This window comes from Embiotoca jacksoni, unplaced genomic scaffold (assembly GCF_022577435.1).
Source record: "Embiotoca jacksoni isolate LCO1_2020_lvr unplaced genomic scaffold, fEmbJac1.0.p SCAF_5, whole genome shotgun sequence".
In the NCBI taxonomy this organism is placed as follows: Eukaryota; Metazoa; Chordata; class Actinopteri; family Embiotocidae; genus Embiotoca; species Embiotoca jacksoni.
This window is the reverse complement of record NW_027185403.1, coordinates 486,910-612,500: the sequence shown is the minus strand read 5'-3', so window position 1 is coordinate 612,500 and position 125,591 is coordinate 486,910. Positions and strand designations below refer to the sequence as shown.

At 41.4% G+C, this 125,591-nt stretch overlaps 2 protein-coding genes across 5 annotated transcripts; both read left to right on the top strand.

Moving 5' to 3' along the window:
• The first annotated feature begins 3,968 nt into the window (after positions 1–3,968).
• ldb2a (LIM domain binding 2a) lies at positions 3,969–99,572 on the top strand. Of its 4 annotated transcripts, none has more exons than XM_069171145.1 (10): positions 3,969–4,039; positions 5,461–5,766; positions 31,110–31,212; positions 66,256–66,428; positions 76,258–76,380; positions 81,750–81,833; positions 87,061–87,184; positions 89,190–89,243; positions 90,095–90,231; positions 97,290–99,572. In XM_069171145.1, exons 2-10 carry the CDS (start codon positions 5,572–5,574, stop codon positions 97,518–97,520), a joined length of 1,224 nt encoding a protein of 407 aa, XP_069027246.1. In that variant the 5' UTR covers positions 3,969–4,039; positions 5,461–5,571; the 3' UTR covers positions 97,521–99,572. The 4 variants fall into 4 exon arrangements, with proteins under 4 accessions (XP_069027246.1, XP_069027247.1, XP_069027245.1 ...); XM_069171146.1 differs by having other exon boundaries at positions 3,970–4,039; positions 90,095–90,225; XM_069171144.1 differs by having other exon boundaries at positions 3,970–4,039; positions 89,190–89,245; positions 90,085–90,225.
• Positions 99,573–101,941: 2,369 nt separating this feature from the next.
• Positions 101,942–125,151, top strand: tapt1a (transmembrane anterior posterior transformation 1a). Its single transcript, XM_069170937.1, is given in 17 exon segments — positions 101,942–102,145; positions 104,512–104,525; positions 104,527–104,643; positions 106,123–106,241; positions 107,076–107,108; positions 110,157–110,319; positions 111,268–111,403; positions 111,739–111,836; positions 112,174–112,243; positions 112,717–112,797; positions 114,287–114,330; positions 114,332–114,397; positions 114,518–114,577; positions 114,669–114,737; positions 114,973–115,049; positions 116,209–116,408; positions 122,274–125,151. Coding segments are annotated over 17 exon segments (1,890 nt in total). The 5' UTR covers positions 101,942–101,952; the 3' UTR covers positions 122,624–125,151.
• Positions 125,152–125,591: the final 440 nt, after the last annotated feature.

Genomic DNA, 125,591 nt, shown 5'->3' with positions numbered 1-125,591 from the left:
TGACCTAAACCTTCAGCAGGAAAGAGTAAAGCACAAATGTGTCAATTAACGTCGGAACAGAATAAACTCTTCCCTCCGAATAACAACAACCAGTTCAGTCAGTTCATTAAAAGATCATCAGTGATTCCACGTGGGAAAGCATTACGAAAAATCCTTAACGTAATGAAGTGTCGCATATGCAAAGCGTGAAATAGACACGCCCATCCCGCTGCAACAAAACGTGAGATAGCCACGCTCGGCAGGCGTCTAGGCGTGACAGTTACACGTTTTCCCGTCGTGCATGCTGTCAATCATGTGATTTACAGGAAAATGAAATTATTGGCATGAACACATGGTTGAGGTCAGAGGGGGAATAAAAACATGGTTTGGGTTAGGGAACAAAAAAACAACTCGAGAACAACATCGTCACCTCCTGGATCCGAACCTCGTCTTCCCGCACGGCAGTCGGTGATTGCCTTCCAATAATACAGAAAAGCGTGCTTCGTACATGGTCTCAAAAACTCCATTGTCACCTGACTTATACGTGTTTGTGTGTGTGTCAGTTTCACGCTTACAAAACGTGTAACTTTCACGCCAAGACAGCCCTTAAGCGTGGCTCTCACATTTTGCTATAGTAGACGGGCGTGTCTATTTCACGCTTTTGCCGTGCTACTAGGACATTAAGTCACAGAAACACTCACAGAAATACTGTTTCACACGGAGTCTGAAGCATTATTGGTTTGTAACCGATTCAACAATATAATACGTTATCTGGATAACGATATCCAAACCAACGCGTCCTTTTTATTTACACCTGGGATTAAAATGCACCGTCGTTATCTTTGATTGTGTTTGAGTTAGCAGGAAAAGCCGGAGTCAGGTGACCTTTCAGCTTGTAGGACTGTTGTATTTATTCTGAATGTGGTCTCACCGTACTGATTTATCAAGCCCGGTCCAATTCCAAATGTGGCCGATCCAATCACGTTCACACGCTCGTACGTAGACACAGATCGCATGTTAATACCAGGTGTAAATGAGGTATGAAACTGTAGTAAGTCTTTGTAAAGGAAGGACTGCTTCATGTAGACTATCCTAAGACAATACAAGGATAGGGTTGCCATTATATAACATCTTTTTCTCATTAAAAAATAAAACTACATGTCAGCTTGTCTCTTTCCAGTTTCCCTCCCGTGTCTGTGGCTCATTCGCTCTCAGACATACAGAGTAGCATCATTCATCAAAAAGACTCAGCAATTTCCAAAAACAGCTGGACACTAGTTTTTAGCAAACATTATTCAAATAGGAGAGACTGAAGCCTCGATTTGGGGGCGACCATTTTTAGCTGCGTATGAATACACACATCGAGATTTAAAGCAGTAAGACAGTGTATGTGAGACTGATGCTAAATAAACGATAGCGACTATTTTCATCTTAATAAAGGGACTAGAGATTATGTTTAATTTGCAACAGTAAAGAGACACAATATCATCTGAAATACATTTTTAGGAGGAAATGCTGCCAGTAAACGTCATCCCGCAGCCCCGGTAGTGTTTTTATATGAACGTAATTTGTAGGAGACAGGTTGTCTTTGTGATCTGGACGACTTAATTGTTGGTTCTGGGGTTTAAATGGGATTTGAAGAGAAGGAAGAAGAACATGAATAACACCAGACTTATCAATTAATGAATATTTTAACTCGTGCGTTGCGTGACGAGAACTCCACCTCAGAGCTTCCCGGGGAATCCGGTGATTTTTTTTTTTTTTTTTAATTCATGTCGTTTTGAATCAAAGTTTTGAATCCAGTTTGTTTTTGTGGCTTTTCACAAACATCTGGAAGGGGAAAAAAAAAAAAATCAAAGTGGGTCTGTTTTCATTCTGCTGTACACCACAGCGTCAGCGGCCCTCACCTCACACGCAAGGTTGTGTTTACGATCATCTGTACAACACAACGGAGTTCATGCTGAAATCTGTTAAATGAGCTGTTCACTTCAATGTACTGTATCGCAGCCACACTCGAGTAGTAAGCGCTTTAGGCGAGCAACCAAATCCTGTTAGAAATGTCAATTGAAAAGGTCTTGAGATATTAAAAATGTAGTTTTTAATTAAAGGTTTATTAATAGATTTTTCAAACTTTTTTTTTTAATTACCCGACTGGATGCCTGAGGCATTTGGATTACAACTTTTATCTCACTCGATTCAGACTGCCTCTCCCCATTCAGCCATTTTGGATTAAAAGTCAGACTTCATAAATGCTGTTCATTAATTCCCAGTGTGGGCAGTTAATGTGAGATTTGGTTGCAACGTTACAGCTGGTCTGAGTGTCTGTTTATTTTTAGATTCTTGTGGCTACTTTGCAGCCCCGGCCTAATCTGTCACGGAGGAGAACATGGAGGAAATCTTAATCAGTGTGCCAAAAAAAAAAGGAAGATTTTCGATGCACTCATGGTGTGTCTGCTTCGGAGATTCAACATGTTAGTAACACATACTGTCACAGTAAATTATATTATTGACATGTGTTGCATGGAGCACGCTGTGAAAAATTTTGAAATAAATTCGAACCCATCTGTGCTTCGCTGTTTGCACTCAGTGTTGTTACCATGTAATGGTGCAAGTCTGTGTGGCACGTTTTTCGAACCAGTTCTGATGTGAATAATAAACGACTAGTCTGCAAATTAAACCCACAGGTGTCCAGAAATACATATTTTCTGATTTTAGATGAATGAATGCCTTAGAAACATATATTAATGTTCATTCATTAGGTATTAGATACAACTCAAATAATCACTTAAAACGAAATCATAGGCAGTCTGATGATTAAAAATCTGGATTAAGAAGTCCAACCCAAGCAGCAGCCTACCGTGATGTCATGTTGTTAGTTTGTGAACCAACCGCCGTTTTGAAGCCTCGAGTTTGGCATCTTGTCTTTTTTAAACCAGAAGTGACCATATTTGGACCAGCTGCGAAAGAGCGAGGGGTGGATCTGACTGGGAACCCGCCCACTTATACTAACAACCTGACTGCACCCCAGACCTGTCAATCAAACCAGAAACACCCCCCCCCCAAACATAGCTCGAGTTTGAAACCTTTGAGACCTAATATCTAATCGATTATGAAATTATTTTCAGAAAGACTAGCAAAATATTGATCTGAAGAAGTGAATTTAGCGAATGAAACAATAATGACTTGTCGAAAAGAATTACCAACTTTGTATTTTATGAGAGAAATTGAATGTGAGTCTATGGAGCCTAAGGTTTTTGGCGCCAGCTCCTAGTGGCCCGCAGTGGTATTACACTTTAAGGCACTTCCGCATTGGCTTCACGTTTCAAACATAGAGTTCGGGCACGGTGTTTGAGGGTTGTCCCGACTTAGTCTGGGATATTTAATAAGCCACTAACTGAAGCAGAAGTAGAGGTAGATATGGTTTTTATATTAAAAAAAATAACATAATAACCAAGAATTTCCTGGTTTGTCTGGTAGCAATGGTTGATTATTTTAGTTTAGTTTTTTTGTGTGGTGATATGTATCAATTTGCATGATCTGCCATAGTAATAAACTGCTTTACTGGTGGGTCAATAAGATGTGCGCTTGTGTATTGTGCAAAACGTGCTTTAAAAAAAAGTAAAACGGGTTCAACAATATCAGCTAATGTTGTGGTTCTGTGTGAAAGTCTAGACCTTAAGACTATTGTTATGATCGTGGTCGAGTAGATGATATTAATTAAAGCACAGGACCACAAACTGACAGAAATTAGGTGTTATTTTAGCACAAGAGCCACTGGTTATAATGGATTTAAATCGGAGGTGACAGGTTACATGAGGCGCACAAGGCGGGTAAACGGAGGACCTAATCGTAATGTTTTGCCCCGGGTTTTCTTAACATGTTAATCCAGCCACGGCCCCTGTGAAAGATTGGGAATCCTTCAGCCACAAGAAGAACCAGAAGTCCTGCAGCAGATGGTTTGACCCCCCCCCCACAGGATCCCAACATCATGGAGCCGGTCTGTGGTTAACACGAAGAGACAGAAGACTCTAAGACGGACTACATCCACAGAAGAACTGTGGTAAGTTCTGTAAACTGTTTATATTTACCTTTTTGTATTGGTGCTGTTGTAAAGGTAATGTTTGGTCACATCAAATATTGATTTAGATTTAGATTTTTGTATACATATACTGCACTGTATATGAAGTTAATTGATAAATAAAAAAAAACACACTGCATTATTTTTTTAAAAACATCCCTTTACTTTTAGTGCCTGAAACATTTGGACAGTACTAGATGCTCAAATCTGTGGTTTATTGCTAGTTTTCTTAATGTTGGTGTGCATCGATGTCTTTCATTGCACTGCCACTGGAGGGCGTTAAAGTCTGAAATTTCAGTCATCAAAAAATCCATAAAGATTCAGAATGACAGTGTGAATGACAGTGCCCCCCCCCCCCCCCCCCCCCACCACCACCAGCACCACCACCACCACCACCACCACACACACACAAACCCTCCCTTTAATCACGAATTACGCCACTTGGTGCAACACCAGCCAGGAACTACAATTAGTAGCATTGACTGGAGGCAACAATCAATACGATATTATGAAATCATGCTACAGCATAAAACTGACTGCGTGCGGCGTCATGAGCTGTGCTGTTCAGCATCTTTTGTGTTTTTTTTTTTTTAAGGCTTCACACCTTTAATTCTTGAGAGTTTAGGCAGAGTAGGATGACCAGATATTTATTCAGATGCAGCCGAGGTCAGCCTGAAGTATAATCTTCATTAAAAATCGAAATAATGTCCCCTCTTGACTTTTTAAAGGCATATTTCCTATTTCCTCTCTTTAAGTTATTGGAATGTTTTCAGTGCAAAGGTTAGCTACAGGTCCGAGAGTATTAAAATCCTCATTATACTATTAAACATGCAGATATTTGACCTGTTTTTCAGTCAAAAGATGACCAAAAGCTATATTTGCAATCAATATTTCACCTCATTTTCTTCCATAACAAGTAGTGCAGATATATCACATACTGCTTTGTTATTCCAGTTGCATGGATCCAGATCAGGCAACTGATTTCTGTATATTGTTTCGCGCATCTGAAGAATATCGGCGTGCGTCATTAAAATCTGACATGCAGAAAATATTTTGTGGGATTAAAATGTCTCTGTTTTTCTCCACACACGGCACTTAACATGCAGGTAAACCCAGTTTCTTCATGATAACAGTATCAATGCGTGAAAACAATGCATTACTTTAGACAGGAAAACACACAAAGAAACACACACACACACACACACACACACATGCACGCAGAGATCTTACTTGAACTTTGCAAGAGTGCAACACTGAGTCTAGGTCTTGAGGGAACAGGAAACGACTTCCCTCCCTCCCCCCTTTCAATTCTGCCCCCCCATCTCTCCTCCTCCTCCCTCCCTCCCTCCCTCCCTCTCCCCTCCCCTCCATCTCCCCCCCCTCCTTTTCCTCCCTCCCTCCAGCACCACCACGCTATAGCAGCGAACTAGGCAGGCCAACTTGCAGAGTGCAGCTCAGCCTCGACAGCGGCTGCTTCTAACTGGGGGGTTTCTTTCGGAGAGCATCGCACTCCCATGTGCGCTGCCGTTGCCCCGCTGGATGTTGAGATCGCGCCGCGCGCCTCGCCAGGAGACACCATGTCCAACCCGACCCACGACCCGTTCTACTCCTCTCCGTTCGGACCCTTCTACCGGAGACACTCGCCCTACATGGTCCAGCCCGAGTATCGGATCTACGAGATGAACAAGCGGCTGCAGGCGCGCACAGAGGTGAGCCGTACAACAACCGCCGCACACGGTCCCGTTTAAGATGTAGAGCTGCCGGCAGGAGGAGAGAGGGAGGGAAAGCGGGCTCGGCGAGGTCCGGTCCGGGTCCGGTCCGGTCCGGCGCGGGGTGGGGAAGGAAGGGAAAGGGATTCGGGGGCTGGAGAGGAAAGAGGAGCGCTATTACGAAGGTCCGTCAATCAGGAGATATGGATGTGATGCCCCAAAAGTGCCAAACATTCCTGAGGTGAAAGTAAACAGGGCTCAACGGTGTGTAGTCTGTTTATACGCTGCAAGAAATATCATCCTCTGAAGTCATGTGTTGTCGCGAGGAACCTCAACAATTTACATTTGAAGTTGGAAAATGCTGATTTGTGGCGGAGATGCGTTCACGTGGCCAATTAACCTGTTCAAAAATTCATGGATTAAGTGTCAGCCACCTGGAGTAAGAATACCTACTTATAATAATAGTCAAAAATCATGCAGCACATGTGTGAAATCATCAGTTCAAAGCTTTTAAATCCAGATTAAACGCCACACTGTTTTATAATTATGATTTTAAAACGTGACGTGTTTATAAGAGAAAGTTGCATGTATTCAGAACAAAGTGTGGGATTTAAAAAAAAAAAAAAAAAGTCTGAAAGAAGTGTGAAAGACTATTCAAGTAGGCTGTACAGACTGGGGCAAAGTAGCTTTTCACTGCATTTAATTAATTTGCATACATTTACATATTGCCTGGTTGTTGTTTTTTTTTTTGGTTTTTGTTTTTTTGTTTTAATATTTGCATATTGTGTTTGGTCCATGAAAAAAAAATCTGCAGAGAGCTCAAACCAAACAAGACTGCAGAGTTTGTCCCCTGAGGTGAAGAGTTTTAAAGCAAAAAATAAGGAACATCAGATGTGGAGGACATTTTCTCAATGAAAAGTGGCTGCAAATTTCGTGATTGCATTCATTTCGTGTCAATCTGCTGATGCTTCCACTCATTGGGCGCAAAGCGTGCGTGTGTGGCGTTCAGTGTCACTCAGACTGAACCTGTGTTGATCCCACTGCGAGTTGCATGGCGAGCATCTGCCTACAGCATCTGTTCCATCATCCCAAATGTGTAAATCTGCAGATAAAAAGTTCATCCAGCGTGTCAAGTTCTCTTCCACGAAGCATCTTTAGGGGACCAAAATAAGCAAAATGCAATAAAAAGCAGATTTTGGCAGCTTAGCTGTTCACTTTTGGGGCTACAAATCGTGTTGCAACTACGGATTATTTGCATTACTGATTAATTTTCCAATATTTCTCAGTTGGCTGATTAATTTCTGTGTTTGTAGAATGTAGTAAACAGCAAAATGACCCTTCAGAAGTTCCCAGAATGCACTGCAACCTATAAATATGTCTTGCTTTATCTGACCAACGGTCCAAAACCCAAAGTTTATTATCACAGAAAAGTGAGAAAACCAGAAAATATCCACGTTTGAGAGGCAGGAACATGCGAATTTGACAATATTTACATTAAAATTAATTGTGTTCTGCCTTAATAATTCTCTATCAACTGACTAATTGATTAATCGTTTCAGCTTTAAACATTCTCTATTTGAAATACATTGACCTATTGTCGGTTTGAAGCTTGTCGGTTATAGGATTTGACTCCAGTGAGACGTTCAGGTGCTCTTGGGGAACACATCCGTTTAACATGATTTCGTGTGAGTGTTCCTGCAGTTATTTCGTAGATATTTTTTTGGGGGGGGGTTTGAAAAAGCCAGACTCCAGCTGAGCGACTGCAGCAGGCTCGCAGAATGATGCTGCTGACTTTTCCTAAAGAGGAACTTGCAACTTTAAGCAGACCAAAGGCAATGTTGCTGAGATGCAACGGCCCAGTCTCATGCATTATTCATACGCAGTGGTCCAAGCCCCAGTGGACCTCTACTCCTGTACCACACACACACACACCGAGACAACCAAGTGCAATCACCACGCACACATGCACACACATATAAGTCAATGCGAGACGTGTGCACAACCAAGACAAACATGCTATTGATAACATGCATGATATGAACAGACACATTATGTAGACACAGCAATTTAATCCATTACCTCCATCTCCTCAGACGAAATTATATAATTGCATAATAATATAATTTTTTTTTTGTTTTTTTTGTTCCCATTGCTGTTCGTAAGCATCTTCATCTTCTTTTTTCTTTCCTTTTCTTTTCTTTTTATTTATATATTTTGCAGCAGTATGTCGTCTCTTTAGCTCTGTGGTTTATTGTTTGATTAAAATGCAGGTGGTTGAACATAATGAGGACGAAGTAGTGTCTTATAGCAGGGAAATAAATGCCTCGAGTTTTGTTTTTTGCAATTTGTTTGCGTCCAGATGTGCCATATACAGCTCAGTTCTGGCTTTCAACAAAATTATATAGCAATTATCTTCATGAATGCAGAAAACTGGAGCCCTCTGTATTTTTTTTTTTTTTTTTTTTTTTTTTTTTTACAAACACCTATCGTGTGTGGTTAAAAAAAAGAAAGAAAAGGTTGTTAAAGGGAATGTTCCTGCACAGAGCTGCATGCATACATACGGCGTAATGTCATTGTCTCCTAACTAAGACAGAGAAGGGGAAACTGTGCAAAAATGATTCTACATTCCCCGTGAAGCAGTGTGACCGAAGCTGTTTACTTTCGTGCAAACGGGTCACGCTGCTGCTTCTTTTTTTTTTTTTATCACTGAGCTGCTGCTGCTGCTGCTGCTGCTGCTGGTGGTGGTGGTGGTGGTGGTGGTGCTGGTGCTCAGTCCATCTCCACCCAAGACAAACTTTAAAAGTCAGTGCACATTTAGAAGAGAAGACCGTGTCCGTATCAGCGCCGGGGTCAGGCTGATGTTATTACAAAACAGGAAGTTTGGGGATGTTTCTCCCTCTCTTTCTCAAAAAAAAGAAAGAAAAAAAAAAAAAGAAATCTGGATTCTATTAGATGAAAACAGCTGAATTGTCCTGCTGGATATTTTCTGTGAATGCTTTATCAAGGTTTTGCTGCCAGCAGCTGTTGCAGATCTATATCCTTCTGAGTTTAATAGCTTAACTGTTGCTAGTGTACTGATGTTTTCATGGAAGTCTCTTTTTTTTTTTTTTCAGCTTTGAAAATACATTACATTGTTAACCCCTGTATTTTCTGTATTTCCTCATTGTTTGGGATCCTCCTATCTGTAAAATAGCAAAACATAGCTACAAAATGTGTTTACTTTCTTACTGTAAATATATCATGTCTCTTAATCTGACCTTATTAAAATTCAGTAAAGAAAAGTAGTGAAGTGGAAACCCTTCCCATCGCCACAGATTCAATATAATGAGCACAACGCCGTCTTATTGCACCAATTAAATAAATATTTCGTATTCATATGTTATATGAGCCACGCATGAGCAAATATATAATTATCTTGTTTACTAAAAAGTCATCACAGACAAATAAAATGTCCCATACATGATCACGTATTTGACGTTGCTCGTTTGAGCTCAGTTTTAAACCTCTAATAAACAAACAGTCATAAAACGTCAATAACAGAAACTTAAAAAGAATTATTTGGGGCTCAAAACTGTCACCGATGTCACTGAATCTCTTGTATTTAACCAGCTTGGATCTCAAACAGATGAAATCTATCAGTTTATGAAATCGTGTTTGAGAGAAATTTTCAGAAAATTTGTCAAATTGATGAAGTATATAAACATGAAGTGTCTGTGTCTGACACGTCTTCATAAGCAAGGTCTTCTATTGTTGTTGTATTTTCAAAACATCTGCTTCAAGCTACTGTCCATCGCGTCAGCCCGAACAACACGTGATGGTGGGAGCTCGTGCTGGATTCTTCGTGTGATTACTGGACATGTCGCCATATTTTTGTTGATCCAGTCAAAATGATTTCAAGCACCGCAGAGCAGCCGTTCTCGTCAGACTGATCGCCCAAGTAGAGGTTGCTTAATGTCGTGAAAAGGACCGCCATTGTTAAGAATAAGAATAGCTGCGAGCGTATACTTAACATTACGCTCGCTCTGCGGGATGACTCACTGTAGTTTGCATTCATTTTTTTAATTTACTTATTTATTTTAAACAGGAGGACTAACTCAGCCTCAGTGTGACACCACCTCGTAGAGAAAAGTGTTGAAGGAGTCCACTGAAGTTAGTCCTCTGCTAGAAAATTCCTTCCATTTGTCTTATTCATGAGTGCACTTTTTGAATTTGCTTGGCTGGGGGTGCGACTGCTGCTCACGCTGGCAGGCGCAGGACTCAAGGACTTCACACTTAGAGGAGACTTACTTACCTCGAGAGGAGTCTAGAAGGAGCGCGAGTGGCTCCGGTAGCGGGGGAAAAAAAGCAGATTGTTGTAATTACACACAGAGATGCTATTCTCTTTTTATTCTTTTGATTTACCGTCTTTAGTTGTCGTATTGTTGGACGGACTGGAACTTTTAAGTGGACTGTTTGTTTGTTGGCATCTTCTATCACCTGAAGTGGTTTAAAAGTGCACAGACGAGAACTTTACCGGGAAAAATTCACCTTCTGACGCCTCTGTGACACGATGGCCAGTTAAAGAGTCGATTGTGGAAGTTTTCTACGCCATGCAGCGTTCATTATTAGTTTTATTAATGTGTTATTTAGTTTACTTTTTGGGTGTAAACGTTGCCAAATCTTTGGGTTTATTTCCTGCAACCCTCAGAATGACTAAATCTTGGTGTACATGCAGGTAGAGGGAGTTGAAGTGTAATACAGGGCTGCAGCAAATCAATATTTTGATGTTTTTCTTCATAATCCAAAAAAACCTGGTTGGAAAATTGTTAGAAATCGCCCATCTCTGTTTCTTTGTGTTGAAATTTTCACTTTTACAATCATATAAAAACAAAGGTGCAAAAAGAACAATTTAAAAGCAGTTTTTGCTTTTTTTTTTTTAAAAAAATGAATAATTGATCATCAAAGTAGTTGCTGAGTCATTTTCTGAAGGCTGACTCATCAAATAATCAACTAATCCTTTCAGCTTCACTGTAGTGAGATGATGATGATGGTGGTGCGGCTGCAGTTAATGATTATCTTAATTAAGGATTAATGTGAAGACCAATTTCTCCAATAAATGACGGATCGTACTGAAAGTTTCTCACGACTTTAAATCACTTGTTTGGTTCAAACGAGACGAGCGGCAGGTCTTCCCTCAGAATGTTCTTCGTTTTGCTTGACAAGTCCCAAACGAGCCATCGATTATCAAAATGACTGTTGAATCCCTCTCTGATGATCACGGATTAATAGACTGATCCTTTCAGCTTCATGATGATATCGGGGCTGCAACTAACAATTATTTTCATCACCGATTCATCCGCAGACCCTTTTCTTGATTAACAAGTGATGTTTTTGGTTGAAAAAAAAAATGACAAAAAAATACAGAAAAGGTTTAATTTGTTTTCCACAAAAACAAGTTCCGAGAGCTCAAAGTGACGTGTTGAAACCTCAGTTTTATGAAGTTTACGATTATATAAAGTGATTTTTTTTTTCTGATGTCAAAAATGCCCCCCTTTATAAGTGAATTATGATATTAAACACTGACTTTGATGATGTCACTATATTTTATTGGACATTTTCTTCAACAAACATGCATACATCTATGTACAGCAACAATCAAAACATACGCTGAGGCACAAACAAGGACTCATCCCTCCTCTTCATGATGTTAATACTGTGACATGCCTTCACGCTGTCAGCATTCGGGCTCGTTAAAATAATGCTTTTATTTCTTGGTGAGACTCCTCCTTTAAAATCCAGACAGTTTTTTTGTTGTTGTTGTTTTTTTTCTTCAACCCCTTCACCTGCTTTGCACTCATGGAAATAAGGAGGAATAAAAAAAATTGTGCTAACGACGCTACTGCGGTGCTGCGTGTGTTTTTGTCTGGGATCATCCGCTCACCTTTGAACCGATAACTGTGCCGCAGCTAAAACAGTCCTGCTCCTGTGATGACTCGGGGTCCTGTTTCCATCCCAACCTTATTACCCGCTCCATTCATACTTATTACCTGCCCGGCTGTGTTTCTGCGCCGGGGCTGACTGCTATCCCATTACCTTCATTTTACACAACGTGAACCTGCTGTGACCCGGCAATCTAAACAGGCTTTGATGTGGATTTGATGCCACGCATACGGTGCGACCACATTGTTTCTGTGCTGTCGCTCGGGAGGGGGCGGGGATAGAGGAGGGGTGGACGAGGAGGGGGGGCGGGGGGGGCGGGGGGGGGGGGGGCAAGCTGCAATGATTTGTGGGGGAATTTGACAGTTAAGCGTATGCAAATGAGGCAGGCAGATTAACATTCAGAGGAGGAGCTTGGGCGACCTCAGCTGGTGTACGGCCATTAGCATAGAGGACATTAATATTCAGCGGCTCAGAGCGGGGGGGACACAGAATAACACTGTAAGTAAAACTACCAACACAGAGGGTGAAACAGGAGGAAAACAAAAGCATTTTTAATGGAGGCGCCGTAATAATACCCACAGGGCCGCACGGAGAGACCTCTCCGCCGCCGCCGCTGACAGTGCGGTCTAATGGTCGCACTCCTCTTCAGCAGATAGACACGCAATCAGCAGCAGTGATTGGCAGGCCATTCATTGGATTCTTGTGTCTGTTGCACATAGTTAGTCTTCATTCTCATTATTCAAAAACCGGCACCGCAGACCTGACTCATTGGCTCCACCGTGGAACTGCGGGAAGTGGAGTGTTCATTATGGTCCAAATCCCTTGTTCCTGTCAGGAGCAAAGTGGATCTGTTCCCATCAGCGCGACGGATGTCAGATTGACATGAATAGGCTTATGATGTAGAGGTCAAGTTGGCACCGAGCTGCGAAGGTTCACAGGGAGGGATTAAAAGATGAGCCACCAAGACCTCGAGAACGCACCGGGAGGTTTTTATGTTCGTGGAAAAAAAAAAAAAAAAAAAAAAAAATGTCTACCTTCATGTGAAGTTCTCACTTCACAAAACTCACAAACTGCAATTAGTCATTATTTCCATTTCGCTCTGAGGCTTATTTCCTCGTATGGTCTGTAAAATGTTAGAAAATAGTGAAGAGGTGAGATCTTCAAACTTGGTCCACAAGATGTTTGATTTAGTAAAGACGAGAAGCAGGAACCAGAAAGTTTTCGTTAGTTTTGCACACAAAAGAAAATTCACTCTTTGCTAAAATTGATGAGTTTTCTGTTGATCGACCAATAAATGCTTCAGTCAGAAGTTTCAACTCTTCGAGTCGTTCGTCTTCGAAAAGTATTTTCATGCCACATTCAACGTTAAAAACAACAGAAATGAAGAGAATCTCAGCTTAAAATAGAAACCAGTGAGTAACTGATCACTTCCATGCTAATGCTGTAGTTTTCTTTTGGAGTGATATCGAAACTACAGCTGAAAACATGAATCCATGATTGACAGAAAAATAATTGTGAACTGTTTTGATCATCAGTTAATTGTCCAAGTTATGTTCAAACATAAATGTCCCACTCTACGTCTTGCCATTTATGAGAATTTGCTGTTTCTTTTCGTTTTCTTGGATTTATGTGCGTGTGTGTTTGGATTTTACAGTATTGGTTGGACAAAAAAAAAAAAAAAAGCCTTTAGAAAATTGTTATCAGTATTTTTCACTATTTTCCCACCTTGCATAAACCAAACGAGTAATTGATTGATTAAGAAAATAGTTGGCAGTTCTATTTTTCAAATGAAAATAATTTTTACTTGCAGCCCTAATCTGAAGTTTGATCTAAACGAGCACGTGCAGATATTTTTTTCATTAACTGTAACACACCATTGGTATGAAAATATAATTTCACACACAGTAACGTCAACGCGTCACAGACTTTCTGCCAGTTTATGCCCAAACTTCTGCAAAACATCTCAGCTTCTTTTGGGAGGAGTACAGTTTCCCAACATGTACACATAGTTACTAACGCATACATTATTTTTGCAGTGAATGTGTGTGAAATTGGCTGAGTAATTACCAGAAAGGTGTTGAACATCATGTTGCCCTTATCTGAACCATTGCTGCTGGATTTATCTACCATCAGGGAAAACAAACCAGCGTAGGTTTCACTGAAAGCCTTCAAAATGTGTCACAACAGACATTTTCATCACTTTTTAAAATTAAGTTAAAGTGAACGATTAAAATGGGCTTTAAAATTAGTTCTTAGGAATATGTTCAGTGGACATTATCTCTTCTTATACTGCAGATGTTTGTTCTTTTTTGCAGTTACAAACAGCCCTCAGTGATGCTGGAAATCTTAAGATGTAAGTATTGATTGGACAGTGTTGATTTTTTAAATCTTTCCATTATTAAATACTTTGCGAATTAGAGAACATTTTTACTTAGATTAACGCTGATGACAATACTCTGCAATTCAGGCTCCCTCCCACAGATAAAACAACAAAACAATGTAGAAAAAAAAAAGCTCAAAATAAGTTTACAGCATTTGTTATTTACTCGGCTTGACTGGATAAACAGCATTATTATTTATTTCTGTATCAACCGAATCTCTAATATGTGTTGTTATTATGATTCACAGCCTTATTGACAAAGAACAGACATCTGCTTTTGTGGACCTGTAAAACGTTGCTCGGAGCTCTTGCATTAAAAAAAAAAAAAAACATTTTATATTTTCATAATGCTGCCGGTGACTGAAAGGGCTGAATCGCATTAGCTTCTGCTTGCCTTAGTTAACTCCCTGCCAACATCCCCCCCCCTCCCCCTCGCTAAATTAAAGAGTGGTGCTGCTAAAAGGTGAGCGGATGGGCTGATAGTTTTGAAGGGAAACCGTAACCTTATCCTCAGAAAACTGGAGGTCAGAGCGCTGAATGCCTTTTGACTGTTTATCATTTTTAGTCCTTAGAAAGCCACTCTTTGGTGGGAAAACAGTGAACAGAGACAGAAAGATGTTAAAATTCACTGCTCGGTCTTATTCTAAAATATGGGAGAGCGTGATTCATGTCTGTTCATAACGTGACAATAAAAGAGATGCAAGTCATTCAGGTCAGAGGACACAACATATGTGAGGGAGAAAAAAAACCCAACACAACTGCAGTATACAGAACCTAATATATCCCATGAAGACATTAGTGCTGCTAATGAACCTGTCTAGCCATTAAATTATAGCTTTACAGCAGCTATAATCAACATTTCTAGACTAACAATGTATCCCTTGACAATCTGATGAACCTACAGAGAATTATCAACTGAATCTGCTGCTCCGCTCAGCTGTACGGAGCTTTATAGGGAATTTCAGCTCATTGTCTAGTTATCTGGACTGCCGCTGTACTATTTTTGTCAGTACAGTATCACAGCAAAGTGTGTAATACACCCGTTTACCACAGGATACCGTGTCAGTGTCACGTTTTGGCTCGCCTTGGCGTGAGAAGTGAGCTGCACTACCGGTTCAGCCACCACAAATCTCGTGTTTAGGGTTCGGGGGGAAAAAAAGAGTCTAGTTTGGGTTAAAATAAGTCATTTTCGACAAGTCATACTACATGCATCATGTAAGTTAAATACATTACATTACATAAGTAACTTGCTTATATTACTTTTTAAAAAAAAAAAGCAATAATCTGCTGACTTCGGCTTTCTCCCAAACAGCCGTTGTCTAAATCCCGTGTTTGTTCCTTCCAACCACCAGCATACCTCCTCCCTATGTGGACTTTCTCACTCTTTGTACTTTGTCACATGACCTCCTTCTTCGACCCCTTGTCGTACATGCGTCCTTTTTTTTCCACGCTGAGGCGAGGCAAAACGTCCCCGTTTCCCTCAGAAGTTGGTGGTGACCAAAAACAGAGCAAAAAGAGAGCTAATATTTGGCTTCCCATTCATTAGGTGGCCAGAAGTACCTCTCTAACTAAATAGTAATGTCAGTCCAAACCTGCTGGATATGAACTAGGTTCACCATAAGAACCTAAAATGTTATGACGTGTCCGTGTGTTCACAGCTTGTTTCTGCTGCTACCAAGTAGCCAAAAACAACAACAACAACAAAAGTTACTTCTGGTTTAATAATATCAATATTGAAGATTTAAAACACCGTACGTTAAATACCTGAAGACAGGCCCGGGGAAACAAGCAAAAAGATGTGAAATCAAATCTCATATGCAAATGAACTGCTGTAAAAACAATAGAAATGAAACAAATGATGTCAGAAACACAACTCGTACGTCCTCAACCGAGCTGGACACTCAGCAAACTTTTTTTTACTCTTCTGAAAACACCGAGCCGAAGCTGACCTTCAGACTGAGCTGTGGTCGAAGTCTCCCTCCGGTTCTTTCCTTGAAAAACCTCCAGTGAATCGAGTTCGAACTATTTTAGAACAAGCCTCGGGAAATGAAATATTTATTTCAAATCTGACAATCATCTTTGTTATAAGCTCTGTTTTTCCCATCAGTGTCGACGCAATAGGATTAAATTTGTAGGATATCATTTCAGAAGTGGCATAAACTGGTGCAACTTCAGGATCCTGACATTATATATATATATATATATATATATATATATATATATATATATATATATATATATATATATATATATATATATATATATATATATATATATATATATATATATACCATTGACTTAATTATAGTATTTTATCCTGCTGCTTGTTGTGGTTTTTCATAAATTCATAATTTCCAATTAAAATGTCCACGAGGCATAATTTTACTGTGATAACTAATAGTTCTTATGATGCCTTTAAATGTACACATATAATTATATAAAGGCAGATGTTAAAACTATTCGTTTATACCGGACAGACATTAAAAAGATACAAAGGTTTTGATGTAATCTCTCCCAGTATTTGATATCACCGATGCACACAATAGTCTCCGGTCGTGTCAAACTGTACGTGGGATGTTCCCACAAAAGTCATACGAAGAGAAGAAAAGACCTCCTGGTCAAATCGCGAGCAGCAGTCACGTCCAGCAGGATGCTCGGACAATAGACCCACCTTTTTCCTGGCCCTTTCCCATGGTTCCTTCCAGGCTGCACTGTCGCTCAGATAACAGAGAGGACAGACGGGCCTGCGGTCAGTCCATGTCCTGTTGTTCTCTCCATGTCCGACGTGGTTCGGGAGTCCGTCCCGAAAACCGAAAGTTCACAGGTTGAAATCTCGCGTCGGAGCAGCTTTTTGTGTCCTGTTGGACGGGTCTTTGAATGACAACGCTGACACCGTCCCTGGAGGTTGTTTTTCGCTTTTATAAAACATAGTTTTGCATCCTGAGATATGAAAGCTATGAAAGCTGAGCTATTTGAGAGCATTTTTTTTTTATTATTCAGTTTTGAATTGCAAGACCATTTCAAAGACCAGTTTAAAAATGATGATAAAATCCATTCAGCTAATGTCCGTCTCATTTTCTAATGCATGTTGTCAGTTGTGGGTTCGATTATAAATGCGTGCGATGCTGGCGACTTTGTGAGGCCGCACAGGTCTGCTGTGGGCTAAACGTTAAGATTAGCTCGCTGCGCTAACATCCTGGCGTTCACATGTGCGTAGGGTGTCAAGCATGCTATCTACTGACCAAATAAGCTCATGGAAATGTCCTTCAGATTGCTGGAACTTGGACATAAACCGACGTAAAAGTGGACAAATTAAGCCTTACAGAAAAAAAACCCCCACTGGATTCCCCCCCCCCCCCCCCCCGCATGTTTTCCACACATCGCATTGCATGAAAACATGTTTAACACATGTTGCAGCACATGATAACGCTGGGAAAATACGTGGAAACGTTTTCATATGGGAATCGGCACGAGCGTCTCACATTACACCATGAACATGTACCAGTAAAACATGTTCCCCAATGGGAAAAAAAAAAAAAGACATGTTTGACATGTGCACAGTCACGAGTTTTAGCACATGTGGTATTCGTGTGGTTATTTTGTAAGGGTACAACTTTGACCAAAGGGAAATTTCAGACTCACCAGGGGAAGTATGAATAAAGATTTCATAGACAGAATTTCATGACAATTCAGGCAATCGTAGCAAAAATAACCAAAAGTGGAGGACCAACTCTTCTACTCTTAAAAACTTCTAGTCGAGTCTAAAAACGGACTGAAAACTTAACTTAAACTTAAAAGTAGTGATAAACCGTTGAGGTAAGGAACCAAAAGATAATCCCACTTTGAGTTGAATTTCCACCTGTTTCATGTTCACTCTCTTCTGTCTGAACCCGTGGTCGTCTTTGCAGCCTTCATCGACCTAACAGGACGGCGGTCTTCATTTCCATGCAGCCTTTCAATTAGCCGGTCAAAGCAGATTTACTTTAGTCCTTTAATACTGCTGTACTGAAAAATATTCAACCTTTGAATATTTCATTGCTGAGAATAAAAAATAAAATAAAAAAAAAGTTCCACGGTACACACAGGGAGGCACACACTGTACTCGGGGGATAGGGAGGGGGGGGGGGGTCGCTACACCAGCAGCCTCGGATCCGCTCTCCGCTGCTTTCTGCGCGTTTCGTCATTTTGCTGATTAGCTGTTTGACTCTAATGCAGTTTTTTTTTTTTTTTTTTTTTCCCTGAGATGAACTTGAATGAATTATTCTGCATAAGTAGGCGATGGACCACAGACTGTTTTCATTTACTTATTTTTTTTATGCATATTTAGTCGGAGAACACTTGCTGAGCGTGCAGGCTTCTCTTCAGTATCTTCCGGGCATGAATATGAAGCGAACATCCTTCAGTCGCCCACAAACTCTGCGCTCAAACATTGCGCATGTATAGCCCTGCGTGTGTCCTGCTGCAGTGCCGCCGAGCAAGACGCACACCTCTTAAGTCTATTGATCGTGACCTCTGGGGGATTTAACTTTCAGGAAATTCATCATTACCTTTATGCCGGCACCCAGAAAATGTTGGTTCTCGAGTGACTGTTACAGATTATACTCTCAGCCGAAGAACATCAGGCTCATTTCTAATTCGACGGAGTCACATTCACTGTCGTTCTTGCTTGAAGGATGACATGAGCTCAGCCTGAAACAGGCTTTAACACAATAAAGAACAGTAATTGGTATTTATAGGTGCACTGCACAGCCAGTCAGACGCATCAAAATTCAAACGTGTGTGGTCGAGTTTAAGTTACACATTGATCACGTATGTATATTGTTAACACAGACATTGATATGATTTTTATGTGCTGTATGATTTTTTTTTTTGGTCCACAAATGTTAAGCTGTCTTTAACAATTTGATATACTGGGGACTATAAAACCTTCAAAAGACTGTAAAAGTTTCACAAATTAGTCCAAAATCTAAATAATACAGATGGGTAAGAAGTAAACAATTTAATTTAAAAGGAAATATAACACTTTACACTTTCCTTTACCTCTAATTTACTGATGAAGTAAATCAAAACTGAATTGATTTATCATCTCCTATTTATCTTTTATTGGCTCATTTCAGATGAAAGCATCTACAAAATTTAAAATCTATTTTAAAAAATGTATAAAGCTGAAATTTCCCACAAAACATGTTGTTGTTGTTTTGTTTTGTTTTTTTAAATGTGAAGCCCAAAAAAACACCTTGTGTTTCTGAGTATTCAGTGTCTCAGCAGGTGGTCTAACCCCTGGTTGTGTTCTTTAAGGCTCTCTTTTCAGTCGATGAGGTCTCTTTCATCAGTTTAACAAGCAACAGGTGAGGGTGCATTCAAAGAAACCACAGCAACACTTACAACAGAGCGCATTTACAAACTAAACAATATCAGTGGGTTTTGATGAAATCCGGTATTGATCAAGCTTGTTGCCCCGGCAATCGGAGGAAGTGTGCCGTGTTGATTGTTTATTGGTCTAATTAGCAGCAGCAGAGGGAAATACAAGCTTCACGGGTAAAATAGTTAGACGGAATCCGCATCCTCACTTTCCTTTTTGATTTTAATTTCTCCAGGGTCCGGTAAATAATTTTATTTCCCCGCTTTGTCATTCATGCATCTTGTTGTTGCTTTGAAGCGTTTTCATCCGTATTGATGTTTGCTGTGACTTTAGATGGTGCCTCATTCTTCTGTCTGTGCTGGTGATATTGACGTATTTTTCTTTGTCTCCGCTGAGGTGAAACACTTTTAAAGCTGTTTGAGTTTTCAGTGAACTTGTACACATTTCAGTTTTTCTTGTTTTAGTTGCATTTATGTGTAGACCTGCAACTAATAATTGTACGTTTTATGAGTAACCATCAGTGGTCTCGGAGTGATATTTTCAATCCGACTAATAGTCCAAACCAAAGAAATTCAGTTTATAATTATAGAAAATGGGAAATCAGTTAATCCAGTGGTTTCCAAGCCGTGGCTTGCAACCCTCAAAGAGGTCACAAGGTAAATCCGATAGGCCGTCAGACAATTAGGAAAGAATCCGAAATATCTTCCTCGATCATAGAACTGTTTTTATTGTTATTTTTATTTTCTTGTAATATACCGGATGTTTTTTTTTTTTTAACTCTCCTGGCCTCCAGAATTTATCAAATTTGCTGAAAAGGTAAATGAGATGGAAACCACTTCTATCATCTCTGAAACCTGAATGTTTGTTAAACTAGTTGATCGCCTGATTTTAATGTCAGCTCTGATTTCTGCGCTGCTTTGTACTGAAGTCCCTGTTTAAGAATTTAGCTTCATGGCGTTAATAAGTCAGTGTAAGTTTTAACCGAGGGCGCTTCAGCATAAGAGAGCCATAATATTGCACCTGTGTGAATGCGATCCCCGCAGCCCTCCGAGTGAAAGCCCGGCAGCGTCCGACGCGCTCTGCTGTCGTCGTCGTCGTCGTCCACGCTGCTCTTCGTTCACGTTTCCGGCTGGAAAACGGCAAACAAACAAACTCCCGGCCTGAAATCCTCCTCACACTGAAACCCAATCAGCGGTATCTGAACCAGCTCTCTGACCGCTGCTTGTCATGTTTGACACTAAAAAGACCGATAGAGAGAGAATGGGGAAGGATTCCTAAGTAAATTGGCAGACATGCAATTAAACAGGGAACTTCTTCACGGACTTCATTTACAGGAAACAAGTTCATTCCTGGGGAATATGCAGCGGCTGTTCAAGGGCAATGACTTTTTCTCCCACTGCATTCATTTCTCTTCATTTGCATAATGCTTGGCTGTTGGCTGCGCGGCGGCCAAATGCAGCAACATGTTAAGTCTGCATTATATAAAGACACTTAAGAACCCGAGAGGATAAAAAAAAAAACCTGCATTGATATCAAACATTAGTGTGCACTGGATCTTGACATGATTAAAGTGCTGTTGTTTATGCAGTCTAAAGGAGAGTTTCCTCCACTTTGTCATTCTAAGGACCTTTAATAGATACAGTGGCTGTGCGCTAAAGTGTTTTTTTTTTCTCGGGGACCCCCATGAGTTTAGATTTATTTTAACACCAAATTTCTACTGCAGTAATGACAAAAGCATAAAATTAACCATCCAAGTCAGCCTTTATATGCTGTTGTTTCATTGCAACAGCATCAAGTGCAGAGTCGTTCCAATTTCTTTTAATTATTTTATGCCTAAGAATGATATCGTTCTTGATAGATAGATAGATAGATAGATAGATAGATAGATAGATAGATAGATAGATAGATAGATAGATAGATAGATAGATAGATAGATAGATAGATAGATAGATAGAAACTTTATTTTTCCCAATGGGAAAGTAAATAAAAAATGTTGAAATATAAAAACAAGAAATAGGAAGTGTGTGAAAAACAATGTATAGTGCAGGATAAAGGAGTACAATGCTAGACATAATATTCAATTAAATTTATATAGCGCCAGTTTACAATGCAGGTTATTTCATGTCACGTAACACACAGCAGAACTTTACAACATTATACAGGGGAACCCAACAATTCAATAATTGTCCAAAAGAGGGAAGGAAAAACTCCCTTTTAACAGGAAGAAACCTCCAACAGAACCAGACTCGGAGGTGGGCGGCTATCTGCCTCGACCGGTTGGGGTGAGCAGAGAGAGAAAAGGACAGCATAGAGATCCAAGACAGTATTTTTGGTAGAATAAAATCCAATAAATAAGACTATTAAAAGTGCCATGTGTGCATTGTCAGTCTTGCGCTCGCGGCCTCCTTGTAAAAAAAAAAAAAAAAGGCTCCTACTTTTTTAAGTGACTGACTTATTTGTTTGATCTGCAAATAGACAAAAGTATCAAAATGTCCTGGAGCCTTAAAATGGCTTCAAAGTGATTTAAAACAGCAGTTAGTCCAGCGAAAATGTATGTGGTTTTTTTTGCTTGTTAAACAACTTGTTAAACAACAATTATCAAACTTGTTCAATAAAGTATCTGCCGGTTGACTAATTGATATAATTCTATTGGCAGTATTATGGATATTTCATGCAGAAACTGGAATTTATGTGGGAGATCGCGTCCTCTGTACAAGGTGCTACCACAAAACGCACCTGAATCGTGACTTCCTGTTAAAAACGAGTTTGCAATTCAACTTCCATTTAAAAATGCTTTATTTGTCAAAGGGCCTTCATCATCCAGTGAAAAACAAACGCCAACTTTCTGAAGATTATCTCCAGACATCAACAGAGTCGCTTTTGTTAAGTCGCCGTGCTCCTTGGTATAACCTGGAGCTGTTTGAATCTTTGACAACAGGGAAAAACTTTTTTTTTCAGCCCACCAGTCAGCTGCTCTGCATGCTATTCAGGAGCTCAATGGGGTTTCAGACATTGGTAATTCTCCAAGGTCAGGCCCCAGACACGCCTACACTCTTGGAGGCTTTTCTGCCACAAGAGGCTGGAAACAACAAACGAAGAGATGCAGACCAACAAAAGCTTTGCTTGGGAAAATGGCTCATGTTAAAAACATCGAGACATTAGCGGTCGATGGACTCCTACAAAGAGAGGGAGAGAAAACTAGACTTCTCTTACATGGCTGCATTTTGTGTAAATATATCAATATTTTACTACACAAGTCAATAAATATCGAGGTGTTGTACATGTACATATGAGTAGTGTGTACATGCAGTATTCTCGGGGGGGGGGGGGGGGGGGAGGGGTATTGTTGAGTGTTTTCATAGACAGTAAAACTTGCATGGACATTTCTTTACGCGAGGGGTTTAACCCTCAGCTCTGTTGCTATTTACTGAGGATCCTCTGGATTTTCCAAGCAAATCTCCCCGAGGGCCCCCCGGCCACCGCTGGTGATTTGTGGTTGGCTAGTGGGCAATTGACACATTGATAAATCCCCCTCAGATTGGGTGCGATCCGTTTGAATCAATAGAGGCCTTATCGCGCTGACGGCCGTCACGGCCGCGACCGTGCCGGTTCACCTCGGTACCCCTCGGAGTCAGCCTGATTTGTAAGCGTTTGACAACAAACATCGTCACGCCACGTGGTTCGTCAGAGAGTCCGCGGGCGTAAATGAAGGCAGGACATTGTCTGTCAAGCGCGCAGCGGCAGAGAGGATGGAAGACACGCAGCGAGAGGGAGGTGGATATGAAGAGAGACGGGCTGAGATAAAACACAAAAAAGGCTAATGGGATATTGCAAAAAAAAAAAAAAAGAAAGAAGAACAGTGGAGGCTTCTTTTTCCCTGTAAATATGCGGCATTTAATTTTTTTTTACCCTACCAGTAAGAATAAAAGTAAAGCTTCTAACGCTTCCTGCTGTACAAGACTGTGAGCCTCCTCAGTGGGGGTGGGGGGGGGGGGGTTCAGCTTCAGCCAGAGGATTCATATGGCTCGTGTCCACTGGCCAGGCTTTCGCTTTTTCTCCGGCCTGCTTTGGCTCCGATCCAGCTTCCCCTCTGTCTTTAGATCCGGGCCAAACCTGGCCGGTCCACGGCTCGGCCAGCCGCGTTTCACAAAATTTGGCGAGACTCTGGCCAAAAAGCTGCTTGAAAAGCTCAAATTTGGAGGATTAATGATCACCAATTCTAAAAAAAAAAAAAAAAAAAAAAAACTTTTCATGGATATAATGGAAAAGTTTGGGAGCAACATTTAGCTTTATTAGCTCACAGTGCTAAGTACTTATTTAATTTACAAAATACCTTGTTTGGAGTAGAGCGATTAAACTACCGAGTCCCATTTTGTGTTATTGTTGAGAAACGCTGAAGCTAAATGCTGTTCATGCACATGGTAATGCGCTTGTTATTTTGTTTTAGATTCCTCTGTTGTCTGGGTGGGAGACTTTTCAACAAAGACACAAACTAAACCATATCACTTATGGTCGAACCCCGCTGGGCCGAGCAGAGCTAATGGAGACACGACAAAAGACACGCCGCTGTCAACTCTGCTCTTTGTGAAATAAATGCTCTTTTTATATATATATATATATATATATATATATATATATATATTTTTTTTTTTTTTTTTTTTTTTTAAGGTGGTTGTAGACCTGAGCCAAATATCGGTCGACTGACAAAATTAAGTATATTGAGTTAGAGCAGAAAACCTTATTTTGTAAAAAGGTTGGGTTTCAGGAAAATCTTTAAAAAAAAACGTGGGTAGGAAGGGCACAGAGACAAATAATTTTAAAATCATAGAAACAGCAAGTGCGTCGCAGTGGGGAGCCGAAGTGAAGTCAGTGTGAGTGAAACACTGTGAGGAAGGTTAACTAACCCTCTACTGCAAAACTGAACAAGGGGGATTTAAAGAAAGACGGTATATTCTGTAAAACAGGGGGAGCTTATGTGAAACACTTTTCATTAAAACAGTACGAGGAAGCTTAATGAACACCGGAGTCTGTAAAATAGAGTGATGGGGGGGGCCCTCAGGATGACAGCACTTGAAATTTTTTTTATCTCCAACCCTAAATCCAGGCAGTTTATGTCAAAACGGGGGATCGTGCTTTTTTATGAAATCCTATTTTGGCAGCAGTTCAAAGGTCAACAGAGTCACCGAGGTGAAATACGGTTTATTGTCTGGCACCAGAAAACATTAATGTGCAGAAAATGTAAGGATGACGCTAATGATTTGTGTTTTCTCATCATAGAAACCAAAACCAGCGATAGGTTTGTGCTTTGAAATAGTTTTATCTTCTGCGATGGAAAAGAGGACTATAAAATACTCCCATTACCAGTTCAAAAGTAAAAGTATTAGCAACATAATGTATTAAAATTACTCCTGTCTGACTGATGCAATGCCTTGTAAGGAGGATTTTACTTTGATGCTGGTGCTTCTTTAGTCGATCTGAAAAAGATTTTTACCTACTTTTACACTGTTAAACTGTCACCAATGCCTCTATGTGGGACAAAGTGCGTGTACTTTCATCTGCCAAATGATTGCAGCTGTCAGGTAAATATGATGAAGTAAAAGGTGTAAGTAAACAAACTCAACTGATTAAAGGCTTTTTAATGAATCACCCTCTTGAGCGCCTCAGATTTCTTCCCGTTTTCAACCGTCCTACAAGTGTTTTACAATATGAGCGTTGTAAAGAAGAAATGTAGGGTTTCTGTCTAGAGTTTCAGCCGTCGTTGTGTTTACTGCTATATTTGTTCAAACAAAAGGTGAGAATACGCTGCTTCTTTATGGTCTCATGTTGGCCACGGTGACTCACTGTCGCTTGTTGAGGTGTGGGGTGGTGTGGCGAGATCGGACCAACGGGGCCGGCTGCTCAGCACGCTGTGCGACACAATACAAAGACGTCTTTGACATCTCAAAACTCTTATTTCTTTACATTCTGTGGATAATTTTTTTCTTAATTTTTGAAGATTTTAAACAAAAACTATGGGCTACATATTGCACCTTTTTAAAATAAGTGGATTAAAGCGGCATTTCATATATGATTTTACTGATTGCAGATACCTTTTATTTTCTAATTACCTGTGCTTTCCTGTAGAACTTTATTAGAGGTTTAATTAAAGAAAATTAATTGCCAGCTATTATGATTGACTCATCACTTCTGATTCTAGCTTCTAAAATGCAAGGCTTTCCTGATTGATACCGGATCTTGGTAACCGTGCGCGAGTATTATGGTTGGTGTGCTCATTGAACTACAAATCCGTCTTGTTTTAATTCTATTCAACTCAACTTTATTTATAAAGCGCCAAATCACAACATAGGTTATTTCATGGCACTTAACACATTAAAGTCCTTACAGCAAGACTTTACAATATTATACAGAGGAACCCAACAATTTAACAATTCCCACATAAGCTAGGAGGGAAAAAAAAAAACCTCCTCTTTAAGGGAGAAAAACCTCCAACAGAGGGAAGGAAAAACTCTCTCTTAACAGGAAGAAACCTCCGACAGAACCAGGCTCAGAGGTGGGCGGCCATCTGCCTCCACCGGTTGGGTGAGAGGAGAGCAGAGAGAGAAAAGGACAGCATAGAGATAGAAGAGAAGAACTGTTGGTGGAGACGACAAGCGCAGGGCAGAGACATGTAGCTCCACGGCGGGACATCTGCAAAAGAAAGACGAGAAACTACGCGAGGGAGGGAACTGAATGGAGACAACAGACAATAAGGAAAAAGCTATGGGAGAGAAAAGGATGGTGAGGTGTGAGTCAGTTAAAGAGTAGGAGGAAAGAAAAGAAGCTCGGCGTGTAACGAGGTCCCCCAGCAGCCTCGGCCTATAACAGCATAACTAAGGGTAGGTTCAGGTCTACCTGAGCCAGCCCTAACTATAGGCTTTATCAAAAAGGAACGTTTTGAGTCTAATCTTAAAGCTAGAGAGGATTTCTGCCCCTCGAACACAAACTGGGAGCTGGTTCCACAGGGGAGGAGCCTGAAAACTGAAGCTCCGCCTCCCATTCTACTTCTGTAAACTCTAGGAACCACAAGTAGACCAGCGTACTGAGAGCGAAGTGCTCTGCTAGGATTATATGGTTCTATAAGATCTCTAAGATATGATGGAGCCTGGTCATGTAGGGCTTTGTAAGTCATCAAGAGAATTTTAAATTCTATTCTTGATTTCACAGGAAGCCAGTGAAGAGAAGCTAAAACTAGAGAAATATGATCTCTCTTGCTAAATCCTGTCAGTACTCTTGCTGCAGCATTTTGGATCAGCTGCAGGTTTTTAATGAGTAATTTGGACATCCTAACAGCAAGGAATTACAATAATCTAGCCTAGAAGTAACAAACGCATGAATGAGTTTTTCTGTGTCACGCTGAGGAAGGATTTTCCTGATTTTATTAATATTACGTAGATGAAAGAAAGCAGTTCTGGAGATTTGCATTATATGGTGACTAAAGGACAAGTCCTCATCAAATATGACTCCAAGGTTCCTCACAGTTTTGCTGGAGGCCAAGACAACGTCATCTAGAGTAACTAAGTGATTACAGAAAGAGTTTCTGAGGTGTTTAGGACCAAGTACAAGAACTTCCGTTTTGTCTGAATTTAGAAGCAGGAAGTTTTTGGTCATCCAGGCCTTTATGTCTTTTAGACAGGCTTCAAGTTTTACTAACTGATTAGTTTCATCTGGTTTTATAGAAAGATATAGCTGAGTGTCATCTGCATAACAATGGAAGTTGATGCAGTGCTTCCTGATGACATCTCCTAATGGAAGCATGTACAAAGTAAAAAGTATCGGGCCTAACACTGAGCCTTGTGGAACTCCATAACTAACTCTTGTTTGTCTGGAAGATTCATTGTTGACATGAACAAACTGGAATCTATCTGATAAGTAGGATTTGAACCAATCTAATGCAGTTCCTTTAATCCTCGTAACGTCTTCTAATCTCTGTAATAAGATCGTATGATCAATTGTATCAAAAGCAGCGCTGAGGTACAGAAGAACAAGTACAGAGACGAGTCCATTATCTGAGGCTAATAAAAGGTCGTTAGTAACTTTCACCAGGGCTGTTTCTGTGCTATGATGAACTCTAAAGCCTGACTGAAAATCTTCAAACAGATCATCCCTTTGTAAATGATCACAAAGTTGATTTGCAACAACTATATTCATCACGAAAGATTTTGTTAACCATCAGTTAAAACAGTAGGACCATTATTCAGCCAGGGATGCTGCACTATAAATGAGCTACGCCACTGCAGTGGATGACATTTCCTTAATTATTATGAACACAAGGCCACTGTAGTTTATTTTGAGTCACTGCTGCATACGCTGTCCTGCTGCATGCTTTACATTACATACTTACCAGAGCACTAAACGGATATTAATCCATGGCTTGAAATCCTAAACAAACCCATTGTTTATCTCAGTTAAAGTGAGGCTGGCTTTAAACTACAATGGCTCAGTTGTTTAAGGAAAATACCCCTTAAAAGATGACCCCAAATATTAGTGACCTTCTTGTAAATATTTTGTCTCTGCGTCACTCAGCTTGGAGCCTCATGAACAGACAGAGTAGATCAGTTTGAAAGGATTGAAAGGACAAAGACAGTCGTTGATTTGCCTTTACATTTATTGATAATACATTCAGAAAGATAAACAATAAAGGCAGCCTTATGACACATCCATATCATATAGGAGTTTGAAAATAAACACAAAATTAGATGGATAATGCACAACTGTCAGTGCGTACTATTTTAACCCCTTACAAAACCAGCTTTATGAAATCATACAGCTACTGCAGTGGAGTCTGATTTCTCAATTATGTCATAAAATGAGAGATTAGTTCCAGTGTAGAAATTGACGGTGTAGCACAGGATCATTGAGAGCTGCCATGTGAGAGTAGAGAGCGAGAGTCTTGTTCACCCTTTTACTTGACTGTCAATCCCAGGAGTGCCCGCCCCCCCTCCTGGTACTGGATTATGGGTTGAACTCAATCTGAATGCTGAGTAGCACCAAAGTCAGTGTCCTTCCTCTCTTTGCTTGTTTTGTCCTGGTGTGTCACTCTTCTCTGTCACTCTGTCTGATTTAGATGTATTGACACGCCACCACACACACACACACGCGCTTGACTGTTCGCACCTGCAGGATGACAGTGAAACACAAACACACACACACACACACATGCATACATACATACACAACACCACATATCACAGATGTGCACGCACAGAAAATCCTGGCACAAAAACCGTATATTGCTGTTTTGGTGCTGAAGAATACATCTTTGAGCCATAAATTGCTCCGCCACTGCCTCAGCTTTTTTTTTACGAAACTCAAGTTAAAGCGTTCTTTCTCTGTTTTATGGAATCAACATTTTTGGTAATTAATTCATGAAGCAAAAAAAAAAGATTAAACACTGGCTGCCTCCAGCTTTTCAAAAGTGACGATTTGCTGTTTAAGTCACTGTTAATTTACAGTAATACATTTGGGTCTTGGACTGCTGGGCAGACAAAACAAGCAATTTGAAGATGTCATCTTCGTGATTGTCTTTTTTTTCACTATTTTATGAACCACATTATTGAATGATTAATCAAAAAGACAGTCAAAAGATTAATTATGGAAAGAAGTACACTGTATAGGCTATCTTATCACAGCTGTCAGCGTTATCTGTTGGAGATGTTGTCATTTGAGCAGAATGAATGCACCCAAAACCTATTGAATTATTATATTCATGTACACATAAATTTGCCGAGATGGCATTTTGTTGCGTAAAATCGGATTCCTACGGTTAGAAGTTGAATGAATATTTTTGAAAAACCCTTTTAAAAACTTTTACTTACAGTTCAGCTTTACTTGACTCGTACATAAGCGACAGGTCTTAGTTTTCCAAAATGCTTTATTAATTGTTAAAACCCGACTGTTTTATGGATTTCATGGTGGCGTCTCGGTTCCGTGTGTAGTTCACAGTTCATCTGATTGGTTTGCCATTTTGAGAAACCTTCCCCACCAGCTCATGATCACGTATTGATTGACCGGCTGGGGGATTAGATTCAGGTTCTGCGCGCCACATGTCCTCCCCTCTTTGCTTTGGACTCATCGTGTATACGAGACACGTTGACCTGCGGGGCGCTCCGGTCGGCGCTCATTGGGCTTGACGCTGCTCGATGGTGACAACGCTAATTGTCAACATCTGGGAAGTGCTTGCCGTCCCTCAGCCCGGCGCGGGATGGTACGCCGTGATCTGTCATAACGTGTCAGAGGAAATTAGCATCAGTTGAACGTCGAGGGGTAGAGGGAGGGTGGTGGGGGTGAGGGGGCAGGGGAGTGGGGATTGGTCTACCAACATTATCAGGGGCGGTGGGGTTTTGTGAGGAGGGTGAAGAGGGCAAACGGCTGTTAGTGGAGTCATTTCAGGGTAAAGAGATTTACATGATTTACATATGTTTCCTCATAGAGCTGCTGTTCCTGCTGTGAGAAGATGAATACTGCTTCTATTGCTCATTAATAATACTAGTACTACAATTACTCCTGCTATAACTACTATCTATTGTTGTTCCTATTACTACCATTACTGTAGCTGCTACTAAAACTACTGCCTGGGGGTGTAACGCGCCACCGCCACCACCACCACCACCACCACCACTATTACTACTACAACTGAATGAATTTATCAATGATAATTATAATAATAATAAGCTGTTTTCTCTTGTGCCGTGTTGTATGCTTTCACAGTTAAAGTAAATTACTTGCATTTGCTTATTTATTCATCAAATGAAATGGCTATAAAAAGAGAAAAATTCACCAATAGTATTAATATTATTATTGCTGTTGGTGTTATTACATTTACAAGGTGCAGGCTGAAGTTATCCTGACATACTGTGAAAGGCAGAAAGAGCAGTGAATTACAAAGCTGGTGGACCTCAGCTTGTATTTGAGATTTGTAGGAGCCTAAGGCAGGGCTCTCCCAAAGTCCAAGCTTAAGAAGAGTACAGGGTGTTACCAGGCTTTGGCTTTACATCACCCTGCATCGAATTATTAGATCAACAGAGAGCATCGTCTATTAAAATCTTGATTTTACAGATGAAAATTTTTACAGATTATATTTATCCATATTTTATAAATTGTACCCATTTGTTATTACCCATCCAGAGTTCAATGTCTTTTTTTTTATTCCGTTTTACTGTTGATACCTGATTGTTAAAGCCTTTTTTACATCAAAAGTTAGATTTAATTAAAGGCCCTGAAGTTCATTTCAATGAATACAACAATGGTAATATTGCTGACTTTATATAATAAAAAAAAACATTTGTTTTTTTATTTATTTTTTTATCTTGTCTCATAGGAAAGCCTGACTGGTCACAATATCTTTGTCTTATCAGAATGAATCAATATTGAATTTATGTAAAAAAAAAAAAATGCAATAGCGCAAGAGCAACAACCTGGATAAAGGAAATTCACTGGGTTATTAAATTATGGAAGAAAATGAAGTTTCATACCAAACTAAAAAAAAAAAAAGGAACGTGGTGCTTGTGGAAGGCAGTGCCTTTTACACATTGCATCAGATGCTGATAAACTAAAGCTTGTTATTCTTAGTAAAAACAGCACGGTTTAAGAAAGAGAAAGGGGTATATCTGTCTTAATGACCTTTGACTGTTTGCCCTCCAACAGGAAAGTGACAGTTTGTGGTGGGACGCATTCGCTTCAGAGTTTTTTGAGGAGGACGCCACTCTCACGCTCTCCTTCTGCCTCGAAGATGGACCAAAGAGATACAGTAAGACGAGAACAATGCAATCATCTCATTTGTTTAATTCTAAAATTCTTTATTCTGTTATTATGGCCATTTATTACTCATCTGTTTAAAGCCATTTAGTAATGCGGATAATTATTTTAGGTAGCTTTCAATACATACAGGTACATCAGGCACTTTTATTCTAACGCACTTGTCATAGTTTCCGATGTTCAGTTAACGGGCTCTGTCTGAAATCATGCTCTCACGCATTTTTCCATGCAAAATAAACACTCAGTAGTTTATTCCAGTGAGAAGTAAAATACAGATTTAGACACTTTTAAGTCGTTATTTTGTGACATTTTCTCAGACTGTGGACACTCAAATAAAATGGCAGATAAATCAAGTGCATTATATAGTAAATGGATAGCAATTTTGTATCCAGCCACTGAGTTCATGAAAAAAACAACACAAAAAAACGGATGCACTTGTCAGCAAATTCGGTTTCCCAAGAACGGAATCAAAAAAGACACATTTTCCGTGACTTCGTTGTGGTAAACAAGACTTTGTTTGTTATTTATTCTGTATTTTCGGTGACATTTTGAGATCCCATTGACCTTTGCCTTGAAAGGGGCTTAAACTACCAATCTGTTGGCAAGATGTCTCTGCGTCCAGTTTCATAACGTGGATGTTGGTGTCACAGCGAGCATCAAAGCACGTTTGTTAGTGGCCGTGAAGCACATCTCGCCATTATGTTCCCCAGAAATCTTCCACCCTCAGATATACTCAGACACCTCTGTCTGTGGTGTTCATCATCTTGGCGAGTGCTGAAGTGGAAGAAAATAGTTATGTGGTCTTTCCACTTTGCTTTAACATGCTGTGTCTTCGTTATCGTTATCGATTCCCTGAATTTCCCAAAAATGCCTTTATAACACTTCCTCAGAAGAAAAAAAAAAAAAGTGTGAACTTGTGGAGTGAGTGAGACTTTTCCAGTAACGATTTTTACCACTGAGTCAAACCATTTCTGCATTCTGCTCAGCTGAGACTCTGTCAGTGAGAAAATTGCTATCTGTTCTTCTCCTAACAAAAGGGTTTTCTCTTCATGTGACTGCTGAGCATTGGTGCAGCTTCGCACGTAACTGCTGGTAACCTCTTTCTGAAAATTTCATCACAGGCCTCTATTGTGGGTCGTGCTTTTTTGGATAAACATGTAAGTGTAAACCACAGTCTTGAAAATAGGCAAATTATAACCTGTACTGAGACACAAAAACATCTGCTATTGTAGGATATTATAATGTTGGTGCTTAATAACAGCGCGGCCCGTGTGGAACAACCCGATAACATATCTGTATTGTGAATGTTTTTATTTCCGATCGAGCTGAAGTGCAGGGGGTCGTGTTGAACTTCCAGGGTTCCCGGTGTAAAAGTTCATTTTCCTGCAGACGGTGTTCGATGACTGGCAGTTTGTGCACTTCAAAGCTTTGGACGGACACACACCTCCAGAAAATATGTGACTCAAAAATTCAAATGTCCACTGATCAGCCATAAAATTAAACCGACTTAAAATGTAAAAAAAAAAAAAACTACTTGTAGCAGTATTAAAGCAAAAAGTTATAAGTAATTCTAAATTGAATTATGAAGCATTAAGCTGAAGCATTAGGGGCTGTTGACAGGTGAAGCATTATGTTTAACACAACAGCCTCGCAATAAATCCTCCCTTCATCAGGATTATAATGTTTAGTTGTTATTCAGAGAAGCGTTGATTTATTTAAATGGTCATTTTGGAGACTGTAATTTGTGGTGCTGTAGAATTGCACTGGGCTAAAGGGATGTTCTTGTATTTTGCCAACCCCAATTTAAATAGGAGGTAAAATAATCATTAGTTGCAGTGCTAGCCGCAGAGCCGGGCGAGCTCTCACCCCCTTTCCTCCGGTCGGCATGCTAAGCTAAGCTAACAGGCAGCCGGCTCTCGCGCCACAATTAAGATAGAGACACAAGAGGAGGGATATAATCTCCTCTCATAGGAAAAAAAAGAAAAAAAAAAAAAGCGTGTTTCCCCACACTATCGCTCTAATTTCCCTCGCAGGGAGACCTCCTGTTCATTGCTTGATTTTACCCAAACTGTATTTCCATAGGTTGCGAGGGCTTGACTTCCTCTGCAGGCGATGATGTGCACTTTGACCTCCAGAAACACTCGAGACGGCCGCTGCGGTTTGCGGTTTTCAGCAGCAAATGACAGAGCAGAGGCTGCTGCTGAGTTTGTGAAATTGTCCCCTCCATCTCATCTGCATAGGTTTTCTGTTTTGATATCTGAAACATATTGAATATCACACGGACACAGATAAGGACGTGATGCTCTGAAATGAGCAGGTGTGTGTGTGTGTGTGTAGTGTCTGCTGTGTTTGTGTGTGTTAGTGTGTGTGTGTGTGTGTGTGTGTGTGTGTGTGTGTGTGTGTGTGTGTGATGCAGCTCAGTCACGGAGGAGGCAGCGAGAGAGAGAGAGAGAGAGAGAGAGACAGAAGATACAGGCAGTGGAGGATTGTTGTGAGCCGGGCTGCGGTTTGCTTTTCAAATGTAAAAATAAAAAAATAAAAATCCCCGGTGGTGTAGAGACGGTAACCCTGTTCCCCCGGGAACGGGAGGCTTAACACCATGGCGATGATGACTCACCGTCAGTTGCAAGCCTTCCTCGATTCACATTCAGGTGCGCTAAGTTGCACACACGCGCGCGCACACACACACACACACACACACACACACACACACACACACACACACACACACACACACACACACACACACCAACACATCCTCCAGGAAAAAAGAAAAAAAAAAAAAAATCCACCACCCTCATACAGTATGTACCCAACAACAGATTTGCCTCGAAAAGAAAAACCTAAGAACCTGAAAGTGGTGTTTACGTCTGTCTCAGCTTTGCATTAGCAGCACTGTACTGTTTAGAAAATAACAGCACCGTGTTTCAAATAGCGGTACTTATTCTCATATATATATATATTCCAGTTCGCTATTTTGTCCGCAGCTCAGTACTGCTGTTATTTTTAGCCGCGGCTCCTGAACGGCTTACGGTGATTCAGCTGGTAGGAGGACTGTAGTGCCTTGCTCAAGGCGACTTGAAAAGTTTATGGGGAGAATTTCCTGTTGGCTAACTTACACGGTACAGCGAGTGATGACAGTATAGGCACTCACATTGTCCAGCATTTCACATTGCATGTTGTCAGTGTGTACCTCGTTCTTTGTGATATTTTACTCAATATGGAGAGCCGATTGAAAAGATTCAGTTCTTAAAAGGTTAAAAAAAAAAAAAAAAAAAATAGCCAACTTGATGTTTTAGCAGTTTTAAAGCCAAAGTTATAAGTAATCCTGAAATGAATTATACATAGCAAAGACGGGCGTAATTAGGACTAATATGCACTAAAAAGGACTTCTTTTTTTTTTTACTATCACTTCAGAATGTTATTAAGGTAAATGGCGAAACACAGAGCATTATGTATGTAAATATAAATACCAAGTATCTTTAGACAGCTTCTTGATTTTAATTTGTGAATCAAGGAATATCTTTACCTTATTAAATCTTCACTTTGCCTTTTCTAGAGAATCATCCTTGTGCCACAGGAAGTTGTGCTTTCGCCCTTTGCTTTTTGATTTGACTTTTGGCAGTTTGAGAAATTCAAGCTCATTCTGCTGTTGTGCTCATTGTTAGTCGCTCTGCACAAGAGCATTGATAACTGCCTAACATAAAATGTAAATGTGACCGCCAGTGGCCTCGCTGCGAAATAATCTTGCAGTTTCCAGCTCCGTGAAAAGCGCTGATATACGTAGTTGTTGTCACACAGGTCGGAACCACCACTGACCAACGTGGAGATGTGAGGGTGGAGGAAGTGGAGAGTGCTTAGCTGTGGTTAAAGGGGCAAACATATTGCAAGAGTTAGAGCAAAACAAAAGGTTGTAACATTTTGCAGTTGAACGTCACCTCTTCTGACACATTTCCTGAGGAGAACAAAATATTTTCAAGTTAAGTCCTCTGCAGTATGGATCCTGGATGTGATACCTACAGCTAAATATTTGTGCTTATTAAAATAGAGCTTATTGTACAAAAAAGACAGAATATTCGTATCTTTAAAGCTCAAACATACTAAGAAAACGAAAAGGACAAGTCTGTATCTTTATGATTTATTAAATAGCTTGAGCTTGTAAAGCACGTGGTTATAGTCGAGGTTATTTTCATGATAATGAGTATTTATTATTCCATTAAAGCAATCTCATACATTTATTATTCCGCAGAGACACTTTCTGTATGGAGGTATGGAAATTTTAAAAAAAAAACCTCCAATTCTCGTTGAAATTGAATCATATTTGTTTGAGTCACACAATAGCTTATATGATAATTACAAAGAAATAATAATTTCACTCCATTCGGAGGTGCTCTGATTTCATAACGTTTAGCAGTCGAAAAATTATAAAAGCTAATTTACCTAATCTGTTTGTTTGTTTTTCTTTTCCTGCATTGACCTGTGTTTAGGTGTTTTGTAACTCGTCCCCAGCTTGTGGCTTTTAAGGGGAAATAGCTCATATTGGAAAAGCCCGTATGTTAATCGTTGAAGGAAAAACGCGAATACATTTGTATCCTCCAATTTTTACACACTGGAGGTAAAGGTCCCCGAGCCGTCTTAGACATCTTAGAAAGTAGCCTCAGTCTTGTTTTAGGCATCTGTTGAAATTGCAGGCCCATACCTCAGATATGTTTTTACACCCTTCCAGTGCTTTCCTTGTTGCTTATTGATTATATTTTTTTTTCCCAAAGTGTTAGATGTTACAGGTTTTCAAATGTGAGGATTTTTTGCTGTTTCTGTTTTGTTTCATGGCGAACTCAATACCTTTTGTTTGGGACTGTTGTCGGGAATTCAGGCAAGCAATTCGAAGTAGAAACTGTGATGGGCAATTTTCACTGACTTCTGACATTTTACAGAATGATCAACAGATTCATTTAGAATAATTTGTTTTAATCTGCTTCAAACTCAAGGTTAAATGCTGGGTACTTTTCATTGGCTGCTGTAGCTGGTAAATCCCTAAATGTGCCTTGTAGTTTTGTTCGTCCACCGGACGTCTAGAAACTGACTTATACAACCGTCAAAGGGCTGTATGTTTCCTGGTGAAGTAGCAGAGAATTGACAGTGTTAAGAGCCAGAACATGTCGCTGCTGTCTGAATAATTTCCCACCCTGTGTCGCTAATGAAAAGCAAACTTCACCAGATCGTCTGTTGCTTCTAATTGTAATCTACATGCATCAGTAACAATAACCATGACAGAAAACGACATAAGCAGCTTATCCAGACGGATTGCATTATTTCTTGCTTCGCCTTGTTCTTGCAAAGATCTGAAGAGCCCTAAATGTGAGCAGTGACAATTTGCAGTCTCTGATATGTCATTATATTTTATATCATCCTTGGAAACGAAACTTAAAGTATTGTATTGTCACGATTGCTTTGATAAAAGTTAATATTTTTTAATGTGTACTTGTTGGCATCTCATTTTATCTTTGGACTGAGAGGTTTGGTGCACATACGTGTACCTCTCTGTGTGTGTGTGTGTGTGTGTGTGTGTGTAAAACAATTCTCCATCGGTGCAGGCCAATTATTGTTTTCTACAGTACACCGAATACTCCAAAAATCTATCTAATTATACCCTCAACCATGGCCTTAACATTCGCCCCAGTACCTTGTCTGGCTCTGCAATCTATGAGGCATCTGATGAAAGCTGCACTCCATGATGCAATCAAAGAGCAAGGCTCATTTTAGAAGTAGTTCAAACAAGAGAGGAAAAACTCTGCATGTTTAGTGGGCTGGTTCAGGGCAAACTGCAAAAAGTGATTCACAACGCATTTACAATTCATCCAGTTATTCTTGCATTGCAGCATGCAATAATTGCAGCTATAAAATGACCACAGCTAATAATCTCTAAGCAAGCATGAGGACATAATGAGGAGCAAGAAAACACGGGGAAACTGTTTTAATGCGTGTGAAGGAATGAAGCACACTGCCTCTGCCGTGAAGCTTAACAAGGACTCGGTGCTATGAATTAAAAGTGGGAAATTTTTAATCAATAAACACATTTCGTCCAGTTGGAAGTGTGATAATAATTATAACTTTTCTTAGGCCAGTGTTGCATATAGCAGCAACATCATAATGAGCCGTTTCGGTAATAGTTCAGTGTTATTGTATTGGTTAAGAAATGTTCCACTTATACATTATGTCCTTAGCAGGTTTTAGTCCAATGGTATACTGTAACAATTGAACTGAGAGTCTAATTTAACCTTCAGTCTTGTATTGAACAAAATACATAATGTACCTCAGGTTTACTCTGCAGTAATGACCATCTCTTTGTGTATTTATTTAACTTCTTTTGAATGGCATTAATTCTTTTACAAAGTATAATAATTCAAATGGTTTTATTCCAATCTGTATTAATTTGCAAGCTGCAGAAATAGAACTTGACTGTGACTAAATGTACAAATTTTAACAATTTCTTTCTATACTCAGCCACATTAATAATTAATAATGGTTTAATCCTTACTCGTGAATGGGATACAGTGGATGTTTTTTGAAACGCTAACCCCTTTTTACCCACTGACACTAATGTTGGCTGTCAACACTAGATCGTTAAAATAGTTAAATAATGAATTGAATAACAACAAATATTTTAATAATAAAGATAAATTAAATGAGTTCGAGACCTCTGACAAATGAAACAAAGTCTTACCATCGACTGTATATAAAAGTGGACGTAGCCTCCGGGTCTGAAAAGTGAGGCAAACGTAGAAGTGCATTGAACTGCAGTCCCAATGAGGGCAGCTAGGCGCTGGTTCCAAAAAGGCTCTGGCTCTGTAGACTCCCATTCAAATTCTCTAACGAAATACAGTCAATAATTTTAGTTTCCCATTAAGTCATTAAGGTGTTGTTAAAGCTAAAGTCACTCCTTCTTCTTAGTTTGGCTGTCCATCTGAAAATAATCCCATCATTCATTGGATCTGCGGCCTCAAAAAGCGGGATGTTTGGGGTCTGTTTGATTGATAGGCCTCAGGTTTCTGCAAGAAATGGGCGGGGCATAGGGTCCTATGGTTCCCAATCAGATTGAGTCAGATTAACCACTCGCTCCTCCCCTGCTCATCCAAATATGGTCAAATCTAGCTCTAAAACAGCATGATGGACATGGCCAAAATCTAAATTTGAGGTCTCAGAATGGCGGTTACCAAACCAACACTTGACTGTGATGCATTTTCTTTTCTTTTCTTTTTTTTTTTTTTTATCAAGAGAGCTGTAGTAGCTTGCACCATTGTCCTCACAGCGGACTTCAGTCTTAAAGATACCATAAAATCAAAAGCATATGTTATCTGCGCTATGCCAGCGACGTACTCACCGTAGTTAACGTTAGTCCAGCAGCTGGAAACGGCCACTCGGCTGGAAAAGATGTCCACAGACATCGTTGCGCCAACTTTATCATCCCAGGAAAACCGCTGCTTTACTGCCACTGCTAAAATGATAAGTGACTGTTACGATAAACGAATTATACACTTACTTTTTTGCTCTGTTTTGGTCGCCACCATATGTGGAAAAAAAGTATCTGGCTGTTTGTCTGTTAAATGCTTCACTATGTTCTGTACTGACTTTGTCTCTTTGCTGCTAGGCAGGTAGTGCGCAGTGGGTTTATCACGACTTCTTAGGTGAAAATAACTGCCTGCTACTGCTGGAAACATGATTGACTGAACCATACGGTAAATGTGCCGTAAAATGAGAATAATGAAACAGGGTAAAAAGCTGCATAGAGCTGCGGGGTTGCATGGAAATTCTCGGTGGTTTCATCAGTACAAATTACCCATTTCACACCGCATGTAGTCATTTGACTTCGTATTAATACAAAAATATGAACACAAAGAAATACATTAATGCAGCAAGTCTCCAGTTCAGAAATACGAATCACAAACATGTCTTCAGCACTGCTGTATGATAAAGTTTGTTTCCAGCTTCTGACAGGCAGCAAGTTATTGATATGCCCTGCGTCCTTTGTATGTCATTGCATAATGTTGTTAATGGCCAGTCTGAGTCGAGACCTCTCCGTATCTTTATGATGTTTAGAAGTCTCGCTCCGGTTGCCGAGCACACTCTGTCTTGGCCCCGTGCATAATCAAAAAGATGTTTGCAGACAGAGCTGGATGACATGGCTAAAATATTATCACTGTAATGTTCGTTGATCGATAATTATAACAGTACACATTTAATACCATTAACGAGGATTCAGATTTTCAAAAATCATTTCATCGTGTCCCTCGTTGTTTATCTGTGCGTTCGTGCCTGCGCCTTTGCCTCCGCATCTTTTTCCGAGCGTGTTTTTCTCTGTCGGAGCGACGGCCAATGTTTGTGTCTGAATGCGTGTGTCTTTCGCGAATGTGTGTGTGTGTGTGTGTTGGTTTGAGAGTTAAAGGGATCTCAATGCTTCTGTGGTGGCGGGTGTTTTGAAAGGGGGGGTCGGGGGGTGGGGGGCTGGTGGGGGGGGGTGGTGTGGTGTGGTACGGTGTGCGAATCTGCTTTACAGAGAGATGGATAGGATGGATTGAAAGTGTAGAGCGGTGATTGGCAGGCGGGATGATGCGGCCCTGGCTCAGCTGCAGCGCTTGAGATGTAGGCTGCTGCTGATTGACAGTCGAGGCCGAGCCTGGGAACCACAGCGCTGGATTGGCCACAAAGAAAGACAGAGGGAGGAAAGAGTGAGAGAGGAAAGAGTGAGAGAGGAGAGAGGAGAGAGAAACGACAGATTTTGAACATAAATATGTAGCCTTAACATTTCCCTGTGTATTCTGTTCCTGGATAGTTCGACACTGCCATCTATTGTAAACTGTGCCGGTGGTATTTTATTACGATATATCTGACAGCTGACATTGTGCTTGCATGTGTTTAACTGAATTGGATAAAGAGAGCGTGATGAAGGGAGAGTTGCAGAAAGTAAGAGGACTGCATGACGGTGAGCCCTTCAGCAAAACAAGCAGTGAGTCATATGGAAAGTCGATGTAAGAATCTCTAATGCAGGCGCAATAATGCAAGTGCCCTGCAATATCTGAATGACAGACATATACATTGTAATATAGAGAAGGGCAACGTTCGCCCGTGACATTAGCTTTACCCTAAGGCTGGAATGCAGGTTTTTATCTTTATTAACTGGTTATTTTTGGGGGGGAAATGGTAGGTAAAGCTTCAGATTACATGTTTTTTTTCTGACCAACAGCCCAAAACCACCCAAATATTCCATTTACAATGACATAAAGCTTAGATGTTGGCACATCCTCAAATTTGAGAGGCCAGAACCAATGAATGTTTGGCAGTTTTGCTTAATGAATAACTTAGGCAACCATTAAAATTGTATAAAAATGTTAATTATTTTTGAAGCTTTTATTTCTCGTCAGAATCCTATCATTTAATTCCCAAAGCGTGTGTAGTTATAATTTGTGGCCTTTTCTGAAAGAAGACGTTCTTTTATGGGTGTATGTGGGAGAGGTTCAATACAGTTTAGAGATGCTGATTGCTGAGGGCTTGCGAGGTGTTGACTTCACTTTAGTATTGATGAAGCTGCTTTTAAATAAATGATTTTTTTTCCCACTTTTTGGCAATCTAAGTTTTGTGTCTCTAACCCTTTTGTGATACAATTTTTACGCTGCGGCCTTGGAAACGGTCAGTTTTTCTGAACGTTAGCTGAGTTGTAAATACCGGCGTTTTGAAGCTTACTGCACACAGGTTTTTGATGAGCACGTATGACACGCTCATTTTATTCCGTCGTAACACAAAAATGTCCTTGTTTGTCAGTAAGTTGTGACCCCGAGGTCCACGCAGGACTTTTTTTTTTTTTTTTTTTTTGCCACCGCCTGTTTGCTCCTGCAGGATTTTCATCCATTACCTCCCGCTCCCGCAGATCCAAGATCCCATTTCCGTCCGCACCTGCAGAGATGCTGAATAGTCCCGCTTGCAACAATGCTTTCTTCTGAAAGCCCGTCTGCCCTGTCCTGTTGGGAAAATAAGACCCACGCAGCTCGTATAGATTTTTTCAGCATCTAAAGAAATGCTATTATTGTTCCTCAACTGTTTAAAAAGCCACCTTCAGGGATGTAAACTCAAAATGAACCTTGCCTTTAAATGTGAAGACACTAAGAAGTGAAGGCGGGAAAAATAGCTGGACGTGTCATGTCCTTGTTTCTCTGTTAGTTTATGTTGTTTCCCGTAGCAACAGATACAAACAATTTGCAAGAATGTCAGATGTCAGAGCAGCAGCGGTTGTTATTTACAAATCGTATTAGGATTAGAGATAGCAAGTTTATTTTAGTTTAAAGGAAACTTATGTAACCAAGTCTAATTAAGAGCCAGGGTTGTATAACGAGAGCACAAAACAGAAAAACTAAACTTCATATTGTTTGGTATTGTGTTCTGAGGTACTGAGGTGATGATTATGAGGTGTTATTATGTTCTGCATAAAAATATGCCCTGCTTGCATGGGGTTACAGCTTCAAGGTTTTTAAAATAAATATTGTTCCTGCAGTATTCGCTTGTTCCAAATCTTCATTGAATCTATATGATGATTACGAGAGAATTACTCAAACACTAGTTTTTGTTTGAGTAGGGCCACCGTTTTGTTTTTTTCTGATTTGGAGTACCTGTTTTGAAGGACAGGTTCAGTCAAGTCTGTCATCAAACAATAATCAGGTGCCCCTATGAATATCAAAATGGAGTATTGGACAACACAAGTCCCCCATCACATTTTTCAATGTCCAGTCGTGCTGAGATGTTTGAGTGCTTTTGTCCTTCGCTACACACATCTGGAACCCTAATTGAATCACTTAAACCAATAATGGGCAGGTATGTTGAGTAGAAGTAAAACAATATAATTCATTACCCTCCAAAAACAGTAAGCTGTAGGCTACATGAAGCTGTTGAATTATTAAATGACTTTGAAAATTGTGCTGACTCCGTGTGACTATCATTTCTCCAGTCAATAAACAAAACTCTCCCAACTCGTGTTATCGTTTATCATCACGGTAGGAGAAATTAGAAATCACCTGGAGACAATGAAAATATTTAAATCAAAAATGCAAAACAAGCATTTGCATTAACAGGCAGTAAAAGTTGTGTAACTTAACCAAACTGCAGCTCCAGAGTCTGCAGGCAGTCGGGATCAGGAGTAATCTCCACAGGCGAGCACGCTAACAAGCACTGACTCTGGTACATGAAGGAATCTGATGAGCCCTGACGCTCCTGAGCGGTCTGTTTGGTATTTTTCTCCGCATCAAACCATCATGAATACCTGGACAAACTATTTTTGGCCGGCAGTAATGTCCAGTACGAAACAGGGAGAAGGACCACAGCAAGCAGGAGTTATATTAATGTTCCATACGGGCACCTGACTGCCGCTTTAAGACAGTAGAGAAAAATTATTAAAATCCCATCTTGTATCTTCATTCACTTTTCCCCCACAATGATGATGCGGATTGAATACTCTGCCTATATAACAGTGAGATCATCCTGCATGCACAACATTCGTGTTTGGCAAAGTAGGATCTTGCAGGATCCCGGTCTCCGAGCAGACCTTGATTTTCACCTTTCACAGTGCAGTGTGTCTGTTTGCCATTCATTTTAAGTCCTCCTTGTGATTTGGAACTCTGCCTGAATTGTCTATTAACGCTCAATATAAAAAGCACAACTCCAGTGGTGTGAAATAATTATGAAGGGAATCAATTTCAAACTCTAAATTCAGATTGTGTTCTTACTTTATCCTTTTTCTAACTGCAGTGGCTGCCAGATGGCAATCAAGACATTGACTGGGACCAGTTGATTGTTTAGTCTGTGGCAGAGCAGAAAGAGTTTTACTATTTCTGTTTCTTTTTACTTGCTGATCAGCCTGTTAACAGGTCCTTTTGTGGAAACTGGCCTCCTCTCCTTTTCTGTGTGATTCGTGCAAGCAATCAAATCTGATGCCACCAGCCTGAGTTAAAGTTGAGGGAGGTGAATATTTTGTCGGCTACTTCACATTATAAACGAATTTTATTTTATTTTTTCAGCATGGAAGCAGTTTTCCTTGGACTGAAAATGATTAATCAGCCTTGTACGGTGTTGTGGCGTTTTTCTGAGTGTAGCGGATCAAGCTGGCACATTTTAAAAGGCACCAACAATTATCAGAAACAGGCACTCGATTTCCATGACAAGAGGCAGTTGCACCTTGTCTGTATGTAGCTGACAACCCCTTATCTGATCCCATTAATATATCGTCGAGATAAGAGGGGAAAAAAAAGACATGTTCCTGTTATGTAAATTTCCCCTTGGGGTTGTATTTTTATCCCTTTCTTCTTTTGTACATTTTGAAAAGTAAATATTCAGGCTTAGAACACAAAAGCAACATACAAGATGCTTTGATTCGGTGTTTGTAAAAGAAAAATGTTTTTTTAAGAGCATTGATCATGTATATTTTCAATTTATGTTATGCTTTAATTTGTTGTACAGTATATGAGTTAATTCCATTCAAGCAGGCAGATTTTGTGGAAACATACCATAGTCAGTGTCAAAGCATACAGATGTAACTTCATTCGTTTTATATTAGCAGTGTTACAGAAAAACTGGTGCAATTAAAATGCAGTAGGAATCGCCATCGAAATGACCTCAGAGTGAGCAGAAGACAAAAACAAAGTAAAACTCTATGACTTGATTATTCTCTTCTCTTAATCAACCTTTTTGCAGGAATACCAACCAATAATAAAAGGCTTGAATTGATGTGATTTCAGTTTTGATTTCTGTTGTGTGAATCAGTGGGTGTTGGCACATTATCTGTGCATTTTATTTGAGAAAAAAAAACAAAAAAAACACAAGGCAGCAGATGCGTGCAGTGGTTTTGTTGCACTGTTTGACCAGACAACAAAGAGATGGGCCTTTCAAAGACATAATGTGGTTCTTCTGGGGGTGCCGAGAATAGTAGCCTTTTCATTCTAAAACAATATCCAATGTCTGAAAGACGCCTACTCTCTCGCACAAAAAGCCTGCTGGCGTGAAAGTAAAGCACATTAGAACGTACCTGCAATTCATTCTTTTAACAAAACAACACATACAGCGCTCTGCTTATAATGTGCCATTACTATTTTTTCTTGTGTGCTTTGGAATAAGTCAATTTTGTTTGTTGAGAACAAATTACAAGCAACAAGGACTCCAATGACAAATAAGACATTAAAAGAACAGACTTCACAGTTTTTAAGCAGAAGTTTGTTTGTATATTTTTTTGCAGTAAAGTTTTAGAATACGCAGAATACTCTAATTTTGGAAAACAGTGTATTAAGTTTCTCGCCTCTGCAAGTTTATCTGAAAGGGCCGACCTAGTTTCTGTAGCAATAATATCCGAGAGGACATTTCCTTATTGGGATTATGGGCATGACAGTGAGGCCGTGAGCTATGACGTTTAGCCACAGGCGAGAGAGCCCATTATTTACCATAAAAATGTCTTATTAAGTGTTCTGGACTTTTTTTTTTTTAAGAATACATGACTAATGGATAAAGCTTTTCTCCACAGTAAGGGCACAGTTCAGAAGTACAAACAAATTAGCTCCTGAGTTACCTAAAAACTTAGTATTGAAACCAGAAAATGTAACTTGGCATGTTTTTTTTAACAGGGTCATCATCCGCCTTAAATTTTAGACACCCTATCTCAAAACTGAAACCATCTGAGGCCGACGTTTGAATATATATAGTCCCTCATTGATGTTGGCATATTATAAGTTTGGAGTGACAACTACAGCGGATTGCATCTATAAATGGGCTGTTTTGGTGTGATGTTGGTGCACTGTAAACTTCGAACAGAACATTAGAAATTACAGAAAATGTTGTGAATTTATCAAATACTTTTAATTTGAAAGGCACACATTAATACTTCTGCTGTATTTCCTACACTTCTTAAAGGGATTTTAATAATTTTTTTTATGCGAGGAACTATATTGTAATGCAGAATTAATTCACTTTGCTATTAATAGAAATTCATTGGGTTTTCATAGGAATTATAGTGCTTGTTTTATTATAGAAGCTGCACGTATTCCACATCTGTTAGGTTCATTCTCTTTTTGTTTTTCTCGACATTTTCTTGGCAACGTGTGGAATTTCTTTGCTCTGCTTCTTTTGTCATGTACAGTATGTGACATTACATCGTGATGAATGGACATTTCTTCATTTTGAAGCTAGAAATGTGTTTGTTTTCAGTGCAAATGTGCTAAATTGAAGGGATTTTGTGTGCAGCAGGGCCGCTGTGCATCCTATTAGTCGTAGGTCATTCAGTGACTTTGTTCATGATATTACACAAGCACAGAGGGCCTTTATGCCTAACAGACCCTATGAATTCTTTCTCTACAGTTGTAGGGAAGTTAGACTTGCAAAAAAGGGCCGAAACACAGACCAAAATAACTTTTTGGAAGCATTTTAATCACTGATAAATGTTCTTCCCTCTTTAATATGTATTGAGAGGCAGGGAAAACTCTAATGACTCAAGTTCAAATCTACAGCAGAGTACCATCTGTATACATGCAACGTAGAGAGTGGTCAGTCACGTCGGTTTCCAGGTGGCCTGGTTCAGGGTGGGAACCATTGTATTTAGCTAACAGGAAGGGGAGGGGGAACAGCTATCGGAGGGCACCAGCTGTCCGCGAGGATGGGCAGGCCCCCTGGCTTCCTGTTTCTCAACACTCTGTGTGCCCTGGAGCAAAACAAAACCAGCTTCCCCTTCCAGTTTGAGAAACAATAGATGTCGCAAACAGCCCTTCACTGCCTCCATCCTCCTCTCTCCCTCTCTTTTTCCTTCTTCAATGCGCTTTCTCCATCTCGTCTTCTCTCCGTGTCTCTGCTGCATTATTCTTGTCTTTTATCATCGTCCATAACCTCCAACCCTTTGTTCTTCCTCTTCACCCACTTCAAATTTTCATCTTTTCTTTCCCTTCCATCACTTTCTTCTGCATTTTTCTCACTCCAATCTGTTCTTGCTGCTTCTTTCACTTTTTTTTATATATTTTTTTTTTATCTTCGTGTCCTCTTTACCTTCCTCTTCCTTGACTCCATCCTCTTTCTTTGCCTTGAATTCTTTTTTTCTTACTTCTCTATATTTGTTGCTGCTCTTACTGCTTTTTTTTTTTTATCCATAAAGCTTGAGTACATACAGTGAGTGTGTATTGTTATGTATTTTGAGTGTTACTGTATGTGTGTTGCATGCCAGTTAGATTGTAGTTAGTTCGTTTGTTCGTTGTAGGGTCAAATTTATTGCCCGAAAAATGTGAAAAGTGAAGTTTTGGATTGTCTTGTTTTAAATATTCGAAAACCATTTAAAAAATATTCCACTTGGCTGGTGTGTGTGTGTGTGTGTGTGTGTGTGTGTGTGTGTGTGTGTGTGTGTGTGTGTGTGTGTGTGTGTGTGTGTGTGTGTGTGTGTGTGTGTGTGTGTGTGTGTGTGTGTGGTCAAGAGCTGGGACCTTGTAGAAAAAAAACATAGCATTTTAGAAGAAGAATCTGAAGTCGGTGTAACTCAGAGGAGAATTGAAATTCTGTTTCATTTAAAGAGAAAAAAAAAAAATCCTGCGGCTCCTTCTGAATTTAGAAATTGCAGGGTTCACTATCTCTACGAACCAAATCACTGTGAACCTACATTTTGTTATGTATGAAATAAAGATGAAATTACATTTACAGTGTCCTGGAAAAGTTTCCCATGAGGTCTCTTGCGCTACACCGCCACGATTTGTTTTGCTGTAATGGAGTTTGTGAATGTTTGCTTACAAGTCATGATGACAAACATGCACAATCACTCATGAAAAAAATGAAAGAGTGAAAAGCAACATGAGCTTTTAACAGGAGAACATTCCAGAAAGGTCAACGAGATGAGCTCGCGGAGAGAAAGAGTGAGGTTTTATCAATAATGAATAGAATTTTCATCTGCACATGGGAGAGTAGAAGAAGAATTCCACCTGGAAAACATGCGGCGTATGCGTACCGCACACACTGTGTGGCATGTGGACGCACACTCCCTCGCACACATACAGTGAAAGTGAGGGTAAGCTCTTGCCAATACACGACGCACACACATACGTATCTCCAAAAGTGCAAGTACACACCGACACACAGTCACATAGACGTCAGGCAGAGGGCACATCTGGTCTCAAATTCAAACAGGCAACAGAAAAAAATGTTGGCATATGTACAAAAACACACACACACACACACACACACACACACACACACCACAAACACACAACGTTGTGCATGTGCACGTTCCCAGTGCAGAGTTATTGACACATGGAGAAATCTATATTTATATATAATACAGTGTGGTTGGAGACCCATCAGTCTCCATAGTCTATGGGAGGGCCTGCACCGCTTTACTTAAGGTATTAAATGTTTATGTGGCGCTTTTTCATCCCTCAATAACCTTTCTTTCCACACACACACACACGCACACACACACCCATGTGCACACACACTCACAATGGCAGAAACAGCCTTCCAAAATCAGATGAGAAATTCACAAAGTCAAAATGATATAAAAAAAAGGACTTCTTTTTTTTTTTTATCTTGTTCGCTCAGTCTTTTGTTTCAATCTTTTGGACAAAAAAAAAAATGGCACAAAAATTCCCGGATTTTTGCTTGTGTGACATATTTTGGTGACTCTCTCATGCTGTATTTTAACTAAGGCTACTGCAACAATGAATCCCATTCTCATACAGCTGACAGGGTGGCTGTGCCTCAGCAGGTAGAGCGAGTTGTTCACTAATCCCAGCGTTGGCGGTTTGATCCCCTCAACAAATGTCCTTCAGCAGGAAAGTGAACACCAGTTTGCTTCTGAAGGCAGTCGCACATCAGCATGTATCTGTCAATAAGAGGCAAATTGTGTGTAGCCTCAGATAAAAAAAAAAAAAACAACTATAAAAATACATTCTATAAGTAGTTTGAAATGCAGTGTTTTCCAACTTGTTACCCCTCAAAATGACATGATGCCTGCACTGCCCTAACCCTCATCTCAAGTAAAAGAAGTCCTTTTTTTTGGGGGGGGGGGGGGATTTTTTTTTTTTTTTTAAAAGCTCTGAAAAGGTAATTTTATAATAAATCAGCCAAAATTGTAGAGCCGTCAGAGAAAATAAATATAGCTTTGGGTAACATGTGACCTGTCAAATGTATACTGAGACTCCTTCTGTGAGTCCTGACCTCGAGGTTGACAACTGCTGGCTTAATGAATAGATGTAGGGAGGATGGGGGGAGAAGACGGACGTGACATACAAGAGCTTGACTTTGACTCAAATGACTGAGGTTCATTTCCCATTTCATGCTGCGAGTCAATGTTGACTTTTCCTACATTCAGTCACTGTAATCTTTTCCTAACCTACAGCGAACCTGCGGTTTTAGTTGTCTAAAATGGATTTTAACTCAGTTACCACAAGCAGGTATTTTATGAAAATCAAATTTGAGACGTCTGCAGTGAACATTTTGCAGATGCGTTTGCTCTGAATGCTTTGGCAGTATGTTGATAGAAAAGGGTACGCGAGCAATGTCATATTTTACCCAAAGAATTCGCTATTGAAAATGAGTAAACACCCTTTTTTGGTTGTTAAAGTGTGTTGCTCACTTAATAATAATAAAAAAAAGAAGTTTTTTTTACCTGCATACCGGTTGGTAGAATTGATTGCTTTTTAAAATGTACAAAACCAATGGCGCAAGATGAGGCTTTTCCATAGGGATTGCTTCAGCGTCTACTTTTGAGTATCGGACAGTTGTCTAGTATTCATTTTTAACACTTAAAGAAACACTCCCTTTGCTTTACATCCAATTCCCCACTTTGCCACCTGGAAACGGTTAAAAAAAACAACATTACCCCACTTGGTAATTTAACCACACGCTAAACACTAATACTAAAACACAAATCAATAGTGTCTCTTTAACTTTGAGGGGTCTCCTACCCCTCCTACCTTAACCCCTCCCCCTAGGTGAGCTGCTGAGAGCCTAGCAGGTACCGCTGCCTCTTTTAGATCAGAGCCCGATTATCAGAGGCCAAACAGCGCCGAGCGACGCTCATTACCATCGATTCAGGCTCACCGGGAGTCTTGAGTCACACACGGGCTGAGCGCGTATGTCTGTTTGTGTGTGGAGCTGTAAATTCACACTCTGAAAGATCCCGTGATCAAGAGTACGCTGGCTGGAAGAGGACTCTGCGTAGAGCATCGTGAGACGATATTTTCACTTTTTGTCCTTCGGAATATGCGTCACTGGAGTTTGACGTAATTTATGCCGATGATACGGTGCCTCCTCCCCACTGAGCTCTGGCATATTTTTTCAGTGTCGCACTATTTGTCCCGCTATTCGTGGTTGCGTGCAGTGGATTGGGTGGCGGTGGCGGTGGCGGGGTGTCTTTGTGTCTTCGTCCTCTGCGTGTTGTGTCCTCCCCGCGGAGCTGCGCCCCGGGGGTCGGTGCGGCCGGTGGGGTGGTGGGGGGTGGGGGCGTGGGGGTGTGGACCCTGTTGAATTATGGATGGGGGTGAAGAGGGGATGAGGTTGGCCTCGAGGGGACATACCCCCCTCCATCCCCGACACTTCCGACTATCCCCACCCCACCCACCCCCCCCACCCTCACCCCCACCCCTCCCCCATCCCTCGCCTCCCCTCCTGCTTCCCTCTCTGCCCAGGCAGTCACCATCCACGCGTGGCGTGAGGTTGGATGAGGGTGACTGGAGATGCGTCTCTCTCTTTCTGTCTTTCTGCTTTGCTGTTTTTTCTTTCTCTCGTGTTACACTTTCGTCCTTATCTCCTTCTTCCTCCTCCTTCCCAGATTTCTGCTGGGAAAGTCAAAATGATAGAGGTCCATTCAGCCGAAAATGGTCTGCAGATGTTGAGAAAACGAGACAAAGACGTAGAGTATCTTGATTTTCTTCCACCGTGAATTTCCAGCTGCATTCGACGAGTGGTGGAACTGCTTCTCATGGCTGTTATTTGATTCTGTCGTCCTCTAAAAAAAAAAACCTTAATAATGTAATATAATGTTTGATTGTATTAGGAGCTCCTTTTGTTTTTTTTTGTTTTTTTTCTCAAATGCTTTTCTCCAGTAGCTCAGATTTCAATCTTTTCTTTTTTTTTTCTATCATCATATTTATTTATTTTTTCGCTATGTTTTATTAACTAAACTTGACAATATTTTGAAATGGTCTTACATCTTGGAGGCAGTACTGTTGGCCTTAAAGTTACACAATAACGTGACATTTTCCAGTAATGGTTAGCTGGACAAAAAAAAAAAAAGACTGCTTATTGTGGAATTTTTTTTTTTCAGAGGTACACTCAGCCTTCAGCTTGTTAGCTGTGAAAAGACCAGATGGAGGGGGTGGGGGGAGGCGGCCCACCTTGTTCCAGTTGTATTGCATTTCTTAGTGCAGAAGTCATGTGGTTTTACTGTATTTTTTTTTTGGACTATAAATTCAGAATGAATGTCTGTTCTATCAGCAAATGGATATCTACAAGTAATGAGACAGTCGCACGAAACTCGTATTTCTGAGTAGCACACAAAGCTGCTGTTTCTATGCTCATTGTGACCTTTTAGCGTATCTCATTGAAGCAAACCCTAAAGCAACAACCACGTCCCCATATAATTGGGGCTATATACTACTAATTTGCAACAACAAATGCGCTTTGCCGGGATTTTTGTAATCAAAATTTGAAGGAAACCTAAAATCGTAAAGGTGATCTGTCAGCAGAAATGGAATAATGTATTCATAATTATGTTTTCATCAGCGTACAGTCACCCGAAAGTACAGGAATCGTCGGATTTTCATTACGTTAGAATGAGCCCTTAATATCGACATAGGGAGCGGGTCCTCTTCCACGGAGCTCGTCATGTCGCCCCGACATGTTTCTACAGCAGCCCAGAATGGACAAACCAAACACTGAGTCTGGAGAAGGCCTTTTTGCAGCAACTATAGAGTCTCCGACACACTTTGAAAGGCATTCAGTTATTTGTAATCTGCAACTTCAACGCTAGATGCTATTATTTCCTACACACTACCTCTTTAAGGAAAATATGAATTCCAAAATGTGCTGTTTCTGCAAATGTTTCAGCAATTCTTGAAAAAAAAAAAAACAAGCAAAAATCATCAGTTAAATCACAATTATTACAATACTTTACAAAGTTTTAAAATAAACTGATATTGGCTCTGCAATTGACCAAACAGCTAACCAACTTAACCGACTCTGAATGACTTTTAGTCAAGTTTTAAGCACAATTTGGTAACGTGGCTAAATTCTAAGATCGGACGGATTCTTATTTTTGTCCTTAAAGATGCGTTTTGTTTTGAATTGTGTCCTGACAGCACACAATAACATACAGAGGAGGTCAAATGGAATTTAAACAATAATCGCAGAGATGCAGGCATTGCACAAGTATGTGTAACCGACAGTTTGGACGCCAGAATATGCTAAAAGAAAAAAAAAATGTGCTATGTGAGTGAGAAGTGTCATAGTACGTATGCTGGGGTTTACATTTCTCATTAGCCAAACCATTTCGCCATCATGTTAAGCTTCGAGTCTTGACAGCTCTGCCTGGAGTGTGATAATATAACGTAGAAGTATGCGCCTTACCGATTTTATTTTATTTTCATAAACTTTACTCCGGCATCGGTATGATTATGCTTCCCTTTTCAATGTTTGAGCGCCACCATTTGAGTGACAATAACTTTGATAACAGGGGACCTCTAAAACTCAGCATCACAGTATTAAACGAGGAACGCTCATTCCTTTGCCACCCGGCAGCTTTTCTTTTTGAAATGTAATTTCGAGCCACGTGAACAGCGGTTCCCTCCATCTGAAATCTAGCAGCGTCTTAACGATGTGCTTTGGCTGGTGCGTTTTGGACAATCGCGCAAAAGGGGCTTTAATGAAATCTATTATTGTTTTTTTTGGGTTTTTTTTCTTGGTTGCAGGGGCAGTGAGGAAGTGTTTTCCTCACAAAACAGAATACAGCACACCCCCCCCCCCCCCCCCAAAAAAAAAAAAAAAAAAAATGACAGGAAATACAGAGCGAGAGAGAGAGAGAGAGAGAGAGAGAGATTGAATTAAAGTTTTATGACTGATGAATATTTCATGTTCTGGGCAGTGATTCCCACATTCTGATGTGTGTTTGTGCAAGTGTGTGTGTGTGTGTGTGTGTGTGTGTGTGTGTGTGCGTGCGTGCGTGCGTTTATGTGAACAGACTTCAGTGTGTGTATGTGTAAGTGTTCCTCTAGAATATATGCTGGCTGTTTTAACCCTTTCTCTACTGTAGCAGGATAAAATTTACAATTTACAGTATTTTGTCTTGTTGTCGTTACGTCTGGCTCTGGCTTGGTTTCTGCTGCATAACTGAAAGGATAGGTTCAGATTTTGTCCCGAGTTTTTGGTCGTTCCTTCCTCGTGATCTCCTCTCAGTGTGATCACATTTTCAAGGATGGGTGACAACCTCAGCATTATTTAAAAAAAAAAAAAATTGCATTTCAAGTTTTAGCCAAAGCTAAATTGGATTGCTTTGTTATGTAGATTTATATCCGGTCTTATGTCAACCATATGTAACCATACTAAGCTGAATCGTCTGTTGTGGGCCGGCAAGAGAACATCAGGGGAACACGCAATTTATACTGAAACAACTCTAACTCCAGACTTGGTTTGAGTCTTAAGACGTTAAGATGCCACAGATGCTAATGAGGTAGATTTCCATTCATAGTTCAGAGGTTTGATTTTTAACCGTTGCAGTTGATGTTTCGTACGCGACCGAGCTGCATCATGCTTTGATTATATTCCCTACACTCTTGTTTATACTCTTTGATTTTTTTATGAGACAGAGCAAAAGGTACAAAAGGTCTCCCTCACATTATCCCCGAATGGGAGACGGGAGGTGTCCAATGTGTTTGTTCTTTCATTCCCTTTGATAAAAAATTTAAAAAAAAGGGGCCATTTGCCACAAGGTTTGCTTTGTAGATTTTTGGCTTTGCGAGATGTGTTTTACAGAAATTAAGACGATTGTTGAGCGTTTTCCCAACTTCCTTGATGTTGTTTTTACCTTAGACTCGTTATTGCCATGAGAAACTTGTAACCCAAACCTTAGCCCAGGTTACATTCATGTGACACTACTTAAACTTTAGTTACATCTTCACACTCAACGCAGATTTTTTTTTTTTTTTTTAACAGGGTGTTAAAAATGGCAGAATAAACTAACAATCTCTGTCTGTCCTTTGTGCTGTTTAAAAATCATGTCCACGTTGTCACTTCTTCTTGTCCTGGTTTCGTCTCCGCTCTCGTCCTCTGTGAAGCACTTTGCGACAACGCTGTTTGTCAGAGCCTTGACGTACAGTTCACTTGAGTTGACTTAATGAGTTTGCCAATGATCTAATACCCCTCGCTGTTCATTCGCTAACCGTAGCTCATGATGGGCATTTAGATAGAGATATGAGTCGATGATGATGGACGTTTGTTCGGCATGTAGTGTGGGCCGTTCTCGACCATTGATTAAGCTCTGCAGATCGATACGTCAGCTCGGTTTTCATCCATGCATCTTTCCCCACAGTAGCTTACACCGAGGGAGGGGGGGGGGGGGTAATAATCGATTTTAATAGTATTTTTAGCTTATCTTATTGATTACAGCGCATACCGTAGGTACAAGCAAGCACTGGTTTATACACTCATCACTGGCTGGAGAAAAAAAAAAAAAAAAAAAAAAAATCAATATTACCTATGTGAGTCTGCTGATCTACTCTGTTTTCCAGGCTCCATAATCTGTTTGCTTTAGCCTAACCTTATGTATAAGGTTAGATACCTTATGTATAAGGTTAGGAGGTGGTGTCTGGCCGAGGTTACGAGACACCGTTCAGTAGGAGAAGGTCAGGGATTATCCTCCAGAGAGACATTAAATCGCCTGCTCAGTCATTTTAACCACTTGGGATTGGAATCGCTTGGGAGAGAGCTGAATGTCTTAAAATAAAAAAAAATAAAAAATATATATATATATATATGAAAAAGAAATATGCAGCTGAAGTGTAAAGATAGTCCACTGGGAAAACACATGCTTCAAACAGCGCTGTGCTCTCAATAAATTAACTTCTGCCTGTGATCTCTAATGTCTGCTTATGTTTGCTGTAGAAGATGATAACATAATCCAACATTTTTTTCTCCCCATCATTTTAACAGTCAGTGGGGTTGTCGTGTCGTGCTCTGCCCATCTTTTTTGAATAATTATACAAAATAAAAATCGAACTATTCTGCGCGTACTTTATCTCCTTCAGTCCATAACGATCTACATGCCGACGACTATGCTGTCAGCAGCATGCAGTTCATTTTGTGTTTGTATCCTGTGTATATATATATATATATATATATGTATATATACACAAGGTTAATACTTAACCTTGTCTTTTTCAATCCAAGCCTGGGTGCCTTGATGCGGAGTGCAGACACTTGCTTTTTGTTTCCCCTCACACACATGTAGCATTTACAAACCTCAAACTCATGATGGATGTTTAAAAAAAAGGAAAAAGAAAAAAGGATGAAAATTGGCAGCAGAACCAGAGATGTCTTTTTTTTTTTTAGTTTTTGCCTTCTGCCAAGACAGACAGGAACACATTGTTAGTAGCAGCAGTAAAATTAGATAATGTTATTACTCTTATTAAATTAAAAATAAAGAGTAAAGTGCATAGAGTTTAATTTAGAATAATTAAAAGTGAGTTCCCATGTAGAAAGTAGGGCAGTGCGATGAGATGTCTGCCATCAATCACTAGAAATGTGTCAGCCATCACACTGAATATTTTTTTTTACCGATGTAATAAAAGTACCTTGATATTGAATCATTTTAGTTCACCAAAGTAGCTAAAAACGCACTTTCCTATCTAAGTTAAGCCACAAACAGCTTTAACAAATGGTTTAAAATTACATACACGTTACTTATAGTCATTATCTATGACATCCACTTGTAGCAGAAATAAATCTGTTTAAACTGGCCCCAAACCTTTGCAGTATTGTTCCCTTGGCTTTTCCATGAAGCCACATAGGGTGCTGATCTCCGCACCCTGTAAGTGTTCGAGTCCTCCGTCCACCGAGGCACGCGGGGGAATTGAACCCCTAACCTCTCACCTCCATAAAGTATCTCGCTCATACGCAGCGAGGGAGCCGGTTGTTCGGCTGACGAATGTTCGCAGGATGCAGACATTATGGATCATCCACAAATGTGTCTTTGCTCTCCCGCTTCTCATTTCCATTCTTTTCTCTTCTGCACTGCGGAGAGCTGCGTTTGCTGCATAATCGCCCACTGAGTACTCCTGACTTTCTCGCCTCTACCTCCACCCTCCCCCCCCCCCCCCCCCCACCCCTCCCTGCTCCCTTTTTAATTTGGCTTCTTTCTGAGAGCTGTACTCCACCTGTTATCCACGCCGCCTGGACAGGTCGAACAAACAGCGCTGACAAGTTTGACTGGTCGGAGTTTGACTGGTCTTAGTAAAAAAAAAAAAAAAAAAAAAAGACATCCTTTTTGGCTTAAAGTGATTGATTGAGTAAAATTAGCCACAAATGGTTGTACTTTTCAAAAGGTCAGAAGTGGCTCAAATCTAAGGCTCATAAAATGATTACACTTGAACGCGGCAGATTGCCTATATTTGTGCAGATAGCGAACGATGAACTTTGAGTAATGACTTCCAGGTAATGACTTTCTTTTAGAGTAGAACTCTTCTTGTGTTCGCTGCCACATGGAGGGTGTTAGGTGACAGTCTGCCAGCTCCTCTTTTACGGCTATTACTATTTCAGCCCGCCATGTTTCCAGCCTTTTACTCTCAACTTGATGAAAAAAAATTGGGATTGATACTCCGTGATTGGTTCAGCATGAAATTCGGGTGGATGCTTTGACTCGAGACCCACAGTATTTGCTCTTTCCTGTCTCACACGGAGACCCAGGACTGCTTGATGTATTTTTGATTGAATATTTGAGGCGTTTAACACAAAGCTCATTCTTGTATTAAGTGACTTACAGAACAGGAGGGGCCTCGCTCAAGGGCTTGTTCAAACCTCTGCTTAAACAAGTGATGCAGCTGTAAATAAAAACACGTCACGTCCCCAAACTAACAATAATCTATTTTTTTTTAGCTGTTTTTTTTGTTGTTTTTTTTTGGTGGGAAAACATTTCATATGTCGTTCTATGTTGTAATTACACAAACAACTTAATTCTGCAGGTTGCGCTGTATTTAATTGGCCATAAACTAAACAAAGAAATGTGAGACTTATTTAAGTCATTTGTTTAAATACAATCTGTCTTTGAATTTCAAATCCAATGAAGTAACAGTTAGATGGTTTGTTTAAACGGGGAGGGACGGAAGACGTGACGTCGTAGTCCGCTTATGTTTCCACGGCTCGTCTCTGCATGTTTACGCGTATTTATTTTGGTCCCTGCATGTGGGTGTGCATATTGTTTACCTTCTTTCCTCCGCGGTCCCCCGGCGCATCATTACCGTGCAAGTGTACTTGTATGTGCTCAACGTGTGCGTGTGTGCGTGTGTGCATGCATGTGTGTGTGAGCGTCACAGTGGACGGTAAACTCACAACACACAGCCCTGCCGCTCCGCAACCTGCATGTCAACTTCACCGTACGCACACGTACGATATCGAACGCTTACGCGCACACAATCGCGCGCAACAATCGCGCCGAGGCTCACGGAGGAACGGACAAGGACGTATACAGTGCAGACTATAAATCCACTGACAAGCACGTACAGTACACGCAGTGTAAGATAAATACAAAAGCAGTGTGAAACTACAACACCGTTTATCTACTTCAACTTTGAGTATTTGCACACATACAAACAGCGGGGTTGTGTGTCGTACCTTTTTGAGGTCATTTTTGAGGACAGGGAAATCTTTGCGCTGAATGTTGGCATGGTCAGGTTTGGCACCTGGTTTAATTTTTCTATGGAAAAAAAAGAAAAGAAATGTACTTATACTTTATTTAGTCCAAGATCTTCCGTGGCTGTTTAAGATTTTGGAACTTTGGCTCTTGGTTGTTTCTTTAAAAAGCAATTTGCTATTGGAAAAACTTAATTCCAGTCATGACAGCGATGTGTCCAAAACGTTTTGGTGTCTGTACTGAAACTGGAAATGCCAATAAACCACTTCTACACCGAACTGCAACAGACTTACACGTTCGACTGGTGATACCCTGGATATTTCTTAATGTCAACATATCCCTCAAAAAGAACAATACACTGCCAAAACCTGATATATCTTATTTGTTTGTGCCGTACAACTCCATTGTTATCCAAAAAAAAACCCCAACATTTAAATCCACGTCACTGAACCACATTGTTGTACTGGGGGGGGTCACGTTTCTTCAGAAACCATGAACCCATACACTTTATTTGTGTCTCAATTCCACACGCGCTTTCCTGCTGCTGGAAATTACTCAAATGTGTATTAATCCGCAGCAGAAAATCGTCCCCAACAAATGTTCTGTTTGCTCCTGTTCCAGTAACGTTTGCTAAGTAGGGACCAGATGTTTTTAGGAACTTACTTTGCCGTGGGTCTGCGTGTGTCCATAAAGGCGAGATGGATATGACTCTGCACGTATGGTTAAATGTGTGTCTGTATCTGTGTGTGTGTGTGTGTGTGTGTGTGCGTGTGCGTGTGCGTGTGCGTGCGCGTACGCCAGCCAGTGGCCTTTCTTTCTTCTGACGCCCCGCTCTCACTTTGGAGCAGCGAAATCGCTGTCTCGCTGGCTGATGGTGCTGGCAGGAGTCCTGGGGACCAACGGGGGGAAACAATCCCAACAAAGTGGCATGAATTAATGTGACTAATTAACACCACGTTAATTATTTGTAAATTGCATGTTTGGGTACACATTACTTGAGAGACATATGCTGCTTGTCGTGTTCGCCCAAACAAGTGCCAGCTAATCTGTATCTCTGGAGTGCCCCGCGACTGAAGACGGGCCAATCAGCACAGTTCAGGAAAAAGAAAAACCCATGAAGGAGACGGAGAGAGAGAGCGAGAGATAGAGAGAGAGAGAGAAATAGGGTGAGGTGAAGAGGAAGAAAAAAAACAAAACAAATAAGATCGCCAAATAGCAGTAATTTGTGTGATGTTTGTTAGGCTGGTGCTCTGCTGGTGAGTGTAAAATCTGTCTGCCTATTAAAACGATAAGTAATCGAATTTTCAACATGAAGCTGGCAGCGAATGCAAGCTGAGATTTCCCTTCCATTATCTGACTACCATATTTGGTTTTTTTTTTTTTTTATTGAGTCGAAGTTGAAATCATTTTCTGCTTGCTGTGTGGTAACAAAAGTCTCTGCAAAAATGTGCTAAACCTCCAGTTTCTCAAATGTTTTCTGTTTCGCATAAATCGAAATGGGAGTTAGCGAGCATTAAGGCGCATTGACCTCTTGTAGTATTGCAACTGATGATCACCCGGATTATTGATGAACGTAATGGTTTTGTTTGATGTTTTAGCATATTTAGAATAACTATGTTATCCAACTAATATTCAAAACTCCAATAATATTCTGGGAACTTGCTTCATGATGGATATTTGCTGACTATTTTTTTTTTTTTTTTTAAGTTTTCATTATATCAGAAAAATAACATCACACAGTAACTGATAATGAAAATACATCTTTTTTTTGCAACCCTAATTGGAACATGTCACCTGAGAAATGTACCTTACCTGCAGACTACGGGACAATATTTTGCATTCACGGGTCCATATTTGGTGGCTTAGTTTAAAAAAAAAAAAAAAAGGGACTAGTGTTAAAGCTATAAATGACCATTTCTGACATTTTGTTTTTTTGGGCTCTCATTTCTGCTTCTGTCTCTGAACGATAGAAAAGTACATTACAAAAAAAAAAAAAAAAAAAAGGGAAATTAAACTGTAAAAAGATTCAAATGTCCTTTTAAAAGAACCTCTGACTTCGACACTGACGTTTGTTGACTCGCAGCAGCTCAGCTCGAGTGTTTGTCTTCGATGTAAATATTGAGTTTGGGGAGCCTAGAAAATATTTGAACCTCAGCCCATAGAAAAACTATCTGAAGTGAAAGACTACTGTGCTTGAAATGATCCAAGACTTGCTAGCACGGCTACCATTACATGCTTATCTATCACTCTGTCACCCCGGGCTACGCACACTGGGTTTTATTAGGACAGTTTTGGTTGAGAACACGCAACCAAAACTCCTGCATGGTTTGGTGAGATGGGCAAAGAAGCAGATCTGCATATCACCTGAGCACACCCCAATCACCCCCTCCACCCCCCGCCCTCCCCGTCTCCCTCTATCTCCCCGTCTCACCCTGTCTCCCTCCTATTATCCCTCAGTGAGTCTTCTTTCCCTCATTGACAAGCACTTATTTTTTTTTCCATCTTCCCCCCTAGTTTCTTCACTGTTTCTCTCTCTCTCTCTCTCTCCCTCTCCCTCTCTCTCTCTCTTTCATCCCCCGCTCATTTTTTCCCCACCACCACCTCCTCCTCCGCCCCCTCCGCCCCCCCCCCCCTCTCTCCCTCGTCTCCTCAGAGCTCCTCCGCATTAGCAGTCAGCTCCACTCCTAGACGTACTTTGTTTTTCAACCGTGGTAGAGACCGAGCGAGCGAGGGAGGGAGGGAGGGAGGGAGTGAAGGAGGGAGGGAGATACAGAGAGAGAGTGAGAGAGAGAGAGAGAGGGGGGGGGCGAGCGAGAGAGGGTGCAGTGATAGAAAGAGAGAAAACGAGAGAGCATCATTTACACAGTCATCCACGCCGAGCGGACCCCGCAGCTCCCCCCTCTCCTCCCCTCCCCTCCCCCCCTCCCTCCCTCCCTCCCCTCCCTCCTCTTCCCCTCAGCCGCTGCTCACGATGCCAAACATTTTATGTGTTATTTAGTCATGCCTGACTTTATCGAATTTGAAAAACATGCCAGTCACGGGTACACCCTCCCCCAGTCCCCCCCCCCCCACACACACACACACCCGACCGCCAACATCATCCTCCTCATCTCCCTCAGTTTCTCCCCCCCCCCTCCCCCCCCGTCGTTTTTAGACTCTCCCATCCAGGTCTGACCTCAAGAGCCTCTCGAGCCACTGTCTTTGGGGACCTTTCACTTCTAAATGAAGTTTTATTCCCATGCTTCACCCCACCTCCACCCCCACCCCCCCCCACTCCCCTTCTCCATCCCTCCTCCCCCCCCACACACACACACCTCCTCCTAGGCCACCCACCCACCCTGGGGGGGGGTGAAGGGGAGAAAGAGCATAATTCTAGCCAACAGAGTGTTGACTATAAGATGGATTATTTCTGCTTGAAATCAGAGGCCATGTGCTGCTGGATAATGTGGCTGTCCCGATTTTTTTTTTTTTCTTCTTTCTTTCTTTTTTTTTTTTTTTTTTTCCCCGAGTGTTGCTCTAATGATGGAGATTTGACGGGCAGGAAAAATGCAGAGGAACAGAGAGACTTGTTCCACTAGGCGAGGAAACGAGAGGCTAAAGGAAATCCCGACATGCTCGCCTTTTTTATAATCCCAAATTCAGGGTTTGTGGCTGTTTTGTTTTTGCTGTTATTTAATAGTCTGGGTAGAGCAGGTCAATAACACTTGCTGGGATTAGAGAGTTGATTCCCAGTTAAAACCAACGACGCGAAACAGAAAACAAAGCAAGAAAAAAACATATTTAGTAATGGTGTTTTAAGGACGAGTAACAGCGTTTTTCAAGCTTTTTTTTTTTTTTTTTTTTTAATCTTACATACACCATAAAATGAGCTCACATACCCTTGTGATCCAAATGCATCGGTGATTGCTATAATAAATTCATTAAAGATCAGCCTCACTGAGTCCTCCTTATTCTCCTGAACGCGTATTTCTGACTATATCTTTTTTTAACCAAATCGTAGTCATTCTTTCAAATTAGCCGAGCTTCTCTACAACCCCCCACCCCCCCTCCAAACCCCCACCACCCTCCCACTTCCCCCTCCCCAGTAACTGCAAAAGTGCTCCCGCGGGTACAAGTACCCCCTGGTTGGGAATCACTGATTTAGGCAGCATTCAGGCTGACATTCAGCGCTGCATAAAACAACGCAGCCCCATCATTCATTTGAATGAGGCCATTGCGATGACGCAGTGGGATGCCATTGCAGAAGGTCCCTGCCAAAAAAAAAAAAAAAAAAAAAAGAAAACAACAAAAAAAGGAGGAAACGGGCTCAAATTTGCTGAATGAAATGCAGCATCATTCGGCAATACGCTGCGTTGGCAGCTCATTCCTGTTAGATATAATTTGTAATTTGCATGCTGTATTTCTACTGTTTACCTCATGGTCATTGCCACAAAAAATATATATAATGAAAACATGTGGTGGTGATAATGTGAGTTGATTGCCAGTGGAAACCAATGATTTTAAGAGTGGGAAAATCTTGTGTCATAGCATTAGAAACCTTTTTGGCATAGTTCTTCAAACTAAATCTACTGGATCATATTTTAATATCCACACCGGTTCCTGTACTTGTATAATATTTCAAGTCAATACTCTTTTCAGGTGTCATCAGCATAGCTCATATATACCTTTGCAGGAACGAAGGAAAATTGGTACTCTACTCTATTTTACTATTCTACTCTATTATCAGTGTAGCGAAGGTGTATTCTGATCCCCTGTTTTGATGGTCTGCAAGATGATGAGGCACTTAAGCAAAATCTTTACATTTACAAAAAGATTGAATATAATTAAACTCAGTTGGGGTTGTTGGAAGAGGGGGAATTAAGGGTGCAGTTTTTTGGGGGATTATTTGCAGAAATTGAATATAATATTGATTTATATGTTTTCATTAGTGTATAATCACCTGAAACTAAGAATTGTTCCAAGATACAACAGTTGCTGGTTCAGATTCCCCCGTCCGTTTAAGTGACTTTCCTCCCAGTGCCTAATGGCCCTGCCCTTGTGCAAGTCAAGTTGCTGAAGTGGGACTTTCCAGTGATGTTTGAGTGAAGCATGTGGTTGAAGAACAGCTCTCAGGCGCATACGTGAACAGGAGTGTGAAACAGGGCGTATCAGTGTTGAGCAAAAACCCTATAGCCAGAACAATAAAAGCTCGAAAAGCAGGCTCTTTAAGGAGGAATGTGTCACCAAGACGTGGTGCTGGAGATGCTATGACTCGTTCTGCAGATTGGCTCTGCACAGCTGCTCAACAAGTAACTGAAACTGCAATATTGAGCTCTGCAGTTACCATAAGAGGCTGCAATTTTTGTCCTATGTGAAAGTGAAAGCTGTTTGAAGCAGCTGCTCTCTTTTGATGGTGTGCACAATGCCTGATCTACATATTAAGTTGTGCATTGAAGACAATCCTGTTTTATATTCAGAGTAAATCCTATGCATTAATATCTCATTTTTCAGTTTCTTCTGGCAATGTTATTTTCCAAGCTGTTACCACACACAGCAAAAACACCCATTTTAACAAATCGTGCAATAAAGTATTGACCGTAATCGTGCTTTTCTTAGAGGTGAAACGATTCGTTTATTGGAGACTTAGTTTATTAGATTACTGGATCAACAACTGTTCTGAGTAATCATATTGGTTCATATATTTATTAGAGAGGCCACATAGAGGATATGACCTGCACGACTCTGCCAAGAACAGCTGAATTGTACATAAATAGAAAGATTTACCTGCAAACTCGCGGTTATAAAGCAGCTTTTTAGTGATTAAAAACACAAGCTGTATGTGACGTTTGTTTCACCAAAGGTCTCTCTGGGTTTATCTTTTTTTCCTTAAGTTTATCTCGGCTGCTGCCTCTTTATTCAGTTCATTTATCTACTGCAGCGCATAGTCCGATCCGCTTGAATAGTTAAATAATCTGACCTGAACTGATTGGGTCCTGATGGTTCAGGTTATAAATGACAAACTTACTAAACTGTGTTTAAACATGTACAAACATGACATATATCATGTATAGCGCATTGAAACAAGGCTCCAGTGAGATTTTTCTTAAATGCCTGTTGCTTCAATTTCTATACGTGTTCATGTGCTCATTTACTCGTATAGTTATGCGATGTATGGCTTCATTTGCATATAGAGCGGGGCAGTGAGGTCCGATCACAAGTGGTCACTTGGTACAAATGTGGAGAGGCATGATAATGCCATGTGTCCACTCATGTACTTTAAGCTGGCCACTTGTGATCAGATCACCTCAGTTGGATGATAATGACAGGCTAAAGAAGTCTTCTTTGAACGCTTCTTTGATTTGTCAAAGATGGTTTTAAAACCCTTGGTGAGGAATCTCCTGTGAAATTTCAAACAGTAACCTATTAACAAATTACACTGTTCATATTTTAGGTTAAAAGCTGAGAATGAAGGACAGTTGGGGACACGATTGCATACTGCAAAATATGTCCAAGTGTTCAGCAATCTGTATCTTGCATGCCTTCACAGTGCATCCATAATGTAATGAGAAATGTAAGCCTCACACACTGTATCATCCATTCTTCTCCTTGAAGCCAGTTAACACAGTGGAGATAGAAACCAGACAAAGCCTGAGGGCTATAAAACACTGAAGACACTTTCTCCTTCCCTGACTCCTCCTCCAGTTTTCATCATGCAGCCTGTTCATTGTCTTTTTAGGCTTCTGCAGAAAGTTTGCACTGCAGAAGTTGTCCATCTTAATAATTCAGTTTAATACCAAACTATCTTATTATTCTAAAATAAAAACTGTGAAAATACTCTTCCCTGTGCAGTCTCACTCATATGAGAAATATTCGAAACTCACTGTATTATATGAAGTTCCATATCTTGGAAGAAGTGGCCCGAGAAGTCTAAATTATGATATTGTCTGTTGTTTCAAGAAATGTTTCATCTTCAAATGTGTTTGAGGATTTAAATTTACCGCTATACATACCTTTATCGAAAATACAAACATCAGACTCAATCCAAGAATAAAGGATTTGTGCATTTCTTGGAGGGTGAATAGCAATCCAGAGGCCAGCCACAGTGAATCGATACGTTTCAGGGCAATCCAATAGTTTCTGTAAATCTATAATGTGCCTGTTGCATTGAGAGTCCTGATTCATAAATTGACCACAATCAGCAGGACGGCAGCTGCTCGATAGCATATAAGAGCGAGTTCATTCAGAATTCTCATAATTGCTACAGCACTGCTAACAATTGTAAATGATGTGTGTAGGATTATTGTTCAGAGTCAATAAAGGGCTTTCCAGCTTTTAATGAGACTGCAAAGGAAAAACTGCATGCTCTGTATTTTGAATATGAGCAGGGCCAGCCTTATAAACGTGAATATCTGTCACTGAGGGAAAGAGTGAGTGACTAAGTGATAAAGTTAGACCATTTGTTGGCCAAATGCCCTGACTTCCTTTAAATATTTCAAACCAAAAGCCCTAGTTTCAAATTAAAAGCCCTCTAGCTTTTCATACGCTGTCCAGTTTTGACCCCGTGTTTGAAGTTGCTCATCCAGCTACTTCAAAAGGGTAAAAAGCTGAGACTTCACCTACACTTTAGAATTACAAGAAACCAGCTGTAATGAGTAAAGAGGTTAAAGTCAAACCAATAGGCAGCCGACTTAATTATCTGTGTTTTTAGGTTGAATTTATATGATTTAAAAGGGGGTAATGCGGTAAAATGGAATTTTTTTTTTTTTGCTCTCAAATATTTTATCATTTCACTCATGAACATCTGATCAGTTTCTGCTTCCTTCTAAGAGCATTTTATAGCCAATAAGATGTTTATCTTGATTAATGAATCTGAAGCAGATGCCCTTATTAAACAGTTTCTTTGATATTATGGCTTACATTGCTTAACGTGACAGTTTGGATCGAAGTCTCCGTAAGGTTTCGTTTGTATTATCGTTAATTTAATTCAATATTTTCCTTATATTTGTTGAATGTCCAGTACGATATCTAATTTATAATTGGATAATTTGCTATCTGTGCCATATCGTTTAATAAATACAACAACATACCTTAAGTATCAGTAGAACTGAATTTGGTGCAACAAAACTGACTGTGATTTTAGCACTGGCCATTGTACCGAACCGTATAACGTTTTAGTACCAATCACGATGCGTCTGTCAAAAGATTATTGATATGTCTCAGGTTCAAAGAGCTGGTATCAGACATATTTGATTAAAAATAATAAGCATGTATTTTAAGGCAACATTTTTGGATGGCTGCTTGTGTTAAGAAAACATGACGTTTTTTGGGGGGGGTTAAATTGAAAAAACAAAAACAAATTTGTCGAAAAACATGTTCATAGTCCTCAAATTAAAGGAATAGTTCACCATTTTATGAAAGACCTTTTTTTTTTTTACATTCTTTCTAAAAGTCAGGTGAGAAGACAGGTACCACTGTGATTTCTGTATGTGTGCTGAGCCAGGAGATGATTAGCAAGCCTGGCTCTGTCCTCGGTTCAAAAATAGTTACGTCTTTCTATTAATCCCCTTTGAAGTTCATTAATTTACACACTGTATCGCCTTTGTTTATTCTGTATACAAACCGAGGTGTTAAGTAAAAACAGTATGTTAATTTGTGGTTCGAGACCAGAAGAAATTTGCTCACAGTTTCTAATATTTTTGTTAAGCGAATGTAATTGTGTCTCTGCTCCAGCTCAGTCCTTAACTTGACACCCTTCAGAGAGGCATCAATCCTCTCATCCACCTCATGGCACGAAAACAAAAAAGGTCAAATCTTTTCTTTAATGTTTGGAAAACAATTTTATTCTGGTATTTTGTACTGAAGCTCACACCTTGGATCAGCACTAGGTGCAAAAAAAAAAAAAAAAAAAAAATAGTAAAGGAAGTAAACAGACCTAAATGGTAGTTGCTAGTATCTGCCTGCAATTAAACAGTTGATAATTGTAGTCATACCACTGGAGCAGTCGTAGCCTTAAAACTGTACAATTAGTCGGAGTAATCGACCTAATAGCAATTGCAGCACTGCCTGTATTCTACGCTGCCACTATCTTCTCTCCACATCATTTCCACGTTGGGGCTCCTTTCTATATTTAGCAGCTCTGTCCTCTCCTTTGTCTCCCCGCAGCGATCGGCCGGACGTTGATCCCCCGTTATTTCAGCACGGTGTTTGAGGGAGGGGTCACCGAGCTCCACTACATCCTCAAACACTCCAAGGAGTCCTTCCACAACTCCTGCATCACCCTGGACTGTGATCAGTGCACCATGGTCACCCAGCACGGGAAGCCAATGTTTACAAAGGTAACACCTGACCCCTGAGCTTCTCCCACCATGAATAATTGATCACAGGCTATGATAATGGCCCTGGTGAAGTGTTTAACTGGTTAAAGATCAAATCCATTTGCACCCTTTGATTCCTTTTTTTTTTTTTTTTTCCCCTCTTTCATGCTGACATTGGGATTTAAAGTCATATCTGGGCGAGGTGGGAATTTTTCTCGGAGTGAATTATAAAATGCTGCTCAGTTTGATTTTAAATGTCTATATCTGATTTCTGAACGAAAAGTTGCAAGATTGCGCAACAATTTAGTTAAATTTAAAGACTAAATCAACAAAAAAAACTATTTTTTTTTTTAGTTAGTAAATTATTCGTACTTTATTCTACTATCAATCTTTTTTTTTTTTTCATAACAACAGGCATTATTTTCATTAGGAAGGGGATGGGTTCAAATGTGAAATATTATATTTTAAGATTTCATTTCACAAAACCAGTAACTTCAATCATGCTGACTATTTTGTTGGAATTTATAATATATCAGCTGGCACCCTACATGTATTTCCTGAGGCTAAATAGTGTACCTGCACCAAGCCGTGTTAGTTGGATTGTGGAATTCATGTGAAGAAATGTCACACTCACACTCATATTTACTCTCTCCTCACTTATCAGCGTTTTGGCCTTCTCCAAGACCTCAAAATCCACTGGCATTTCTCGTGTTAAAGATGTCGACTGATTCTTAAAGCCCACAGGTGTTCCAAATGCTGTGCCAGGGGGACATGAATAAGATCTTTGAAGGTTTAGTTTGCTGTATAAGTGACGCGCAGACAGAAGCAGGGAAAGCAGAGGAAACACAAATTGCGCAGGTGAAATAATCCGGACCTGACACCGAGGTCTTCTGAAAAGCGCTAAAGCTGAGCTCATCTGCTTTTGTCTTTGGGGGAGAGAATCCCCCCGTGAGCTGGAGTGAATATCTCCTTCACCACAGTCTGATCCAGATGGCTCGCTGACTCTTAGTGTTCTTCTGCTGACTGTCTAAATGAAGCTGAGGCCAGATACCTTGTCAGCGCCGAGCAGCCGAGCTAAAGGGATTCCATGTTCCCTGTACCATGAACCCTGAGCTGAAGCACCAGACCGGATTGTTCTGACATTAAACAGCTATACGCCCTCTTGTTTTCAGGACTTGACAGTATGCACTCACTCTTTGGTGTGTGTGTGTGTGTGTGTGTGTGTGTGTGTGTGTGTGTGTGTGTGTGTGTGCGCGTGTGCGCGTAGTGTGCAGAGTCTGAAATTAAACTTTTTGGCTGACCTGCCAAGGGCTATGAGGCTAAAAACTGAATAAAAGAAAACATCACAGTGAAGAGAGAGAAATAAAAAATAATAATTTTAGTTAGTAATTTTGTCAGTAACTGAAATCCAAAATCGTATTTTCTAAAATGAAATAAGCAAATTGTGCCATTGGGCTGACATTTATTTTTATTTTTCAGTTCAAATTAAATCAATTTAAAAATCTCTTGGTATGAGGTGTAATATTTCTTCATAATAGGGCAGTGATTTGCCTTTTCCTGTCTTGCTTTTAGATTCCTGAGTTGAATTGTGAAAACTCCTAAAAAAAAAAAAACAACAAATTGAAATGAATTTTTCCAGCTGGCCAATATCTTTTTTTCTATTTAAGATTTTTTTTTTGAAGCTGAATCAGAGACCAAATGATTTGAGATAGATGTGAAGGGATTAACAATAGAGCCCAGACAACACTTGACATTTTAATCAAATATAGATACCAATATTTAAGCCCATGGGACAGCTGTTTTCATTCTACTGGTACCTCGGAGGTCTTGCTGTATACTCTGCAAGATACAAGCAAGACACAATTCCTCCAGTTATTTGAACATGTGTTGCTACGATGTTTATTTAAGATACGATGGTATCTCCCAGTCAATCAGACGTCGAGAGTTTCGATGTTTACCAAATATCGGCGTGTTTCCAATCGAAGCGCAGTACGTGAACCGGTATCGACGCTAAAGTGTTTTAAATTCAGCCCTTGAGATTTAATTGGGCTGAATTGAAACTCCCACACTTTCTTCGCCCTGCTTTGGAGAGAAGTTTATATATATTAGACCCTGAATTCTTTGCAGATGACGTTTAATTCTTTGCAGATTAAGTTCAGTTTTATAAACGTGAATTAACTTGTCACCACAAACCACATTGGAGTGGACAAAAACGATGTACACGCCCTGATTTCGAGATGACTCATCAGACATATATTTGTGTTTAAGAGGCGCAGAAAGGACCGGGACGTTCGGTTAAAATGGCCGCAGACGGTTAACGCAAAAGCACGCGGAGTTGGAGCTCGGCAAAGTTTTCTTTTTCCTTTATTTCACTGCGTCTCTGCTGTTATGTGATCTTGGGAAAGTTTCTGAGCGGTGTAGTGCGGGACCTTATTCTATTTATATTCAGATGTGGCAGGTGTTTACCGCGTGTGAGTGTATGTTTATGTCGGAGTATATTTTCACGCATGGCTGCCTACATGAGTTTGCATCGAGGGGCTACACGAGGTTATGTCAGTGTTTCTGTATATTTGAAGGGGAGATGATTTTGTTTTCACGCAGCGGTTGGTCGGACGATCGGTTGGTTGGTTGGTTGGGTGGGTGGGTGGGGGGGGTGGGTGGGTGGGGGTTGGGTGTTGGTCGAGGTGGGCTCTTTGTGTTATCATATTAGTAAATGAGTATGAAACATCCCCAATAACACGCACAGGAAATGTCTTTTTATGTCTCGTGGTGTTGTAAACAAGGCTTCTCAAAAGGGAGAACAAAAAAACAACAACCGCCCCCACCCCTAAAAAAAAAAAAAAAAAAAACTTAATATATTACAAGTGTCCGATATTAACCGCACAGAACGGCTCAGGCCCGGTCAACAAAAAAGCTAAATTTGATGCTCGCAGCGCTGCTCTCTTTTCATCTTCACCTAAATTGGATGAGAAGAATTAATTCATTAGAAAAAAAAAAAAAAAAAAATTCCAATAACCGAGCGTGTTCTCCCTGAGCTCCCAGCAGCAGCAGCAGCGAGCCTGCAGCTCTGGAGGCCCGAATCTCAATCAGCTCTGCCTCGCCTTGCTTTTCCTCAACCTTCCCCCTCCACCCCCCCCACCCCCTCCTCCACCACCTCTCTACCTCCCCCTCCCCTCCTCCCTCCCCCCCTCGCTCATCCTACTCCCTGACTTGCTGGCTCGCTCATTTCTCCCCTCGCTCTCTACTCCACCGCTCTCTCTCTCTCTCTCTCTCTCTCTCTCTCTCTCTCTCTCTCACCACCACCCCCCCACCCCCGCACCCTTAACACACAGACAGGCACACACACACACACACACACACACACACACACACACACCCACACACACACGCACACACACACACACACACCCGCATCCTTCATCCCTAGAGAAATCATCCCCAGCTCCCAACTCGCTCTCTTGCTCGCCCCCTCCCTCTCTCTCTCTCCCTCTCTTTCTGCATGTATCATCCTGTCTCTCTCTTCTTCACTTCCTCTCTCTCTCTCTCTCTCTCTATTTATCTTTTAAAAAAAAAGATTCCCAATTGTGACCATATTTAAAGAATAATGCTGGTTTTATGACCACTTGTCTTGTTTTTGTGGTTTTGGCCAAGTTTTCCAGTCAGTAATCACAGCACTGTAGTCACGCGGTTAATTGGCGAGGTCGGGGAAACGCCGCGGATGTCGCGAAAGACGAAGACAGACGCAGACCTCGGTGAGACGGTCCGAGAGGGATTTCGTGTATTCCGTGTCTTTTATTGCGGAAAGGACATGAAAACAGAAAGAACTTGAGGAAAGACATGCAAACACATTTCCCTGTTTAAACTCAAACCGGTGACATTAGTGGTTTCTGAGCCTCCGGTGAATCCAGGTAACGAACTCCCAGGTTAGCCAAAAATGATTTGAAAGAACAAAACAAAAGTCCAGTCGTGGAATTACTCGGGGAAACTTGCTTGCACCGAGCAGGTACACCTGTCCTTTTGCAGTGATGCGTTATTATCAACATTTTAAGTGTCCTAAATAGGCTTTTACTCTCAAATACAATAAGTCAGTGATATGGTTTCTTCATGTAGATATTTTGCAGTATGTATCAGAAACTGCTCGTTGTTTTCTCAGTCTCTGACTGTTGTGCATCTTGAAATCACCTGTTCCAGAAAGTGTTTAGTGTTACCATGAAAAAAAAAAAAAAAAAAAGACAGAAGCTGTCATGTCATCGACCTCCGTTGAGACGTTACAGCGTAATTATCCGCATCTTTTTGATACGATGTGTTTGATGTGCGGTGCTTATTTCTTACACTCGTTTTGAAAACCCAAACACAAGACTTGTCGGTAATGTTAAACGTGTCGTTAAGCATCATAACGAATGTTCCCCGACTGCAGCGGTGCAATTACATTGATAAGACACTGCTTAATAATTGAGTGTCATTTTTTAATGGTGAGAATCGGGCGGCAGATTTTGAAGGCGCTCCATCTTCGTGCCGTTGCTAATTCGGCCGGGTGCAGACTAACGAATGGGCGGAGCTAACGGAGAAGTGGACGGTGTCCTCCAGGTGGCTGGTGGACAATGTGTGCGGCGGGGTGTTGACAAGGTGACGCGGGGTGCCAATTTGACCAAAAGTTCCCAACCTCGCAGCTCCCCTCCCTCCCTCGGTACCCGCGGCACCTCTATTCGCTACCCAGCAGGCCTTGCTTCCCCCGAGCAGCGTGTGTTAGCTCGGAGGGCACGGCCCTTGTTACCGGTGCCCAGCTGGGGGTTTGTGCATGCTGGGAGGTGAGCAAAGAGCAAAAGGCGAGTTCATGACACAGTGATCTCAGCTCAAGTGAATTTGATTCCCCTGGGTGGGTTTTTTTTTTTTTTTTTTTTTTTTATGGGTTGGGAGGGGGTGGGGGAGAAATTGACTAGTGGATGTGTTAACAGCAATCTGTGCTTTGCTTGGAATGTGGTCACCAGTCTCTACCATACTTCTGTTAGGACTGTACATGTTAGATTATATTCATGTAAAACCTTTACTAGTTTATAGTCCTATTTAAAACACCACAAGACAACCTCAATTTCAACGTATGTCTCAATTCAATTCAATTCAATTCAATTTTAATAACGCAGGTTATTTCATGGCACTTAACACATTAAAGTCCTTACAGCAGAACTTTACAGCATTATACAGAGAAAACCCAACAATTCAACAATTCCCAAATATACGCTCGGAGGGAAAACAGGAAGAAACCTCCGACAGAAGCGGGCTCAGAGGTGGGCGGAGCATCTGCCTCGTCAGAGTTGACTATAACTGTTGACATTTATTTCAATAGTGTAACTTGATATGACCCTGTATCAGTTTTATTTCACCCCGCTTGTATCACCGGTGTATATTGTTATGATTATGTTATGACAGGAGACTTTTCTTTTTTCTTATTTCTTATTTCTGTGTTGCCTCCACCTACTTCTCGTCATCTGAATTTGTATTGCATTTGGTATCTTATGACATATGTTGACTGATTTATTTTTTTCATTAGATCTCATTTGCCTGACATGTCTGACGGGTGCGCATGAGAATACACACGCTTTAAGCTTTTTTTTTGGCAGAAGACAGAAGAAATGGGGGAAAATGTGGGAAGAGATAGAAACGGCGGACATCGCAACAAAGGCTGCAGTCGAACTGGCAGCACTGCAGCTGCCTCTGAGTAGCGAGGCCACTGAGACGTCCCAATGACAGACTATTCTTGGGTTTGAAGTTTTATTGATTTAAAAGTTCATTTGAGCTGTGAGGTGATTGTCATGTTGGCAGAACGTGTTCAATTATCTTACAGTGAACACTCACTGTAATATGTTCTGCTTTGGGGCCGCAACTAATGATAGTTTTCATTATCAATTAATTGATCAATCATGTGTTCTATAAAACGTCAAAACACAAAAATATACACGTGTAACTATCGTAGAAAAGACGGAATTGTAGCAGATATTAATCTGCAGCTGATGAGTTTTGGAAAACTTTCCTGAAGTAATTGATTGTTTTTTTGGGGGTTTTTTTAACGATGGACTTATCAATTTCAGCTCCAAACTCAACATATATGTAAAGAAACACACTTAAAATCATATGTACGTTAATCATTATAATAGCATGTACTATAACCTCAGTAGCATCGAGCTCCTCTGTACTTACTACTACACACACGTTGAGTTACAGTGTCAGCAGCTTGTTGCTATAATTGCAGCATGTTTAGTCAACTCTGCTCCTGTTTATATTCAGCAGAAGTAGCCATGAATGCTCATAATAATCGATTTAATGACCTTCATCTCCTCTGTTGTTAATTGATTGTCAGGTACAGTATTGAATAGTGTCTCAGCAGTGGGACGCTGTTATTCTTTCTTGCTCTTTTGAGGCAGAGATCCCCTGATCTCAGCCCCGTTGTGTGGAAGATTTATGACCCTGCTCTTAAATCAATGGGGACTCTCTGTGAGGGGCTGTACCATTTAATGGACCACTTTTTAATTCAAGGGGATTTTCCTCCTTTTAGTTTTCATAAGGGAACACTATTTAGCTTTTAAAAAATATTGGTTACAGCCATTGTGTGAAATATTAGATTTCAACCAATTGAGTCTCACTATGGAGAAATAAATAGCTTTGTATGATTGAATCTCCTCTGGCTTCTATGAAGAAAAGAAAAAAGAAAAGAAAAAGGCTGCCTCGGCTGCATTTCTGGTTAATATAGTGTCTCTGCACCAGTGCCACTAAGACAGATTCCTGCACATTTATTGCACTTGGCAATTAATGCGGTGCTTATTCTGGTTCTTATTTAGGCAGTTTACCGATTTTATTTATCAGTTACAGAGAAGCAGAAAGCTTGCAGAGCCAAATAAGAGCAATAGCGGAGGCAATGCTGAGGACACAGTTGGCACTATGGAAAAAGGAATCAATAGTGCATTGTTGTTTCACTGTAGGCTACAGCACCTGGAAAGCATCAGAAGACAGTGGCTCACTAGTAAACAGAATTCAAGTTATCTCACCCCTTGTGGGTAAATAACATAAATCTACAAAAACGCACAGTTTCAGGAATGATGCAATGAATTACTTGTGTTCCTCATACATGCCTAAATATTTGGTTTTTTTTTAATAGGTTTCAGCAGCCCAGAGGGCAGAAAACTCAAACACCACATAATGACAGTGAAGCATTTCATTTCAAAGGAGGACGAGAAAAACACCAAAGTTAAAGTTATATGTATTTTTTTATTTTTTATTTTTTTTTACTAGTACCAGTCGATTGATTACAACATTCTTACTTGTAATTGAACATTGCACGAGAACCATGCAGGTCAGTGACAATCACAATGTAGGAAGCGTAAAATATTCCTGCATGCAAATGTGAGGTTTCATGTTTTTTTTTCATTTTAAGAGCACATTTCTTTGAAACACAATGAACGTCTGTCGTTTTAAGGGTTCTTTCAATATACTCTAAAACTCATCAAAATCCTGTTGCTGCCCTATGTAGATCTTTCAAATGTCAACTTGCAAAGAAAATCCGTGTTAAACTTGGTGACAATGCATTTTTCAGTTAATACAGTTGATGTTTAAATGTTTGTTTGGAAGGGAGGGGGGAGTAAGGGACTCTTCTCATCCGAATAAAAGCGCAGTGCAGTTGATTTGAAAACTAAAAACATCTAAATTTAACACATTTTTACAGCAACAGTTCCAGTTCTTCGGAAGGTGTCGATTTTTGGGTGTCATGATGCATCCTTTCTTTCTCTCTGACTTCTCTGGTCAGCTGTTGGACACGCTGCTGTTGGAATTAGACTAAATAAATACAATAAAGACCACATCCATTGTCCATTAAACACCACAGATTATTCCCAAACATGGCTTTAGACTAACCCACACTTATCTAGCTCAGACGAGCCCATTATCAGACCACGCACGTAAAACCACTGTATCGGCGCTGAATTGCGTCAGTCACTGAAAGGGAGAGTTAATATTCCGAAATGGTAACCTGGACCAAATTACAACCGCGAGTTTCTCCTTCAGCATTTAAAAGGTAAAACTTTGAGGCTGAAATTCACCGCAGCACTGAGACCAAGAAGTAAGAACTATTTGAATCAGATAAATAAAAAATACATATTGAAAAAGTAAGCAAAATAATGTACATGAGAACTCAGCAAACAATAGGTGTAAATAGGGAGGAATAAATACAGTATACATGATAATATATTCAAGTATATGGTGCATGTTTATATGTAATATACTCACACCATACAGTGATGATACAATACGATGAAATACACAATAAAAATGGAAAATAATACCATCATAGAGCATATAATATAAACATACAATAATAATAGTACAACAGTGATATAGGGCAATAATGTAGTCATATAAATGATATGATGCACTGTATAACGGTGTAAGATATGTTACCGCTACTCACACTGCTTTTCAAACATCAACAACAATATAAATGTACAATCAAGGCCAACTTGTCGTTGCATTGTTGTGAAGTGTTTTTTGTCCACATTCAATAGTCGTATATGTTTCTGTGTACATTTTATATTTGTTCCGATCAGAATAGCAGGAGTCACCATTTTTTGTGAGGTCTTTGATTGTAGAACTAAACTTTTTCTGTTGGTACGTATTGTTATCTCCGTTGCTTGAATAACTCAGGAAATGCACCGTTGCACAAAGTGTGAGAACATTGTACAGTATCTACATTTTCAGTCAAACAAGCAGAGAAACGGCTCTGCATTCAGGGTTGGTTTTTTGGGGGTTTTTTTTGGAGCAGTTGAGCTTCTATTTATTCTTTATTTTATTTTATTTTTTTTTTAAACTGTGTGTTGGCACGTGACCAACAGAGGTGGGTGGGTGGGAAGGGGGGAGGGAGGGTGGCGGAGGAGGAGGATGTGGTTGAGGAAGGGGAGGTGGGGGTGGGGGGTGGAAGGGTGGGGGTGGGAGTGCAGTATGGCCGCTAGCCTCTTTCTTGTTGATCCTCAGGAGACCATCTGCGCTGGGGGCATTGATTAGAGTGTGTCTGGTGGGATTACATCTTTGCTGTTGCCATGCCAACTAATCAGCTGATTTTTTTTTTTTTCTTCTTCTTCTTCTTCTTCCCCTCTCTCTCTCTCTCTCTCTCTCTCTCTCTCTCCTCTCTTTGCCTGGTTGTCACAGCAACGAAATACTGGAGAAGCGCGAGGGCCCCGGCAAGCGTTGAATTCAGCTAAAGGGGGCGAAAAAATGTTTTTTCCCCTCAATGTTTCTCTCTCTCTCTCTCTCTCTCTCTCTCTCTCTCCCTCCCTCTCTCTCTCTCTCTCTCTCTCTCTCTCTCTCCGTCTCTTTCTGTCTCACCCTCTCTCTCTCTCCCTGTCTCCTCCTAATTGGCAACTCTCTCTGACCTGAAGTTCTTTTGTCTCTGGTGTAAACACACCCCTCTCCAGATTACATTTATTTTCACATTTCAGAAATAGCTGGATGGTTGAGAGGCCCAAGGACAGATGCTCTGAATGAGGGAAGCGAGCAGAGTAAATATTGGGAGCATAATAGCTCGCTCCTCGCTACAAAGTCCTTGAACGAATTAAAAAAAACACAAAAAAAAAAAAAAACAGACACAAAACACTTCCAGTGTTGTTGTTGTTGTTGTTGTTGTTTTTCTAGTTCAAAATCAAGCCCGGCCAATAAACACAGATTTCTGTCTCGTCTGCGTCCAAATCAGCTGACGGTTGCCTGCCAGCCGCTTAAATTTGTTTTATTTTTTTTAATTTTTTTTACCGGAAGCGATGCGGGCGGAGAGAAAACGATGTAAAGTAACACCGACTATGTGATCTTTGTCCAGGTTTGTACAGAGGGGCGTTTGATACTGGAGTTTGCCTTCGACGATCTGATGAGGATCAAGACGTGGCACTTTACCATCCGGCAGTACCGAGAGCTCATCCCCCGCAGTATCCTGGCCATGCACGTGAGTGTGACATCGTTAACACGCGACACACACACACACACAAAAAAAAAGTCGCCCCCCCCCCACCCCCCATATCTGCCCATTTAAGGTGTCACTTATTGAATACTAACGAGGGTCTCTGCACTCTGCTGAGACACTTTTTAGAAGCTATTCATGAGCATATGAAATTTAAACGCCAACAAAGCAGTTTGGAGGGATTTTTGCAAACCAATTTATTTGCAGACATCAAAGGCCACCGAGGATTAAAAAAAAAAAAAAAAAAAAAAAAAAAATGGGGCCCTTGTCTGAAAAAGGAGAGCGAGAGAGGGAGAAAAAAAAAAAAAAAAACAAGGTCGAATGAATAATCTGCTTAATTCCTCTAAGTGTAACACACATTTAGTCACTGGAGCTGTGGAGTGAAGCTGGAGCGAGCAGAAGGTCTTCTGTTTTCAAATGAGTTTGAACTACAACTGTACAAGACATGACTGCTGTTAGCGGGGGGGAGGGGGGGGAGACAACATTTTGTAAGTAAACAAAGACAAATTACACATATATCCAGACTGGCTGCAAAGCTTTACAACGGTGCTTTTCAAGGACCCAAGGGTTGTAAAAAAAAAAAAAACAACTCTGAAGCCCCACGTCTTTACGTAAATGCGATGGTAATTTTCACTTGTATTAATAAGCGCTGAGGTCACTTTTTGTCAAAGTCATGATGGGAATCTTACAAGGTAACATCAGCGTAACACTTCGCATTGCACACGTCTGATTTGAATACCGTCAGATTAATGCAAAGGGTACGGCAGCACAAGGTTAAATACGCAAAGAGAAAGTAAAGGTCGCTGTTATAATTTTCTCCACTGTCATCTTTTGTGAGTAAAAATAAAATAAAATTTAAAAAAAAGTGTGATAAACTGTAAGCTGAGACTTTATGTTGTTAGGGGAGACTGTCATAAGTTTATACTTCACTACATTGAGCAAACAGGAAATACTTTCCTTGTACTTTCAACTCTGAGCTTAATATTTAAAAAAAAAAAAAAAAAAAAAAAAAAAAAAAAAAAAAAAGCCTTTTATGATCTTTTAAAAGTCTTGCCATTAGGTACATGTGCACAGCTGGACTTAAACAACAGACAGCATGATTTTTTGTTTTTATCTCATAAATGTTTTTCATTAATGACGACTTAATCGTCAAAATTAGTTTTAAAATCTATCATTGATGCTTCCCCTTACAGAAGAAAGAACACTTTTTTTTCTTTATTGTTCAGATCCCTGCTGTTTTTACAGCCGTGATGCCGCTGCCTCCTCGCACATATAAAAAGTACCAAATATCACACGGGTACGTGGCTCATTTCGTGTAAAAGTCACCAGTAGTCTCACTGACAAAAGGCGCCATAGATGAAGTAAAAAACATTTTTATATTCCCGTGTCTAGAAAAGGGCTTTGGTAAGAAAATTAAAATAAAACATGGGTTTTTCTGGTCAGCAAGTGATATGTAATACAGATGCTGCATATGCAGCTCCTCATTTGCTTGAGGAATAAAACAGGATTCATTCCTCCAGCAGTTTCTTATATACCCCCGTGTAGCTAAAGGTGTGTGTCAGAGGCAGCCTGCATAGCCAACCTCTTTTCCTTTTTTCTTTTTTGGCCAAATCTTCATATGAATTTCGCTCCCCAATAAATTGGCCCCTCTGGGTATTCACTCTAATTCCTGGAGAGTGGGATATTGTGCGGTATTGTGGGTCCTGGCCAAGATCTTCAGTGATATGTGTGTGAGTTCGCTCTTTTGATCGCTGTCTGGACTAATGAAAGCAGATATAGACACATGGGAGTCAGAATAGGGGAGTTGAAGGTGTAGATTCCAGTACAGATGTAGCTCCAGTGGAAGGGCCCACTTTCTGAAGTGAGCTGAACCGCTGCTGCACTTTTCTTTCTTTTTTTAAACATTCCTCATGAGGAACTGTTTGGAAAAGAAAAAAGAAAAAAAGTTTGATCTTAATATAGTTTTTAGAAAATTTAAAAAAGAACGAGCCTGCAATTGATCTCAGACGTTACTGACTGACTCGTCAAATCAGGGATGGAGGAAGTATCAAAGCTATTTTGGTTAAGTAGAAATACAAGACTAAGGATAAGGTCAGCGACAACATGGTGTGCTCGTTGTAAGAAAAGTAGCTTTGAGTTCACTGTGAAATGAAGTGACACAAACCTAAAACATCACAGGACATTCTGAATATAGAGATAGTATAAGTATAATAAGTGTATTGAGCAAAAAAATACTGGATGAACAGGTTTACATTTTTATGTCTATCAAAGCACTTTTGATTTGCCATAATTTCTCCAATAAAGGCTAATATTCAAATAATGGTTGGGATTCAAACAACCTTTGTATGCAAAGTTCAAAGAGATTTTTCCAATTAAGCCCCCCCCCCAAAAAAAAAAAAAAAAGTCAGCTTCGTAAAAGAACAAACTTCAAATGTCCATTCAGTTCTTCTGTCAAAAACAAGCAAAACCATCACAGCCGCAGTTCCTGCAACAACCACTAGATGCTGAAACTCATCTGTCAGTTACAAAACTGTCATGTTTTTCACTCTTTTTTTTTTTTTTATCCATATGTTTGTATAGATGATAGTTTTAGGAGTGACATTACAGAGAGCATTTGTTTGCATGATTGACAGGTGCATTAGATCTTCACTCGGGTCTTGTTCTTCCAACATGGCGGCCGTAAGTCCCTTTAGAGACCTGTTGCTGTATCAAGTTTAGTTTCAACTTTATTACGGACAAACAGCAGTGGTGGAAGTATCCGGATCCTTTACTAAAGTAAAAGTAACAGTAACACAGTTAAAATACTCTATTACAAGTCCCACTGTCATAATCATACTGAAGTTAAAGTACAGGAGGATGTGCAGAAAAATGGACATCTAGTCTAGTCCAAGTAAATGTACTCATCCTATGAAAGTGTTTTGTTATATTACTGCATTATTATCGGTAAATAAAACCGCATTTGACTTGTCGTAGCTGGCTGAGGATCTGTTTTCGAAGTATATTCTCATAAAACCACTGCGTTTTTCTTTAAAACAACATCTGCTCTACCTGCAAAATACTGCAGTAAAAAGTACAATATTTATCTTGTCGTGAATTGGAGTAGAGAAGAAATTCAAGTCGCAATATAATGGAAATAAAGTAACTCAAAACTCTACAGAGTCCTTGACACCGCTGGAGAAGAAGTTTGTGTCCTTTTTCTGAGAGTGTGAAAACCGCACAATGGCAAAAAAAAAAATAATGTATTAAGAAGGCACAGTAACAGCTGTTTTGTCATCTTTCTATTAATATATTTGTATGAAACCAGTGTTTGTGCTATCAAACGACTTACTACTTAAAAAGTAGAATATGTAATGAATTGATAAATTTGAGTGAATTGTAGTTGAGTAGAATTTTAAATCACAGTATATTGGGAATGAAGTCCAAACTCTAGTTCGTGTCCCAGAAGTTAAGGCTCTTGTTCTCAGAGTGGTAAAACTGCACAACATGAAAAATAACGTACTGTAGTAACAATATCAACCGTTTCACACATTAATAGCAGCATTCGCCCTTAATTAAGTAAAAAAATAGGAATACAACAATGTAAGAATACGCTATTGCGTGTGTTTTTTATAAGTACAAATTGAAATGCATTGAAAGTAGCAGTTTAGCCCAGAAAATTGCCCAAATGACTGTTGTTATTTCATCATTATTACTGATACGTTAATGTGGACGTCGCATTTGCCGTCTCAGTAGCTAATTTAAAGACAGTAGCTAATTTTAACCACATTAGATATGGCTGGGTTACGCAACCTGTGATACTTTATAAGATGGTCATTTATATTAATCTGCACGTTAACTATGAAATGTGATCATTTAAATAGATGCAGCACGTTTAAAAATGCAGTATTTTCCCTCATAAATGTCTTCCTCAAGTGCTATAAAGCTTTATAGGTTAAGCAGTTAGTAAGTAAGGTTGCGCCGCTGCCGAACGGCCTCCTGACTTCTCTCACTTTAAGTTTGATGCATATGCCGTCGATACCCACCGACCGTGTTTAAACTTTCATATTTGAGCGGCTGCCACGCATTTTAAAAGTCGGAATATGTTCCCCTGCAGTCTGTGCTGTGTTATTTTCTCCGGCCTCTTGAACTGAGTGTCTCCGTCGTCCCCGCGCCGTATGTGCCATCATTTACGACACAAAATTGTTGATACGCGGCCGCGCCGGTGCTGCCAAGACAAATCGGTGTACGGCGCGTTCAGCCTAATTCTTCGTGATGACTAAAGTAATTCCGATTGTGATCCGCCGGCTGCCAATAACGCACACTAGTGCAATTCTCCTGTCACTCATGTTGGTCTGCTGACGGTACAAAAGGACTCCCCTCGCGTCCCTCTTGACTTTCTCCACACACAGATGCGACTGGAGATAGAGTGATGCATTTTTCATGAGGCGGTATGAATGCCAGTGTGCTCACTGCTTCTGCTCGGTCTGGGCTGTGTTTTGCTCTGTCAATACCTAAAGCTTTTTTTTTTTTTTTTTTTTATGATTTGAATGCTCATTCGAGGAGCAGCAAACAAGCTCAGTGAATAATCACGTGTCTTCAGAAACCTTCCTGTAATTGCTATCTCGGCTTTATGTTTTTTTGTTTTTGATTTTTTTTTCTTGCTTTGTTCTTATTTAAGATGCATTCTTCACTCCTTACGCATATTCTATAATCAGTGTTGCAAATTAGATATATTTTTTTGGAATTGATTCGGACGGTGGTCAGTTTTTAATCTTTTGTGTGCTTAATGCAACTTGAACACATCCCCTCACACTCATTTACACTTTACAGAATCAGAAAGCGCGATGCATAAAATTGAGAGTCAGCTTACGTCTGCAGATTTTTGACTATAGTTTTCTGTAATTTCTCGTTGTTTATTTAATTTTCTCTGCTGTTCAGGCTTCATATACATCCACTCAGCAAACATCATCCAGTCCAGTAAAGATTTTTTTTTTTTTTTTTGTAAATGCAAATGAGTGGAAATTTAAATGAAATGACAAAGTAATATTGATAAATTAGTTTATGAATTGACAGGAGTGTGAGATTAAAGAGCAAAAAATATTGCTTCTATTCAGGTTCGTGGCACAACTGCAGCAGCGATGTTAAGTAGCTTCATTTGTGACTGGAGGATGTGAAAGTGTCGATTGTGCATAACCAATGAGCGACAATTAGCCTAATTGGTCGTAGATAATTAGTTTCGTGGTATTCAGCGGAATGCAAACATAAAAATATAGAAAAGTGTGTGTATGTGTGTGTCTATATATATATATACATATATATATACATATATGCATATAACTTTTCCTTTATTTTCATGTCTTTGCTGCTGACTTTAGGCACAAGACCCTCAGGTGCTGGAACAACTGTCCAAAAACATCACTCGCATGGGCTTGACCAACTTCACCCTCAACTACCTCAGGGTAAGTACTCTGTGTGTGTGTGTGTGTGTGTGTGTGTGTGTGTGTGTGTGCGCGTGCGTGTGCGTGTGTGTGTGTGTGTGTGTGCGTGTGCGTGTGTGTGTGAGAGTGTGTGTGTGTGAGAGTGTGTGTCTGACAATGTCTATGACTGTCATTCTGCCTTTGCTTTTTGTTCTCATCCCACACTTAATGCACACCGAGGAACAATTCGTGTCCATTTTTAAACACAGTAATTCATGTTGCTCATCCTTTTCTAACTAACTCGTATGTCTAGACAGCAGGAAGATTGTAGATAATGTAGATTATTCATGCTTTGCCGTATTTATTGTGGTCTTTGGCATGATTACATTACATGCTCTGCAATAAATCTGTGATGTTTTTATTTCGAGTTTTGCATTTGCAGGTATAATGAGCGTCTGACTATTTAAGTTTGACTTGAGTTTCATTCCCAGACATTGTTTTCGACTCTCTCGTGTTCATTCTTTGTCACATTGCGACTGTAAATGTACCTTTTTTTTTTTTTCTCCCACTTTTTTCTCTGGAATTGAAAGCTTCTGCTGTTATTTATGTGCTGAACACGTTTTATGACTCCTCAGGCGTTTGAAACTTGAGTGTATAATTTCAAAAGTGCGTGGCATCAAAACAAAAACAAAAAAAAGCATTTATTTCGTCTTTACTCTCTGCATATACATGTCTTTATACCTGAACGCGGCAATATAATTCACGGAAATAGGAGGTATAAGCCGGCTGAATACATTAGTGATTATTTCACAGGGTTCTGTTTGTGTGTGTTTTTTTTCGCCGCCACAGTTGACTGACAGCTACGATTTCCAAATGGGAGAACAAGAGCGAGCGGGAGAGAGGCGAGAGGCGAGGAGAAGGGAAGAATTAATTGGATACAGAAAATTAGCATAACATTAATGAACGCTCCCTGTTGAGACTCATAATTGTGAAATGGCGCGCGAATCAGGGAACGGCACCTCCACTGCTTATAATAACCGAGCGAAGAAAGACACACATGGAGGGAGAAGAGGGAGCAACCGTGGCTGTTTTTGTTTTTCTATAACAATGATTTTTCTATACAGACAAGCAAACTGTAATGTGGCTGAAGGAGAAAACACATAATTCAAGTATCTGTAATTACACAGTAAAGGTTTAGCTTCCGTTCATTCCTCATCCCGGTGACTCAGATGGTCAGTGCTTGGCAAATAAAACAATGATCACGCCTCGTTTTTCTGTTTGCCAACAATATTTGTTTTAACAGAAGAGCTTTAGCTGTTTGTGTCTCAACAGTCGCAGCTTCACTCGCGGTGCCTCGGCGGTCTAAAACCTGAAGTATTTCACACAAACTCGTGTGCGTCTGGTAAATTAGGAGTTGGCCGACTCTACCGGAGCACAGTGTGGTTTTATTTTAAAGGTTGCAGAAAGTATTCATCTTAACGAGGGGATTTAACATTATTTTGAGGTTTTCTTTGATTTCAGTAACAATGAAAACATCATAAACTCCACCGAATAGTTTGAAAGTAATGTTATATCATTTATTCCATTTTCATTTGCCAGATTGCCTGTTTTAATACGTCAAGAAGACTCAAGTAAGAATTGAAGGCTCGGTTACAGATTCAGTGTTTGATTCCCAATTTTTCTTTTCATTTTTGATCCTTAATACGAAGCATAGATTAAACTGCTCACAGTTCAAGTATGATTTCAAGTTTCTGTTATTAGACACTTTCATTTGGATTCTCTTCTGAGGTCTGAAGAAGTAAAACTATAATTTTTTTTCTTTTTTTTTTACAATAACAAAGCAGTGATAACAGAAAACCCTAAACAAATATATTTTTTTATTTTCTTCCTGCACGAATAATAATCTGAAAATTTCTTCAGATTCATCTTCCAACCCCTTTTGGGGGTCCTGATCTTCCGGTTGGGAACCACTACCGTGCAGTCACTGTTATTCAACATGTCACACACTTCGCAAATTATATTTTCTCCCTCTGTTATCCGTCAAGGTAAAATACACCCTTTCCTCACATTAAACTGGTAATAATGTGTCTCTGGAAAAAAGGCCTTTCCCAGCGTTTATCAGCCCCTCCAAAAGAGACTGACAGTTTCCTGAATAAGAGGTTACAACCGGCCTTTCTCCCATTCTCACAAACACACCCCACACACACACACACACACACACACACACACACACACACACACACACACAACACACAAACACACACAAACACACACACACACACACTTCTTTTCTCTTTTTTTTTCATTTGGAGTATTTAAGCCTTTCCATGTATTGGAGCTGCCGGCTTCCTACTATTCAGCCTGAAAATAGCCCTTGTTTTCAGGCTGAGAGCCAGGGCTTGTTGGCTGAGCTGGGGAGGGATATTACTGTGTCAGAAGGGAACTATCAGAGGAGAACACGGGATTAGTCTGCTACAGGGATGTTCACTTTACCTCGAGCGCCGTGGCATCAAAACACTGCCGTCCTACAACATAGGGGAAAAAAGCAGCAGACGTGGCTGCAGTTTACGTCGGGTAATTTGGCGTAAACAGCCGAGTCGACGGTTGTTAAAATGACTAATTCAAAACCCCTGACGAGTGAACGTAGATGGTTTGAATATCCAACGTGCTGAAACATTTCCGTGACGATACCTGGTGTTTTTCAGACCATTTGTGTAAAAGCTGTTGTGCACAAAGCTGTAGATACAACACACACGATACACATCTCCTCCAAAGTAAAACAACAAAAAAAGTTTTTTTCTTCTCATCTCCAAGTTGCCGGACAGTACGGCCGAAAGATGGGACGAGCATGTTGATTAGAAATGACATTAGAAAAAAGTAGGAGTGGTGGGATGCTGAAGGTCAGATGAGATCATTTGAGCATGCAGTGAATGATTAACAGTCTCCTTTCTCCCGGTAATGACTGTCAGAGTGCCCTTGGGCAACCTAGTAAAACCTTGCGCCTACTTTCACCGCAGCAGCTCTGACCTTACGTGACACTCTGATTGGGACACGGCTCGCCTTGTTAACCAGACTGTACACGAGGCGACGGGTGGCACATTTACTGTTTGTATGTTTCTAGCATGTTAGTCTGAGGGGAATTGGCGGACGGATCTCGGAACGAGTCGAGGACATATGTTTCTGTTTAAGTGACAAAACCCTCCGACGACAGCAGTGGTCGTTGGTTATACAACCCCAACGGTGGACGTAATGTCAGACTTTCACACAGAGCTCCGCTTTTTGTTTTCTATTTCCTGCTGAAAGCCAACATTGGTTCATTTTAACCACGGCCACAATTGTTTCCTAACCTTAACCATGAAGTTATTTTAACTCCAAACGCTCTTTCCAACCCAAACCAACCGGTTTTTGTGCCTAAACTCAACCAAAACTTGGTATCAAATAAGAAAAATGCTCCTATTTTAACTGTTTCTGAAGACGGTGACAAATGGTGTCGGATGCAGGCATGAGATCAGAAAATGCTCGTCAAAGTTCTGGAGGGAATATTTACTTTGTCGAACTTCTTGCTTGAGACCGTCGGACCGAGCCGACCTGGACTTGTTCGGCTTTGTCAGATGTTTCAGGCCAGAATCTGATACAAATTACTGTAAATATCTAATTGCAGCTGGTTTCAAGGGGAACATCTGTTTCACTTTGTAAAGACAATCTCAAGTTCTTCCAGGCAAAAGTGCTCTGAAACACGTGGCTGCAAATTGCAACGACAACAAGGAAATCTTTCCCACACAACACCTGCATTTGTGACTGTTACAGGTTAAAAACAAAGAGCTGCTTCCAAAGTCAACAACTCCTGATGCCTAAACAACATCATTGGTGCCTTTTTCAGATGTTAGTGGGACACAGGAAAAACTAGGAGTGTTTAAAACGCTTGTGGTCACAGTTACAGTTCAAAGTAAGTTTGTCTCCATTACTTAAAGAAGCTAAATTTGACAGTTAATTGGAGACAGATTTGAAGCCCCGGTGATTGAGTTACATGCTTGCTCAGCACGTCCACCCCCAAAGACCCCCACCCAAAGTTAGTTTGCAGCTACTTTCTGCTTCGCTGTAGACGTAGGTCGTTCAAAGCTATTTGAATAAACGATCGAGCTGCTGCTACTGTACTTATACAAGCATCTTACTTGCTAACCTTGTTTCGTTTTTATTTATAAGTTGACTGCAGACAGGAAATTCAAAATGGGGGAAGACAGAGAGGAAGGATGACAAGCAAAAAAAAAAAGCTGATGATTAAAAAAAAAATCACATTATATGGTTTGCTATCGAAAAAAAAAAAAGTAATTTTTTTTTTTAATTTGTTACTAAACAGGATGTTGCTGAAGATTTAATGGTCAATTTTCCCAAGACAGAGAAAAGTCAGGCAGAAAACCAGAACAGTTTTATCTAGTTAGAGGATACGAGCCGGGCGCCCTGCCTGGAGTTTGATCCCACTGTTTCCCTCTGATTGGTTTAACGCCAACGGGGGCCCGTGACTGGCCAATGACCGCTCTCCGGCTCGGCCAGCAAGCATCTGGATGGTTGCTGGTGCCGAACAAGGGGCGGGCTAACCGGGCTTGTAATGCTATCCAGATGTTATCTGGATACGCTAATCCTGACGTATTTAAGATGACAAGCTGACCCCTGGTTCCTCTCACTGCAGATCACCACAGATTTACAGTTTTTTTTCTCCAGACTTTGAATATTGTACTTAAGGTCTTTAAAGTGGAAGAACATTGTTGGAGCGCAGTGTGGGAACGAGGGGCAGATCTGTTTGTTAGCTGCACCTAAAGAGGGAACAGCCAGACGAGTGTGTGTGTGTGTGTGTGTGTGTGTGTGTGTGTGTGTGTGTGTGTGTGTGTGTGTGTGTGTGTGTGTGTGTATTCCACACATTTTGCCCTGAGTTGTAAACATCTCAACAAAGGCGGCTCATATTAAAATGTATCGTCCTGCCCATCTCTCGCTCCCTCTCTTGTCCTCCTCCGCTTCTTCTCTGAAGCACCCTGTGACAATAAACTTGTTTTTTAAAGGTACTTTTCTATTAAAACTTGATTTACTGCCTAATTAATCACTCAAAGTCTTCCTGGAGGTGATTAATTGAGCAACAAACTCAGTATTTTTTATGGAAGTTGTTTATGCTTTTCCTCGATAAGAGCAGCAGTGAAGAAGACACCGTTTTCGCTCATCAGTTAATCTGTTTTCTTTTCTGTGTTTTTTTTTTTTTTTTGTCCTGTTGTGTCTGCAGTTGTGTGTCATCCTGGAGCCCATGCAGGAGCTCATGTCAAGGCACAAGACCTACAACCTCAGCCCCCGGGACTGTCTCAAGACATGCCTATTCCAAAAATGGCAGAGAATGGTAGCCCCACCAGGTAACTACCCACTGCTCACATCTGGACTATGTTTATTCAGTGAAGCCCGGAGCTCCCACAAATCTGGGGGGAAAAACAACACCTTCTTTCAGCAAAAGATTTTCAGATAAGTCTCTGAAAAGTTCAGGCAAAAAAAATAAAATAATGAAAAATAAATAGTTTAAGTCCCAACAAGCAAATAAAGTTTGCATCAGAAATATTTTAATTTTCGAAAATGTTATGGATCCGGTGAGCTAATCATTTCCTCTGCTGAGCGTTTAAGTTTTCTTCCTTTTTTTCCTTTTTAAACAGCTTCTAATTCAACCCCATCACTCACTGTGTAGGAATATGAGTATTTTCACTGCGAATGTGTTTTTCATTGCATCATTTATGTTCCCAAATTTGCCATTATATGTCTTAATCCCTTAAATATGTTTTGCCTGTCAGGTATATGAAATTAATCAGAATTCAGGGTTGCCTCTTGAATCTCAACCTCTGCCAATCTGAACGTGCCTCTCAGCTTCCTATGATTGATGTTTGCAGGGTAGGTTTCTGAAAAGTACCAGGCTTAAATTGGCTGCGCGGTCTTAAGCCGGGGAGAGAGGGAGTAAGCCGAATTTTTTTTTTCTCTTTTGGACACATTGGAGTGGCTGCAAATTACAGCAATGCTTAGCGAGGCGTGACGAGATGTCTTTAAAAACCAACACCAGTCAAAAAGCCTTTGACTCAGACCTGTGTAACTTTAATTAAGAGTGCCGAGTGTAATCAAACTAGTAGATCCAGCTCCCCGGCCAGCGTCTCCCCAGCGCCGACCACGTTCTTCAAAGAAAAGGAAAAAAAAAAAAAAAAAGCATTTTATGAGTATGAAGTCTTTGGGAAAAAAAAATACTTTTATATTAATGGTTAATTGTGCTCTATGGGTGCTTCAGTTTTATCATATGCTGTTATAATTTCATGTGATCTGCAGCTTTGATTTGGTTTGATATAGTTTTGTGGGAGTTGGGGCTTTGAACTATAAAGTTGCCTCGTGGTAACTTTTTAAACATTAAGAAGTCTTCCTTGAAGTCACGGCTCCATTGTGTGTTCTACCATTTAAAAAAAAAAAAAAAAAAAAAAAGTCATTTCGTGTCATCTATCTATACTTCGACATGACGGTTGGCTGATCTTTGCAGTTTAGCTGGAATTGGGGTTTTTCCTTTATTGGTGGCGTGTTATTCCCCCCTTTCCTGCGATTCTTCTCCTGCTTGGAAAACCGGTTGGGATTTAGCCAGGAAGGAAGCCACGGGCGCATTTATGCTCTGATAAGTCCCTTTTGGTGGAAATGGAAGTGATCTTAGTGCGTCACCGGTTCAGCATCGGAGGAAACCAGTCGGATAACAGAAATGATTGTCTCTGACAATAGGCCTGCTTTTTTTTTTTTCTGCTCACACGTCTGTCAATGTCAGGAATCAAGAGTAGAGATACTGATAAAAACAAAAATTTTAAATCCCCTTTATTGTTTTGCCTCTGATTTAGTTTCAGTTTTGTTTGTATCATGAGTCGCTGGTTCTTCTAACTGAATATGAAAGCATCTCCCTTGGTGTGATTAGTAAGAACCTCGAAAAATGTATTTCATTTTCAGACATCTGTTTGAAGATCACAGCCGTGTTTTCTTGTGTCTCCTGAGATTAAAAGGAATAATGTTTTCTAACAAATGGTGGCAAGATTTGCTAAATCTTGTAGTCATAAATTATGCACTTATTTTGCAAATAGTAGAAAAAACACTAAGATCTCTATTTACTCTGGGTCAGTGCTTCATGTCTTTATAATAACGATTTCACTTGTGGTTTAATTGCACCTTCAGGAATCGTGTAGAGCTCATGAGTGGAAGAACATCTTTCAGTTACGCAGTGGTGTTAAGTAGCTTTGAATGTGTCGTTATTTCTCTCCCTTTTTCTCCGTTGTCGTGTCATTGCTTCAAAAATTATTCATGAGTAAAGTAAAACTGATTTTTTTTTTTTTTTTTTTTTTTTGGCTCCGGTTTCAGCTGGACACCCACAGAACTTCAAAACGGAAATATTTCCCACAAATCACAAAAAAGGTATCTTCTCTCTTACAGTGTTTAATCGTCTGTAGTTCCAGAAGAGAGCAGCCGTCTCCTGCTCAGTGGAATGCATTGAAATACATTTTTGTGTGTTGAACATGGCTGCTCGACTGCATGTTGATGATTTTAGTCCTCAGACCTGTGATGACTTACCAAATGTAGGTTAGACATGTCGTGTTAAAATGCATGTAAAGACTTGGCTTAAACGTAGTGGTGAATACCGTTACGCACCTGTGCTCTGCAACTCAACTCCACAGAACATAAACAAATGAGTGAATTCGGCATGGAAGCATATTCAGTAAGACAAACACAGATGTGTTTTCTGCCTCAGCTGAGCGGTTTTAATCTGCTTCATGCTACCGAGGAACCGCCGCAGTCGGCGGCGCTGCGCCGGAATCATTAACGGATTTACATTACGTTGAGCATCAGGGTCCATTGTTGAGCATTTATGCAAATGAGGCAGGGCTTCTTTCTTACGAGTGCATGTCTTGGGAGACGTTAACGCTCATGTGGTTTCACCTCTGAAGAAAACAAAGCGTGGATCACCGTAGAGTCGCCGCTCTTATCTGTGGAACACGTCTTTTTTTTTTTGCGCGCGTGTTCTCCCTGCATGCATACGCACGGATAACATGTTCACCCGCATGTCTTTGTGTCTCTGCATGTGATTTTTGCCTCGTCATGGCCTCTACTCTGTGACCTCACATACACACTGCACGCCGCGCGCGCACGCACACACACACACACACACACACACACACACACACACACACACACCTACACCTTGTCTCCGTCTGTATGCATTATGTTCTTGGCATGGCCTCTGTTTCTGTTTGCTGGTCGCGCCAAAGCTGAGCCCGCCCGACAGACCACCACGAAGAGGAGGAAACGGAAGAACTCGGCCAGCAGCGCCAACAGCAGCGTGGGCACCGCCGCCAGCAAGAAGCGCAGCCCCGCCACCAACTTCAGCCTCTCCAGTCAGGTACCTGTAAGCATCAACTCCACTCGGTTTGCCTCCTCTTTTTTTTTTTTTTTTTTCTTCTTTCTTGTTTTCAATATATCGCCACGTGAATGTTTGCGGGGTTTTACAGGCAGCCGTAGATACATTCCTAAAGGTACTGCAGCTATTAGGGTTTAATTTATTTGCACAAATGAGAGAAGAAGAAGAAGAAGAAGAAGAAGAAAAAAAACACGAAAGAAACTGCGGGACGAGTGGGTAGAAAAAGAAAACGCAAACCTGTGTAGTGAAACAAAGAAACCCTGAGGGACTTGTAGGAAAACATCTCGCCCCCAAAAGACACAAAAGGGGAAAATTCAACAAAATATCATAAAGAGTGACACAAACGACATTAAAAAATCACCAAAGCAGAAGAAGGTGCAAAAACGGCTGGATTTATAAATAACAAGTAAAGAAGATGAACGAAAGTGTTCCAGCAGGTTGTATCATACGACTAACTATCGCAGCTCCCGCCGTAATTTCTTTTCTCCCAGTAAACTTTGCCCTCCTCAGAGTGTAGATGTTTATAAAGACCCAGTTGGCCAAATATCCTGGAGCTTCTTTAAAAAAAAAAAAAACATCTTTGAATCTTTAGGACCCAATGGGAAAATGTGGATGTGGAAAGTGACACTCTGCCCTCTCTCAGCCACCACTCTTCAAATGCCCTTGAGCAAGACACCGAACACTCACAACTGCCCGGGGGACCGGTGGACAAACTGTATTTGAACTCACACACACACACACACACACACACACACACACACACAGACACACACGGATGCACAGAAGGCAGGTGTGCTAATGTGAAACAAACTCTGTACACGTTTCTCTCCAACTACTGTACATTCTGACAGATGTGGGATTTTTTTTTTTAAGCTGATATCAATATAATACTGTCATGATATATTATCCGCTTTTTTTTTTTTTTTTTTTTTTTTTTTTTTTATTGAAACACTTAACAGTCACTTTCAAACCATTTTGGCTTCTGAAAAAGAAGCAAAACAATAAACTTAAAAGTAGAACGATAACAGAAAAGTTGCTGCAAATTAAACTCGTATTAATAAGTATTTTAATCGTGTATTAAACGATACATTAAAATGCGGCCTGTAACACACATAACTGCATTTGATGAGTAACAGCAGGTCAACCGGGTCGACTGTTTTAAGAAAGACCTGAAGCATTTTCACACTGATGTATTTTTGAAAGCTAATGTCGATATTTTTGTATTAAAACAACATGGCAGCAAACTTTACTTCCTAAAAGTTGCATATAAATGTTAATAATACGAAACGCAACATTATTGCTGCCATTATTTTGTGCATATGTCGAATATACATTCGACGTACTTTTCTCCATTGTTTGCCTAGAAAATCTGTATTGAAAAATACTTTTAGACCAACATTTACTGTAATTAAAACGAGATTTAGAATACATTTTTTCGATTTTTAACACAGGATGTCCCATAACATTTATTCAGCCACAGACGAAATCTGCATTACAGTAGATTTTCATGTCTAAATGAGTTATTTTTCCACAAATCTTTACTAAAGTAAACAGTTTAACTGCCTCATATAACCGGTAGGCTGTGTGAATAACCGGCGTCTATGATTTAATGAACTAATAAGCAATAATAATAACAGACAGTTTCATTCTATTGCTCAGAAAAGTAATATGGCTACAGATAAGTTAAAAAAAATATATATATATTCCAATGACTCCGCATGCTGTGTTTCTGGGTATAAACACCTGATTTGACTACACGTCTCCATAAAAGGCAACTCGACACAGGTGGAGGTTAAACAGCCTCTCGAACAGCTGAGTATTACACCACATGCCTGCCGCTCCCCTCGAGGATTCAGTGCCGCTGTGAGCGTGTTGTCTGCAGAGGCTCTACTTTTATTCTGCTCATTGCACACACACACACACACACACACACACACACACTGCATTATATTTACACTACAGCATCTAATTTACTGCGCTGAAGCCACACTGGTGCAGCACGCCAGCGTTGCCCAACACACATCATTTCCGTACAGCTAAAACTGTGCCCGTAGCCGAATTTGTCGACGTTAAAGTGTTGCCGGTTGACGTTAATGTGTGTTCATCTTGGTAAACTGAACTAATTCTGCTTAATGGGAATTTTAAGATGCTAATGCTCTTCTGTACAGTGTGGGCAGAATAGCTTCGCGCTCTCCCAGAAATGATGTTTATACACTTCTAATTTGTTCAGAAAGAAGGCATGAACTTTTCGATTGTGTTTTGTGACGGAGGAAGTGCTGCAATGTACGGACGGTTTTAGAGAGTGGAGGGCGTATGAAGGTGCAGGAAAGTGGACTTTGGTTACTGTTAGAGAAAGATCGTGGTTTTAGTTCAATTTTTGAACATGTAAACAAGTCGTGAGACGCTTCAATTCACTGTAAACATTTTCGATATTTGTCTGAGATCCTAATCTTTCTCTAGCTTTAACTAAGTCCTTTAAGTTGCCAAAACATAACCACAAATGTGGATATGATATTTGCAGGAGCAGATGTTGTCAAAAAGACAAAAGCAACATGTTGTCTACGGACGTATTTTTAGAATTGGCAGAAACTCTACGATGATTTCATTTCTTCGCCTAAATCGCACGGACGAGTCATTTCTAGGACACATCGTGGAACTTGTAGAAACTCCACATCCCAGTCGGTTGAAGAACTTCACTACCGAGTCGACTGCCTTGTTTCTCTGACATCAAGTCATGTAACGAGCTGCTCATCTGCTGGTTTTCTTATTTTCGTGTTTTTCTAATTGTACTTCTGAATAGGGAGCCCTCTCTCGGGGTCACCTCCACACACTGTAATGACCCTGTACGTTCTGTCTCGTGGCTCGCTGTCTCGTCATCTTTTGCAGATTGGTTGCCCGCGCTCTCTTCTTTAGTCTCACACACACACACACACACACACACACACACACACACACACACACACACACACACACACACACACACACACACACACGCAGCACGCGCAAATTGTTTTCTCTCTCGAAGGCGGCGTGGCTCCGTGCCAGCTCTCATTATCACCGATATCTGTATACATCCCCTCCCTCCCCCCCTTCTTCCTCCTTCACATGCACACTCTCTACTCCATCACTGCCCCTTCCTCCTCCTCCTCACCACCACCACCACCACCACCTTCCCACCCACACACACTCACACAGAAACACACGCAGACACACACACACCAGGCGTACCACTCATGTCGTGCATTCACACGCCTCTTAAAGACCGGCAGCGTGGCCGGTAACATGCCGGTTACATATGTTGCGCGCCTGCTGTCTTTGTCTGAGAAGTTGTTCGGTTGTGGCTGAACACAAGCCTACGTGAGCCCAATAACAATAAGGAGTGGACCCTCGCGAGGGGAATGGTGGTGGTGGTGGTGGGGGGGTTACCAGCGGCTGGAGGAGAGGAGGCGTGGGAGGGGAGAGGAGTGGAGGGGAGGGGGGGGGGGGGGGTTCATAGAACGAGCAACACTGACCTCTAGTGGCCTGAATGAAGCATCAGACGTGCGTTTCCTCTTCCAGCCGGAAGAAAGGAAGCGAGCACCAGAGGTGTTGTGGAGCGAACCCTTAACTCTCTGTGGACAAACTGTGAACCTGACACTGAAGGTGATTGGAGGATTGGACACAAACAACATGCAGCAGCGGCATAAACAGCTCAGGAGACAAAATAGAAAAAGAAAAGAAAAGAAATCCTCTTTTTTTTCATATTATTTATAGACCCAAAGAGAAGTTTTATATATGTTTCTTACCAGAATCAGGACCAGGCGTATTGTCACTTCTGCGGTACACACACAGCATACATGGGGTCAAAAATATCGTTCTCCACAGTCCGTTAATAATTAACATTAATAATCTTTTTTTTTTTTTTAAAGAATCACAGAAAGTACAACTTACGTTTTCAATACATTTTCGATTTGGCCGTGTTGATGTTTCTTCTCATCTGATGGCAGGATTGTAAACGAACCTGGAGATTCAACAACTTCTGTTCTGCTTGTTTCTCTTAAACCTGTTGACAACAAACAGACACACTTCTGGGGCACCTGAAAAAAACAACAACAACAACAATAAAAAATTATCTATTTACACCTGTTCAAATTATATATATTTTTTTAAATGAAACTGCATATTTATGACCCATAATTGTGAGAGGAGTGAATGAGCCACAGAGAGAGCGGGAAATGACAAACAAGCTTAACAAGCTGAATTTGGTCTTTTTTTTTTTTTTATGAGATTTGTTGACAATAAGAAAACTTCAAACTATCACAGGACTTGTTGAACAAAAATTGAACACAATATTAAAACTGTCGCACCTGTCTGCGTTCAGTAAACTTGAATACAGAATGAACGTAGGGGCTAATTAACAGCATCTTTTAATTTCCAGCTGTTTTTTTTTTTTGTTTATTTTGCTGCTTCGAGGGACCGTCCCGTCGTCGCGTCTTAAGTTGTCATCACCAAATTCCCACTTGTTGTTTGGGAAGCAAACGTGTCCTCCGCGCTCCTCGCACGCTAATCTCCGTACGAATATGTTGATGGTACCGCTCGGTGAACGGGGCGAGGGAGGGCGGGTGTGGTGGTGGTGGGTGGGGGGGGGCGTCCATCGCCGCGTCTTCTCATTCAAAGCCTCGCCCGCGTGGCTAGCGCCAAAGCTAACTCTTAACGAGATGAGTAGACAAGTAGACGGTATTAATTAGCTCACAATTAGGCACTCCCCAGTCTCAGACTAGCCACCAGCTGTTATCTTCAGAGGGGTATTTTTTTTTTGGTGAGTGTGTGTGTGTGTGTGTGTGTGTGGTGGGGGAGGAGGGGGGGGGGGTGCCCAAAATTGGCCAGAGGTAGGTTGACAGGCCTCTTCAGAGGAACAGATGGCGAATGCGAGCCTTGTTGGCAATCAGCACGTTTTTACCTAATGACTTAATTAGCTATGCAAATTGACAAATCAGTGTGGATATTGTCATTTAGTTGAAAAGCTCACCTAAATTAATTAGCCTGATTAAGGCATAGTGGGGTGTCGAAGTGGTCGCTAGGGGGTGTTTTGGGGACGGCTCGGATAAATAAACTCCTCGTCGGCGTGCTTTCCATCAAAGTGACGTGACCTGTGCGCTTTTTGAGTTTTCAGATCGTTTTTGTTTGTCTGTTTGCGCGGCGGCGTGTTCGTTCTCGCGCGCGGATTTATAATTTTATTTTTTTTGTTTGTCTGGTTTTTTTTGTTTGTTTCCGCGCGGAGGTTGGCGTACGACAGCGCGCGAAGGTTGATCCGCGTTCGAGCTTCCCTTTTCGTCTGTTGTTTGGCGTTCGGGGCGTGCGATTGTGCGCGGAGGCGCGATTGTACAGTAAGCTTTATTATCTGGGTTTGTGTGTGTGTGTGTGTGTGCGTGTGTGTGTGTGTGCGTGTGTGTGTGTGTGCGTGTGTGCGTGTGTGTGTGTGTGTGTGTGTGTGTGTGTGTTGCAGAGACGGCTGAGGGGAGCGAGGTCTCCCAGGCCGGGCGCCGTTGACACACATGGCCAGCGAAGCGTGCGCTCCATTTAACAGTACGGCTTCTTCACGGGGTTACGGTGGGCGGCGCCGGGGCTCGGCGGCGGGAAGGCGCTTCGCCGGGGGGGGGGCGGGAGGGGGGGGGGGTTAAAGAAAGATCCCGAGACTTTTAAGGACGCACAAATACCACAAAAACAAAAAAATTAGATTCATGATGCTTCAGTGTTTCAAATCGACCAATCACGCGGCGGAATCGAGTAACGTGACGAAACGCCCGTCGCCGCCGTCTCCAAAGAATCATCGCAGATATCGGCGGATCAATCTCTCTCTCTCTCGCTCTCTCTCCTTCCCTTCCTTGACCCGCTGCGAGAGGCCATCTCTGTGAAATATGTCTTACATGATGAGTATTGATTGGGGTGGGGGCGGACGACAGAGCACTTTGGGGAAGAGGAGACGGGGGTCGTCTTAAACGACCTCGTACTATTTTTACTCCTCCATTTAAAAAGGTGGTTGATTCAACTCTTAAATTATGGGGAAAACAGACAACATACATAATCATTTATTTGAAGTAATGAAAACGTTATTATGAGGTCCTTTTTTTTTGGGGGTGGGGGGGGTGGGGTGGGGTGAAGGGGGGGGGGGGGTGGATCCGCGTTCACTTGATATTCAGCCGGTGCTCCGGTCTGGGAATTAGATGAAAGAGATATGCATTAATTTCTTCTCTGGTGATTTCTCACTCACTTTAGCATATTCATGTTGAATCGCCCCGAGGCTAAATACGGCCGGTCCTGCACAAAACCAAAAACATTTCACGCCTGCCTGTGTAAAAAATTCATTATATTTGTGTACCAGATTTCGAAAGTAGTTCGAGACCGCTTTAAAGAATGTTAACGAGTAAAATTAACAAATTGGGAAGAAAAAAAAAAAAAAGAAAGAAAAAAAAAAAAACTAGAACAAAAAGAAGACGCTATTCGAACATTGTTTTCTGTGTAATATCAGATGGAAAAATAGATGGTGTTTCGTTCGGGGGCGGCAGGACGTCCCAATTAAAGGGGACAGTCGATTTCAACTTTCAATTTTATATCAGGATCTTTTATTTGACACTATCTTGGTCACACGTTCGTGTGAGGGACAACTGCTAAACTGCATGAGTCCCCCCCCCCCCCGTGTGCACACCGGCCACCGCCGACGGTACGAAGCGTCAGCCTGTGTGAAACACTTGACGCTTATATGTCGTCATCTCTGTGGCAAACTCATTCGAAACTCCGCCGGGTAAACTTTAAGGCGGCCCGTCCGAAAACAACGGCGCTTTCTTCTGTTCCCTGGAAAACGGTTTGCACAGCGGTGACTCCGTGTTGTATGTTAATGCGCAACATTCAAAGGGCATGAAAAGAAGCGCGTGAATTAAACAAGCAGTTTGAACGTGACCTTTTTAAAAAATGCGTCGCCAGGAAACAAGAAGGTTAATGTTTTTGTTGTTTGTTGTGTTGTCTGTCGGTTTGTAAAACGTCCTCTCTCTCTCTCTCTCTCTCTCCAGGACGTGATGGTCGTGGGCGAGCCGACCCTGATGGGCGGCGAGTTCGGGGACGAGGACGAGCGTCTGATCACCCGTCTGGAGAACACGCAGTACGACGCCACCAACGGCCTGGACGACGAGGACGACTTCAACGGCTCCCCGGCTCTGGGCAACAACGCCGCGTGGGGCAGCAAACCGCCCGCCGCCCAGGACAGCAAGCCCGAGAGCACGGCGCCCCAGCCCTCGCAGTAGAAACACAAAAGAGGGAAGAGGAACGAAAGGAAAACAAAAAAAAAAACAAAAAAAACGGCAAGATCCTCGACTCCACGTGGACAGGAATTTTTTAACCTCTCACCCTCCCCTCCCCTCTCCTCCCCCACACCCGAGGGCAGCGCTTCTACGCCTCGCAAACATCGTACTGAATCAGAGCCCCCCCCCCCCCCCCCCCCCCCCCCCCACCCGCCCCTCCAGCCTCCCCCCCTCCGTCTGCAAACTCACCGCCTGGTCCAGCCAAAATATGTCCGTCCTGGATATTTTTCTTCTTCTCTGAATCACTGATAACATCTCGGAGAACACTGAGAACTGGCAGCATTGCACAGCAATATCCACAGACAAGAAATGCATACAAGTCGTATGCAGTTGTAATGTAAAAAAAAAAAAAAAAAAAAAAAAAAAAAGAGCAAGGCGTGGGCTTTTTTTTTTTTTTTTTCTTCTTCTTCTTTCTTTCTTTCTGTTTTTTTTTTTTTTTCCAAGAATGCAGTGCAAAATTGCGGCTCAAATTCTCCCCCTCGGACCCTCAGATACAAAAAGCTCTGGTCTAGTTTGGAATACCCCGGCTGTGATTGGTTGACCTGCGGGTCACAAGTCATCACGCTGACAGTAGACGGTGGGGGAGGAAAGAAGAAGAGTAAAACCAACAAAATGTCTCGACATAAAAAAAAATTTAAAAAAAATAGCAACCTCAAGAAGGGCAAGGTGGTTTTTTTTGGTTTTGTTTTGTTTTTAACAGCCAGCAGAGCCGACGGAGGCGTCTAAACACACATTGGAGACAAATGAAACCGTTTGAGGCAATTGCATTTTTATTGGAAATTCACTCGGCTGTTGGTTTGTTTCTGCTGTTGCCGTTTATTTCCATTTCCAATTAAAGAGGATAGAAAAAAGTTCTCCACCGCTACGGACTCCTTTTGAAACGAGGGAAAATTGTGTCCTAGGATTGTTTTGTTTTTCCACATTACCGCGGTCGTCACAGATTGTGATTTCATGCAAACCAGTTTGATTGTGTTCGTAGTCTATTGGTATTTTTGCTTCTCTCAAAATCCTTTGCAATCACGTTGTAATTTTTGCCGATCAGTATGTGAACTTTGCCGACACGCGTTGATGCATTAAATGTTTTTTTTTTTTTTTTTTTTTTTTTCTGTTTTTCTGTTATTTTTCCTGGAAAATTGGACTTTCCCTTTAACGACCTACTCCCAAACTGATACTAAAGCCTTTTCCTGCATGATTTTTATAGGAAGTTTTATTTTGTTTGATATGTGTGCTTTTTCAAAAACACATCAAGTCGGATTTTTTTTTTCTTTTTTTCGGGTTTCATCAGTTTGGGAACACTGTTACAAGGTTTGTAGCTCTGTAAATAGAGGTGGAATCTATTTTGTCCACTGTAAATCAGCCACTGAAAGCAGTTTGGACTTGGCAGCTGTTTTGTTTTGTACAGGAGGTTTTCCGATTTCTGTAGGGTGGTTTGGATGTTTGCCTCTTGTCAGAACCAAACTCTTTTCAAACGTTCCCACGTCCTCTCTAGCTAGTGCACAACCAAAGCCACAAAGTCAATAAACAGCCACACAGTCACATGATCATATTTGTTGTGTATTCTGTGACATACTGTAGGGAGAAACTTAAAAAAAAAAAAAACTACAAAAACTACAAAAAAAAAAAAAAAAAAAAAAAAAGCCGAGATAAAAATCCCATCCACCCCACAGAAATGCTCGGAGATCCCTGTGTTTGTGTTCACACTTGTTCTTTAATCTTTAATTGAATTGATACTACAGTATAATCCCTGATCTCTTTTGTTGGACTTTTGTTTGAAAACGGGCAAGAGGACAATGACGGAGCGTCTTTATACAATTGGATCTTATGGGTATTTATTTGTGCATTTGTAAGGAAGCTAACACATTTCTAAATATGTTTGAGCCTAGTATTATTAGACACCATTTGTACATTATATAGCAGAGGTGTTCAGTGTCATATCTGATGTCTGGTATGTATGCTTTACCATTATGTGTGCCAATAAACCGTGCTTACAAAGGAGCTGAATGTGGTTTCGGTTACGTGCATCGCGTGTGCGCGTAGTCGGCCGTCTGTTTATTGGGCATATTTACTTTCACCTATTAACTCTCGGTCGTCAAAAGAAATCGAGATAAAAAAAAAAAAAATGGCAGAAGTGTCTCTTTTAAGGTCTGTTTACTGGCCAGTCCGCAGCTTTCTTTCATATCTCAGCTAATTAAGTTGCCCAATTATCACTGTTGAAATTCACATTTAAAGTTTTTGAGCACTTAAAGTACTTTTGGGAGACCCAGCTACACATTTAAAGCAACATCCTCTTGTGTACACTGTTGGAAATTATGTTTCTCGACTGCAATTATTATTTTCTGCTCTATTTTTTTTTCTTCTTCTTTTATTTTGCCCTCGACTGACCGAACAAAGGTATGTTTCATCACATTCCCCGCATTTATAATCGGATCTAATGGCAGAAAAGGACTCGGTCCTGTATCGTGAACACCGTCTTCTCGGCGCTGCTGTCTTCTGATGACATTTAATGATCATAGTGGTTGGAATCTACTGCAGAAGAAGCACAGATAAGGTGGAGACTTTCACATCTGAGGGATCCTCAGAAGACCAGAATGCAGTGCAGCATAATTTCAAATATTAACGTCCCTTCGTGATTCTGGACCTGCCCCAATATTCAAATACAAATCATGAGAAGGTTTGAATTTACATTTGTGTGCTCATACGTTCACGTTTGGTTAAAACCCTTCGCAGCAGGTCCGTGCACCTTTGAGCTGATTAAAATGCATTCTGGGAAATGTAAGAAGTTGCAATGTGAGGAATATGTTTAAAAAACTGCTTCTCTCACTCAAAACATCTCCAGGGATGTTCTGTTCATCTCGTGTTAAAGGATATTAGCATTGATTTTGTTTTTTTTTCTTTAATTGCAGTCTATATGTACTGCACTGACAGTTTACCACCTGCATGAGCAGGTTAACGTCAGCATGGGTGAACAAGAGAAGGTTAGTTGTCTGTTTGTTTGTTTGTTTGTTTGTTTGTTTTATTTACCTGCGTTTCCAACAATGAGCACTTTAATTCAGTTTTGTTCATACAATGCCATTTCATAACACAAAGCGTCTCATGGCATTTTGCATAATAAGGTCGAGACCATCCAATAGTACACATTCGAGTCTATCTTCTGCGTGTCGGTTCTTTATTAAAATATGAACATGTAGCAGTTACCTGAATAATTTAAATAAATAAAACATAGAAGGCCGTCGAACCAGGAACGTGAACATCTGTGTGAAACTTAACTCGGTGGGAAGAAGCCTCAGCGCTGTTGTTGGGTAGACTTTAAATCCAGGACGATTGGATGGAACTTTGGCGACCCCAAGTGGAAGATGCTTGGTACTACAAAAACATTCAATTATTCTTAATTTAAAATGTTTAACGTTTAAATATTTGTAAAAATATTTTTTGCCTTTTTTTAAATAATGGAACAGAAAACAACAAACCAAATGTTTTTAATTAACGGAAATTATATTAATGTTTAACATGCATGTTAATAAACCGTTTATATACCTTTACAGTAAATAACATAAGTTAGGCTCTTAGTTATTTCTTTATTCATAGAATATTATAATAATTATACATGGAATTTCGATGTTATGTTGCTAGTGTCATTATTATACATTAATTATACGTCCAGCTAAGAGGAAGTGAATCATATTTATCTTATCTTTCATTGAAATAAAGAACAGTTTTAAGCAAGAGGGAATTAGAGCTCAAATTATTTTGGCTATTAATTGATTAGTTAATCGACAGAAACATATTTGGCAACCATTTTCATTATGGTCACATCATTTTTAAGCAAAAATACCAAATATGTACTTGTTCCAGCTTCCTAATTTTGAGTATTTGCCATTTTTATGTGCCTCATGTGACAGTAAATAAATAGTTTAGGGTGTTTGGTCTGTTATTGTACAAAACAAGCTGTGTGAAGACCTTTTTTTGCATTGTTTTCTAGCATTCTACAGAGCAAAATATTAATTAAAGAAATAATTGGCACATCAATTTACATTTTATATCAATATCAGGAGGAAAATAGAGGGATTTTCTCCGCTTTTGGATTGATAGAGAAAGGAACAGAGTCGGTGTATAACCTGTAAATGTGCCTTTATATGAAAATTAAGTTTGTACATTTTTTTGTATTATTTATTATTTATTTTTTTTACGATCTTTACGATTTTAAATCTTTACGATGTATAAATGTTGTTTTAAATGTCATTAACCGTAAAAAGTCTTATCGATAATGTGAAAATCGACCGTCGAATCTACCTGGTGACGTTGCCCCCATGATGACGTTTATCTTTACCTACGCTGCTGTGACGTTGCACAGGGCGACGCGGCGACCAAAGTAAAGATGGCGGACCTGTCGGGGACCGAGCTCGTCTCAGACGAGAAAGAAGCCGAAATTGAGCTGAAGAAGAGAAAGAAAATACCGTGGGAGGATTTACACAAGTCGGCTAAACTCGGAATAACTCCGGAACTGCCTGAAACGTTGGGATTTTACGACATAAGCGCTGTCAGGAGGGAGCAACGGGACCTCTCGGCAGGTAAACCGTCCGGTCTCCTCCTCCTCCTCCTCCTCCTTCTTCTTCCTCCTCCCCGTCCCGACGGCCGTTAACGTCCAGCTAACGACCGTTACACGTCTTTAAATGTTTGATTTAATGGCGTCTTTAGTCTCCGGCGTTGTTGCGACGCTGAATATAAATTAGTTGGGGAAAAAGCTTCACGAGGTGACGTCTTGTTTAAAAAAAAAAAAAAAAAAAAAAAAAAGCTTGTTTACAGTCGACGCTCGTTTTGGTTAACGGGCTTAAATAACAAACCGTTTGTTGGTCGTTAACCGAATAAAACAATAAAAAGTGGAGTCGCTGTTTAAAACTAAGCTCTGTCTAAAGTTACTGCTGCTTTCTGTACCTGCTTAAAGTTTCTCGGGGCGCTTTTCACTCGTGGCTTTGCTGTCCAGGTGTTGCAGCAAAATCCTGCTTCTGTTACCTGGTGATGATGATGAAGATGATGAAGATGATGATGATGCTTCCGTCGTGTTCAGACAGGATCAAACACATTTCGAGAGCTGTAACAGAGAAACAAACACAACAACAACAACAACAACAACTCCATACTTAAAGAGAGGTCACGTTTAATATCTGTAAAAGTAGCAGCGCTATTTTTGATAATTGCGTGTGATGGTAAACTGGATTTCTTCAGCTTTTGTATTGTTTGATAAATGAAGACACTTAAATACGACATTTTAGGCTCTGGGGTATTTTACAGATGTAATTATGACTTGAGAAAACAATCGACAGATTAATCATTCATGAACATCGGTTGTTATAGTGGTGGGCGTTGTGTACAAAATCAAATATACACAATTTTATTACTACATTTACTAGTATTACTACTGCAAGTGGTGCCTTTCACAAAATACTTACGCAGTAACATTATGTATGAAGAATAATCAGTAATGAGGATGTAGTGATGAAGTGGGTTAAAGGCAAAATTGATAGCAGCCTGGAAAGCTCAGGAAATGACATCACTATAAAACTAGGAAAAGACAACAGTTATGTCATATCATGACAATACGATATCCAAAACCTAAGAGGGTATCTAGTCGCATATTACGACACTATACAACATTGATACCGTTGGTTTTATTTTGGGTGCAGTTGTCAGTATTAGTGACTAAATACTATTTAGGCGTCATTAGTTGATTGACAGAAAATCCATTTGCAACTATTCATTTGATAATTTAATAATATTTGTTGTTGTTTTGACTCAGACTCCCAACTTTTTAAACGATAATATATATTCTGATTCTTTTAGTCCTTCATGGTAATAAACGTCTGGTGTCTTTTAGTTCGACATTTTGCTTCTCTGTGTGATTTAGACCGCGACAGCGAAACTCCTACAAGTTGAGCCAACAATATATCGTAGGCGGAAAACATGTGCGGATGTACAATGAACTCGTCTTTGCATGACGTGTTTGACGTGTCCTGACAGGCTGAAGCCAAGTGGGAAAAAAATGAAAGACAGTAAGGGACATTGAGAGTGAAATATGACTTGAGACGAGACCAGTTTGTTCGCAGAAAAACAGCATTTCTGTGTTTGTTCTGAATTTAATAACTTAGTTCGCAAGTAGAGAAAATGCTTTGTCCTATTTTAAAGAGCCTCCTCATTTTTTTATTGTTCATCCCAAAACATATGAAATGTCTTTTTTTGGGGGGGCGGAGGGGGATTTAATGATGCATTCTGTTAAAAGGCACCATACAGTGTTGGGTTATCCAACAGTTCCAGCGTTTATTCATTAAATACTCAATTGACAGAAAAATAGTTGGCAAGAATTAAATTAATTTCAGTCCGTTTTTAAATGTATCTATGATGGTAAACTCTTAAATCTTTAAGTTTTACACTGTTGGTTAAAAAAAAAGAAGACGAAGCCATTTGAAGACAACCCAAAGAGCCGTCAGAACGTGTGATGGACATTCTTTGAATCTTTCTGATATTTTATCGACGAATTGATGACGTAATTCATTGAGAAAATAATTGTCCGGCTGCTTGATAATCGAGATATTCATCGTTTGCGGCCCTGATCTCATTATGATCTCTTAAAGACAATCTCGTACACCACAGCAGACCTCGTTCAGCATGTTCAGCTCTTACGAAAGATGTATTTGATCCAGAATTAGACTTTGTCGTAATCAATCAAACCGTAAACGCAGTCCATCGCTTTCTAGTTTCTGTCATTCGGAGAAGCTTCCTCCCCCCCTCCACCCCCCTACTACTCCCCCCCCCCCCCCCCCCCCCCCCCTCCACCGTGTGACCCTCCTAAAAGGTCGGCCGTCTCATTGTGCTTTGCGGGCTGTAATTGTTGCAGACAATGGCTTTTGTTTTTAACACTGTTGCTCTCACGTTGTTCCAGATCCGTCGTTGACCGCGCTTCATTTGCACAGAGCTCACCAGAGGCTACTTCCTGGAACACAATGAGGCAAAGTACACGGAGCGCAGGGAGAGAGTGTACACATGCATGCGAATTCCCAAGGAGCTGGAGAAGGTAGCGTATAACAACAGGCCCGAACTCAGCTGCCCTCCTTTTTTTTTTTTTTTTTACTCTTCAGCTGCCTCCGTCTGTCTGCTGTCGTTTCCAGCAGCGCACAGAAGGCGCGTTGTTATTTATTTATTTTTTACAGACTGTCGGCCCGCTTCAAAACTGAGTCACTTCTACAAACAGCCTCCACTAATTATCAACTCATTCTTTATTAACTCCAAACTACAATCGGTAGTTTTAGTCTCATATCAAGTTAAATCAACTAAAAGTCATCACCAAGTATTTAACTGTATTTGATGTCATTATAAATGATTTTTTTTTTATCGGCATGTAGCTAGATTAGGTTTGTAATTTGAAAACATTATGTTAAACATGTACATTTTTCATTATATAAGCATTTTATCAACTGTTATACATTATTTACATATAATAATGGCATGATTCATTAATAGTTAAATATACATTAGTCACATAAGAAATGACAAACAAACAAGACTGCATGATTTTTAAACAACTGCCTCACTGACAGTATTTTCTAGTGTTTTTGTTGTTCCTCTCATTAACCAATAGGGGGCAGTGTTGAAACATAAAACACGAGTTCGTCTTTAAAGCAACAGCTTATGTTACCTTTTACCAAGAATCACAGTGGTTGTTTTATTATATATCTCTAAGTCTCTAGTATTTCTTAATTATATAAACCCCTGTTTCCTATAACCTGTTTAAAATGCACTTAAATCCCAGTGATGCACTCAAATCACACAGTGAAACGTTGAGGTTATTATTTTATACTTGCACATGTAAAAGCCTTTAATGCTTTCAGAGTTTTTAAACTCGTTCTCAGCAGCGACGCGTGGTGAGGAGCTCAGAGTTGCGGCGCTCTTGCCGGCTCGGTTTTGTCCGTGGGGGAAAGATAGGAATGTGTGTAAACATTGACGGCCTCAGAGACGGCACTGTGTTAGACTAACCAACTGCACGGTACTTGACAAGGCCTCCAAGAAAAAGCCATCCACCAATGAGAGCCGACCCCTCCCACCAGGCTCTTACCAATACTTGGTGCCTTCGGGTTTTTCTTTTTTATTCAGAAGTAAGAAGATGTCAGAAGATGGCTTAAATGCATTTCTCCTCAAATATTCCTTTCAAAATGACAAGTCTTCGTGTATGGGGAGCTGTGAGGGTACGTTTTGTCACACGGTGTGGGCGCCAATTAGCTTTCACTTGACTTTTTCCTCCAGTTGAAAGAAGACAGAAGTTGTGTTCCGTCACTTTTTCAGCTAGAAATTGTAAAGAAGCCCAAACTTCTTTCTTTCTTTCTTTTTTTAAATTAGCTTATGAGTAATACTTACTTATCTCTGAAGATGAAGACTAAACGTTCCCCGCTCATCGTCGCTGTTTAACTCGGGAGTTTTTGCTGACTGCACATCCTTCGCACCGACACCCCAAGTTTGACCTCCGGGCGCTGCCGTGTGACTTTTTTTTTTTTTCCAGCTGATGATCTTCGGCTTCTTCCTGTGTGTGGACGCCTTCCTGTACGTCTTCACCCTGCTGCCTCTCAGGGTGCTGCTGGCTCTGCTCCGCCTCCTCACGCTGCCGTGCTGTGGCTTCAGGTCAGAGCTCAAACACACACACACACACACACACACACACACACACACACACACACACACACACACACACACACACACACACACACACACTCTCGTATGTATAAACATGTGATTCGGATATAAGTGTACCAGCATAGGAAAAGATGGACACACAATGCAAGATATATATATATATATATATATATATATATATATCCATATTAACGATTCAGGATAAAATGTTAATTAAAATGGAATCGTGATTTGGTTTTCAGTATAAATGTTAGAAGACAACTAACACAAATATGATGGTGCCTGATGTAGGATATAAGATATTCTAGTAAAATGCGAATATGGATATAAAAATTGAAACCTTCTTTAATCAGATCAATCGTATCAATGAAATGCTTCCCCCAAGTCTAATAAAACATGGATGACTCTTGAATGTAAAAAAAAAACTAAAAAAAAAAACGACAGATTTCGGATCATTTGTCATTACGGATGAACCCGATTATATCGTATTCAAGCAGCAGGAAAAGCATGACAATGTCTGGTAGTCCTCCCTGTGGCAATGCGCAGTCCTGCGAGGTGCATTTTATTCTCAGCGGGCAGGCGAAGCCGGCAGAATACCAACTCTGAACATTAACTTTAAACCAGCGTTGTCTCTTCCTCGGTTGTCCCTTTGTTGGATCTTTGTATATACACAGTAGTCCAGTAAACAGACAGCCACATGGATTATGTACCGCGTATCCTAACCCAACCCGAAACACCCCCCCCCGCCCCCCCGATGGGCCTCTCCTCCTGCCCACCTCACCCTCTCTGTCTGATTCTCCCCTTGCCTTCCTCCCCCTGCAGGGCACGCACATGCCCCTACTGCAGAAGAAGCAGGTACGCTCCCACCAGCCCGTTATCACTGTCCTGTCCATCCTGTCTGTTGATATACAGCTTGGCACAGCACATCATGTCCCGGTCTCCCAGGCAGAGCCGCCATGTTGGTCCCTCATCATACGTTGTGTTTTTTTTTTGTGTTTTTTTTTTCCCCAAACCAGTCCGGGAGAGATTTGCTGAGTACGCATGGTCATTCTCATCACCACGTTGCTTGTCAGTGATACAGCTTCTCAAAACTGGGCAGGTGGGTGGGGAGGGGGGGGAGGGGGGGCCTTGAGCTTGAGCTTGAGCTTGGGGCTCAGTTGTCTTGTTCTGTGGCATCTGTCAGCGGTTGTTGTTGTTGTTGTTGTGGGCGGAACCTATAATTCACTCGCTCCCCCGCTCAGATATCCCTCACAACCGCTCCACAACAACCAAAACGGCGACCTTCCCCTCAACGAGTCAGCTCCTCTCACCGGGCTGCGTATCAGACATCAGGCTTTCTCTTCCGTCTTCCGGCCCCCGGCGTTTACATTCGCCGAAGGCTGCTTGGGAATGCAGCGCGTAGCCGACTGCACTCGGAACATAACATTCATGCGTGTTGTGGAGATAAACGCTCGTAGAGCGGAGATAGCTATGCGAGCCGCTTTGTGCTCCGCCGGCCGCCTGCAGCAGCTTTGCAACCAGAGAGCCGTGTGTTCAGAATAAGAGAGGAGGTTTCTCAGCGCCTCAACCACCTGAATACTAAAGATGTTTTACCGACACAAGCGGGTCCAATTGTTGTTAAACCCTACTAATGCGTTTGCACATTATTATTTTTTTTTTTTTTGCTATTAACTTGACAATATTTATTCGAAACTGAAATCGTATCAAACGCCGGTTAAACAAAGCTTATAATGAAGCTTTAGTGTCTGTGTGGGAAAAAAACAAAAACACACTTGGCTGCTGCCCCTCAGTTATACGTCCAGGGAAAACCCTGTTCGGGTAATTAGGACAAATTCCCTGATTATACAAAACCATCATAAGGAGCAGCCCTAACATTGGTGCCCGCTGATTTTTTTTTTTCCTTATATATAATTTTGCTCTTTTACTTAATTTCCCTCATTTTATACTCATATTTTATGTCATCTTCTGTCGACAGCACATTTGTATGCGTGTTGTATCGGGTTATTTGTGTTAAATGTACTGTACGATGAGCACCAAGCGACACAAATAAGAAAAGCTGAATATTCAGAAGCGGCTTGCGCTAAGAGCTCTGAAGCTTTTAGTTGTGACGTTGGACTGAAAGCCCGTTTGGCACGCGTGACTTCAGACATGACCACTAGATGGAGCCAAATCCTCAGAAAACAGCTGTAACTGCTCCTTCTCCTTCATCGACAGTTAGTCCGCGAAAACAATGAGTTTTAATGACTTTTATGCGAGTTCACTTCAACAGGTGTAATTCCTGGAAACCCTTCCTGAATTGTCCCGTCTGTGTGTTCAGAGTAAAGCCCCGACAGTTCTTCCCCGCGAAGGTAATCGTTGTCTTTCATGCTGTAAATCAAAAAGGCCCAGATGTTCATTTGTAGTAGATTTAGTGGAGAATTGTTAAGTAGTAATTTGTTTTTGTTTTTTAAAACGGTGTTTGTCTACTGCTGCAGCAAACAGCAAAACTATTATCACGTTGTGAACGGTCATACCGGCGGGGTCAGCGTCTGCTCTCCCCTTCGTGAGGCGCTGAAGTCGGGACTTTTCCGGTCAGTAGAAACCCCCCCCCCCCCCCCCCCCCCCCCCCCCCCCCCCCCCCCCCCCCCGGCGTGCCACTTTCGCTGCAGCCGTTGTCGGCGGTTTCAGCACATACGAGACTCAGATCACACAGCTGACGCGGGGAAAAATATGCCGGCCGCGTGAGACTTTAAGCTCTCTTCCCGTGGTCATCCCTGTCGTAGTAAATACTGAAGAACCAGTCCTATGGATTTGTCAGCCTTCCTCTTAACATGCTCCAAAGCTGCCGCTGCCAACCGCAGCTATTAATTAAAAAAGATGCACATGTTTCACACACACACACGCATGCACACACACACACACACACACACACACACACACACACACAACACGGACAGCGCTGCCCTCAGATGACACATTGCTTTTGCTGTACGTGGCAGCTGAAGCCTGATTTATTTTTCTTCCTTTTATTTTTGTCCACCCTGTTTTTTTAGACATTTCTGTTCACGATAACCGAAATATTTTCATGAAAATTTAAAAAAAATAAATAAACGCTCGGAGGCACAGGTGTTGTTGTCGCCGTGCGGTTGGTATGTCTGGTAGAGAACAAACAAACACGGATTTAATCTTATGACAGCAGATTAAACAATGAAACGCAGACAGAAGCATATTAAAAGGAGATAACGCTTTATGAATAAGATAACTTCAGTATAAAGGGGATAATAACGTTAATATTTATTATTGTACTTCTTGTCTGATCTTCACCCGGTACCTTTTTCCTTTCTGCGTTTTATCTCACTTTGAAAAGAAATTACTTTTTATTTTTATTTTTACCTCTGTGAGTGTGAGTGTGTGTGTGTGTGTGTGTGTGTTATCCTCACATGGGTTGAAAGCGTTACAGCCTGTGTAGCGAGCAGTAATAAGTGATACTGGGCTGGCAGTGTGCATTAAACCAGCTGTCTGCTCCCTCGTCACTTGGCTGCTTTGGCCTCACTTTATGCCAGAAAAAAAAAAAAAAGAAGCTGTTAATGATGCCAAGTTTGGAAAAAAAAAAAAATCTGCGCGTGTTGATGCTGTAAATGCCTGCATGCATTAACGGTCACAGTGTTTCCCCAGTTCAAATGTGTGTATTCGTCTGCATACATCACATGTTGGTGTCACCACATTAAAACCGTTCACTCATGTGCATGTTCGCTGGTGAAACGCACAGCTGTCTGCACCTCAGCATGCAGGGATGCATTCAAATGTATGTGTCAATCCTAGTTCATCTTTTTCTCTCTGTGTGTGTGTGTGTGTGTGTGTGTGTGTGTGTGTGTGTGTGTGTGTGTGTGTGTGTGTTTTGTGTGTGTGCGCGCGCGCGGTCAGCGGGTCGCGGCTGCTGCAGCCAGCGCAGGTGTGTGACGTGCTGAAGGGCCTGATCCTGGTGCTGTGCTTCTCCATGATGCACTACGTGGATTACTCCATGATGTACCACCTGATCAGAGGACAGTCCGTCATCAAACTCTACATCATCTACAACATGTTGGAGGTAAATCCGCCGAACACACGGACGCTTCTTCAGCCGCTGTTGTCATTTGCGTCCACCGTAACGGTTCTTAACCCCCTCTGAACCTCAAAAACAGTTTCTGGTCTTATTTTTTTTTTTTTAATCCTGTCAGATTTTTTTTTTCTCTCGCTGTGGGCTCATTTCTTACTGCACCAGCAGGTCCTGCACCACCTGTTGAAATAGCACAATTATAGCGAGAAGTACTGAGAACTCAAAAATGTCCTTTGTGTAATAAAACACGCTTATAATATCATAAAATAATGAATAATAATTGATGATTTATTTTACAAACCTTAAAAAAAAAAGATGGTATCTATATATACAAAAAAAAAAATAATTGAAGCTCCCACGAGTGTTACCAGTATTGGGAGAAAATAAAAACATAGATATTGAACTATTTACATTTTTACAACCTCTACTAACCTCTCTGTGGAAAAAGTTGCTGAATTTTGTTCACGGGACGTTTGGTCTCCGGTGAGTCGTCCGAAGCTTCCCAGATGTGCTCGAGGAGCGTAGAATTTTTGTTATCTCACAGAATGCGCGTCGCGAAAACGGTTTATTTTTGGCGAAATTTGAAATGAGACGCATAAGACGCAGTGATTTCGATCAATATCCCTGTTTCAAGCTTAAATGTGGTTATTTTTTCCTGAAGGAGGGGCTCTGCGTACATTATTAGTTTAAAGATACTCGGAAATGAAAAATGATGACAGTTTTTATTTTTTACAGTTTCTGGTTATGATCAATGCTGTCATTCTGGCTTTTGTTTTAATAAAACATGCCTTTCAAATCGGCAGGAAGCTTGTGGGGTTCAGCGCTTGCTTCTGCAAGAGAGATATTGTGAATACAGACATTACACAAATGTCCCTTTTTTCTTTTGTTTTAACGTAATCGAGAATCACTTACGATCCACACGTGTCCTTCCTCCGTCAGGTCGCGGACCGCCTCTTCTCCTCCTTCGGCCAGGACATCCTGGACGCTCTGTACTGGACGGCCACAGAACCCAAAGAGAGGAAGAGAGACAGCATAGGGGTCATCCCGCACTTTTTCATGGCCGTCTTTTATGTCTGTATCCTTCCCGTTCAAAATCAGCAGCATCGGCAGTGTGACTGTTTTCAGTCTCGACAGGTCACGTTTGGGATGAGCGTTGAGTCGCCGTCCTTTGTTTCTAACCTGTAAATATTTGATAGATGACGTGCAGTTCCAGTCTGGCACAGTCCTTCTATTTCTTGTTTCGCTTTCTTTACGGGGTTTTCCATCTTGGTCTTACGGTTGTGAGCTTCTACCGACTGACATTCTGAAGATTTAGCCTGTTGAGCTAAAGCAGTTTTAATGAGGTGGGAGGTTCACACGTGAAATAGATTTGATTTGAAGCAGTTATTTTCCTGACTATTTGCTCCTCAGTCCTTCACTCCATCCTCATCATGGTTCAAGCTTCCACTCTTAACGTCGCCTTCAACTCCCACAACAAGTCCCTGCTCACCATCATGATGTCCAACAATGTCAGTACACACACACACACACACACACACACACACACACACAGACAGACAGACACACAGATAGATATTTGTATGTAAACCGTGACGTTCAAGTGCACAACAAGCTGCGTAAAGCGATTGTTTAAGTCACAAACAAAATGCAGGCTCACGAACAGACGTTATCCTTAAAAGTATTTTCATGCAGATGTATTCCAGAAAAATTAAAGCCGACACGTTGCTGATGAAACGTCGCTGTTGCAGCTGCAACGTGACGGTTGATCTTTTTTAATTTCCTTCATGAATATGCTGACCGCGTTTTTTCTTTGTTCCTTTTTTTTGTCTGTCGTCTCAAACGCAGTTTGTGGAGATCAAAGGAAGCGTGTTCAAGAAATTTGAGAAGAACAACTTGTTCCAAATGTCCAACAGCGGTAAGATATTCAATGTTGTGTCAATAATCGCAGTTTTGATGCATTAGGAGCAGAATTAAAACCACTCAATGTTGAAAGCACACAAAGGCTTAAATATTCTTCCTCGCATGTGAAACTTTTATGGATTTCTCTTTGTATTCAACGAGGCTGCATGTTTTTTTTCTTTTTTTTCTTTTATCTCAGTTCCTTTTTTTTATAATCAAACAGGAGGGAAGACCCCCCCCCCCCCCCACCCTCCACACACACACACACACCCCCGCCGCCTGTTTCCTAGCGCACTGTTATCTGATGACGACATGCCAAACATTTGCAGCTGGTTGTAAAACCAACTATAAATATCACCTGCTGCTTGAAAATGAAAAGCCGCCGTGCTTTTCACGAAGATGCTTTTCTCATCGCATTTCCCTCGCCGGGTTTTCTCCGCAGTTTGAAGCGACCGTGACGGCAAAATGTTCTTTGTTTTACCGCCGCAGATATCAAAGAACGGTTCACCAGCTACGTTCTGCTGCTCATCGTTTGTCTCAGGAATATGGAGCAGTTCGCGTGGAACCCAGGTGAGCTTCTGTTTTCTCTTTCCAGCCACAACTTAACCCGCAGAACCTGCCGGGATGCAAAATTGCGTCCGATATTTTGAATCCCTTGTCCTCGGTTGAATCGCTCGGCAAGGAGTTATCGCAGAGATGGCGCACGTCCTGTTTTATTCAAATTCCTGTTTCACACGCGTGTCCCACAAGCGTGGTTCAGATGTTGCCAGATTCGAGACGATCTCCTCTCCACAACCGTAAAAAGAGGTCTCTACTGCCAACATTTTATGGCGAGATACATGTAAAAACACAACAGTTTCACAAGACAATAGTTTTTTTTCCCTTAATATAAAGGCAAATATTAATAATGTCTTCGTATTAGCAAATCAAATGATGATAGCCTAAGCTGTCCTGAAAAAAAACAAGATACAGCATGAATGGTTTGACCGGATAATGACCGAGATATGAGCTTAAAAGTGAAGCTGGTGAAATCCCCCTGAGAATAGCTGAGGGTTCAGAGGGTTTCCCTCAAAACGCTGAGGTTTGAGAAATCCTCAAAAGTAAAAAAAAAAACAAAAAAAAACCGTAACTATTCCCAGCCCAGCGCAGAGGTCACTGCTCGCCACGGTAAAAAAAAAAAAATCGGACAAAATACGCTGAGCGGCTCCTTTCCCGCAGTTTCAGCTGACCCTCCCGCAAACACCTCGGGGAGTTTCAGTCGAACCTCAGTCAGAGAGACGGAGCGGGTCGAGGGACGAGCGCCGGGCCACGGGCCCCCCGTCGCCAGGGCCCCCCCCCCCCCCCCCCCCCCCCGCCGCCTCGCCCGCTCTCCCAAAAACAGTCGGCTCCCTCCCGCCGGGCTCGAAGCCGGACTCAAAGTAGATGACAGACGCGGCCCGTCAGCGGAAATCGGGACGCCGGCGCTCTGGTGCCGGCAAGAGCTGCAGCCTTCTGTCGCTAAAGAGGCGTTACGAATCACAAGCAGCGCCGCAGGAGCGGGCAAAAAAAGCGGAAACGCCCGCTCTCGACTAATCACCTTTTAGTTTTCACCCGTTTGATCTGCGGTCAAAGCCTCAACGTTCACTTTCTACTTACCGTAAAATATTTGAAAAGCTGGGAGACAGTCGGTTGGACTCTTAGCATGAAAATACTGCGTGAGGCCGCAGAGATTCAACACGTTGTTAAAAAAAAAAACAAAAAAAAAACATCTTTAATAATTTACCATTCAATTATTTGATTAAAAAAAAAAGAAGCTTTTTAAACAAGAGGATTTACCGTCTTGGTCTTTCTATCCGATTACAAACGGAAGAAGTTTGAAAACGATCCTCTCCCCGTGATTTTCTGAAACGTCATCGCCGCATGATTCATCGGTCAAATGAATCGGCATGTAACGTTTATGAACCGCAGCCGGCTGAGCACGACGTCCGGTGGATCCGGCGAACGACTTCGTCGAGCTCGTGCCTTCGAACAAACAAAAAAAAAAAAAAAAAACCCCCGTTGTCTCCTGTTCCTCCCTCAGACCACCTGTGGGTGTTGTTCCCCGACGTCTTCATGGTCGTCACCCTCCGAAGTGGCCGTCGACATCATCAAGCACGCTTTCATCACCAAGTTCAACGACATCACGGCCGACGTAAGAGGCGGCGCCCCCCCCCCCCCCCCTTCCCTCCTCCCCTGCCCCGCTTCCTCACCGATTCGGCGGGCCGCCTTCACTGTCTCCCCCTCCCCCTCCCCCCGTCTTTTGTCTTTCCAGGTGTACAGCGAATACCGAGCCAGCTTGGCCTTCGATCTCGTCAGCAGCCGGCAGAAGAACGTAAGCGAAACCGCCTCTTTAGTGCCGTCGCCCGCGGCAGAGCAAAATCAGTTCGTCTTTTGTGACGTGTGCCCGTCTCGCCGCTGTGTAGGCCTGCACCGACTACAGCGACTCAGTGGCCCGGAGGATGGGCTTCATCCCGCTGCCGCTGGCCGTTCTGGTAAGAGAAGAGGGCCGCTGCTTCTTCAGGAACTTAAAACACCGGGAGGAGAGTTCAGGCGCTCTTTCAGGCGGCTCGCTGTTTGCTCAGATTATAGTTTGTTTTTTTTTGTGTGTTTTTTTTTTTTCTGTCATCAAGTTTTCAGAGTGAGTAAATAATCCATCTTCATTTCTTCTGTGTTTTTTTTTTGTTGTTGTTGTTGTTGTTTTTGGTTTGTGGTCGAATGTTTTAACAGCTGACCCGGGTGGTGATGAGTTCGGTGAAGGTGCAGGGAGCGCTCTCGTACACGTGCGTGTTCCTCTTTTATCTCGGGTAAGTCCTCGGGTCTGCGCCGCCTGTTGTACAGAAAGTGGCGTTTTCATTCGCGCGCTGTTCGCCGAGTGTTTTAATCCCAACGCTGAAAAGTAGCTCGGGAGGAGGTTTAAGTGGCTGAAAACTGGCTTCGGTTGTGTAAATTGCTCGCGCGCGCTAATCTGGTTCAAATCTATATCGTTGTTTTCCATCTCGGTCGGTCAATATATTTCTTTATTTTTGTTGAAATCCGGTGGGTTGAATATGCTTTCACAGTCTCGTGCACGCTGACAGCACGCAGGCCGCTGTCGTAAACGCGCACCGCGCACGCACACACACACACACACACACACACACACACACACACACACACACAGTTACATAAGCGTTCTCCCGGCCGCTGATAGCTCCGCTCATTCTCATTTGCCGGATCCCATCGGGCTCGTACCATTGAAGAGCCCCCCCTCCCCCTCCCCCCCCCTCCCCCTCCCCCCCCTCCTCCCCTCCCCCTCCCCACCCACCTCAGGCTGAAGAATACAATGTTGTCATCTCCAGTGCCATCTCTGCCCCCCCCCCCCCGCCCCCCTCTTGATTCACAAATAGCTCGGGCTCCAGCAGACCGCTGCGCCTTGGCAAAGAGGAGGAGGGGGTGGAGGTGGGTGGGGGGGGGGGTTGTGTGCACATCGACACGGCGGGTGTGCGAGCGGCGGGACGTGACAGGCAGCAATAAGACACCAGACGGAGGACATTCGTCGGGATTCAGATCGCCCGTTTACTTCAGATTTAAGATGACAGCGATCGTCGCGTTGCTTTATTTTCACCCAAATTCACCAAATGCCACGCCGAATCGAATTTCAGGACGGGAATTAACGCGCGTTTATTTCTTTCGACCGCCAAGAAGCAACGACGAGATGTTTCAAAATGTAAACAGCCCGTCGTCCTTTTATCGTCCAAAATCAAAGCAGCCGGCAGCGAACGGTCGTGGAGCGAGAGTGTCAACGTAAACCAAGAGACGCGAATACTTTGCTCTCCGTCGCTCGTCCGTTTCAGCGGCGCTTCTTGGGGCGCACGCCAGTTTGCTGAAGAGAGAGCAAGAGCTTTTGTTGTTGTTGTTGTTGTTGTTGTTGTTTCTTCTTCCAGTCAGATGTTCACTGCTCTGACTGCAGCCGTCTCTCGGCAGGCTGGTGACGCTCAAAGTGTTGAACAGCATCGTTCTGCTGGGGAAGTCCTGCGTTTACGTCAAGAGGGCCAACATGGAGGACAAGCTGTTCGAGAGACCCTCCGCTGCCCCATCACCGTCATCACCGTCGTCGACCTCCTCCTCCTCGTCGGCCAAGAACGCCGGCAGAGCCGAGCCGGCCAGATGTCGCGCGCCTTCAGGTACAACAAAGACACTACCAAAAAAAAAAAACAACAAAAAAAAGTACTCGCATACTTTCTAAAAGTCTTGTTTATTCCCGCCCACATAAAGAGTCCATAAGAATCGTAAACGGGAAGTCAGATGTTGTAGAGACGCACGCCACAACTTTCAAACTAATTCTCGGTGCCAACGACTGAATGACTAATCATCTCTCTCAAAAAAAAAAAAAAAAGAGACGAAAAAAAACCAGATCCAGAATGATTCATGAAACATTTGCATGCCAGAGGACTGTTTTACATATTTCCCCGTGTGCGCTTAATAGTAAGAATAGAAATTACAAGCTTTTTAAATATGAAATGTTAATAGGAAGTGTTTCACTTACTGTCTGAAAAAAAAATGTAAACCGCTCCAACAGAACCCGAACGACGAGCGAGTCGGCCTCGTTCCCAGCACCTCGTTCAATACGCGAATCGCTGATATTTAATTGAACTTGAAAAGTGTAGCGCGTGTCACCAACGAACGGCTATCATTAACAAAATATAATCACGCAGATTTATTGAGAGAGAGAGAGAACACGGGAGGGGGGGGTGGTGGGGAGGGGGGGGGGCACCACCGTCTCCCACTTTACATAATGAGCCAATCATCCGTCACTCTCGCTAATTACAGGGCGAGCGTCTGTCGGGGCTCCTGGAAACGGTGACGTTATGTTTCCAGGTCTGTGAACACATTCGGTTTCATCGCGTCTCTCTCTCCGACTTCATTCTAGTCGGCAGTCTAATGATACGTTCGCTTTACGTAGTGTTTGAATGCCGCTTTGAAATCCTGTTCGTCCAGCTTTTTAATTTTTTTAATTTATTTATTTATTTATTTTGTTGGGACGCAGCAGAGATTCTAAAAGCGAAACGCCCGCTCGCTCCGCCGACGCAGAACAACCGCGTTCGTATTGACATTTTTCGGGCGTCTGGCCGACACTTTTAAGTTTTGAGATTTTTTTGGAACACTTAGCTGACGCATCCGCACAAATCTGTCAAGCAGGAAAGAGTCCAGATTCAGGCACCCGATTTAAAAAACAAAACAAAAATAAAACAACAACAACAACAACAACAAAAAAACATCCGGTGAAGGTTGACGGCAGAAATCAAACCTGTGACTTTTCGGTTGGCGATGAGTCTCCGAACACCAGGCTGGAAAACGTTTGACTCCAGAACATCTACGGGTTTAAACAAATATCTGTTCCTCAAAAGCAAATCGTCTCATTTTAGGATGAAAGAGAAACAGTTTCGGATTCTTTAGCTGCGACTAAATGGGTATCGTCAATATCAATTAACGAATGAATTAATATTCTACATGCAGTATGAAGATTTCTAACGGAAATCAACTACATTTGTTTTGTTAAAGCAAAAGTCAAATTAGACAATAGAGCAAGCAAACCTTCAATCAAATATTTTTCCATTTAGGATATTGATGTTCATTTCTGAAAAACAATGTACAGTTGTGCTGCATGCGTAACATTTTGATGCTGTAGCAGGTATTTGAACATTTTGTAGTTTGACCTCAGGACAATGAATTTCATTTGTCTGGACTCGAAACACTTCTTTTAAACCTCCTCTCGAACTCATATCAATTTGATTTATAGTTGTCATTTATGTTATAATCAGTCAATGAACAGAAAAATGATCTGCAATAATTTGGAAACATCTGTCTTTTTTTTTTTTTTAAGCAGAAACGCAAAAGGTTTCTTGAAACCAGGTTCTTTTAAACCGACTTTTATTATTTATGTGTTTGATAACTGCTCGGACAAAACAAGTCGTTGGACGTCGTCGCGCACTCATTTTCCAGCAGTTGAGCAGCAGATTACTTAATTAATGAAAGTAATTTAAAACTTAATGGCCCTTCAGTTTTTTATTTTATTTTTTATTGCCGACATAAAGACTATCGCCGTCATAGAAATGATCCCGTACGTCACATTTCGACAGGTAATCTTTGAACAAAAATAAACAACAACAATGCCCCCCCCCCACCCCCCTCCCATCTATCACCCCCCCCCCCTCCCCACGCGCAGATATTTACACATGAATTCCCTCATTAACATTCGTGTGGATCTCCTGACGAGGTGTTGAACAGTAAACACAGCGATCTGAACAGATTTGGGAGGCGGCGGCGCCCCCCCCCCCCCCACCCCCCACGTCATCCGGGGTCTAAATCCCCCCCCCCCCCATCCCCCTCCAGCCTCCTCCCCCCTCAGATCTTTTCTCCCGCGAGCGCCGCCGTCGAGCCGCCTGCTGCGCCGAGCCGAGAGCTTTAAAGTAAAGAGAAAAAAAAAAAAGACAAAGATCCTTGACGGTGCCATCGGTGCCATCGCACATCAAAGCTCTCCCAACCGGCTCTTATGTTTCAAATGAATCTGCTTTCTCAGAGAGCTGCAGCTGCATCACTCGAAGGCCCGTAGAATATAATCATAATAATAATAATAATAATAATAATAATAACAACTCCTTTGAGGTTGTCCTTTGATTCCCACCCGCGTTCAGACCCGCTGGGATTCGAACCGTCGACCTCGGAGAGACGAACGCTCACCTCTCTGACGTTGACATTATGTTCCTCGTTTATACATTTTTTTTTTGCACGTCTTCGTCTTTCCCGACGGTCCGGACTCACAGAACACGGAGATCTGCCATCTGTCTTGCGCCTCGTTTTATTTTTTTTTTACATTTTTTTTGTCCGGAGGGCCGGAGCGGGTAATGAGCGGCTCCGCGCCAGCCATTTCCAAGCCCATATGGTGGTTAACTTTTATTAAAGCTCACGTATCTCCAGAGAGGAGGAGACGCTGCGGTGACTCAGGATGTGACTCCATTTAACAGTTCTTCTGAAGCTGCGGCGGCGTGACGCCCCGAAGGCCTTCGACTCGGCAACGCCTGCCAAAATGTGTCAAATCAACCGGAAATGAATCCCAAAATATCCAGACGATCGATCGTTTGGCTGAAATACACATTTGAGAACCTTTACTTTGGGGCCGTAGGACGTTTGTCACCGAGGTTTTGTTTTAACCGAGCAGCTAATTGAGGAAACCGGCAGATTAACCAATAATGAAAATAATCGTCAGTTGTAGCCCTGAACACAAAACTGTGTATTCACACGAGTAAATAATAATAAAAAAAAAAAAACATAATTAATCAAAATAAAAAACGTACTGTTTAAAAAAAAAAATTTAAACCTGCATGATCTTTGTCCACACGGGGGCAGCAAAACAAGCTAAAGGCAGAATAAATGTCACATTTTATGCGCTTTGCGTCCTTTAAGCTCTGTTTTGGTCTCCACCAACTCCCGATGAAGCTTTTTACTAGCTTGGCCAAATTAAAACCAAAGCAACGAGTTGAAAGGTGCTAAAACTGTGACTCAGAGAAGGCGCGCTAATTTCATTCGTTGTAGACTTCAAAATATGAATCGAATTAACCTTAAAATGAAAATCTGACCACGCGATATCGGCCCGGCACCGACAGCCCCGACAGATGTGGAAAAACCGGCGTCTGGCCGGCGCGGCCCGTCGAGCAGCTTCACCCGATCGCGGGACTTTTCCGCATCTTTTGACATCCGAAGCGTCTCCACACGTTATATCAGCTCTTACTAAAAAAAAACAACAACAAAAAAAGAGAGAGAACAACAGCCGGGTTTACCAACAGAGCAGCAGAGCGTGCAGTTTTCACCCGACGACTGGAGACGGTTGCATTTTTCTGGACCGGCCCTCGCTGGAGTTCAGAAAAACAAGGAGCACACTCTGAATTTTTAACCGCCGTCTGTCATTCCGGATGAAATATTAAAAAAAAAAAAAAAAAAAAGGTTCCACGTTGAGATGGTTACATTTTTTAAATAAAAGCGACAGAGCGAAGGAGCGCTCGAACCGCGGAGACGGGAAACAATGTGTCAGGCGGAGCAGCGAGGCTCGAGCGGCTTCTTCTACAGAGACGCGTCGTGAAAGAAGACGGTTGAGATCTGATTAAAGGCGGGACGACCGCGTCGTCCGTCCCGTCTCCCGCCGCTGTCGCGGCAACAATTTAGGACCCCTTTTTAAAAGGACGACAATGTGGCGTCGTCAGATTCGACCGGCTCCTCGTCTCTGTTGCCGGGGGACGCTGCTGAGGGTTCGGACTCCTTCCCGGAGCGGCAAACGTCGTCGCGTGCGTTGCGTCCGCTCCTACCGACGCGACCGGTTGTCTTTTTTTTGGGGTTTTTTTTTTTGGTTCCAAGTCGCACCTCGCGTGTTGCCTTGGAAACGGAGATGAGGAAAACAAAAAGGTTTTGTGTTTTGACGGCGAATCGGCCCCTCCCCTCCTCCCCCCCCGAAATAATAATAATGTTTTGATGACATATTTTCTTCAGTTGGTAACTTCGTGGTGTGATCGTATAACATTACACTCGACGCCTGCGCTTTTAACGTAAGCATCGCTGCACACGCCCTCTCGTGTAATATCCCTTCAATAAAAAAATAAAAAAAATAGAGGTGTGTGTGTGTGTGTGTGTGTGTGTGTGTGCGCGCGCGTGCGACAGAATACGCCTCGTTATAAATTCCTCGCTGATTCAACACTGAATTATTTAGCTACAACTGAACCTTGAATTTTTTTTTTTTATTATTTTTTTCCCCAATATCCCGTCGTCCCGCTGCGTTCACGACCTCCATCGGATCTGAGATTCTTCTTCTTTTTTTTTTTTTTTTTAAATGCTTTACTCAAACACACGCGCGCACATATGTACAAAGTCTCAGCTCAGCTCTGTCTACAGTAAGAAGTGGAAGTTTGTTGTAGTCGGACGGCCCGAGGCGAGACGAGACGAGACGAGGCGAAGGCGAAGGCGAAGGCGCTCGTCTCCGCGGACGCTCCTCTAAGTACCCGACGCCGCTTCGCTCGATTCTCTCTGATACGATGAATTATTCCGTTTGGATGATTTTCTGTTAATGTAACCGGCGCTCGGATGCTCTCAGACTCGACAAGATCCTCCGCTGCGCTCATCTCTTCTCGACATAATGCGCCGCATTATGTGCGGTCAAACGTGGGCGGAGCCGTCGGGTTCAATCGCTTCCTGTCACTCAAACTTTTGCTGTTACAGGCTGGACTCTTTTTTTTTTTTCTTTTTTTTTTTTTCTTCTTTAGCTTTTTTTTCTCTTAAGTGAATCCAAAACTCTTCTTTCATGCACTCGAAGCTCTCTTTCTGTTTCCCCAACACTTCTGTGTTGTTATAGAAACGGTTCACTCAACAGTGATCTTTTTGTTGTTGTTGTTGTTCTTTCAAAAAAAAAAATCATCGCTGATTGATCGGTAATAAAACTTCTTTTCTGGTTCCTTTCTAAAGTCATGAACTGCTTTTCAGACTCAGTTAAATGTTTTGAAGACAGAGTTTGGTTCTTTTTCGTTTTCTTATCTTCAGTGTGCAGCAGCACAATCGATTAGCGTAGCTTAGCATAGAGACCGGAAGCAGTTAGCTTAGCTCACGACAAACACGCATAAACACGCTGGATCTTGTTTATTAAATCGGTGAACAAACCAACACGTAAGACCGAGAGCTCGTGGGTTCAACAAATTTACGCGCTGGAACTATTTTACTGGTGACGAGCGAGTTTTTAATGCTAAGCTAAGCTAATTGACACAGAAATGAAGAAAGCGAATAAGCGCATTTTCCAAATGACAAAATATTTCTGACATAAAAAAAATTAAAAAAAAATAAATCTGCACCCCGGATACGTAAACATCTCACACCATTTTTTTTCCGCGCCTGATTAAACCTACGCTCTCTGCCGTCCCTGAACTCATCGCGCGTCCACGGAGGACTGAAGCAGCAACGTAAACTCGTCATTTTTGTCATTCAATTCAATTTTTGCCCGCTCTTCTTCGCAGGTGAATCGAAGGTGGAGCAGATCACTGCCACCCGCTGCAGCCAACCCTCCTCCTCCTCCTCCTCTTCCTCCTCCTCCTCCTCTGTGACCACCCAGCCGACTCCCAGGACCGATCTGCTTCCTGCTCCTCCTCTCCCTGACTCCTCCCCTGCGACGCCAGCCGGCCGTCCTCCGAGTCCGTCGCCGTCGCCTGAACCTGAACCGGCTGCGCCCTCGAAGGAAGAGGAAGAGGAGGAGAAGGAGGAGGAGGAGGAGGAGCCACAAGGAGCCTCGGAAACGAAGCACAGGACTCTGAAGAAAGACCTGCTGGAGATCGACCGCTTCACGATCTGCGGTAACCGCATCGACTGAGCAGCGCTGGCGGTCCGCGGACGAAGCGACGAAACCACTCAGGAAAAGGACGGCGAGCGAACGGGCTCACCCCCCCCCTCCCCTCCCCCTCCCCTCCTCCTCTTCCTCGCCCTCCCCCGCCCGGCTCTCCCGACCAACGGCAGCAGAAAGCTGAATATTTATTGAAGTCAGTGGCAATATCATAATATATAAGTTATTGTGCTCGCGGACGGCGAACGTCAAAGACGATCCTGCTGTCGTCGAGAAGTCGATCCGGCTGATTATAAACAGCTGGAGACGAAAAAGTGTGTGTGTGTGTGCGTGTGTGTGTGTGTGCGTGTGTGTGTGTGTGTGTGTGTGTGTGTGTGTGTGTGTGTGTGTGTGTGTGCGTGCGTGTGTGAGAGAGAGAGACAGCACACGAGCACTTCCGTGATCAGCACCGGGACCAGAAGTTGTTTCTCGTTTCGCTCAGCAGCCAGAAAAGAAAACAGAAAAAGAACAGACACAAACCTCGGACGTCGCAGGGAAACACCCGAGTCGTACCCGTTTCCTTTTTTTGTTGTTTTTCTCCACCGAGAAAACAAGCGTTGCTGTTTATTTCTTCGGAATCATCCAAACGCATCCAATTTTAAAAACACATAACAAACCTGTCGTTGTTTTTTTTTGTTTTTTTTAGCCGCTCTGAGCGCACAGATTCTGGACTGGAATGAGCCCGCGGTTCCCAACCCGCGGCTCGGGACCCCCCGGGCGGGTCACGCGACTTCTTCTTTTTTGTTTTGTTTTTACTGCACTGGATACATTTTACATATCGGGTGTCCAAAATACATTCAGAGTCACTTTTTGTGTCACAGCTCGGTGACCAGGAGTTTTTAATCACACCTTTTTTTTTTAACGGGGTCACGACCCCCCCCCCCCAACAGGTTTTTTTTTTGGGAGGGGGAGGAAGGGGGGGGTCAACGGCTGTGAGCAGTCGCACACTGGTGATATTCGTCTATGCATCGCTTCAGCTCTGATTGTGATTACAGTCTGATACCTCAGCGGAGCTCGTCTGGAGCTTTTATGTTCCCGTGACTCAGAGCGGTTTGGCTTATCTTTTTTTTTTTTTTAAGTTAAAGCCTTAAGTGGAGATTTTGTTTTGGTTTTTGTTTACACGGCGATTAGATAAAGTCGTTTGCAGCCCGGCATCTGCGCCTTCAGCGGCGAAGAGACCTTTCATTTAAAAGGAGCCGCCGGCAGCGGACGAGGTTAACGGGAGCCGCCGGTCCACAAAACGCTGCTAAAAAAAAAAAAAAATCCAACGCTTAAGTCTGCTGCTTCGACCGGGGCCGAACACGAAGAGCAGAGTATATAGTATAGTATATAAATATATTTATATATAAGGCGACAAATCATCTTAAATTCGTCATTTACCTATTTAACATGCAAATAATCTTTTGGAAGAAATATTTCATCACTTTGTGGGCTTTGATCACGGCACAAATCTTCCCGAGTTACAACACACGTGTCCTAAAACGGTATTTCATCTTTTACTTCCTGTCCGGAGAAAGTTTGCACTGATGGACCGCGTTTGTCCTTTTTTTTTAAAAAACGCGGTCGCGTTCCCTCATTCGACTCGAGTGACGCGCCGATGTTTACGTTTTAGGAAAATAGAAGCAATATTTCCACAACTAAATGCCTTTTTTTGTTTTCTTTTTCTTTTTTGCATGTGTGTTTTTAAAGGCATATTTTGTTGACTGACAGTTAACAGAAGTTATTTACTAAAAACAAAATGTATTAGCCATGAAAAATCTACCAAACTAAAATACAATAGTTGTGTCATCAAGCGTTTCATTCGTCGCACACAGACGTGCCCGAGTGTCAACAAAGTATCATTATTCCTAACTTTTTTCGAGTTTTTTGAATTTAAAAGCCAAATCTTTATTGTAAATAATCAGTTCAGATTAATTAAATAAATTACTTTATTTGGGAATATAAAATGCTACTTTTCCGCTTCATAAATACTCAATAAATACATTACGGTGTTTTAATGTTGCATTCAGAAACATGTTTTTTTTTTTTAAAAGCAGATTGAAGATGCATTTAGTGTTTTACAAACATATCAGCTTCTATTTGATTCTATTTTGGAGAAAAGGGTTCTTTATAATGTCTCATTATTACCATTGTAATAAGGACGATAGTTCTATTTTTGGAGCTGCAAGTTGTGATAATAACTTTTTTTTATTTCTTTTTTTTTTCTTTTTTTTTGGCGCGTGAAATCTGACCCTCCTCAGTGTTTCATGTGTTTGTTTGTTTGTTTGTTTGTTTGTTTGTTTTTGTCGAATGTATCGTCTCCACCCGGTACGGGAGCTCGGCCTCGTTGCGGTCGGGTCCGGTTCCGAGATCAAGAACCGGGTCCGGCTCTGGGCTCCCGGAGACGAGGCAGAAGTGTTCTTAATACAAGCTGCGATGGTCCCGTACACTGCCTGCTCTGTTGCATCAGTTTGACTCCATATTTAATTTCCTACCTTGATATCGTGTGAAATTTGGAATAATAAAAGTTTGTTTCTTAATTGTGTTTTTTTTTTTCTTTGTTTGTTTACGCTGCGGATGAAGTGCGCACGACCACGTTTCCTCTCCTTAATCTTTTTAAAGACGTCCCGCGGCTTCTCCTCTCGGTTCGAACGCGGAGTTTATTTGGAAACGGGTTCGTTTTGAGCGTCAGACTTCGTTCTGTTTCAACTCAACTTCCTCGATTTGGAGTCGGAATGAATCAACATTCATACAAATGTGAAACTGCAGCTAAAGTTTCACTCGGCTGCTCTGAGTACATTTATTCTACTTCCACAAAAAGCAGTTTCTTCCTCAAATATATTGAGTCGTTTGATACCCGTGGATCGTCTCTTATGCACCAGTAACTTTTATGTCTTATAGAATTTAAAAATGGAAGATGTTTTTTTTTTTTTTTACCAGCTTACAGTTTAGTCCATTATTTTCTACTGCACAAAAACAA

Coding starts and splice junctions, on each gene's coding strand:
- ldb2a (XM_069171143.1), top strand. CDS start 5,572: ATGTGCGCTGCCGTTGCCCCGCTGGATGTTGAGATCGCGCCGCGCGCC. Junction 66,429..76,257: donor GGAAGCCAATGTTTACAAAG/GTAACACCTGAC, acceptor ATCTTTGTCCAG/GTTTGTACAGAGGGGCGTTT. Junction 81,834..87,060: donor TCACCCTCAACTACCTCAGG/GTAAGTACTCTG, acceptor TTGTGTCTGCAG/TTGTGTGTCATCCTGGAGCC.